The 144,179-nt window shown below is 46.2% G+C and overlaps 1 protein-coding gene across 1 annotated transcript; it reads right to left on the reverse strand.

The window, feature by feature from the left end:
* Positions 1-6,150: 6,150 nt before the first annotated feature.
* TCERG1L (transcription elongation regulator 1 like) lies at positions 6,151-77,657 on the reverse strand (the record flags this gene model as incomplete). The annotated part of the gene is made up of 13 exons (XM_080348324.1): positions 6,151-6,307; positions 7,879-7,997; positions 11,180-11,269; positions 15,099-15,234; positions 18,398-18,467; positions 23,115-23,269; positions 25,985-26,073; positions 27,449-27,543; positions 35,803-35,925; positions 63,167-63,346; positions 74,666-74,846; positions 75,656-75,802; positions 77,364-77,657. The coding sequence occupies 13 exons, from the start codon at positions 77,655-77,657 to the stop codon at positions 6,151-6,153; spliced, it is 1,836 nt and encodes a 611-aa protein (XP_080204450.1).
* Positions 77,658-144,179: the final 66,522 nt, after the last annotated feature.

The following is a 144,179-nucleotide window of genomic DNA, read 5'->3' on the forward strand; positions in this document are numbered from 1 at the left end:
AAAAGACAGGGTCACACCCCAGGAGACTGGTGCTGCAGATGACAAGCAATAACTGCCCATGCTACTCACTTCAAGCTAATTAAACACAGCAAACCACCTAGGGAATATATTTTTGGGGAATTATTTTCCCCCCCTCTACCGCTCCTCAGTCAGAGATGAAGGGATGGCCAGCTTTCAAAGATGTGGGAATACACTCAACAAGAAGAACAGGACCCACCAGAAGCAGTTCAGGTAGCCAGCCCACCTTTGGGCTTCTCACAGGTCCCAGGAGGACAGGAGGGAGCTCGGAGCAGCCCCTGCTGCCCAGAAGGGCAGTTTGCGGGGGGTGCTGGGCAGGAGGGGCTCCCTGGGCACCTACCAGCATGAGCCCCCCCGTCCCCCCCTCACACAGCAAAACCAGTTGGACATCGTGCTCCTCCAGCCAACACCCAAACACAACCCAGGCCCTTCCTCCCAGCTCTGCCCAGCACCACGTCTGCTGCCCTGAGCTGCAGTGTGCACATCAGCACCGCACACCGGCTGCTCCCCAGGGACCCCAGCACCGGCACCCCAACCACACAGATGCTCCCTCTGCAAGGGGTTAGACGAGGAAATAGAAGAGAGAGGTCTCCAGTGGTCTGGAAAGAATACAATTTAATTAAGGCCAGAATTTCACCTTAGGCCGCTTACAAAAACTTATGAATGAATTAAAAGCCTTTAATCTTCTTTAGGATTAGAAGCATTACATGGCGACAGAGTGGAAAGAAGCAGCGTTGCACATTGTGCCGCCAAAACCAGCTCATTAGCATTGCTTGAACTCTCCTAAAGTTGCTACTTTCGCTATTTTATGACCTTCCTAGACAAACCACCCAAACCTATTCCCTCTGATCACGGACAGTTTCGGCAGAGCCCCCTGTGCCATGTGGTGCTGAGCACTCTCAGGTGCTGCAGGGAAAAGGCTTTTCCCCACGTTGTAACATCGCAGCTACTCTGGTTATTCTTGACAAAATATGAGCAGCTTTTGTTTTAAAAAATACTATTGCAATTTGTAAGAATACCTATACAGGCTAAATGTATCAACCACCAGTTGCCTATGGTTGAATTATTAAATCAATATTTTATTCTTTTAGGAGAAAAACTATCACATCTTATGGAAAATTATTTTTAATGCAAACAAAACACAGGCCTTGAAAGTCTCATCCTAGCGTGCTTACAATCACAGCCTTTTCAGATGTACAAGATCCTTATTAAAAATGCTCTTTAAAGTGAAATATACTCGTTTGTCATGCAGTGCTGGTTCCAGGCAGAAACACTGCTTTCCTGTGGTGCCAGGGAAGAGCCCTTCTCTTCAGACTAGGAAAAGAAATATATATATACATATATATATATAAAAGGCATTTTGCTTCATCAGGTAAAGCGTGTTCCACGAACAGAGCGCTGTGACACTGCAGCTCGGCCCTCCAGCCCGCTGGGCTGCCCGGGGTTCCCAACACTCCTCCTCTCCGGGTCAAGCTCTTCAGCTGCTTTTTGGGCAGCTCAGACCCCATTTAGTGTCAGCAGCAGCTTGTGCTGCTCCCGAAGTCGGGGCAAGCTGGAGAAGAATGAAACCTCCAGCAAGTGCCCGGCAAGTTGTCTATTTTGTTGTAGGTATGAGAGGAGACGCTGCAGAAGGAGTTTGAGGAAGGGTCAGCAGAGGTTCCTGTAGCAGGAAGGACAACATTGGGATTGAAATCTCGCTGCAGTTGTGCTCTGCCATGGAAGCAACAACAGAGAGGATCTAACGGGAGAGTTGCTTTAGCTGCACACGTGATATAAAAATTACTAACAAAATATGATGTTGCATTAAGAACAGGTTTAATAAACCCCAGGAATTGTGTAAAGGAGCTAGTTAGATATAAAACAAACAAACCCAAACCCACCAAAACAAACAAAAAACCGCAAACAAAACAGAACAGAACCCAAACAAAACCCCACAAATCATTTTGATTGGTTAACCCTGAAGTGCTTTTGCTCAAAGCAAAATAGATTCCAACAAGGAGATGTTGAAAAATTCTATAAACAAGTTCTTAGAGCACGGCAGCTCGTGTAGCGTAAACGGGAGACTCTTCCACCCCACTGAAAAGCTGTTTGCTGTTTTCCAAATGTAAGCACTTACAAAGGAAGGGTGAAGCCCGACTGCTGCTGTCGGCAGGAACCTCCACCAAGCCCTTTATCTACACGTCCATTTCATATTATCAGCTATGAGGAGATCTGGGTGCCCAGAGAAATTCAAACCCGCTGTTCTCAAGCCAGCGGCTTCAGTGCCCGTGTGCTGACACACGAAGTTGGGTTCCCAACACGTTTTCATACGTTCACCCATTTCATTTACACATCTACATATTCCACCCGGTATCTTGGAAACAACAGGTTACCACACACCAGCACTACAGACAGATACCTGCAGGGTTTGCATCAATATCCCCCCACTCAGTACAGGATACTTGAGGAAAAAAAGTCCAATATAGAGCAATTGTGATAAACTGGGAAGCATCCAGCCAGGGCTGAGCGAGTGTCCGGTTCAGCAGCTCAAGGTGCCAGCTCAGGACCTCTCCACACCAGCTGCAGGTCTCTGTGCAGAGACGTGCGAATCTCAGCCCCGTTTGGGGAAGCCTTTTGCTGCATTTCTAGTTGCTGCCCTGTTTTTCTTCCCAACGTGAAGACATTATTAAATATAACAACCTCAAGACAAGTAAATGGAAGAAAACCATGAAAAACTGTCTGGATACAAACCAGCTCCGGTACAAGCAAACTTGCCAGAAGTGTATTCATTATGAAAAGCGAGCGGAGAGGCAACAATTCTGGATGTCACAGCCACTGCTGGAGAAATACAATATATAGATATTTCATTGACGGTTGGAAGGATAAATCAAGTTAAATTGCTCACAGAAGCAAACCCAAAGCATCTTGCTGTGAATCTAGAAAAGTAAATTTGTAGTCCCTTGGGAGCATCGCCATCATTTGTTTTCATTTCTTTGACTTCTCTTCATTTATGCTGGAGATTAGCTCTCCCAACAATGATCACAGCAATATAGAAACATGTTCCCACAGGAACGGGATGAAAGTAATATTTACTAAAGTAAACCCAAGTGAAGAAAACAAAATAGGAAGAACTAAGTTCAAAAAAAAGAGCCACAAACTACTTAGGAAAGTGAAACAAAATGACTTTAACTATCACTGAGCTACTAAACTTCCACCTAAAAATCCGCAGCTTTGTTAGGAGGCCAAAAAGCAGAGAAAAAAATCCCAAGCCAAAACCCATAAAAACCTGCCATCAATAGTATTCCGCATGTTGTCGCATTGCCCGTATTGTTCAGAATTGATTCACTAAGTAGTTTCCATTTTTCCTAAACCCCGCCCCACTTAAGATTATCACCTTGAGTTTTCCTCCTATTTATCTCATTTTTGTAGCCAAATACAATCCTGAAACAAACAAATTACTTTCAAAACAGTATTACTGAAGCTAAGTGATTATTAGTATTTTATCAGCAAGCAAAGTAAATAAGCAACAAGTTGGAGCCTCCGGCAGCCCATTTCACCCCAGCTGCAGCTTTAAATTGCAACTTCCTTCACTTTCAGCATCGCGTTCACTAGGGAGGCAGAACCAGAGCTGCCCCAAATGCGCAACTCCCTGGTCAGCTCAGACTTGGTCTTTGAGTGCTTTCCCACTGACCCATCAATTTACAAACAGAGCTGCTACACCTGTCCTGGGTGTGTTTTTGAGGTTTCAGGGCTGTTCTCTCTACCCTGTTGGTTGAACTGGGCACCATTACACACTTTTTCTTTTTTTCCAAGTTGAAAATTGAGAAAGAACAGATATCCAAAAGCCCAAGGCACTTACCTGAGCAAAAGAAGATAGTCTATCACAGACGGAATCATGGAGCGACTGCAGGGACGCACAACCGGAGACACCAACAAGCAGCAATAAAACCAGTGTCTGGAGAAGAACCGCCGTGCAAGCAGACCCAAGACTGGCCATTGCTCAGCCCAGAGAGCCAACTGCTTCAGATATATGCAGTTTCCAGGCAAGATACAAAGAATATACATGGCTTTCCATGTCCGTGTGGGTCAAGCCATGATGGATTTAACCACAGCAAGAGGCGGTCACATTGGAAAGGGAAAACCTTTCCTACTAGGAGCATTCAAACTGGGGAGCAGATCACCTGGGGAGTCTGAAACCTGCTGCTGCAGGTCTGGAGACCCAAACCAGCCCAACCCCCAGGAGGGATTAAATACAGCTGAGGCTCCTGGGCACAGGCAATGCCTTAAAGGAACAGGGCTTTGGGTTGTTGTTTTCGTTTGATCCTGGTTTTGGTTGGTTGTTTTAAAAATGTTTTTTAAATTCTTATTTTTATTTTTTTTTAATTTATTTTCCCCAAACATTCCAGGTTTAATTTCCATAACTCTTCCAACAATGCTGACCAGGATCTGTTTTACTCAAATACAGCAGCGTTGAACAATTGCTATGGGATCTGAATATTAGCATTTTGACAAAAGATGTTCTAGTCTTAAGAATTCCAATTTGCTGGAAGTTCCGACAGCACGAGCAGCTTCTCTCTGAAGGTGTTTCAGCTCAGTCTCGCTGCCCACGTGCCCAAACTCAGTTCTAGTTCTGTCCTTTGCTGCTCTGGCAGCCTTGGACTCCGCTGCTGATTGCAGTTCATGTTCTCACTACTTTCAAACTTAGCAAACATAGAGGTTTTCTCCCTCTTATGACAAAGACAGACTATATTTACTAAAAGTCTCGTTGAAGATCCAGTTTCAGTTATTCCCCTGTAGAAGCAGCAAGCTGAAGGTGGTTATGCAGCTTTATCGGCTCCTTTAGGACCACCTCGGATCTTCCTAGAATGTTCTTCTAACTTTACCGACAAGCAGCCAGGAAACCCTCTCTCACACCCACCTCTTTCCGTTTCTCATTTTCAGAAATCCAGCATAATCTCACCTTTATTTCTACTTTCAACAGCCTATAGCCAAAAGGAATAAATACACGTCCCTAATTCTGTGATTTAAGTCAAAATCTGAAACTCTAATGAGTAATAACTTAAAAATGAGGTCAACTGAGCAAATGATTATGGTCAGAGACAGAATGTGCAATGGTGATGTTCAGCAGGGCTGTGCTGGTCTCATCCAGCCACGGTTTCCCACCTTTGGAGTCAGAGCAACTCTTTTGCTCTCAAGATGCTCAGGACTCTCAGTGGAATTTGCACACAAACCGTGAACGGGAGGAACTCTCTCTGGTTTTCTGCCTCTCAAGTGAAAACCACGAGCCCTGCATTACTTCACCCGATATTTCAAGAAGTTTAGAAACTTCAGACCCCCTGAGAGTTGGCTTAAAATATTTATTAATTAAAAAAGTTAAATATTTATTTATACAAATAGGATGAGAAAAATCTCATGCAGACTTTTCACATACAGCAACATAATTAAAATCATACGGCGATGGTTTTACCGAAGAACTTCTTGCCGGGAATGGTGCCGGAGAGGTGTTGCTATCGGGAAGCAGAAAGCAACTCCTGGAACTCAGAGTTTTCCTATGGAACATATGCCAAGATTTTCACACTCTTCACTAAGATTAACAGTTAATATCTTATTACTACTACTCAGAGAACTGGACAGAGATGTATGAACACCGGGTAATGAATTCCTGCGTACCACCGGACCTTAAACGCTTTGCGTTAATGCACAAAGTTGCCAAAAGATTGCTTTAGATAATTCCCCTAAATGATGAAAATATCTTGAGATTGTTATGGATGGCATCTGCTTCTGCTTAATTACAAATCTGCATTGGATTCATAATTTGTGTATATTACAAGTAATTTGCATAATTAAAACAATTACGGAATTGACATATCACGGCAATTAGAAATGCATCAAACTCTGGATGTTGTACAAAAGAGAGCTTCAATATGAAACATTAATTCTTTGAGAGCAAAATATCCTTCAGATTCCTGCAGAACGACCTCCACAAACTCAGTGGATGTTCAATAAACTCTGCTTAGAGAAAGTTTTTCTCGGGGAAATCTCCTTCCTCACCGAGATGTCGTAAGTTGAACCCCGAACGCTTTCGCCTCCGTTTGAATTCCTTCCTGCAGCCACCGCACGGGCTCGCGCATTTATTGCCACTTCCAGGAGCTTTTATCTCATTTTCCGTAGCCTTATCCTGTTTTCTTTGTCCCTCTTTTTAAGAATAAGTATGAACTGATTGAAAAAATGCTCTTGGTCCTTCTTCTTCTGCACAAGGCGAAACCGCTGGTCTCTTCCATATTTCTCTGCAAATTCTTTAAACGTTGTTCTGCAGAAAAGAGAGACATTTAAAGCTGTGACTTAGCCAACCCCCCTGCAGACTCTTGGACATGGATCTCACTTCAGTTTTTACCCAGATATCAAAAATCAGGGCTGTTCTGGGGACTATTTGGTGGCAACGTGCCGGTGACCCCGAGACGAGGGAGGTGAGACCAGGACAGACCCGCGCGGTTCGGCCTCACGGATCCGCCTCCAACCGTTCACCTGAGGTTTTAACTTAGAAAAATCTGAGTGACAGCTTGCAGGACGATTTTGAACCATTACCACAGTATTTGCTGCGTCACAGGGTACTGCAGCTTCAATCAACGCCTGCTGGTACTTATGGCCAATATCTCAATAACTAGCCTAAAATAGAGTAGAAAACCACACCTGTGGCTAATTGCAAGCAAATCCACTTTGACTGTGAGCACTACAGCACACCGGAGGAAACATCACACTAGCTTGATTTCTTCTAAAAATAGCAAAAAATATAATTGTAACATTGAGCGACAGGCACAACACAATTGAAATCCACAGGGAGCTTTGCCTCGGGATCTCATCCTCCGGCCCAGCACCTCCCAGTGCAAACAGGATACATGGGAACTCACTGGCATTTCACTGCTGTTTTTGACCAGATGACTCTGCTAATCCCAGCCCAGGCCCATAGGTCCAGGTCTACAAGCAGCGCGGTGGCACTAGGAAGAACTGGCACCACGATTCACAGGCCAACAAGGGGTTTTTATTTAAAAACCTGAGATACTGATCCCTGTCAATGCAGAGAAGCACACAGGACACAGGGGACGCTCCGTAGTGTTTAGCTGCTATGTTAGCCCAGAATATTCTGTTTTGTTGTAAAAATACTTCTTATAATTATTACCTCCATAGGGCCTGATGTGTTGTTTGTATCTATGTGTCTAGGCAGGTAGCGCTGTACAATTACCTGCGTATTTTAGTAAAGAAAACTGTAATTTCTTAGCTCCAACAATTCAACCAGACGTATAACATATAAACCTCCTTATTTTTATATCACTTACAGATGAGCAAGTGCTATCTTAAGCCCTGCATTCGCTGTTGTGCAGGTTTGGATCTGTTGCTCAAATATCAAAATAAATGATTACATTGCATGCCTTATTTTAATTGAGTAACGTGGCATTGATACTGTGTTAAATTATGTTTCTCTTCCATCAAAAAACAAACTGAAATACAGTTTTTCACTAGTTACACCTGTATGCCTAATATAAATGAGATTTAACATTCAGGCACCGATTTTATATATCTATGTGTGTGCGTTCTATAATTATATCATTTACATGCATATAAAATAAATATGTTATGCAAAATACTGCACATTCTTATTGCCAGAGAGAGAAAGGAACAGCGAGAACGATGGTGCGTCCCCTTTCCCAGTAATATAACAAGATATTGTAAAATATGAGGGGAGATATGTCTCGCCAGCGTTGTTCACTAGATGTATGAGCTTGTTATAAAGAGCATGGTCAGTGTTAGGGCGCTGCGGGGCTGATAAGCACAGACTAAATGAGAAAGCTTATCTTAACAAATCTCCGGAAGGCACAGCCGTACCTTGGCGATAACTTGGATTCTTCCAGGAGCTTTTTGAATTCTTCTTTGGCTAACAACAACTTGTTTTTCTTCTCTTTGTACTCTTCTCTGATCCTGGTCTTGACAAACTGCTCGAATATCTTTCCAAGAAAGGGAAACAAGACAGTGTTTATTAACAAAGCCTTTATGGTATTCCTGCTGGATCAAAGGGCTGTCAATCTACGGTTCTGATCTGCCCTCAGTACGGGCCGACCCGCATGCAGCTGAATCTGATCACGTTCTCACAAAATAAGTAGCTGGAAAAATGTATAATTTGGACAGACGACATCTTCATTCAAACATCAAATGCAACATAAATCAAAATTTCCAGTGTTTCGCCTGCATCTTCACGCCTATAGCATTATTGCCGTACATCGGTATAAGCGACTGCGGTTTAGTTTGGGTCTTGCATCTTTCCCAGCTTGCTGGAATTCCTGAAAACGTCTGTAACGCTAAACATCAAAATTTTGTGGCTTAGCCCCAAAAAAGCCTGAAGACTTCTCACGTCAGTTGTCAAAAACCATGAGCTTACACAAGATCCTCTGTACACATCCACCCGAAAGCTTTAACGTGTTTGGAAGGGTTGACAACCTTCCTTTAACAGTATTTGGCACCTAAATATGGAGCAGAGTGCTCAGCATCAGGATTTTTGGTGTCTTGAAAAGGAGTTAAGGAGTTCACTCCATCACAAAATTCTGCCAACTGCTTTAATGACGTTTAATACCAAAAATCTGGCCCTGCCAACTTCATGCTGTAAGAAGTGTGGCACACTACGTTGTTGAATAAAAGGAGCCGCTCCTCGAAATGCTAAGAGCTTTTCATATTCACCATCCTTTCCACCACAAATCACACACATGAAATATGATTACTGTGGTTACTACCACGGCTGCTTTCTCAGCAGCCATGAGGATGCATAGGTGCAAATCTACATGTCATGAAAGCTCAAGTAACTGAATTTCAACTGGTATTTAGTATGGATGTGGAAAAGGGAAGAAATAACACTGGAAAAGTAAACATCAAAAAATGGCCATGAAGGAAGTACTTGGAGAAACCTAGGAAACCTGAATATATTGCACTGCGTGCATTTGCCTAAGTTGAGTGTAAGAGGAGATGGAAAAAAAAATGAACCAAATAAAGTAGGTGACACTGTTAGTGCTTGCCTTGCTGGTATCAATGAAGCTATTATGAAAGTAATAAATCAAAATTAACAGATAGCTCATTATTTTAATACAGTTGCTACTTTGCCCTTCACTGTTCTTTGCTTAAGCATAGCAGCATCTCTCGGCTGCTAATAACCCCTTGGGAAATGCTGGTAAGGAAGCGGAGCAAAGCGCAGATGTTCAATACAGATGGTCACGTCCCTTGGGCAGCATGAGGACACCCACCCGCAGCAGAGCTGGCACCCCGAGACCAGAGCCACCCCTACACAAGTTCATGTCCAGGGGAAGCTCCCTCAGATGCCTACAGACCATGGTCAGAACACTTGTCCTGCCCGGCCCAACCTGCCTGCCCGTGGGGAGGAGAAACGATGAGCCGGCTGTGCCACAGCACTCATTCTTGCAATTGTTCATTCATTCATTCACTCATTCATTCATTCACTCACTCACTCATTCATTCCTGCATTCATCCATTCACTCCTGCATTCATTCACTCCTTCATTCATCCATTCACTCCTTCATTCACTCCATTCATTCCTCTCTTTCATTGTGAGCCACTTTTTACCCCTAACTCCCTCCAATATGATTTAGAAAGTACTCAGACGCTCACTATTCAGGTGACACTATCGGCATCCATGAAGGTAAATATTTCCATAAACCTAAATAATGCCTTCTAGTAATTTGAGTTGTACCCCAACAGGCACTTTCATTAAATCAGGGATCTACTCTTGTCCAAGTCTAACTTTTTTCTGAAACTACTTCTTGGAGGACAATGAGGCCTAATTAAACAGAACTGTGCATAATGACCATCTAGAAGCATGAACTTCAAGCATAGTATCTAAAATATATTACACACCTGGAATTCACTGGTTTGTTAACTCTGTTTTGCTGAAGAGCACCCAACGACCACCCTCTTCCCCCTGAGCCCGAGTCAGTGACTCGCAGAGCCAACCTCTAGCTGACCATGGGCTTCTACCCGCAGCATTGCCAACTACTTGCTTTTCATCACTCCTTCCTTGGGTATTAAATAGACCCCACAAGCGAGGTTCCCCTCGGCAGCACATTACATTATGAGTATTCATGATGTATTTTCATTATATCATCTCCAAGGCCAATAAAATGAAAGATGTATCTTGATTGACTTGGCAAGGTCTAGGTTTTGTCCTTGCTCATTCTCTGAAATAAACATAAAACTGGCTGCTTAGTCTCTTGTTTAGCAGTATTCTCCATTCTAGCAGTTTCTCTTACATTTCCATTCCCATATTTCATTATTATTTTATTTTCGCTTTTTTTCTTAGGAAAGAAAATATTGGGAAGGTAGCAGTGAATGAAGATACATGTGCCTGGTCCCTCAGTAAATACCTGCAGGAAGCTCTCTGGAGAATCACAAGACAATATGGGCCCCAGTGCAACAGAATAGGAATAAGTACATTTTTCATCATGTTTATTTAAAAAATGGCCAATTCCCTATTCAAAATTATTCCTTCTCCAGGAAGACAAAAGACCGGTAAGGAAGAGAAATAACTGCAGAACAGAAGCGTTCACCTTCTCTGCAGCAACACTGCACCTCTAATAATTTTTTTAGACTAATTTGCAGCCCCCGGGTCCTTTTAGATCCGTAGTGATAATTAATGTCCAAATCAACAAGGCAGCAAAAAGTCCACTTTCCCATTCAAACAGATACCAGCATAGCCACAGTGCTCTGGCCATTTATAGCAAGTTGAGTTATTGCAAAATATAGCAGTAAATACTGCCAGACTCTAGAAAATATTCTCAGTAATAAACGTGAAGCAGTCTCAGTGCAACATTTAAATAATTCAGAGAGGAAACGTTGCTTACGGCCATTCCCGCTCTACAGCCCAGCGCCCCGGGCTCGCCGGGAGCTGCTCCCACCAGCCAAGAGCCGCAGCTCCTCTGGAGGAACAAACCCACGTTAGCATGTGCTGTCCAAAGCAGACGGCGCTTTCCTATGGGCAGAACCTGCACTGCGAGGCCCACTCAAAGCTAAAGAAAGGAATTTTCATTTTAAGCAACTTTTTGAATCCTAATGAGATAATTACTCTGTTATTAGAGTTATTCGCGAGATGTTTGCTGCCATCAGAAGCTGCGCTAGAGGTGATGCTCACCTGTTTACGTTCTTCTGAATTTAGTAGAAGGTAGCGTGGATCAAATACTATTTTGTGTAACTCTTTTTCCCACGTAGAAAATGCTGAAACCTGTGAAGTACACAAACACAGTTGCATTAAGGAATTTTAATAAGGATGTGAAAGAAGGAAATGTTCCAAGGTGAAGCAAAAGAGGAGTTCAGAAAGCTAATGAACCCTCTAAAGGATGCCTCAGAGCGGTTGGAAACTGAATTTTAATCTGTTTCTGGCAATGCTTTGGTCGCCCCCACACCATTAGTATTGATTTGCTCTAGGACATCTCAGTGAGAATCTGGGAGATGCTCGTTCCACAAGTTTTGATGGGAAGAATCTGTAGCAGAAAGGAAAATGCCACTTTATTTTCTGCTTTGTACAACAGAAGCAGCAATTTCCATTTAAGCAATTATCTCAGCTTTAACTCCCCTTCTCTGCAAAACTTAAATTATAACCCAAACAGGGCTGCCAGCGTGTGCACACGCTGAAAATCTTCAAAGCATCATGTTTTTGCAGTGAAAGCGCCGCTTCCCTCCGACAGCAGAGCTGTCACGTCCCCTTGCCAAGGCTTCCAGCCTTCCCTGCTGAACCCCCATCAGCGCTCACATCCTGCAGGCACGTCCCATGAAAACGTCATGTTCCTCCAGAGCTCCTTCTGTCTTCTCCAAAGCCTCCTCCCGGTGCTGTGAGAACCACCACAGACCTGAGCAGGCTCCTCATCTGCCCTGGCCCTGCCCTGGCCCCTTCGCCCGCGGCTTTAATGAAGCAACATTCTGGGAGGGCTCAATAGAAACCCCAGCCTGATTTTGATACCACGCACAACATCAGGACCAGAGGAAACGGCCTCAAGTTGCGCCAGGGGAGGTTGAGGTTGGATCTGGGAACAATTTCTTCCCCAAAGGGCTGTGGGGCATTGAACAGGCTGCCCAGGGCAGTGCTGGAGTCACCAGCCCTGGAGGGCTGGACAGACGGACATGAGGTTCTCAGGACATGGGGCAGGGACAGGGGTGAGTCAATGACTGGACTCCATAATCTTAAGGGTCTCTTCCAACCAAAATGATTCTATTACTCTATCACTGTTAATTAGTTTGCTACAGAAAACTCTGGAGAAACATAAAACATTCTATTCACTCCATTTAATAACAAGGAAGAGTAAACTCACTAAAAAAATTAAGTATGCGAAGTATAATTAAAACACTCAAAGGGGAAGGCTCTGAGGGTGCAGAGTGGGTTTGAATGGACTGGGTTTCCTCTTGGAGCGGTTAGAAACTGGGGTATTTGAAGGTCGGGCAGTGATTCAGAGCTGCCCCTCCAATCGCTGTTTTCTGGCAGCTTGTTCTCCCCCCACGTCCCCGCAGGCGCCCGAGTCCTGAGCTGTGGGGTTTCCCCTCCAGAAGCACCAAGCAGCGGGAATGCTGCTGCTTTTCAGGATGTCTTGTATACTCTCTCTTGTACTTGTTTCCAGCACAAAGGCCAGTTGGAGCTCCAAGCTAGTTAAGCTCAGGCTAATTTATCACATAATCATTCCTCTCTATGATTTTTTTCTTTAGTAATGATTTACTTTCACATACTGCATATGTACACCAAAACTAAGCATTAGCTATAGATATTTATAATTTAGTTTTAGCTACACACGCCATATGCTGTTCAGGATATTCATTTTGGAGCTCTAAAATAGCATATAAAATATTAACGTTCTGACTAATCTCCCAATGTCTATTGTACCGTGGTGATTTTCCCTCCTACGGGACTTCAAGCAGGGCACACATGTACAGGGGATGGGGGTGGGATCTCTTCCCAGCACAAATCCTGACCTCTGTGGCCCAGGATCAGCACAGACAAAAAGGAAAAGAGGAGTCTGAGCTGGTCGTGGGTCTCCAGTTCTCAACTGCTGCTCTTTGCCAGAGTGCAAAGTACAGGATAAAGCTGAGATGGGAAAGCGGGGGTTAGGAGCCCCAGCCCCCTTTCTTCTCCTCGGTGCCAAGAAGGTAAAATCTTGAATCCTTGAAACAGCCTTGTTGCACTGCCAGCAGCCAAGCAAAGAGGGGAATTTCCTAGGAATTCTGGATGTTTTGATGGCGCGGCGGTGATGGAGCCAGCAGGAGGCTGGGTTTGCTCAGGGTTTTGTGACAACTTCTGAACCTCCAGGAGGAGATCAGAGATTGCACGTTTACACTGCAAAACCTGCCACAGACTTCGGAACGGTGCTGTTGTCTTGGAGCTACGCCAAAATTACATTTGGGTTTTAAAATGTTACAATCAATATTCTCCCGTTGATCTAATTTATGTCGGAAGGTTCAGAAGTACACGGAGGAACTGCATCTAGTTCAGGCTCTTTGTAGGGCCAGCACGGAACTTCGCGAGAAATAACGTTACGAGGAAATAACAGGAGACATTTGTTTAAATAACCAGTTTAAAATAACACTAATGGCCTCGCTGCATGTCAAGAAATGCCAACCGGCTGGTGCGAACCAGCGGCTTCTCTGGACATTTTAAAATGCTTAGGGCAAAAGCACAGTAACCCATTATCTATACATTTTAAGATAATAGCAAAACCAAACAGTAAATTCCCTGATTGTCTTACTTTTATGAGCAAGTCTGAATCTTACACTGGAAACACTTGAGGAATCCTATTATAGAATATCCTCAATACCTTCTAATTTTGACTTATTGGCCCCTGATTTAATGTGTGTCAGCAGCAGTCTTCCACTAGTATTCATTTATGGCACTTCTGCATTTTTTAAGCATAAATAACAAAACGGATTAATAAAGCGGGTCTGGCATGGAGATAAGTTACTATTGGGCTTCTGAAGCTCTAATTATCCACCTTTAAAGTCTGCTGATTACTGGTGATAAATTTTATAGGCTTTACTGCCTAACAACAGACACCTTGGATTTTTTTGCTTGCATGAATTACCCAGACTGCTATAGAATACATATTTGCAGAGTGCTGGAGGGAGGTACAAAATCTGCACACGTTGCTCCATTATACACCTATTTACATTTGCCGGCTCAGGGCCTAAACGTGTTAAGCTTATTAATTCCATTCATGCTAAAAATCATCAGTTCTCTGGAAGAACAGACACTGTGAGACGAACTTTAGTGGAGAGGGCTTTACGTACATAAACAACAGTATCCAAAATCCCTCACAGTGACGGTCAGTTCAGCACAGGTTTGGAAGTGCTGCCTCAGGACACAATAATCAGGCTGAAGCTCTTTACCGACTCAGTCGCCAGATGCTATTAGTTGATTCGTAATTCATATTTCACTGTTGCTCATGAGGCTCAGAGCACTGATGGGTTCTGTCTGTAAACTGAATTTATGCTCCATCTATCGACTCATAATCTCGATGAGGTCATGGGAAAAGGGCTGTAATAACCCCAAGCCCTACCGGACGCTGGACCACCAGGTCTGTGGGAGGGAAGGATGCTCCAGGTGCTCCCACCTCGTGTTGTCCTTGTCCAGCCCAAACCCTGGAGCATCCCCCGCCCCAGCTGGAGCCACCAGCTCTCCTCCTTGGCAGGGCTGCTGCTGAGCCTCAGCTGATGCACATGACACATCTTCTGTACTTGGGGGTTCCTGTGACCCCTGGGATGGCGTGTGGCTACAGCCCCCGTGCCCTGCAGAGCCACTGGGCTGGAACAGCCTCTGGTTGGCCTTGGCTCTGTCTACAGGGATTTCCTGGGAGCTGCACCTGCGAGGGGCTTTCAGCTGTGCACAGCCACGCAGGGAGAAAAGTCACAGAGAAGTAACACTAAACCCACACGGTTAACAGACAGAAAAACCCCTCTCAGTAACTCCTCATTCAATTCCTAAGTCGTAGTTAGGAAACGGTTCCTGCAGTGGTCCAAGGCGGTGCCCTAGTCCCAGCAGTGAGATCCGCACCGAAAGCAGGCGCGTTGCTTACCCCCCTCTCCAGCAGCATGTCTCGGAAATGCGTGATGCGCTCTTCCAGGGGAGGCGTGACCTGAGGGGCCGACGGCTCCTCGCTCTTCTCCTCCGTTTCAGCCTTCCCCTGCTCGGCAGCTTGCGGATCTTCTGTTCTTTAACAAGGCAAGATAGAAAAAAGTTCAGGAATTGCCAGCTCGGGAGAGGATTTTTAACCCTGTCCAGACAATCCCGTGGGACTCCCCGGCGCGCCCGCAGCAGCCACTGACAGCCGAGAAATGACCCAAACCCGCCGTTTGTTATTAACGCAATGGGCTGGCGGGCGCTGCTGAGGGACCCCGACAGCTCCTTATGGGGAAGGATGCCCTATGGGCTGATCAAAGAGGAAATCGGCAGCAAAATACTGCGCTATATTTCAAGCTGCAGAAAAATGACAGCTTTATATAAAACTGGCCAAGGAGGGAAAACTCTAAAGGAGTGACTGAAGAGACCCATCTTGTTTTATTTTTCTTTCCTGGTTTTGTGCCCCCAAACTTGAAAGTCAGTACTAACCCTTTTTTTACGTCCCCACAGACCCCAGGAGCTCACTCCGAAAGGCAGTAATGCAGCAATGCACTGCATGCACAAACAAATGAAGAATCAGCCAGGAACCTGCCCCTTGCCAGTGCCAGAGGTTCGTATTTATCCTGACAGTCTTTTCCCAACATTGCAGCTGAATAGAATAAACAGGTGTTTCTGAGAAAACACTTCATATTCATTACCTGAGTCCCTTTGCTTACAAGACCCCCTGGATAAAGGGACATGGGTGGCACTGCTGTTTCACCCCAGATCAATATGTAATATTATGGGTGTTAGAGACCACAAACGCTGCACTCGCACAGGGCTGGCAGCCAACACCCCGTGGTTCAGAGGGCAGAAGGTTTGCCCCCGGGCGTCCTCAGCATCTCCAGGGACAGGGTGGTGAAACGGGGGCCTGGAAGGAGTTTCCTTCAGGAGATGATGGGATCTGGGATGTGGATCCAAAATTCCTGACGTCGGACAAGGTGGCCAACTCAGACCTCGAAACCAGACTTGTGGGCCAGTCCTGCTGCTCAGTAATGCTCTGAGCAATGAATGGATCCAGTACAAATGAAGGCTCTTTCCGGAAAGACCAGGAGCCTCACAATGATCACAAAGTTCACGTGAGGATAACGAAAGCAAAGCAATTTGATTTTTAGCCTCCTACAAGGCATGACTGCATTTTCCACTCATGCAATTTTCACCACTACGGAATAATACTTAGTTGGAAATTTCAACAGGAAAACACTTTTTTATTTGCAAGTAAATGAATTAGATCAGTATGTAACATGAGCCCCAGCGTATTACCTTCCTTCTCCAAATAATTCCATTACACTTAGATTCATCCTAAAATGACACTGCATTACTAGCGATTTGAGAGAGATCAAATTGGCGTTCTCCACAGAATGACAGTGACTTTTATATTGTAGTCGGAAATGTTATTGTGTGACACGATCCATGAAAGGCCCAATCCAATTTCTAGCATGCACAAAAAGCTTTTTTAAGCTGAAACTGAATACAGCACACTGCTCCACCAGCCCAGCGCCACAACAGCCCCTTTCCTCCAGTCCTTCCCAGGCAATGGAAAATGGTGTAAACTACAGAGACTTATTTTTGTGCCGAAAATGACAGGAATATCGGGAAACCCATCTAAGCGAAGGAAAAAGCTTTTCAGAGGCTGCCCAGAGCTCCAGCCTTGGAGATGTTCAAGCTCCATGGAGAGGTCCCGGTGACCCGTGGGGACCAGGGTGGGACAGGGACCCCCGAGATCTTCTGTCATTCTGTGAAGAAAACCCAGAAAACGCAGGTTTCCCTGAGGATGGTTTTTCCCTGGCATAGAGCACAACCAGAGCATTGTCTGAGCAAGAACCTGACTTCGCTGTTTTTAGAGCGGTTTCATTATACCCCAATGAAACGTAAATAAAAGTGCAACAGCAGCTGGTGGAGCCCAGAGCTCCACACCTGTGGCTTCTGGAATCAGACAGAATTAGATCTTATCCTTAGGACAGTACTTTCTGTACAGCAGGTGATTTACTGTACTTCAAAGAAACAATATGATTTACTAAGTAAATTTACTTAAATGAAATAAGATAGAATAGGGAATACAGCGTATTTAAAAACAAACCCTGAAATCATTATTTTTCTGTCTATCCAGCACCAAAATGAAAATTTGTTTGTTTTTTTGTAAGGACAAAAGCTTTTTAGGCTCTGGTCTCGGTGTGGAGTGAGCAGCACGTGGTCTGTGCCCAAGTGAAACGAAGCAGAGGGAGCAGAAGGTCAGATTTGCACCTTGGGAGGTGAAAAGCTGGTGATGTGGAGCCTCTCATCCAAAACTCGGAGCCCAACCTGCACTTCAGTAGACTTTGCATCTTGAGAATTCCCATTCTGCTGCTCATGGCACCGAGTAACTCGGCAGCTTTTCTCACAAGGAATTACAAGCTACGTTTTGTACATCAGTTCTGCTTATGGCCAATTCAGCCATCTCCAGTGCTGTGTCTCAATTACATCGACAAAATCTTCATATAGCAAAAGAGTTTATACATTATTTTAATGCTGAAGATAACTAAATTCTAGTTTGAAATTAAAATCCTACAGTATTTTGGTTTTTATATCATGAACTGCCAGCTATAGTCTAATATTTGTAAAATATAGTCTATAGTCTAACATTTGTAAAAAGCCCTAGACTGTACTTCTTCAGTAACAAAATCACTATTTTCAGTGTCCATCCATGAACCTCTGTATTCTGCCATTGTTTCAGGCTACAAAGCAGAGTGTCAGGTAATTTTTACACGTTATACAAGAGACTTTAAAATCCAAAGCAGCTGTAGAAATCATGTAGTGCTTTGGGGATGCACGTTCTGCTGACGGCAAAATAAACACTTTACGGCTTTTTGGTGACAGGTCAAACTTCAGGGGAATTGGGATCAGCACAAGAAGTCTGAGGAAAAGCTGTGTCGTCAGGCCAGATCTCACTTGTTCATTATGTGGATGTTGCCCTTGGCTTTCACAGGACTAATTGCCCAAATACAGCAAATAATAATTGTTTCCTCCTAATCTAAAGGTTTATTTCAATGCCTGATGCTTGCAAACAGATGTTCTAGAGAATCACAGTTTGATGAAGATTGGGTACCTTAAGAATGTCTCTCATAATTTATTGTAGTTATCCACACAAAAGAAAACAATTGTATTTCTCTTTGCACTCATTTGTACCAGACATTAGCTTTTTAACATTACATAGAGATAATAAACTTTAGAACTTACTTATTTCTCTTAGTTTTGATGCTAAGATCATCGTTTTCTTCCCTTGGACAAGAACTAAGACATTTATCTGCTGAAAGGAAATAAATAGTTATTAGATGTGAACTAGACAAATGGGAGTACAAATCCCCCACATTAACCTTGCACTTCTTGTCTTTGGCCGCTGCTCAGGTATTTCCGACTTCCCACTCCCCACAGAGGGTTTCACAGGAACACGCATTTCATCAGCCCCTCAGAAGCGCCTTCATCCAAATGAAAGTGACAGCAACAAAAATTACCATTTTCATTCTGAAAAATTACCCATTGATCACTTGTGACATGATTGTTTTAAATCTTGTTGCTGTTCCACCTGACGCTCCCTCTTCCTTCCCTTCCCTTCAAAATACAACTACAAAGACATTTCTGCAAATTTATTTCAGTCCTGGCAGCCTGAGGGATTCAATAGTGTCAACTTGCACCACAACTTGCCTTCTCCTTCTTATATATGCAAATATAATGCTGCTTATCCAGACATTTAACCGACAGTACAGCAAGAATACGGAGACACCGACAACAGGTGTTGCTCTCCTGGGGTGGCCTGGCCACTCATCCCTGAAGGACTCTGGGGTTGCATTGTCACTCAGAGTGAACACAAAACATATGGAATAGATATTTATTTCTGCTTTTTTTTTTTTTCCACATATCCAAACTGCGGTTTTAACCACCAGTTTTAATCAGCCAGGTCCAGCCAGCGCTTGGTTAGTGTCAGGGACTCCAGTAATTCACCACAAATTGGCTGAGAAATATCAAAATCAAACTGTATGTGCTGAGCTTGGGAATATCACAAACACCAAACCTCAGCCTTTTGGTATGAGACTGGTAATGACGATATCTTGCTATTTAGGAAATTATGAAAAAATAACTTAAAAATACATACAGAATTGAATGTAAGTTATGGAGAGAAAATGTTTGAATAACTTGATATGTTGAGGTCTGATCTCACTAAAATCAGATGAAACTCCAAGACATCTGCTAGAAAATGGGCATCTGTATCACTGAAGCCAACAGAAACTTGGCCATCTATTTCAAGTTTCATTTTAAGAATCTTGTTCTTAGCTCATTCTGTTTCCCCATTTTAGGGAAATTACATGTTTATTAGCATGCTTTCAGCAAATGTTACCTTCTATTTCTATGAAGTGCTTGAACAAAGCATACACTAAATCACTGCAAAAGGAACAATAAAAACCAAACGGCAGCTGTGACATTGTGGAGTGGGAAGAGCTGAGGTGGTAATAGAGGCCACAGCAGGAAGAAATCCACGGCAGAGCAAGGGACACCTAATGAACTACAGCTTAATATGATAACATGGAGAAACGAATGGAGTTAAAAAATCAGAAGAGTTGGATCTCAACACTCTTGACAATACGCAAGCACGATGAATACATGAATGAATTTAATAATGTTTTAAATAAACACAAATTCACTGGAACTATTATCTCTTCTTGGTAAATTCTTCTTTGGGACATGCAATTAAAAATACAAAGAAATAGGAAAAACCACCTGTAAACTGAGAAGGTGGAATGGAATTTGATAGAGATTTTATAAAGCAATTAATCAGGAGCCGAGCAACCCACAGAGGCAGTGGTGGTCTTAACTTGAATTAATTCTGAAGGCAAAAAATGACAGAGTATTTCATAGAATCATAGAATCATTTTGGTTAGAAAAGACCCTTAAGATCATGGAGTCCACCCACAACCCACCCCCATCACTGCCCCATGTCCTGAGAACCTCATGTCCGTCTGTCCAGCCCTCCAGGGCTGGTGACTCCAGCACTGCCCTGGGCAGCCTGTTCCAATGCCCCACAGCCCTTTGGGGAAGAAATTGTTCCCACATCCAACCTCAACCTCCCCTGGGCAACTTGAGGCCGTTTCCTCTGCTCCTGGCGCTTGTTCCTGGGGAGCAGAGCCCGACCCCCCTGGCTCCAAGCTCCTTTCAGGCAGGTCAGAGATCAGAAGGTCTCCCCTCAGCTCCTGTTCTCCAGGACAGCTATGGGTATATGGTCTTGGATAAATGGGACAAGATTGGAACCAGAATCATCACTTAAAATTTCTATGCAATGGAAAACTCAGTAAAATTTGACAAATGGTATCTACGCTCAGTCAAGAACCTTGAGAATCACATCGCACTGCTGGACCTCTGGTAACATTAAAAACTGGCTGTGAAAGGGAAGAGAGGCAGCCGAGCACAAAATCTAGTAATTGATTTAAAGCTTTGAGGAAGAACATTACTTGACAGTAATCTTGCCATGAAATCATGAAGCGGAGCACTGCCCCAATCTGAGGGTCTATCAAGCTTAATGCTGGTTAATTAAATCATCCAGCTAATCCCTGCCATGTCATGAATTCCGGTTCACTTTCCAGAACAAAGAGGAAACACCAGCATTTACCAGGCGAGTTAAAGCATTGTCAATCCATTGGCCATGCAGAAAGATCTGAGTTGCAATTTCATAGAGAGCCAGCACTCCCGTATGGCGTGTGAGCCTCAGCGCTCACCTGCGCTGCTTCCAGGGACCCTGCTGCGTGCTGTTATCTGAGTGCTAAAGGCTCCAAAATATTTGTGGGCACAGAGTGAACTAAATCATAACTGGCTATGAATGCGGATATCAAATATGAATCGACATCTGTAGTTAAAATGTCTGTTTTCTTTTAATTAGCTGAAAAAATAACTTCTTCAGCTTAAGCATCCATACAAGCCATTCAGCAGGCAGAATAGGAATAGATTAAAATGGTTTTTTCTCCATTGCAATAAGACAGAAACATTTTGAGGAATCTCTGAGGGAAAACAGGGATATTACGGGCAGTCTGTGGCCGTACTGGGACGAGGCAGTAATGACCATCGGGACGAGAAGCGCGATGTCCCACGCTGCGGTCAGGCAGCTCGGACTGGGGAACGCGGCCCCGGGGCCACGGGATGGGCTGTGTCCCCAATTCCATGGGATGGGGGCCCATTAGCAAAGAGCCGTGACACCTCCATCCATCCCCCTAAGAACTGATACTTCGTGGAGGCGGAGTAATTGATAAATGAGTCATTTTTCATTTATGCCTAAATTACAAATGCACTTGATCTTCCAGCAGAGCAATGCACAGATAACCTATAGCACCCCATGAATAACTACTCTTGCCAACTTTTTTTTGTGCTTTTGATTTAAAAATTCTAATTAAAACTCAGCAGCAGCTACGAAGCTAAATAAATTTGGCAACCATTGTTGCAAACACACAGCTCATTTGTGTTATTTATTTACTCGAGATTACAAGCCAGGAGAAATGGTAACAAATAATGCCTTTCACCTCAGCAGCTAATATGTACTAATTATAACCTGTCTCGAATACTGAGTAACTGCAAACCCCATTATATCAAGGAAGATGAAGACTATTAGCAACAGTGAAAAACACGGTCATAAAGAAACTGGTGCATGAATCAAATCTCGGTGGTACCTATAGATACCTACTTAGTGTCTCCATAAATGAAAAGGATAGGATACACAGAAAACCCATATTTTTGACCTAGAACATATCAACAATGACTTTAAGCTCTTCTCATTAATCAGTTATAGACCATGAACCCTCAGTTTTGTCTTTGGCCATCATTCCCGCTTGTCAGTAACTAATTGATCTTTCAATATATCCTGTAATAAAAAAGTATGCTATATTTTCCTGCTGAAGAATGAACTTCAGCAGATACACTTTTGAATTATTAGATATGCAGCAAGAATTATTTAATGCTATATATATGTGCTATATATACAAGCACCTGGCGATTGAAATTTATATCGAAAAATGTAATGACATTTAATGTTGACAAGGATTACATTAACAGAACCCACTCTCTGTAGCTTTCCTTCAGTAACGGTTTGCTCGTAGTGATAACATAAATCCTGATTATCACGTGCTTTTATCCGCCTTTTCAACCCCCCATTTTTCTAACTAAAGAACAGCCATCAGCTGAGGGAGCTTTGCCACTGACACTGCTGTAAAGCAGAATATTCCAGAATTACAAGGAGCTACTCGAGACCAGCAGCATTTCAGATGTATTTCTTTTTGCCATGCACCCCAGTGTCCTCGCAGCTCCTACTGACACAGCTCTGTGCAAACAGTAACGCGAAGCGTAACCTGTATTTCAGCAGATCAGCTGTATTTTTAGCCCCAGCTGTCCCCTGGGAACCCACAGCCCTCAGAAGGTCCCTGGCAGCGTCACGTTTACATGGAAGCATCCATGTTTCCACCAAACCTTTTAACACTCAGGAGAGATTTACTACTGGGATTCCTTCCCACTCTACAACTTGGCTGGATAATCATTAGCTATGGAGTATCTGCTTCTGCATAACAGCTGAATAATGCACTGGTAATGCATTCCTAATGTGCAACTTGGAAACAAGTGTAATAAAACATAAAGACAGAGTCTTCTGAGATGTATTTTATACATCAAAGATTCATCCAGCACAAGAAGCCACCTGGTTCTTCATTGCCAATAACAAGATTTCTCTGTCCCCCAGGTCAGTGTTTCAGTGAAAATAAGCATTTTGCTACAAACATCAATTTTAACGTAATACTTCACAAGAAATCTCAAAAGGAAAAACCTTTCTAATTACGGTTATCAAACTTTCACTTAACGTATTTAGCGACCCACTTTCATTCGACATTGGAGTTTAAATAGAGGCCAATAATCACAGGGCTTTAGTTACTTGCTGCGGGCTCCAGTTTGCGCTTGTGAGGAGGGTCCTCGATGAGCCGGTTTATGTCGCCGCGATGCTTCAGGTCCAGCGGCTTCTCCCAGACCGACAGCTGCATTGTAGGGTTGAAGAAGAAGACCCGGTCATCTCCAGTCCAGACCACACACCTATTCCAAGCGATAAACTATGCTTAGATCAGGTCAGCGACACCCACAAACACTAAATCAAAGTGCAGGTGGTTTATTGCATCTCTGCTTGCAGCCTGGGGGTGAGATTCATCTCGGACCCACAGCCTGCCCCAGGTCCTGCTGCTCACCACCAGCAGAGAAACTCCCTCCATACTAATAAAATGTCATAGAAATGGTCTAAACACCCCCCAAAGAAGACGCAGGTGAAACATTCATTCAACTTTTTCTCCTGACATTCACTTTACTAAAAGAGTATGAAAATGAGTATCACACCCTCCTTAACAGGCATGCAAAAAACTCCAGGTGTACTTCACTAAATCTATATGTAAATAAACAAACACAATATGAAGCTCAAGCCTGCACTTTCTGAATCATAATGAAAACTAACAAACATCCTATACGCACTCAGACTTTCTCTAACACACACTTATGATGGGAAAATATTGCTCTCTCTGAAACATAAATAGCTGAAAGGAACGAACCTTACTGTCAGAAGCTCGGATACTTCATTGTTATTAAAAGCAGGGAACAAAACTGCTTTAAAAAAAGGTCTGGTCTGGGGAAAAGACTGCAAATAGGAAAAATGCTCCACCACTGCAGAGCACTATAATAAGATAATCCAACATAGTCTGTACCACTGGTGAGACACCACCACTGATCTTGGTTAAACACAGAATGAAAAATACATAAACATGGGTGAGAAACCGCGGCGGGGGCTGCGGGGCAGCTCGGTGTGTGACACTGAGCCCCAAAATCCTGGTAATTCTGTTCAGAGAGTCAAATGAACAGGAGCACAACACTGGTTGTACCAACCCAGCCGCTGGCTTCAGTCCCACTGACACTCCGTGGAAGTTCTGGCATCCGGAATTCAGTGACACAAACGTGACAAATATTTTAATAACTTTCTGTTTAATGCAAAAAATGCTTTGGCTCACAAAAGAGTCGCACAAGACAGATGCTCTAATTCTCTGTTACACAACGATTAGGTCTAATTGCTACTTCTTGGAGCTACAGGAACCTCTGTTCCCCCAGAAACACAAGCCGGTACCGCCAGCCTCCCCTGCAGAGCACACCAGAGAGGTTTCTGCAGGAGCGTTTCCAACCACGCTCCCAGCAATACCACAGATGTCCCAAAACGGAGGGGAAAATCCTGGCATTTAGGTAAAGGGGAGAGACGTAGCTGATTAATATAAATGGGTTATTGTTATCCTTTTATTAAATATCAGAATTATAGTCAGGGCACAGGCGCAATCCTGCCCAGCAAACGCCCCTGGCTGCAATGTCTTCCATTGGCAACAAGCACGCTGCAGAGCTCGAACCACCTGGGGAATCAGCTGCAAACGCTGCTCAACTTGGAACCAGCATCTCATTTGGGACCTGTGATGCTACCACGTGCACACGGGGCTGTGGAAGCCATTACCTGGCAGAGGTGACAACCAGTGGGCTTGGAAGCGGGTGGTTTGTCTCACGGCGGCGCTGGCCACGCACACCGACCTGCGCGGAGCTCCTTCACCACCCAGCACCACCAGCTCTCACCTGCCATCACCCCAGCTTAGAAACCCTGGGGTCCCTCATGGCACCTCATCACTTTTCCATGACTAATTTAATATGACATTTAATCTAAAACTAATGTCCCTTTCCCCGTGTAACACGTCACCTGTTTCTCTTCGGTATAATAACAGTTTAAATTACCCACAGGGGATGCATAGTATTTTCTTTCAGTCACGGAGCATAAACTGGAAATGTAGATATTGTTATGTTCATGTTTCAAAAATTGTAATTTACGAATGAGTAAGGGCACAAGATGATGATGCTGGTATTTTTTATTTATTTCATTTGGTAGGTAAGGTTTGGTAACATTCCTGAAAATCTTTTCTACCATTAAATACTCTAGTTGAGCTACTTCTGAGAGGTGTTTGGCGACGGCACCAACCACGGGGCCCGCAGTAGCAGGGAGCCAGCATATGGGTGGGGAGGGGTTGAAGTCAATTCAGGATTTTTGGAATTTGTGTTGTTCAACCTATCAGAAAATAAATGTATATGATATAAACACATATGATAAAAATGTATATGATATAAATCTCATTTTTATGATGCTGAGATTAAGTAGGATATCGGACTGTGTTTACAACACTGGTTTGCAAAATGGCACTAATATGACAATAACAACTGACGGCTGATATCCACGCAGAGTGCCATAGCAAGAGACCCCATACATGTCAGCCACTAAGTATAAACCAATAATTACATGGGTAAGGGAGGTAAAAAAATCCTTCTAGTCAACCATCCAAGACAGAAAGTGAAGGAAGTTTTTACCTATTTATAAATGACATGAGAGCTTTAGTTACCCAACCTGTGGTTACCTGAATGGGAACATGGTCAGGAAACCCAGCTCATCAGAAACAACCTATTTTCACTGATACAACCTGAAATCAACTCTAATCTTGTAAGACATTAAGATCCAACCACTGGCAATGAAATAACTGGGAGAGAAAGAGGCTCTGTCCCTAAAAAGCAAGAATGCAGATCTTGTATTTCCATAATTCATTAACACAGAAATTAACACAGGAATCTGGTGTTGCTATTAAACACCCAGGGTCGGGTGTTCTCCCCAGGTCCCAGACCACTGATGTGTTTGGCAAGCGACGTGGCAGCCCCGAATGGCTTCTGGCAGGTCTGATGGCATTTGCTTACCATGGGGATCCTGGCACTGGTGTGGATGCCACGGGTTTGCTTCCATTTGATGTGCTGTCGTCTTCATTCACTAGTTTAAAAGAATGATCCTTGAAAGACAGATTGAGATTAGTCAACAAGGAGAGCTGATGCAGAAGGCTGTTACTGCGATACAAATCACTCTCCCTAATGTGAAGTGGGTTACACTAATTGCCATTATTACATCAGCGGCTTCATGAACAACCAGCTACCTTGAGAACAGACAAAATAATGAGGAAATAATAAAAATGTCGTCTCACAAATGAAAAACCAACAGATATCACAGACTGGCTGGGGTCAAATGGACCTCTGGAGAATCCCCATCCCAGCCCTGCTAATGCAGGGTCACAGAGCAGATCACACAGGTGGGTCCAGGTTTGAATGTCTCAGAGGAGACTCCACACCCGCTCTGGGCAGCCTGGGCCAGGCTCTGCCACCTCCCAGCAAACAAGTTTCTGCTCATGTTCACATGGAGCCTCCTGTGTTTCAGTCTGTGCCCGTTGCCCCTCACCCTGGCGCTGGGCACCACTGAACAGAGTCTGGTCCATCCTCTGACACCCACCCTGACATACTGATCCCATTGATCACATCCCTCTCAGCTTCTCTTCTCCAGCTCAGCAGCCCCAGCTCTCTCAGTGTCTCCCCACCACAAAGATGCTCCAGACCCCTGAGCATCTTCGTGTCCCTCCGCTGGACTATCTCCAGTAATTCCTTGTCCTTCTGAAACTGGGGAGCTCAGAACTCGACACAGAACTGCAGATGGGGCCTCCCCAGGGCGGAGTAGAAGGGCAGGAACAACCTCCCTCAGCTTTTATAAAAAGCTAATGAAGTTACACACATATAGTGTTACCCATCTGGAAGCTGCATGTACTATTTGCTACCTGTTTACATTCACCTACCGAGTTTTTTTAAGGGCTGCACAATTATCTGTAAAGGAGGGCTACAGAAATGCCCAGCACAGTGAGATTAGCAACACCAAAAAGGTGAGGGCCATGCCAAAGTTCCTCCTTGCCCATGGGGCTGACGTTGCGATCAGCGGCAGGAGGCCAAGCGAGCCGCCCCGGCTCGGATCAGGGGCTGACCCAGCCCCGCGGGAGCCTGGGGAAACCAGACACCCTGCTTCTGCACTTCAGCATCTCAGCACACGCACTTTGTCCCGGGCTGGGTCCCAAATCCACGCTGACACCCTCACACCCCCAAACCAACTCGCTTCTCCTCCCGCATGGGGAGCAAACCAGCCGTGAGCATCCCTCCCCTGCCACCCCAGTGCCGGAGCTCCTGTGAAGCACCCAGATCAATCCAACAGACAGCTCTTGAAAAATCGACCGTAGGAAACAATGCGGCAGCAGCAGCACACCTCCCGCCCGAGGACAGCCCTTTGTCCCGGCTCCTCCCATCCGTGCAGCTCAATAAACACGTTTATAAAGAAGAAGCGCCCTTGCAGACCTTATCGCCGTCACTCTCCGCGGGGGAACTCTTCCTCTCCGCGTGTAAAATCAAGGTCGGCGGGCAGGAGGGTCTACTCGATTCTTTGCCATTATCTGTGAGGGGAAAGGATTTCTTTTCAATGTGCAATAAATACATTTCCAACAAGCCAGAACTGGCAAAAAAAAAACAAACCCAAACCACTCCTCGTGGCTCTGAGTCTCCGTTCTTCACCTGCTTTATTCACAGGTGTATGTCTGTGCCTTTCTAAAGACCACGCTGTATGTCAATGGGACACTTTCATACGCTATAGAGCGAGGCTTTTATTGCACTGAGCTTTTTGCCCTGCTTTCCCTGGAGCTAAAGCTCTTTCTTCAGGGACACACCTCACTCCTGCGGGCTGGGGCCACCGGCCCCTGTCCCCGGCCATGAGCCACCAGTGTGCGCTGGGTCATCCTCCCCAGGAACCGCCCGTCAGCGTTTCGTGGCGTTTCCACAGGAAGCAGCTGTGAGAACACGCTCCTCTCCTTCACACGCAGCCGTCTCCAGCCTGAAATGCTCAACACTCAAGTTCTGCTGGCTACACAACGTGTACGTCTTGCTAACAGAGAGGCCAGAAGGGACAGTAAGGAAAGGTGAGAATGGCAGCAGGTGCGAGAGACAAGACTAACAATAAGTAAAATGTACTTTGGACAGCAAGAAATGCTGAAAAATACTTTTAAAAAACAAATGTTATTTAGGATTTTTTCATTGTCTCTTCCATTACTCATAAAACACATATTTGGGGGTTTGAATAAGGTGCTCTCTGGTTCCCTGGCCCATCCCACCTGCGACAGGTACACGTATATTCTCCGTACATTAACCAGTCCCAGGGGAGAACTGGCTGCCCGTCCCACCCGTCCCACCCACCCGCAGCCATGGCCTTTGCTCTGGGGACAGAGTGGGGACAGGGACGGGGACAGCACAGAACACGTACGGCTGGGGACACGCAGCCACCCAGGCTACGCAACCCGCCGTGTTCCTCCCAAAATGAAACTCTGCAAACCCCGATGGCAGCCCCCGCCACAGCGCTTGGATCTCAACCTTAAAGAACTTTAGGCAGAGTTAAACAGCAAATCATGATGTTTTTTCAACTCACTTATGATAAAACCTCCACAATACACAATATGATTAGCATTCCTGTGCCTGAAGAGCTCCAGCATCATCACTGGCTCCTTGGAGCAAGTACAATCGCATGCTGCAAGGATGGGCTGGTACCACCGGTACTGAGAGTTACACCTCGAGTAACCACAACATAACCCCCGTGTCCAGCCCAAGAGGTAGCGAGCACCTTCTCTCTGCCCAACTGACCAGACTTTTGCTATAGTAGTTTCAAGAAACTGCAAGCGCTGCATATTACCCAGCAGATTCACATGGCAAAATACTATTCAATTGATTTTAAATGTACTCAGACTACAGAATAGGCACACATGGAACTGGAGCTACACTGAGGAAAAGGCTGGAGTCTCAGCCATCTCATTCTGCTTCACTGTGGAATATATCACAATAATAAAAAATTAAATATATGCCACTTTTCTCAGAAGAAGACTTACTCAATTTTTACGGGTTGTGAAAAAGAAGATTTACAAGCCATATCAATTAATTTCCACATTAAAGGAGCTATGAGTAGGGAGCAGCTAATACATATCAAAAGGGTCTCTAAATTTATCTTTCTCCACAAGACAGATGTTAATCAGGAATCCAAGCACCACCGGGCACCTCGGTCTGTGAACACAGTAAAGTCAGACCCAGCTTCACCCCTGCCTGCTTGGGCACCGTCCGCGTGGCACGGCGGGCGCCATGCGTCCTGTGCAGCCTGCTCCTCATGCCGAGGTGCTCACACCTTCGCTGGGCCCTCTGGAAATACATTCGGAGAGCATGAAAGGAACCTTGAGACATCCCTTTCCGCTGCAAATGCTGCTTTGCAAGTCATGGGTCTTGCAGCAATTTGAAGGCAGTTGGAACAGCCGGGGTTTGGGATGGCTTTAGCAGGCACACGTCTGGCTCTGGCAATGTTCTGCAGGTGCACATCTGGCTCTGACCATATTCTGCAGGCACATATCTGGGTCTGGTGCTGGACTCAGGCCACCACAGCCAACCATGTGCTGGGAGCCTCTGAGGTCTCTGAGGAACGTCTTGGCATCTTCAGCTCTCGATTCTTCTGCTCCTGCCATGAAATAATCCCTGAAGCAACAACTCGGGAAGGCAAATCAGCTGCTGATGAAACAGCCACAAACAAATTGCTGTGTGGATTCTGACACTGAAGTGCAGAGCAGCTGGACGTGGAGCAGCACACTTGGGAAACAATGCTTAGCAGACCGGGAATTTATTTGTTCTTACGATTTCTAGGGAAATCACATCAGCCCTTCTTCCTGCTCTGCTGCTATCTCTTTCTATTTCTCTAGTCATAGGATAAAGGCTTTTCATTATTATTAGAATGTTAATTCTTTTATAGCCTTCTTTATCACGTTGGTTTAGGAAGTAGTCAAGATCTTTCATTCACATACATGCATACGCACTTTGCATGAGGAACATGAAAACATGTTTACCTAGCTTTACAAACATTAATACAAATATATAAATGTCAAATGGCAGATTTAAACAAACCGCTGCACGAGCAAAATTCAGCAGCAGATTTTCCCACAGCTGACGCTGAAGAAACAGAATAGGAGAGAGAACCCAAAGCGCACTCCCGCAGCTCCGGTTCGAGGCCATATGGCGTAATTGCTGTTGTGACGGCTGCTCTTTGCTCTTTGAGCAGGAAAGCCCGGTGCGGGAGGTCTGGTGCACGGGCAGCCGCTCTGGCTCCTGTCTGAACCTCACGCATCTGCTGTGTGGAGACGCTCTGCACTGCCAGCGCCCGAGGCCGCCTCTGTTTTACCCCCTTTGAAAAGCTCCCTCGCACCATCCCCACAGGAAAGGTGAAGCCCCAGGGAGGGACTTGGGTGCTGGAGCTTCTGCTCCACATACAGCATCACCAGCGCAGCACACGGAGGGGAACTGCAGCACGCAGTTCATTCACATGGGAAATACACTGCCACAACAGTTCGGACAGTCAGAGCATATAAAATAAGGTGGGGATAAAAAAGTCAAAATAAAATAACAAAGGAAGTCCTGAAGGGCACTGTGCACATCAGAAGTCATTTATTTTTATAGCTATAGTTGAACATTGTGACCATGTTCCTGAAGTATAACAGCAAGGGAAAACTAATCCAAGGTTGAGTGTCCCCCCGGAGCTCGGGGGTCCCTGGGTGACACCAGCGCTGGGCGCATTCCCCAGGCTGGGGCTGCTGTGTCGGAGGGAGCCCAAGCCCCCAAAAAGCGAGTTGGGGGAAGCCCATGCAGCTGCTTGTGGACCTGCTCTGCTCCAGGAGAGGACATCTCACACAGCAGCCCGCACAGCATTCTGCCGAGCATCCCACACAGCATCCCCTGAGCATCCCACACAGCATCCCACACAGCATCTCACACAGCATCCCACAGAGCATCCTGCACAGTATCCCCTGAGCATCCCACACAGCATCTCACAGAGCATCCTGCACAGCATCCCCTGAGCATCCCACACAGCATTCCCTGAGCATCCTGCACAGCATCCCCTGAGCATCCCACACAGCATCCCCTGAGCATCCCACACAGCATCCCCTGAGCATCCAGCAGCCCAGTGCTAGGACTTCTTAGGTCCAACCCAAACTATTCTATGATTCTATGATTTTATGATTACAGATATCTCTTCAGCACAGGCTGGGAAAGGACAGCAAGACGCATGTTCACCCTCCATTGGCAACTGGTGCACGTTTTTGCTCAGGTTTACTCTTTTCTCATTAATTAACCTTTTTTCCTCCCTGCTTTAATGTAAGTGCATAAACTACACTGCAGCCTGACAAGCTACCGCAACATATTTCTAACATAATCATGCTGCTTTTTTTGCCCCTAAACTTAGCAGTGTAATTACTAAGGCTGTGTTCCCACACTTGCTGTAACGCTGCCGAAGGATGCGCTGGAGACAGGAGGATAAAGATGTCTGATTAAAGAGACTTCTCTGGGGCTCCACGGCAGGTAGAGAGACATGAATAATTCACAGTACGAAAAGTAAAGGTGAAGGTGCAAAACTACCTTGGGTATGTCACAGAGGATGTAGGTGTATGATCATAAACATCTTATTAAAAGAAGAATTAGAGAGGAAGAGGGAAGACAGATTCGTACCACAAGAAGCTATGGACAAGAGATAATAAACATTTGTTTTGCAAAGGTGTTCGGAGGCCAAACCTTCATTAATTTGAAAATAAGTTTAGAATGTTTCAAGGACTGGATTTATTTCAAGTGCACACATCTCAAAACTCAGGTTTTTATTATCCTGCCAGTATCTCTGCAGGTCAGTTCCGTCTCTCCCCACAACCTTAATGCTTTCATTTTTTGAGATTCGCCTAAAACCCGTATCTGACCGATTCACAATTCCTCCCCTGCTGGTTCTTGCTCGCGCTCAGGCTGGGATTTCAGTCCTGGCTACATCAGCCAGGTCTGTGGTCCCCTCCCAATATGCGATCCCACCTCCAGCCCATCACCACCGCTTCAGGGCACCAGATCCTGCTCCTGCCCGCACACCAGATTTCACCCTTTCATTAGGGTCTGTTTTCTGCTCTGACCACTTCCACTGTGCTCTGCCAAGCAATTCTCCCCTCTTAGCACATCTCCTTGAGCAGTGCTTTCTTCCTTCTGCAGCCATCTCCTCCCACTCACCCCGTTATTCTTCTGGAGATTGGCACAGGGAGCAGCAGAATAACAAGGACAAAGCCTCTGTGTGCTGTACCGTGCCGTGGGCTGGATGCCTGGTGCAGAGTTCAGGGACAAACTCATTCCACTGTTTGACTTTTCAGGCACACAGCCAATGCTGCCCAATAGATGCTATTTGCCACTACCCTGAAAATAGTTTCTTCTTAAAAAAAAAAAAAAAAAAAAAAAAAAAGAAAAGGTGAAAGAAACTCTGCTGACATATTCCCTCGGACACAGTGCAGGGAGGGCAGTGTAAAATCCCACCTCCCAGATTGGCTCCGGGCACTCATGTCCCATGGGGCAGCATCGCTATGAGCATCCCTACGAGCATCGCTATGAGCATCCCTATGAGCATCCCTACGAGCATCGCTATGAGCATCCCTATGAGCATCGCTGCCTGCAGAGCAGCATCAGCTCCCACCAATGCCAGGCACAGCACGGGGCCCCCATCCATTTACCTCCTCCCTCTTGAGCACACAGCAGCTGCTGCCACACGCCCATCAACCACATATTTCCATCTTCTTTTGCATTTCCCCCTCGTTTAAGCCTCTGTACCATTTCTCAGTCTCCCCCTCCAGCTGCTTTTGCAGCTCTGAGAGGCTGGACCAGGCTAAGCCAAGCTCTGAGCCAAAGAACTTCTCTGATTCCTGCTGACCTTCCTTCCTCTGTTCTTCACATGTGATTCTTTTTAAATATCAAGTTCAAGATCTCGGCCCTGACCTTCAAGGCTCTTAATGGTCTGAGCTCTGAATATCTAGGAAATGATACTGAGCTCCGCGAGGGTGGTAGTTACAGCTTCACCTCTCTTGCATTTACTGTAATGCAAACAAGTCGGATTTGTAGTTGAGACTGGACTCTTCCAGCTTCCAATATAAAAATAAATGCTTACTAGAAGCCAGGGCCATGGCAAAATTCACTCCTTCTGCTGCAGATATACAGAAAAATTTATTAGTTTTGTCTTCAGAGAAGGGCGGATTTTGTGTTGTCATGAGCAAAGCCCAGCTGTGCCAAGCCTCGCTGAACACCCAATTTTCTCTTTAGAAACAAAGCCAAAGAAAGGCTTATCTATTATTGCAAAATGAAGGCATGCCTGTCATGCCACAGAAAGTCTGTGTGCTGGCTTAACACGGCCACTGCATGTCCTGGCAGCAAAACATGATGGCACAGGCCTGTATATGTACATTAGACACCTCGTATGTAGATACATAGGTATACATATATATGTATCTGCATACTAGATGTAAGACTGATGGCTTAACACGTTGGTATTCCAGTTGTCTATCCCAGTCCTCTCTTGGAAACAAGCACCCCTGTGTTCCAGTGCTCCTGGGCTGAAGACTCTCAATGAACACATTTTTCAAGGTCCAGAGCTTTTAAACCACAACAAAACCAACCCAGACTTGGAGGACGGCATCTTCCCCAAGCACCTCTCCACCGCAGCGGCCCAGCGGGCGCTCAGGGCAGGCTGCTGAGCTTGACCTTGCCACTTGGCACGAGAAGGTCCCCGGTGCCCAGTGCCCGCTGCCGGGGGAGCAGGTCACCCCAGGACTTCGTCAGTTCCCAGTGTTTCCAACAGCATCCTAAACTGCACATTTGCTTGTTTTTCTGTAGCGCTTTGAGGTTGATGCGCAAAACCACTTTTATTACTGTCTTTTGCTCTTAATTATGATTCCTACTTTGATTGTTTTTCCACTGGAGATAACGACAGTTTGCAGCAACCTTTAGAAGAGAGTATGATCTCAAAAACATTAAAGAAAAATCCATACTATACTCGAGTGAAATTACCATTTTTCTCTTTAATGTAGTTGTCAGCAAATCAAAGATGACAAAAGCAGGAACAAGGTGATATTTTGTAGTTTCAAGAGAAAGCTGGAATCAAAAAGATAATGTTTGTCTTATTTACATTACTTGCATGCATATAAATATATTGCTCTTCCAAACTGTTGGCCTCCCAACAGTACAGCCACTTGATACAGGCAACATATTGACCAAATGTCATGCTGGCCTCACCATCAGAAGTTATCTAGTCATCAAAAAGCTTTATACAGTTAAATCCTTATTCAGCATAAGAGATAAAATCAGGAGTCTTTGTGTCAAGTCTGCCAAGAAGAAGATTATGAAATATGTTTGATACAAAACATATAAGAAACCACGATTTCAATTTTCAACAAGTAACAAGCTTCAGATCAGCACGATCCTTGCACAAATCTTCATCTTTCTGTCCCTGCATTCTTTGAACCGTCTTAATATTTCCTCCATCTCACTTGCTCCTGACAGGAAAGCAAGTCAAGGCGATGCTTGGAGACTTGAAGGAGGAGTATGATGGTCTTCAAGCACAGTAACTGTACAGGCAATGAAAGAAGTAGCTGTAAACCAAAAGCAAACCAAACCAGGCAAGAAACTTCCACCTGAAGTGTGTCATATATGAACTTTCCTTCAGTTTTAAGGTGTCTACATCGTCAAATTTTCAGGAATTCCCAGAGCTGGAATACTCGGCAACATCAATTCATTCAGGGGATCTTGTTCAGGACAGGTAGGACAGACCTGCAAAGGGAACCTCCAGCTCTGCTGATGGATCTGCCTGCCACAGATGACCAAAAATACAAATGAAACTCTTCTCTCAGCCGTGGGCAGAGCTGGTGGCCCTGAGGTACTCACGAAGGAAACGGCTTAGCTGGACAAGGGAGAGCTGCTACACCAAAAATCTGTACGCGAACAAACACAGCACAAGTACCTTCATTTCTAAGCCTTCAGCACATCCACAACCGCTCTAATCTCTCTCTAGGTGTGAAGGGTCAGGTAAATCACGCCTGAACTGATACCTAGTAATTCCTGGAAAATCCCAGCTCTTCCCATGAAACACGTGCGGGAAGGAGCGTTGAGGGGCTGGCTGGAACCCCTCCCCATGGCACAGGGACAACCTGTCCAGCCCCATCGCAGCATCCTCCCCCATTGACCCACCTCCCGACTTCACAGCAGCAGCAGAAGAGGAATTTCCCAGTATTAGGAAAGATGTCACCAATTTCCTATCAAAACCCGATCGCTTTTTGATTGAGATTTGCAAAGCGTGCATCTGAATCTAAATAAAGCCACAAAGCTTCCTCCAGCCTTTGGGAACAGCATTGCCCCTCCTCATAGAACAACACACAGACACTGCCCCGACAAGGAGTAAACCAGTTTTATCACACGGTACGGCACAAAGCACCCTCGGAGGCTCCAGCCAACCAGGCTTCATGGACAAACCACCCAAAAGACAATCACATTGTCACTGTAACGCTCACCAGTTCCACTGGCACGGGAAGTGAAAAGCCCAAGGACTTTTCAGAAACATGCCTTTTGTTCTATCAAACGTGAAGCTACTGCCAGTCGCCAGAGCGAGTCAACAGGATCCCAAACACTTGGAATTCACTCGTAATTAGCTAAAGCAAATGTCATTAAAAAATCATCCGAATTTTTGTAGGGGTCCCCCATTTCCATGCAGCATGGAACACGTGGTTTGGTTGGAAGAAATCCCTCCTACAATATATGCTCCAGTGATACAGCTGTATATGGAAACATAAACCCACCTGCTAGTGTCTGATCCATGAGGTTGGCTGCCATGAGCGTCACCGCCGGCGACACAGCTGTGACCCGGGTCACTTGTGTTGGCATCAAAGGACCCACGTGAGCATCCAGTCTGGAGGCAGAACCTGCAGGCAAACCAGAAGAAAACTCCAGTAAACAAAAATGCCTTTAAAAACTCACTTTTTTCCAGCCATATTTCACTGAACGCTCCCTTCACCTCCTGCGAAACATTTCTCCCCATACCCGTTTGCATGGTTAAAGCAACAAGGTTTGTGTTTAACTGAGTTACTGGTCTCGTCTGGCCATGACGTCCCTTGATTCTCAGCAAATACGCACCAGGGGAAATTTTAAATTAATAAAAATGTGGCCCTCAAAATAAGAATTTGCAAGGATGTATTAATGCTTTCAGAGCAGATTACAGCAAGATCAGTTTTCTTATTTAAGACTAAATAACACAGCTCCAGTTTCTACTGTTACTCATCACAAACTCTTTGTGTCTCACTCCAGCCATGGGAAATTATTTTGCCGATAATTTAAACCAGCAGCTTTATCCAAGGGAATCACAGTCTGCTCAGACAAATCACAAACCAGAAAAATCACTACATTGCTCCTATACATTATTCATGACAGAGTAGGAATCCAGGTCTGCTGCTAAAACTATGCTAATTAAACCGGTTTACTTAATCCTTGAGAATCCATGGCTGTTGTTGAATTTGAGGTCAAACCTTGAGCATCAGTTTCCCATTAGCTGTACATTTAGACACGGAACCTTTTTCAGAGCCAAATCACCTCATCTCATTGCAGACACGAATTCGGGTGTCCCACCAGCTGTCTGCACACCCGCTTTAAAAGCCACCACTTCAAACCAGAGCTGGCGGTGGGGACAGAGCCCTGGTCCAAGGCAGACCTGCGAATAAATCATATTTGCCAAGCACGATCCAAGCTGCACAATTTACTGCCCTTTTGTTTCACTGACTATTCGTGAGCTGTCAAACCCTTCTCATCCCAACTCGTCTGCATTACACAGTAATACGGCTCATTTCTGAAACCTTCACTCCTATAAAAACTCACTCGCACGCTATAAACCTCTCCATTGATTTTTGTTTCTCCGCTTCCAGGTACCCAAGCAGATCAAACGTAACTCTCACCAACAGGGGGGCGCTGGGCGCTTTTCGGAATGCAACTATAACAATATTTTATTATTAAAAAGGACCTTCCCATCAGGCAGCCAGAGATGTATGATGCACCTGCTACAGGCACTTGAAAAGGCACAACACCTTCAAAAGGGGGGGAGTTTTATTATTTCTCCTTTTTTTAATTCCCCCTTCATTAAGGCAGGATAAGAGAAATTCCTGCGTGACGCGATCAGCAGCGTGATACAGCGATTGCCCCGCAAGGTACTACAATAAATTTGATCCACATTGCCTTTGAAGAAAGAATGATAAATAAAGCATTTACGGAAGAGGAACAGGTCAGTGTGATGTTTGTTGTGCTCCCCACAGCGCAATAACATAACTGGAGGCGCTCGTAACTTGACCATCTCTAACAAGACACTGAACCATTTTCCAGCTTGAGCCGACGTTGGGACCTCAGGCAATGACAGTTTCTTTTTCCTGCTTCTGTCAAAGCCCCTGGCAAAACTATTAACGTTGATGAGCTCTCTGGATACAAGAAACACTGAGGAACCATCAATTCCGGCACTGGAGTCCGAGATGCCTCCAATTATACGGAGCAATCCCTGCAAGAACAGACTCACAACAGTGCCTCCGGTTTTACAGAGATGTCCAACAGGACACACACACAAATGGACCAAAATTCTAGTTTCTGTATCCTTGGAGACCACCTCTTCAGCTAGGATTTCCATCTGCAACTTACCTGTACATTACTGCACGATTAATTCCATTAATAATCTTTTACAGAACAAGAGTTGCTTTGTTTTCTTTGGCTCTTCCAATTAATTTTAATGACAACAAAACAAGATACTTTCACCCTATTGCTTTCAGAGTCATCACATACAAAATAAAATCACATTTAATCGTCTCGTCTCGGTGAGGTTCATGCACATGAATGCCTCGGTGTCTACAACAACGTACTTGGAAAAGGCTACGCACCTTCCTGAATTTAACCAAAATGACCATCTTTAAACACAACAACAAATCCAAAGACATTAAGGTACGCACATGAATTTCAGTACACAAGCAATCCTCTACACCTAAAGTTGGAATGATTTTCATAACACGCTTAATTATCTCCCCATAGTAAGACATATACCACTTGAGATGAGCTCTGCTCATTCTGTTACCACGGTGGATGCTGCACGTTGAAACATGACTTCCCATTATATAATTTCAGCTGCTTCTCTACGTTGATTTATTATCACATCCAGGAACAATAAAATTATCAGTGCATCTTTGGATGTGATGGAAGCAATCAGCTCACAGCTTCCATCCCTATTGGAGTCAAACATATACACACATATATATACATGCAGATCGAGCTCAACTGCTTAGTTTAATTATATTTGATGCTCACCAAATAAGCTTGAATGATTTAAGGCAATCTTAACTTTTAAGGAATAAATATTTATGCTTTCTAGTTCTTTCTGCTCACAGAAAGCAGTATTTGCAATCGATGGATTTGGAATACAAATAAACTCTGAGGATTGAGTGTAATGCCATGATGTGATATAACCCTTCAGTCTGAACTGAGCACAGCCCAGGCTGCAGTGACACCTGAACACGAACCGTAAAGAACCAAACATCCCCCTACACGCACTCTGCGCATTTGATGATGAAGTTTAGGCAAATCTGACTATAAAACAATACTGAGGAGGGGGAGGATGGAAGTGATCTTTTCTAGGAGGTTCCTGATTATTGCTAGAGCCAAGGAGCCCTGACTGGCATTTTGAGAACATCTGTCCATTTTTGAGATTATTTCGGGCGCAGATGCATTTTACTGTCGCTTACAAACACAAGCACCCTATGTCTCAACAAGGACGCCCCAAGGACAAAGGAGGACGAAAGCAGATGAGTGGAAGGTTCAGAAACCCAAAGATCTTCTTGCGAGTGACAACGCTGCCCTGGTTTGCATCCCTGATGAGCAGATGCTGATTCGCACCCCTGCTGACGGAGCGCGGGGCCGGGCTGGGTGTCAGAGGCTCGGCTGCCTCCCCTTCCGCAGGAACCGCCATCACCAGCCATGCACCACCAGTCAATTAAATCAGGCAGCAGATTATTCCCAGAACAGACAACTAACTTTTCCACCTTCGTTATTTCCAGCAAACAGTATTTAAAGCCTATATACTTTTTTACCCCATACCATACTACCGTTTCCAGCTTCCTCCTCTACTTGCTCGTGGCCACAACAGACCTCAGGAGAGGGAGCAGATCTATTACTGATGCTCATGACCCGGTTGGAAGGGCCAGGACAGATTTTTAGGGCCAAACTGTTCGTTACAAAGGTTTTCTCTGTGCCTCGGCAGACCCCCGGGCTCTCATGGCTCCATTGCACACCGCGTTAAGGGGAGTCACGATGCCCATGGGCAAAACAACACGATGACCAGCAGCTGGGGAGGGCACTGGAACTCTCCTGCTGCTAAATTCTAATTCTTTCCTTTCCCAAGTAAACCACGGCACCTCCAGCATCGTTATGTTACAGCTATTCTTGTTCAGGTTAGCAGTTCGGCAAGGCTTTAAACTTCATTTTCCTCACTGTGATTCAAGGAGCCTTTAACAGCACTGCGCTCAAAAGAACAGAGACCACATCATTCATTATAACATATTCATATGGAAAATATCCATAGCATGGGCTTAATCTTACCCCAGTGAAGTCAACACAAGTCCCTCTGTGGAGCTTTATGGGCACAGAATCAAAGCTTTTCTTCCTGCACCTCACTTGCTTCTTGCGAAGCCACTCTGAATGCCACGCAACAAAAGATCTTAATGCATTCCTGAGCACTGCCGTTTGTCATTCATAGCTATTTTTGCTAAATATATCTCAGAACTTGTTTTCATGAATGGCTTGGTAAGACAGCCTCACGAATGGCCCAACCTGCGCTGCCATCCCATTCAGCCTTGAAAATAACACTGAGGTTCTCATTCCAAAACCAGAACGTTTTTCATATGCCTGAAAACATCCCTATTCCATTAATCTTTTCCCACCTTTTATGACATACTTCGTATTTGCCTGTAGTTATCTACTTGTTTTGAAAATATGAAAAGCACATTTAATCGAAGCACTCTTTCTGTACCGGCTGGATCAGGTGGCTAAAGAGGATTATAAACCAGAGGCATTTTTAAGAACATCACTCCTGTTTCACCTGAAATAATCCAGCCAGGAATAGGTCTTAAAAACCTGGTGTAAAGCCCAAGAACGTAACTTTCAGAAGTGAGCCCATGACCAAGGAGTAGAAAACCCATTAGTGCTATAATTTTGTTGACTTTTAAGTGGCTGCTGCAACAGTGACAATCCCACCCTCAATAAGCAGCTCAGCAGGTACTCCAAGATATGCTGATTTCTAAGTCAAATGTGAGCAGCAATTATTCTTTTTTACATCTCAATTGAAATGTAATGAGAAGGTATTAACAAAGAGAATTAACTATTGAGTGGCCTGGCTCTGCTGGGGAAAGGCTGCACCCGGCGCTTCGCCCTTTTCCTACCAGCATTAAAAATTCCACTTCTCCGTGGAAAAATCAAACAAAATCCAACCAGCTCCAGAAAAGCCTAAAGCAGGAGACAACCTATAAATATAAAATGCTAATATTGAATCTAAACACTCCAAAGAGCTTTCCTCCCAGCAGCAGATACAGCTGCTTTTCCCCTACAGAAAGCAACAGCTTTGGGAGCAGAGCACATTACTCACAAACTTGCCATCAGTTCCTTATTCATTGTTGAGAATAACTCTGAATACATAGAAACTCATGCCACAGATGAACACCGTGCTGTAAAACCCATTGCAGAGACAAAAGGAGGCATTCTGGCACTGGCACATCAAACCCCCCTTGTCTGCCAAGGGTCAGAATTTTATTCAGAATTTTCCTGTCTTCTGTGTTTTTTTGAGACTAAAATCTGCGCTCAGCAAAGGATGGAGCACCCACTAATAATCTAATGGGATAAAACATAAAACATAACTAAGAGAAAACACAGCAAAGGGAAGAAACAACCCTTGCACATACCTGAGGAACAGCCACAAATGTACCAGAAATGCTGCGAACGCGTAACTGCCTTTGGCTGCACGGGGAGCCCTGGTTTGAAAGGTTTAATTCACAACTATGAAACAAAAATGTGTATCCGTAAGAACAACAAATTTAAGCAAAGATCTGGCACCCACCCAGACACAGCTAAATGCAAACACTGTGGGAAGAGAGTAAGGACAGAGCAAGGATGATAAGGAAACAGTGTCAGGAAAAGCACGGAGATAGCATGATATTGCAACAGGACACTCTTCTCAAACACCCACGGCTCAAAGAACTGAATTAACCTAAATGGGTTTTTTCTTTGTCTTCTACTGTCCCTAGGAACTCTTCTGCACCCATCAAGATAAAACCACACAGACGCTTTTGCATTGACAAGACTCTTTAAGGAGGAGTTCCAAATATTCTACATCTTGTCTAACACCTGATGACTCTGTGGCTTTGTGCGAGTGACACTTACACGCTCACATCTTCTCTGACCCTACAGAGCTCTGTCCATCACCTTCCATTCTGCCCTTCGTCCCTGGTCCAGCTGAAGGGCACGAGGATGCTCAGCTGTTCATCTGTTCCTCTGGCCCTGCCCTGAACACCGTGCAGCCAAAAGGTTACCAGCAAATGGGATCAAGGTTGTTTTTTACATATATACATATATATATGGCAGGGCAGGCATGCCCAGCCCCATCCCATCCCTGTGGATACGGCCATTGCAACCGGACACTGTGACACACACAGAGACACCATGACACACAGACACCATGACAGGTAAGAGGGAAAGGTGCCTGTGCCCAGCGCGGTGTCTGCATCACCTCATCGCTGCGGTGCTCACCAGATTTACAGGCAGTGTGAGGCACTAAGCCTGAGAGGGCTTTGACAGTGGGCGCTACACGCAGCCCTGTCCCACTGGAGAAATGCCTGTAACAGGCAGCTGCTGCTGCAGGTTTGCAGCCAGCTGCGGGGAATGAAAACCCAGTGCATGATGCTGCAGGGAAACCACAGCTTGCTTATAAAAATCCTTGACGGCATTTCACATGTAACTCATTTCTGTTGTCTCTCTAATGTCTCCTGTGGGATTCGGACTTGAATGGAGTGAAAGAAACAGGGGTAAAGTTCAAAATATTGAAAAAATAAGATAATAAGCTGAAGACGGTGTAACCAGGATTGAGCAGGTCGGGTCAGATGCGGCAGCAGGAGCCCAGGACCCGACCAAACCCAGCCCAGCAGCGCGGCGCAGCCTGTCTGCTGGCCAGAGAGGGCAAGAGCCCACGGCAGGATGGTCCCGTCACAAGGAGACGCAATAAATCCATATCTGGTCCAATTCTTTCACTACTGAAAGTGTGCAGTGCACCCATTCCCATCCCCAGGGACGCTCACCCGTGTGAATGGCATCATCACCAGCTGTGCTGGGACAAAGTGTCAGGGGCACTTGTCACCCTGTTTTCCCCATGGGGACCCTGCATTGCTCATCTTGGTCTGGCCAAACTGTTGTCTGTGACAGGGAGGATTAGTTTGTAAGAATTCCTGAAACATAACCACGCAGTTTACTATTGCAAAGTGGAAAGCAATGAAATTAGTAATTTCAATTGCTGTGTCTAATAGCCAGTAACAGAGTCAGACACAGAAACACATCAATTTATTTTTATTATTGCTGTTATCATTTTATGACCCCAGAAGTTAGTGAAGATCATGGCCCAGGGACTTGTCTCCTTTAGAAGCAGCATCCATCATGATTAGGTAATTTGGGGCAATACTGCTGATTTGCAAAGGCTGAAAGAAGCCTCTCTGCTTGAACAAAGGAGGAATTGAACAGGAACAAAAAATATATGGATTTTTGCACAGCATGCAGACTCCTCCAGCCACACTTGGCTCCGCCGCCACCTCCTCCTCAAGGTCACACCGCACTTCCCTCACGGCTATTTGCAGCCGGCTGAACCCCAGGCTGCCTAGGAGCCACCTCTGCTGAATTCTCTTCCCTTACTCCTCTTTGAAAGGCCCAGGTACGCTCATTAAAAAATATTCAGCGCTTTCTGAATCTGATTATCTTCTTCCTTTTGCCTCAGACTGCAAAACGTGTTGCGTTTTTTGAGCAGAGGCTCCGTCCCCGGTCTGTTAAGGTGCTGCAGCGGGAATCCTTGCAAGAAAAGTCCCGAGCACTGTGGGCACAGACACTGCCCGGCTGCTAAAAGCTTTGTCAAAGCCTGCCCTGTCCTCCATCCCACCCCTGACTGAAACCAGACAAAGAATCAGAGTCTCACTGGAGACTGGTGGAGCAAATCCTGCCTGTCTGCCCCCCTGTCCCCGCTCCAGCACCCTGCAGTATATTGCAATGATACACAGGAATTGCTATGTAGGAATGCACAGAGAACACAGCCATCAAAATACAGAAGATGGGAGGGGAAATAGCAATCACTGTTTGGAATTTCCCTGGTATCCACCAGGAAAGTAGTTACACGGGATAATGGTGATTTATAGTGTGTACCTGCAGGCGAGTGCTGAGCACTCCCTCACCCGGAACGTCCTGATGACCCCGTCACTTAGAATCACAGGATGGTTTGGGCTAAGGGACCTTCCCAGCTCCCCCAGTGCCCCCCCTGCCATGAGCAGGGACATCTGCACCAGCTCAGGTTGCTCAGAGCCCCGTTCAGCCTGGCCTGGGATGTCTCCAGGGATGGTTCATCCACCATCTCTCTGGCCAACCTGGGCCAGGCTCTCACCACCCTCAGGGTCAACAATTCCTTCCTCATGTCCAGCCTGAATAATCTCCCCTCTTTTAGTTTAAAATCATCACCCTTGTCCTATCACAACAGATCCTGCTAAAAAGTCTGTCCCCATCTTTCTTATCAGCCCCTTTAAATACTGCAGGGACACAACACAGTCTCCCCGGAGCCTTCTCTTCTGCAGGCTCCACCACTCAGTGGGAAACCAGAGAGAAACCGTGGCAAAATTAACAATGAGATGCAAACAGGATTTGTTCGCTTGCTTACAGAGAAGGACGGGCCACGTATGAACGGCATTTACAACAGGAGTTTATAAAGCACATTTTCCCCAAACCGCATGTAAGGCACAGACCTTCCTCCCCGGTTACAGCGTAAGATGGTGCTGGGTTCACCCTCATTTTTCCCTTCTCCTCATGTAACAGAAACATACGGCTGCTGATCTGCAAACAGATTTCTCTCATTCCAGTGAACGGGACTGAACTAGAAGCCAAAGCCAAACCAAACATTTAGTGGTTCCTAACTAGCGCAGAACAGGAGGGCTGGTGATGTGGAGAAACCCCTGGAAAGGCGGTTGGCACAGCGAGGACCTTTCTGAGCATGGACCATAAAGCTGCCTCAATATGGTCTGGTTTGCAGCAGCAGATGTGTACATCTCTGCGGTTGGAAGGGACAGCCTGACCCGCTGTACGCACACGGACCGCTGCCCGTAGGCTGGGAGGAAAACGGAGAGGATTCTATAAATCACAACTTTTATAGTCCCCTGTCCAAATAGAAACAACACTTTAAATCTGGGCAGCATCATTGCTTTTGGCAGAACCACCCTGATTGCTTTGCAGTTTTTCACCCAGGTTTCCTGTGGTTTTATTTTTGTTTGAGTTTTCTTGGTTTTAAACTAAAAAACAAAAAACAAAAACAAACAAAAAACCACAACAAACAAACAAACAAACCACACACACACACACAGAAAAGGCAATTCCTGTTGAAGACCTATTTTGCTGCTGTTCTGGAAAGTAGCGAAAATAATATATTCAATGACCTGGGATGAAAAACAGAAGAACGGCAATGAGATGAGGTTGGAGGGTGACACCATAATGAATGTGTGGTTTGGAAAGGAAAAGCTCTCAGCAGGTTACAGGAGCACCTGGCACGGACACGAGGGCTCGGGGGCACCACAGCAAACAGTAATAAGCGGGAGCTGGCTTAGCAATCTTGACACAGGATTTTTGTTTTAGTTAAAAATGGATAGTGTAAAAGCTTAGTCACTTCATTGCTATTCCACCAGATTAATAAATTGCCCCATAAGGAGGTCAGAGAATTAGGATAGGATTTGCAGTCTTTGGTTAAATGAAAAATAGTAGCATCATACTCATAACTAGAGATAGATAGATAGATAGATGTACATATCCATGTGTGCATGTATAACCCTACGGCTGAAAGTCAATATGGAAAACTATCACCAGTCTTTTCTAAAGGATACACTCATTTTTCCACGTTTACACCAGAATTCAGCTAATATGGCATCATGAATAATTGTTTCATTAATATGAAAGAAAGAAATTCCAACTACTCATAGTCGTTTGCCATGGGACAGCTTTCGAAGGTAAATGTGGCAGCAAAGCCCCAGCAGCATCCCCGAAATGCCTATGTGCCGCATCCCTCCCTCCCCAACCCGGCTTCCAGCCTACAGAGCTCCGACACAGACACGTATATGGATCTTTGAACACAAGTACAACAGCCATGACAAGCACCCAGCTGCCAACAGCACCAGCCCAAAGCCCTTCATCCCTCCCCGCCACTAACGAGCTCTTCACTGATGAGCTTCCATCGGCCAGCGCTGCCCCAGCACGGCTCCGGGCTCCTTCACCCGCCTCCTACAGAAACCAAGTTTTTCCATCGTACTGTCTTGTTCAGGGGAGATTTCCCCAAAAATAGCCATGTCCCACCACAAACACATCTGGAACTGCAGGGAGCTTTTGTACAAATCTGAGAAGCTGATTTTTCATGGACTGAAGAGCTGGGTGTTCAGGAGCAGCAGGGAGGAGGAGGGATGCGCTAAGTGCTCAGACCAAAAGAAGACGACAGCAAAACCTCATCTTTTCAGAAGTGCCCGAGTATCCACAAGGAAGAGAAGTGCTCTGAATGTCAAAAAAGCTTCTTGAGGGTTGCACCTATTTAAATACCATGGAGCATAACCCCACAGGAAAGCAGCCCTCATTAGATCAGAGCGGTACAGACAGAGGTAATTGCCCGTCTCCTTGCACACTCACCGGCCAACAGACACAGCAATCATGGACAAGGGATCCCCTCCCACTGCTGCTGAATTATCTGGCTTTGGGAAAGCCTTGTTTTACCAGCCTTTATCACCAAGGGTCTCCTGACAACACAGGCCCCATGTTTGGAAAACATTTACACTTCATTACAAGGCTGCTCTGTTTCCCTTCCGAGAGCCAGGCTGGCAAGTGACTCCTGCATAAAAAACAGATCGTTGGAAAATATTTTCCTCCACGTCTTGCATGTAATGAGAGAATTTCGGGGATCATGTCCACACAGCTGTGCCCCGAGCGGCGGGAGAGGCACATGGGGGATTCTCATGATAAGCTGCATAGAAAATGCTTGTGCCGCCTGAAAAAGGTGCTTGAGAAGATAGATTCAGCTCTCCAAGTACAGTTAAAGTAGAGAAAATAAGTATCTGCTTGTTTTGAATGAGAACATCCTTACTTAGGATGAGCAGAAATGCGCACACTTATTATGTGGCTCACAAAACAAACAATATTTCTTTTGGTTTAGTTCCTACAAGTCTCTCTGACTGCAGCACATTTCAACTGGAGAGCCCACCCAAGTCCTGCACCGCTTGCCAATGGCCAGACAGCAGCTCCCACACACGCTGATCCCTCCCCGCACTCCACAACAAAGTTCAATCATCTTTTTCATATTTGGATTTTCCAGGGAAGTGGTTGGGGGCCTTTGGTTGGCAAGTCCCAGAATTCACCCAACGGAGACCTGGGCACCTGTACAGGTGACGCACTGACAGGACGGTGACCGTCCAGGGTCGCTGAGAAGTCTACCAGAAAATAATCTCATACCAGTTATTCTCTCCACACTTCTATAGAGCTGAAGTACTTCAGCACAATGGAAAAAGCAGCCGATCCTTGCCTTCCTTTGGCAAACCGACCCACGGCATCATTGTGGTTAAAATAAAGATTGACTCTGCACTCTAAAGTCCTCCTACACACTAACTTGGATTTCCTTGGAGAACTTAATTTCCCATGGGATTTTGAGCCAGGACTATCATATCCCATTTCATCTGACTTGTGGAGAAGCTTCTCGTGATACAATCTCCTTAGACATAAATTTACAACATGGACTAAGGTTCAAGGACCTGCATTTTCAGACACATCTAGAAACGAAACAAAGTCTTTGATCTTCCTTCCCCTCTGGCTCTTCCTTTTGGGAAAAGGATATTTTAAAAAATGGGAAAACATCGGCTCATAATATGGCTTGACACAAGTGTCTGTGCTTTTTTCAGTCACGATCCAACCCTCGTGTATAAATTTCTCATAAATCTTAATGGTTCAATGTTTATATGCAAAATAAAACTGTAGATACAAGCCTCCCAAAGCTGCTTCCTATTTTACATTGTTTTATGGAGACCGGGCTGACATCAACATGAGCGAGCACTCAAACTGAAGTTATCACTGCTTCAAGACCTGCCTGGAGAAACAAATCAGCAACAGAAAGCAAAGGAAACAAGGGACCTGCTAAGGTGCCAAAAGAGGATTAAAAGCAAGGGATCCTTGAGGCAAAGCAGCGCGCGGTGCCGCCAGCCCGGCGGAGCGCTTCGCTTCTGCCTGCTGCCAGCTACGCCAACGGGAGCTCTTCTGGGCTGGAAACACCTTTTCTCATGGAATTCTAAAGGAACCAGAACATTGTCCCAGACCTAGGGCAGCTGGGAGACGTGGGCAACAGCTACAGTCTTCTCCTCCAAAAATACATTTTCAAAAGATGCAAAACACGTGCTTAAAATGATGCATATTATAGGTCATTAAAGAGCAATCAGGGATCCTAAGAACACAGATTTGTTTGGCCCCTTTTCTTTCTCACCAGCGTTCTTTGTTTGCGGTGATTCTGTGGTCCGGCTCGGCGCAGAATCAGAGCGCGGCCCACGCTGTGTGTCTGGGAACCTGACTCACAGTTTGTTTTCTTCAGGAAAGAAACACACACAATTTACCAGAAATACAATATGATGAGGTGCTAAGAGAAACATACAATTTTTAAAAAACAACATTGGTGAGTTTCTGGTTTAAATATTTTTATTTGCAATGATCCCTTGTTTCCTTAAAGATTAAAAAAACAACAAAAAACCCCAAATAATTGGCAAGCTGTGTGTCACTATCAGTTTCAGATCATTAATTTATTCTAGACCAGAGCCAAATCCCAATAATTTGGCAATTACTTCTACAGAGCTCAGTTAAGATTGTGCAGCGCTCTCCTCCTGCACCTCCGTTACTGCCTTGTTTTAAACTTGAGTCTTAACATAAAGAGCTTTAGGAAGAACAAACCCAGGAGGCTCCTGGACAGAAGCTTCCGCCTCGGGATGCTCTTCAGCCTCACGCACTCATGGGTTTGGCACCATTTATTCCTCCTACACCTCTTCTTTTTAAAACATTTGCTAGTCCTGCAGAAGCCACGTTGGGGCTCAGGAGACTGTGAGAAATTCAAGAATGTCAGTCCAGGTTCCCATTTCCAAGGTCCTGGTGTTGCATTTCCTCCTGCACTCCAACAGCAGGTCCTCCCCTCCTGCTCCGTACAAACCCACATCCCACAGCAGCCGCTGGCACCACATTTTGAGCAGCAAGCTCAAGGTTCTTCCCTGCAGACGTGTCCTGGCTCTGGGTGTCCCAGGGGACCAAGTGCTGGGGCTCTGCTGGGACCCCCAGACCTGCCGCGGCACCAAACCGAGACTTGTGTCCTCAACTCCATCCTACAGCCCCGGTCCTTTACAAAGGAAGGACGGAGGTGACTGTCTTCATATCCAAGAACAGACTAGAAAAATGGTCAGACTGCCCCGCATGGCTGCAAATTATGATACGGCTCTGCAAAGTGTAATTTTCATTCACAACGATTTTAACAGGACAATTGACTTTTAAGGACAAAGGGAAAACATGATTTAATCTCATTTCATGCAAGCGGATATTTACAAGACACAAATCGTAAAGGCAACATGGCTACAAATGTTAGACTGCAGTCTGTGCTAGACTGGTACGGTTTTAAATTACTTCGCTTCTACTGAAGCTTGCCCCATTTCAAAATGATCTGTATTGATATCAAGTATATATTGCAAACACACGCAAAAATAATGATTTGAAGAACGGAGAGCAAACTCAGGCACTTCACTTTTGTCATGAGGCGTATGCAGCCTCACTCCGTATTTGCTCCTACTGCAAAAACTCTTGTGGCTTTGCCTTTGCCCTCCATCGAAGGTGGGAAAGGCAAAAGGCATCACACATGCCCAGCCACAAATGCAAAGCACCGGCTGCACTTCTGTTTCTGCAGGATTGCTTTAAGCTTTCATTTCAGCACACATTGGCACAGCCACTTTGGGAACAAGTAAGCGATGAGGAAAATCGCTCATTGGAGTGGGAACTGAAGATGTGCACATAGAAAGTCAGCAAATATTCCTGTGAATCTGCAGAGTAAGTACTAAGTGTCAATGAGCATCTTCTGCCAATGAGCCGAGCTGGGGGGAGATTTTTCTATCTACTTTCTCTTCTTTAACAACCTGGTTCTTTGCAATTTCCAACAGGCAAGCAGAGAAACAAATCCAGTCAAAGTGGCTTCAAAACCAAAGTGAAATCAAAACTACTCAAAATTCCTTAAAAGTTAAAGTGTCTCGTGTAGCCTTTTCCAATAATTGTGTACTGGATTGTGGATGCTCGGAAACACCATGTGTGAAAAAGCAACGGAAAGCCGTGTGTGTGACCCGAGGGAGGAGCAGCCCGGCTGGGCACGCTCCTGCACCGCCAGCCAGCTGCTGCCAACGGCCAGGAAATGCTCCCGAAAGAAAAACCTGGTACCGATCGCCCCGCTCCGCTGTGTTTCGCCATTCAACAGGCATTAACATTAAATGACATATTTAATAACAGAAATAACCAGACTGTGAAACACCACTTTAAGCCTGATAGTTAGAAAAAGAAATGATGTAAATCCCCAAAGTCTCAGCTGGTGTCCCCATGAACCGCTCAGCAGCCCCAAACCCTGTTATCCTAATGCCTGAGACACTTTGCTCGGGGCTACATCCCACACCTTTACTACACTGAAAATACAAATCCTGTCCAGAAGTTTCTTCTCACCCTTTTTGTTCTTAAAAGATGAATCATGTAACCCAGAAGACAACCAGGTTCTGAGCCATCAAACACTGATTCCCCCCTTGAAGTCATAAAACTGGGATTCCCCATCTCTAATGTTTCAGGTTTTCCTGCAGTTTTATGGGCGGGGTGGTCATAGAAGGGAACCGAGGGACACCCTAAGATTTCAGCCCTGGGAAAGATCTTGATTTATTTAGAAACAGAGATCTTCAGCACCATTTACAGCGAGCTTGCTAACAGCTGCAGACATCAAGTGTGAAATTAGATTCCCTGCTTTTGCTCTCGTTAATTAACTGGCGGAATCCACCTCAGTAATCACAGAGTGTACAACACCCGGGTCTGGAGCACCAGCTCTCCCCCTTCCCGGGCTTCCTCCTCCTCCTCCTCCTCACCAACAAACCCCCAAGACCCACCAGCACCCAGGGCTACCCTGAGCCACTTTTCCATATGAAACCAGAGCTGTGGCCAGGCTGGACCGGGCTCTGAGCAACCTGGGCTGCTGGAGAGTGTCCCTGCGCTTGGAACTGAAGGAGCTTTAAGGTCCCTTCCAACCCAAACCATCCTGGGATTCTGGGTGTTCCTTCTTTCAAAAGCATTAGAAGCAAGCATACTTTTCCACCTGATTGTGCCTACTCTGATGATTGGGAGGCAATCCCAAAGGAGAAAGGAAGAAAGAGAGAGAAGAGGAAGGGAAGAAGGAGGAAGGAAGGGAAGAAGGAAAAAACAAATAATAAAAAAAGCACCAAGTATCAGAGTGGCGCAATCTCGTGCATGTGACGGCAGCAGGCTGAGCGGGTTCCTGTCCCCAGAGCACCCCCCAGTCGGTACATTCCAGCAGCGCCGTTTCCAGACGCAGCCTCTGCAATACTGATGCTCGGGAGCAGCCAGCACAGCAAAACTCCCGGGAGCGCGCTCAGGAAAACTAATGTGAAAATAACACAATAACACCGCTCGCAGATTAATGTGAAAAAGGAAAAACAAATATTTGTCACAATTCTAATCAATGAAGAAAATCAGGCGCAAGTTCTCACTTTCTGCCTTGCGCCGTGCGGCTCCTGCCCCAGCACCAGCCGCAGCGGGCAGGAAAGGGGCCGGTGCCAGAAAAAACATCACCTTCACTCACTTTTTCTCCTTTTATTCCTGCACCAGCATCATGTAGATTGAACCACGAGACCCTTCCCTACACTGGGTGCCCAGGACAAACAAGAGTGTCCCCAAGGAATTGTTTTCTGGTTTGGTTTGTGGGAGGTGGGACAGAATAGCAAGAGACAGCAAAATACATACTGGAAACCACAAACAAACAAAGCGCATTTCTCAGGATCCATTTGACAAGTTTCTCTGAGTTCCTGAACTGGTTTGGCAACATGGGAAGTGGCAGAGCTGGAACATCCCATGTCCCCCGCTCCCTGGTATAGCCCCGGGCCATTTTTCACCACTTACCACCATTTTTCACCAAAGAGACTGTGACTCACATCAGCACCTGCGATCTGCAGATGGGGCCACGCAGGATGAAACAAACTTCACTGCCCCACCAGGGGTAGGACCCATCCTACCAATATTCATTGGCATTTCCACGTATACGATGAGTTCACCAGCACCTAATTAAATTAATGCCTGGAACACACCTTGGGAACGCGTGGCCAGTACCGTGTGCTCACAGAGGACGCGTGAACCACGGTGCTGAGTCGCACAGCACACAGCGAGAGGATGTTATCTTTTTGCCTTTCCAAAGCGACTACAGCCTCCCAGTCCCAAGCAGCCCGGTGAATATGATCCTCTGGAAAGCAAACAATATGCTAATTCAGAAAAAAAAAATCAAACATTACCATTCTCCCAGCAAAATCATCTTTGCCTACAGTAAACAGAGTGCACCTGGCAGGCATAACAAAAGGCAGAGCTGGATTTGAGCAATGCTGCACACAAAGTCAGAGCGCTCGCTCGTGAAAAGCCAAGGCAATCTGGATGCTTGGTTTGTGCCACTTACAAACCCCATGGAATTAAATCATCCTCTGGATTTACCATCAAAATAAGCAACATGTGAAGCAAGCCAAACTCTTCTGCTCGCTTAAAAAAAGTTTACCCTTTTCTTTTTGAAAACTGTTTCTGTTCCGCGCTTCATTTTCCCAGCTCGTAAAACCAATGCCACCCAGCAAAAGGTGACACCACGCTTCCCTGCGCTTCCCCGGCTGATGGATGCTGGGCCAAAGATCCCAGATCCCAGCGCACGATGCTGCGGAGCTGACATGGATTGCTGGGACACACAGACCCGATGTCACCGTTGCTGTCACCGTCCTTCCCATCGGAGAGCTCCTGTGGCTTGCTGGGCTGCAGAGGGGCCAGCACCGCGCTCTGCTCCAGCTCCCCACGCAAGGACCGCCTGTCAAGAGGCAGCACGCTAAACTCTGCTTTATTCTGCCAGCGCATCTCGTAGACCCAGAACTAAACCAGCATGTTCTCAACATCGGAATTTCTTATTTATATTTAAAATAACCATAGACCCACAAAATCGTTTTAGTTGGAAAATAACTTCAAGATCGAGTCCAACCATTAACCGAGCACTGCCAAGTAATTGTTAATATTGGTATTACAGCACCAATAATATAAATGTTTCTGGATTCTCATTCTACAGATTACTTCCTCATAATTCCCTTTGGTAAAGGGCACGACGGCAGCATTACTACTTTACTCTTGAGTAGAACACAAATGAGCTGTAACTGATGGCTCGGAGAAGCGGCGTGGGAGCCGCCGTGTCTTCCCAGCAGCGGTTCGCAGCCTTTGGGGCCGCACGGCTCAAACTCCACCGAGATCGCTGCAGGCACCGCTGCCTCCTGTTGCATTCCAGAGCGTAATGCAGCTCTCCCAAATGGAAAGAAAAGTTAGTATTAGATTTTTGGCAAGTTTCTCAGCGCGGCAGCAGCACCTCACCTGCGTGACCTCCCAAAGCCAAGGGCATGACAGCTGGTATTGGATGAAAAGCTCCTTTTGAATTATTCATGCGGCCCATCATATAAAATCGGACAATAAGGATGCAGGCGCCCAAACCCAAGAGCTGTGATGAATGCCAAGCGCAGCTCGGCACATTTGGCAGGAGCATCTCCAAGGCTGCAAGCGTGGTGGTTCCCCAGGAGAGGGGACACCTGAGATGCTCCTGCAATAACAGAGGAGGGATGTGGTGGGACCACCCTGCACCCAACCTGAACCCACCCATAGCCCATCCTTCACCCATGGGAGCCATGGGGCCGGGATGCAGCTGCCCACGCTGGGGACGTGAAGGGGACAATGAGGATGACCCCACACGACCTACCTCCCATAACGCTTCTCGCTGCTCCTTAACGCAGCCCCATTTGCAAAACATTTCTGATTTATTTCCAGCCTTATGAAAACTAATTCCAGCATAAAATTTCAATCTCTTCTTTAATAGGATGTAATTCTGAAAGAATACACTAAATTATGCAGTATCAAACCTTCGGAACTTCCACTCTCCGTTGTATCACAGTAATTATTTCTGCATGAACTAATCTTTTGTATTTCAGAATGAAATCTTCAAATACTTATTTCTACAAGGAATTGAGTTATAAATTAGGTTTGGAATTTTGAAAGCAGTAAAGTAGAAACCATAATGCGATTCTCTCTTTTTTTCAATTCTTGCGCAATTCTTACTATGGGATCTGAGCCAAGATCTTAAAGAATAACTGGTTCTTGAAATCACGGTGGGAAGTCAACACGATCCAGGGCCTGGCAGGAGGGTTTTTCTTTGCTGGAACCGTGGGGGGTCTCGTCAGACTTTGCAGCTTTATCCGTTCTGCAGAACAAACCCAAGACAGATGGACTCGGCTTCGGGAGTTTTGCCTCCAGCTCCTCAAGCCAAACAGCTCCTCCGATAACCCTCCGGCTGAACAGCTCTCAGCCCTGGGTCTTCCTCCACATTTCTGCGATGTGACGTTATCTGACATCACGGCAGAACCGCCTCCGCACCCGCGCTGCCGTCTGCAACTCAGAAAAAGCCCTTTATCTTTCTTTATCTTTTTCCTTATCTTTTCCATCCTGTGTCTGGCTCCTGCAGAAACATCAGCATCGCGCTTCGCATGCGCTAAACAGAGCTAAATCTGCAATAAAATCCTATTTAGCTGCTCTGGGGAAGCAACTATGGCACACTTAAAATTGTAGATTTTAATTAATTTTCCTTATTTATATTCTGGCCGACTAAGTAAGATTCATTTTACCTTGTTAAATTTATTTACACTCATATAGTGGGGCCTGATTGAGAAACACATGAAGTCAGCCAGAAAACATCCACTGACTCCTAACTGTGAGTGGTTAAAAAATACCTGAAATCTGCTATAAATTTGTTTCCCACCATTTAAGAGGCCGAACAGGCATAGCTGTTTTACTGGAATATGGATGATGATATAATAACCCCAAGCCTCCCATGGCCTGTGCCCCTGCTGGGTGTACCAGACCCCGAGTGTCCCCAGGGCTGGGGCACCAGGGCCACCAGAAGCGCCGACAGGTCCTCTCCAGGGAAGCCCTGAGCTCCCAAACCGCCTCATCTGCTCCGAGCAGCCCATGGCCAACAGCACAGAACCGCTACGGTGCCAAGATCAAATCAAATAGCATCCTTAAATTATCTGAAGGGCGTTTTTGTGGCACGGAGTTTTCCCGGTTCACAATTGCGTTAGACAAACTGTTTAGGAGAAAATTAACAAACTGTAGAAAATGCAGAAACTCCTAGCCTTTCACCAACTCATTGTATTTCAGGGAATGCTGTGAAATCATTTCCTCACCTAGCACATCATCCTGGCCATTCTCTACCAGAAGGTCCAAGATTCTGCAGAGGCTACAAGAAAAGATCAATCCACCAAGACGACAGAATTTCTTCCTCCATCAGGCGTTGGGTTTGCTCCAGGTTTACACAGCACGCAGAGCTGGTTCAGTGCCTCCAATCCCCATCAAACACTGAGAGCACATTGGTTCAAATCCATACTACAGCTTCATTTTGCAATATCAAACTAAAGCAGAAAATAAAGTTGGCTGAATGTATTATGAAAAATAACTAAATAAGGAAAAAGTATTCATTCATTCCTCTTCTTGTCAATAACATACTTAACATTTTCTCCAGTGCAGGAGTAACACAAAGTACCATCCCTCCTGTTGCATCTTTGCACCTTTTACATGGACCTCAGCAAAACCTGCTCCTTTTTACCACTATCAAAATCTCCCCAGTATTTCTGGTGGGTCCCGAGCAGCGGTTCAGAACAGGCGGCTTTGCACCATCCTACCTTGAGCTACATTGCAGTGCAGTAACGTCACATCATAACTTTATTAAGCCGTGGCAATGCAAGCAAAGTTCCTAATGGTTTAATGGCATAAATGATTTTAAGGAAACAACAACAGCAGGCACCAAAACAATGTGTTCCTTCATCTCTGGTTTAAAACTCACAATTGCAAACGATAATTCTCGTCTTAATTCTCCAAGTATCAGCAGCAAGAACTGCCCAGGTCTGCAGCACTTGCTTGTCTCTCGAACGGGGAAAAACCCCCCACAGGTATTTTAACAGTGTAAATGCTATTACTAACTTGTGAAATCTGATTTAAACTCTCTGTACAGCAGTGCACTGGCATTTTTGGAAGGAAAAAAACTACTACTTGTTTTAACAGGCAGTTAAGCATATAGTAAATGAAGTCTGACTTGCATGACATTTACCAAGCAAACAGCTGGGCATGAATGAAAGGATTTGGGTTGTTTGTCTTTTCTAACGACTACATGAAATATTTAATTACGTTTTTGCAATTGTCAATATCTTGATATTACATTCAAGACACTGAAGCAGTTTCTTCTGGTTCTCACTAGAGAAAATAGCTGTTTACCCATGAACACAGCATCAATGAAGCAGGACTAATTAGTAACTGATCCCAGCTTGGCTGCAGGATTCTTGCAAGAGAGAAGATGAAATACCATCGCACTACATTCCCTCTGCAAGTGGATTTTTACCCTGCCAGAAGATCTTGCCTCTAGTTAGTCATACCAGTGATATTCCATGAAAAGAAGGATTAGAGATGTATTTTTCTATTGATACAGAAGACAGACATTATCTAAAAGCCTTGGGAAATCACTGTCTATTTGTACAGACTGACTTTGTGAACCATAAAGCCAGTTTAGTCCATCCACATATTTGCACCAATAAATGTTCCATGATTGACTTTCTTTTTCAATGCAGACGATGTGAAAAATTTGCAATATGAAGGAATTCTGCCAGGCCTGCATCTCGTCCTCCCGCGACACGGTTGCCTTGCCCTTCGCACCAGGAACACTGTGCTGGGCCGCCCCAATTTTCACACAAACAAGAACCATCTTAGGAACCATCATCCCACTTCTCAGAGTCTTAACTGGGCAGCTGAGCACTTGCAGTTTCCAGCAGAGATTTACTGTCTGACAGTGGAAAATTGATGCTGATTTCAATGCGATCCCTGGCACTACTGAGCTCAGAACCCTCTGCACACTCACACCGTCCTTGCACGTGCCAGCACCGATATGAAACAGAATGGTAATTTTATGCCGAATATTAGCTCCAGTAGGAAGTTATCACTTTAATAACTATAAACATTCATTTGCTTGCTTCGTTACACGGCATTAAAGCTGGGCAGATCATTTACAACAAGCTTGTTAGAACTACTCAGTATTCAAAGTCAGGCCTGTTCCACGGCGAGATGCGCGGGACACCCGGGAAGGCGCGAGAAAAGCTGCTCAGGTAGATGAATATCACATTTCTGCCTGGAATATTTTAGTTTGCTTATTTGCTTTTTCATAAACGCTACTTCTTGCACCTAAAATCTAGGAACTCCATAATGGCTAGACTGGCTTAAATAGCAAATGCACAAGGAAAATCGTCAGTGAGTGAACCATGTTAATGGTGGGAAACGAGCACCTGGGGAACCAGCACCCACAAGAACAGAGGGGGAGAGCCCAACCGCGTCAGCTCGCCAAGCCTTTACTCCCTGCATTACACTGTTTAATTAAGCTTGTTAAGAAAGGAAAGAGAAGCAGCTGTAGTTTCCACAGAGGTTGTACGAATTTCCTCGCCCAGCAGCTGGCGGGTCCACCCCGACCGCAGCAGCTGGGCACCGGCAGGATATGCGCAGGGCAAAGCCCCCGTAACTAACTCGCTAAGTTCTTAAATTCCATCCACCAGGAAATATCTTTCTTAGAGACAAATTTTATCTCGCCATGCTCAATCTCACCTACAACAACAGTAAGAAACTCAGGGGGGAAGATACTAGGCTGAGCTTAAGGGTTTCCCAGGATTAACTCTGCTGTCATGTCACCTTTCTAAGTGCTGGGACCGCTTTGAAGTCGCCATCGCCTCCGTTTGCCGCAGAGAAGAAGCTGTTTCTTTCAAATAAAACACCATAAAAATAATTGAGTAATTGTTGTTCTGCAAATGTGTTTTATATCAGCAGCCTTTGCTAATGAAGCAAGCTGACAGACACAGGAGAGAGCACCGAGGAAAACGCTGGCGTTAAGAGCTGGTTTTAACATAGAATGTTGCCTGGCCGTTAAGGTACTGATAGGAAAAATACTTAGTCACTTCCCAGCTGTTCTGTGGCAGGCTTAAACATTAAATCTAAACCATTAAATAATTCTGAAAGCAAGGGAACAGGTGGCAAATGGTTTCTATGGCAGATGGTGCCTTTTTTAATATTTGTACTCACTGCTAATTTACAGAGTCCATAACCACAGACTCACATCTTACCTTTTGCGCTCGAATAATTAAGAAATCCTATGTGAGGGTAAGAAAATAATTACCCCAATTCTTAGCACAGTAGCCATGAAAGTGGTATTAGAGACCACTAGGTATCCCATACCTGAATTATCCACAGAACTGTTTACATTCCCACAGTTTATTGCAGTTTGTTTTTTTTAAGATAGGGTCCTCTTCAAAGACTTGGCTGGATAGTGCTGGAAAATTAAGTTTTCTCTTTACCAGCAGAGCAAATAAGTGTGAAGATGCATCCTAGATCACCAAGGAGCTGCATCTCCACAAGCTCCTATTTAGTCTTTATGTTAATGCTGGCATGAAACTGAAGTTAACAGCACGGCTGACATTAAATATTTAAGGGAACATTTTGCCTGGTACATGTATGAGCAGAACCAACAGTGGATAAAAAAAAAAAGAAGAAAGGGAAAAAAGGAACAAATAACTCAAAGTGGAGCTCCAATGGTATTGCTGGAGCCTTTCCATTTTAGTCAATTGATGCAAAAATGTTTTTTTTAGTGCTCAGCAGATAACACAGAATTATTGTACTAAGACATGTACCACTACAGAGAGTTTCTGAACAGCTCCATCCCCAGGTACACGGGTTTTCTTGCAGTGAGTGTTCCCACGCACAGTCCCCAAGATGAGACCGTCCCCAGTAGGGACCATCCTGTGCTGAACAAACCCCATCTGGAGGGAGAACCAAAGAGCCAGAGGTGGTCCCCGGGGACAGCCGCGATGCTGCAGGTCTGGCCATGCCCCGGCCGGGGCTTCTGCCAAGAAACGTGACTTCTTCTAAAGCAGCATTGCTTCTAACACTCCTGCCGCCTGTCAACCATTTCACTTACATCATGAGGTACTCTAGAAAAAGGATGCGCAAGAGGATCATTTAACAACAGAGCCAGAAAAGGTTCAACGCCTTCTGGGATGCAAAACTTGCAGAAAGCAGCAGTTATGCCCCAAAGTTTGTGGTGCCATGTAGCAGTTAGTGTGTCAGACTCAACCCGCTGGCTCCCTCTGCTTAAGGGTGATTTTTCTGTCCAGGGATAGGAGCATTTGCTGGTATTGAGGGGTTTTTGCTACTAGGCACTAATGATTGAAGCCCATTAAAGAGAGCGTTCATGCGACTACACTGGATACACAAAGACGTTTGGTGAACAGCTTATGGTTGAGGCTTATCTCAAGTCATCACAGGGAAAGTGTAAGCTGAAATAGCTCTGTCTTATCCTCCAGGAGCTGCCAGGTGCCAACTGCAGGGTGAGCATCCCAACTGATACACAATGTGTTCACCATCCCTCAAGAGCGAGCCCTGGCTGAGCCCAGCACAGCCCTCCCTCCAGATCCCCTGAGCTCTAAAACAAAGTCAAAACGGTGCCAAAGAATCCATTTTTATCATTGCCGGAGCCCACCAATGCAGCACGCTCCCAGTTTGTGGGAAACAGAACAACAAACTGAGACAGGATTCTACATTCTGGTGGAAACAAAATAGAAAAATGTATCTGGCGATTGTACAAATACCTCACAACTATATTACAAAACTGGTCATCACAGGTAGAGACAAACAGTTCCTCTTGACTCCAGGGTATTTGATGTTTCCATAAATTCATTTCATCATTAAAAGTTTCTGCGATCAGCGTGGTGCCATGCTAATACCCAACAGTAAAGACGATTCAGAAGCTTCTCCCATCCCAGAGCCAAGGGACCAGCACATCCCACCCTCATCCACTTACCCCCAGGGCCAAAGACCCAGCAGGATCCTACCAGCACCCTGCACCTGGATGGGCTACGAAACTTTTTGAACTCCCCAAATATCCCGCACTCTATTATAGCTCTACTTCTCATTTTCTTTTACAAAATGTAAAATAAATTGTATTAAAATGAGCTTGTAAAAATCACCGCTGTACCCTGCATACTTCAGGTTCTCCTTAATTTATGGAATTCAAGGAAGCTCCAAAAATTTCCCTCTGTGAGGCCGGAAAACCGCCGGAGCCTGGATGCTGTCCCGGCAGCGCTGCTGCCAAACCTCCCCAACAACCGCCTTGTTTCACCAACTTGCTGTTTCTTATTAATTCAACACATCTACTCGTTAGGCTGGCAAAGGTAACACAGCCAAACCTGTAAGGCTACAAAACTAATCATATTAAAAGGCCTCCTTCATAGTAAATATTCAATTATAAGATTATTGATTGAACAAACCGCTGTGATTAGAAACACGGTACTGCACAAGGTGGTATTATAATACCAATCTCCAGCATCATCAGTTAACAGTGTAAAACCAAGTACACAATGTTCAGCCTTATAGGCACCAATATACATGAAGACTGAAGTTGGAACTAATTTAATCTTCTGTTTCTTAAGTTCATTTCTATTATTTGACCATTGCCTGCAGAAATTTTAGAGAAGAACACAGAAAGTTCATTAATTACCATGTTACTTTATAAATCACACACGGATCAAGAAAAACAAGCTAGCCCAGGGTCCCCAGATTACGATCTCTCCGCGATGAACTTCTCTTTAAGAACAATAAGTCATCTTCAACAAACGCCGATGCGCAGATGTTTTTAACCGAGATGCCGGCAGGGTTATGAAGCACGTTCCACACTTGGGATTAGCTGTACATTAGATTACACCTTCTTGATGCTTTCCCAGCCATTAACTTACACGGCCATAGAGACATTTATTTTTGACAGCAGAGCGCTGCCTTTGGCCAACTGACCGTTTTTTCCTGTAAACTCAGTTAGAACCAGCTCCAGCTGTTTCGGCAGCAGAGAGCAGGGGCAGCCCCAATGCACCCCAAGCACACGTGGGGTTGAAAGCTTCTGCATGGCCTTTTTCTCCATTTTCACACCTACCAAAAGCCTGGCTCCTCTGGCACCCCGTTTGATGCGGCAGCCCCAGCTGCATCCCAAGCGCACCGGGATGCTCCTCCCCGGCCACCCAGCCCTGCTCCAGCTCCTCATCAAACCGGTGCTGGCAAAGAGAACCGTTTAAAACCCAACACCTTCGAGTCCTCTTCTCCGCCAGCACAATGAAAAGCAATTTCATAAAAATGTTTTATGTAAGGCTTTGCAAAGGCACCGGCCTTCCCTCCAGAGATGGTGATTAATAGAGAAAAATGGTTAGCTGAATCTCAAGTTTATTGTACACAGACTGGGCACTTTCAGGCTTTCTTTTCTAAAAAGCTACTATATATTCTGTAGGAGAAAACACCCAGAAGTGTGTGGTTTACTGTGAATGATTGATAATACCATGATTGCTCAGGCACTCAAAGCGTGCTATTTGATAGCCTATCATACACTCATTCGAAAGGAAAGCAACAATTATCATGGCCTGACATGTTTATCATTGCAGAGCTGAGCCGGTTATCGAAGCGGTAGAGCTTCCCGGCATTATAATATTCGATCATGTCTAACACGCTTCACGCAGAGCTCACCCCGCAGCTGTAAATCAGAAGTCCTGCGGCAGCTCCTTCCCATCTCACCCAGCATCTCAGCCCGGGGAAGAACACATTAGGCATGTAATTCTGCTCTTCAGCACTGATAAGGAATGAGATTGTTCCCCTTTGGGTTTTCCTCTAAGATGCTCACTTACAAACAGGCAAAATGGTTTCTGTGGGTCAAATAATAACCCATGGGAAGCAGCACCAACTTCCTGCCTATCGCAGGCATTAATCTGCTTTCTGCTCTTATTTCAGTCCCAATCTTCGGCAACAAAGCCTTTGTCAACTTGTACCTTTCTTCCTACAGGTCAGTTTGCTCTTCAGACTCCCCAAACACAAAACCACCGCCGTACGCCCTCGGCAGGCGCTTATCCGGGAGATTCTAATGACTGCTCAACAGGAACAATAATTACTGAGATGCATTTCTCATTAAAAGATTTCATCTGAACACCAAAAATCATAACCGCATACCTTCCGTGAAATTCAATCTGCCTGTATCTTGCTGTGTTACACTTCAGGTACCAAAAAGATGGAAAACGCACCCTAATTCAAATTTTTAACTTAATTGGTATTTAACATTTCTAAATATAGCCTTAAGCATCCAAAGTACGGTTTCAAAAACTACCATAAAGACTTTAAATCAGAGTTCCACAGCAAGTCCCGGATGGCACAGAACTTCCCCAGCTGCCATATTCACAACACTGATACACAAAGTGATGCTCAGAAAATAGTGATCTTGCCAGTAAGCAACCACACCTAAACCTATCAGAAAATAAACAAACACAAAAACCGTGGCTACATTTTCCCAGCATATTTTATAAACACCCAAACAATCCACTTCAGTCTTAACCAAATATTATTGTATCTTAAACAAATACCTTTCAGCTGCCAACACTGTAACCTGCGGAGCTGCTGCAAAGACTTGGTGCCACTAAAACCACATTTTCTTACACTGAGATGAGAGAGGATGCAGCTCAGTTCATCTACCACCTGGAAACGTCACAGCAACACAACCATTGCAAATGGACATGGAGTTCCAAACGCACTTTTAACACACAATTTCGGAGATTGTCTCTAAACCGCACCAGAAAAAAACAACTTTAATTTCAGATGGCAGCAATGCCACCTATATCACAGAATCCCAGAATGTCAGGGACTGGAAGGGACCTCGAAGCTCACCCAGTGCAATCCCCCCATGGAGCAGGAACACCCAGATGAGGTTACATAGGAAGGTGTCCAGGCGGGTTGGAATGTCTGCACAGGAGACTCCACAACCCCCTGGGCAGCCTGGGCCAGGCTCTGACACCCTCACCGGGAACAAGTTTCTTCTCATATTCAAGTGGAACCTCCTGTGTTCCAGTTTGCACCCATTGCCCCTTGTCCTGTCCCTGGTTGTCACCAGCAGAGCCTGGCTCCATCCTCCTGACACTCCCCCTTTCCATACTGATCCCCAGGAATGAGTCCCCCCTCAGTGTCCTCTTGTCCAGCTCCAGAGCCCCAGCTCCTCAGCCTTTCCTCACACGGGAGATGCTCCACTCCCTGCAGCATCTTGGTGGCTGCGCTGGACTCTCTGCAGCAGTTCCCTGTCCTGCTGGAACTGAGGGGCCACAGCTGGACACAAGATTCCAGGTGTGGTCTCCCCAGGGCAGAGCAGAGGGGCAGGAGAACCTCTCTGACCTACTGACCACCCCCTTCTAACACACCCCAGGTACCATTGGCTTCCTGGCCACAAGGGCCAGTGCTGGCTCATGGTCACCCTGCTGTCCCCAGGACCCCCAGGTCCCTTTCCCCTATGCTGCTAAATATCCCCTGAACATTCACTGAAATTTGTGCCCAGAAGCCTCTATCCATGGCAAATAAACACCAAAAGCTGCTCACTGGTGTCACCAGGAGTGACCTTACCTGGCAAAGGCGCAGCCAAGAGGGGGATTTTGATGGGGCGGAAGGTGAGGAGGTGGCAGGGCTGGCCGGCCGGCCCCTGCGCGGCCTCGGGCTCCACCGACACCAGCGCCGTGGTGGCCGCGGTGGCCAACGCCAGGGCCTGGCTGCCACCCACCGCTTTGAGGCTGTGCTGGCAACCACCTGCGGAAGGGAGAGACACACAAGAGATTTCGGTTTTAATCAGAAACCAAGAGATTTGAGTAAAATGACATTTTTGGCATTCTGAATTCCAGCGCAAGATGGAACAAGAGCCTGCAACATTTCCCACGCAGCCTCCGCTTTCCACGTCCCCCTTAGTGAGACGCTAAGTTTTGAGTTTATTACATATTTTCTGAAAGCCCCTTTCCTAACCATTATTCTTAAAAGTCCTAGCTTGTGGTTGGCGCATTTTTAGATATTAAAACCCCATACATGTGAAAATATCATTATAACCTAGAGGGACAAGACAGTAGTGAGTCATATAAAAACTGCACAGAGTTATTAAATTTAAATAAAAAAGTCAAATATTTGAACACATTGGTTGCCATGTTCTGCAGCTCCCACAGTTTTATAACGATGCATGGCAGCACTTATTCTGATTTTTCCTAAATATGAGTTGTCTGATTGCAAACCTGCAGGTTTTTGTTACTTGCTATATTAACCATCCCACATCACTATCATCAGCCCAGCTGTTGGCCCATATTATGTACAAAACCACCCGAATTTTCCAAGTTTTACGTACAAGTATCCTTCATCTTGAAAACCCACCATGCGGGAAACTTCTGGTGGTTTTATGTGGGGACTCAGAAGTCCCACAAATCAAGGCTCAAACGCACTTTAGACTGTGCAACATTTACCTTTAAGTCTAACAAGCTTATGGGGAAGACCTTCAGAGCTCAATCTTGGCTAAATACGTTAAATAAACAAGAAGATGAGTAGTAAAAATCTTAAGGAGAAAACCTAATTTGACAAACACCAGCTGTTCCTCCCTCTACACTGAGCTATGCATTCAAAAATTAAGCCATCATTAGCTTATTATGTCATTCAGCAAATGTTTTGAGTTCATGTGGAAATCCTTCAGGCAATAAGAGCCAACTGTAGCTCTGCAAAAAAACATTTAAAAAAAAATCACTATTTGATCAGACTCCTCACTTCAGGCTTTCTGTGAGCCTGCAGATATTGTCCCACATCCAGCCCTGTGAGGAACAAAGTGACTTGGCCCTCGACCGGTGCTGGGGAAGTGACCGCTGGGGGGTGATGCACCTACAACTTCTGATTTCAGATGCCAAGTGCCGGTTTGCCCCCAGTTAACACTGGGGAAAGACTGGGTCAGGGGGTTTGGAGAGCACCCGCTTTGGTTGCGGCTAATTGGGGCTCCCGAGGATACCTATTAGACTCACTTTGGCAGCTTTGCTCCTATACTCTTCAAAAACAATTATTTGCCAACAAAATCAGCTCTGTATTGGCAAAACAGAAGTCAAATATTTTCATTACGCATCACAAAAAAATGTCTATTATTTCTACTATATATATGTCAATGCCAAGAAGAATTCACTGAAAACAGCTGCATATGCACTAATTAAAAGGCACACAGGCAAAAAAGCCCACAAATACTAAAGTTTTCATCACTGAGCCACAGAGAGATGAAAAACAGACGATTGTGCAACAGTCACAATTGAAGTAATAATAAAAAAAACAGTGTCCAATTAATCCAACTGTTCAATGCAAGTTTTTCGCTTATTCCCCTGAGGACTAGCCCAGCCCACTAGGTTAGGTTTAACACCTGGCCTCCCACTAGGTTAGGTTTAACACCTGGCCTCCGCAAGCCTGCGCTCATTCCTAACTCAGGCTGCCTGCAACTGGGAAAAATCCACAAAACATCTTCTGTTACCTTATGAAAACTCATCTTTTCTAGGCAAAAGGACCCTCCTACTGGCTTCTGACAGGGTACACGAGCAGAAAGGTTGTTTACTTCTCGTTTGATTCTTTTGTTTTGGAGAAGAAGATGTGATTTCCCCGCAGAGCCCGGGAAGGCAGCCCAATAACAGAAGCCTCGGTTGCTCCAATAGCCCGAGTCTTCCAGATGAGTAACGCTCCTGAAGCAGGGCTTCCTCATTAAAGTTTCATCAAATCCCTTATTAAAGTTTCATCAGCCAGTTGAAAGAGAAGTTTGGGTGATTTCCCCGCCTTTGATGAAGTTCTCTCTCCCTCTCTCCTGCTAAATAATTCTGTACAGAAAGGTCTGCCCCTGTCACGGTTAGTGCTGGAGAGGAGAGCACCGACTGGGGGCTGGGGCTCATCAAGCCGTTTGCACTCAATTGAATAATTATCTCAGCAGTTTATCAGCCCCTAATGTAACATACCATTTGCCAAAGCAATAGGAAGGTGACCCAGGCCGTGACTTATTAAGAGCTCAGGACCTGCATCTGCACTCAGCATACCTGGAGGATTCTTCTCAGAAACCCACCTGCTTTTGCAGTAAGCATTATTTCTAAATTATAAGTAATGTTTCAAAATGAGTAATATTTCCAGAAACTTCTTGAAAGGGTTTTTTAGAATCATCATTAATCACCCCACATTCACACGAATTTCAAGAGTCAAATGCCATGAAAACAGTAGTAAAATACTATTATCTATATACCCTTGAGAGGAAAAAACAATCCTAGCAAAGGCAGATTCCCCAAATCTGTTTTTGCCAAGTCACACCACATTTTGGAGAGTAAGGTAACACTTGTCTGTGGGAACATTAACAACAAACCCCATTGGAGCATCTGTCCCCAGCCTCCCAGCTCCACTCTTCTCAAGCACACACATGCTGGGGAAACCACCGAGACATGCGGCACATTTGATGTGAAGCAACTGAAGAACAGGAAGCAGCTGAAGAAGCAACAAGAGGTTATTCAGAGATAATTCACAGAGAGTGGGGAAGGCACTGGAACCAGCCAGCAAGCCCAGCAGCAGGGACCAGGCATGGTCCCCAAACACCTCCGTGCTGCCTTTCACGGGACAGGGTCCCCGGGCACAGGTGGAGGAGGAGCTGGTCCTGCTGTGCCTTCTGTTCCCGCACAGCATCGTCCGCAGTTTGGGAATTGTACCCGAGTGCCTGTTCTTGATGAGAAGACCCAAAAGCCCCAAACCCCTCAGCTCCAGAACTGCCCTGTGGCTGCTGGCACTAACACATTAATCATTGAAACTAGGAGATTTTCCTCCTTAACAGAAAACACTCAAAAGAACAAATTATTTAATAAGACAAAAGTAAAGACTACTAATACTTATGAGCTATGAACACCCACTCCTACCCAAAAGGGTAATTCAGGACCTTCCTTTTCAGATTAAAAAAAAGTTACTGGTATTGGGAAAACCTATGGTACAGATAACATAATGAATTTTAAATTGCACTTCATTATTGCAGCCCTTCAGTCCTTGTCTTCAGTTTTGCCTACAGGAAAACAGCTTTACCAAAGGGTTATGAACACCTTTCCCAATAGACCCACATTAAAAAAATAACAGAGGAAAAAAATTCAAGCAGGTTAAAGACCTTTTGAACTTTTTGTCTCTCTTGGAGAAAAAAGTAATAATACATATGAGCATAATGTTCCCTTTAACTTTTTTTAATATTCCAATAAAAGATGGGGTTTTGCTTCTCCTTTCAGCCCACGAGCTGCTGCAAGTGCCCATAGGCCCCTGTGAGCTCTTGTGCGTCAGCAAACCCTCCGTGGGCGAGGACCAGGGACCCAGCGCAGACACCGACCTGCCTGGAACAGCCAAACGGCACAACTGGAACACAACGGCATTCCCCCTGCAAGGCGCTGCTCTGTCTCCGTCCAGCTGAGCACCAAGCGTACGGAACCACACAGCTCTTGCTTTCTACCAAAGCTTTGCCACCCACACACCTCCTTTTCACGGCCGTTGCCCATGTTAGATTAGGACACCAGAACTCAATGCTACTGGGGTAAAAAGCAAACCAAACCAAAACAAAAAAAACCAAACCAAAACAAAAAACCCACCATGTGTTGAGTAGCTTCCTAAGGGACCTGAAATGTATATTTAAATAAAAAATAATAATAATAATTTGAAGGGTTTCAATTTACATGTGCATGCTCTGGAAGTCATTTAAAATTAAACACCACTAAATAGCAGTTAAATACTTTGACCCCAGAGTTAGCAAGTTAGTGATGCTGAGGTCCTGAGCCTCTCCCATAGAAGGATGTGTTCAATGCTCTCTTCTTTTTAAAGCAATATGCAGCTCCTTATTTTCACTCCTAAGCCAGCTGAAGCCAACAGCCCGGCTGCCTGTGGCCTGCGGGTCTGGGGGTGGCCCCGTGCCCACCCCAGCCTTGGGCACCGCGCTGCTCCGGACCTGCCTCCAGCCAGCAATGCACAGTCCCAGCTGCTATTGAAATATATATATATGTATATAAGTATATACACATATATATATATATATAAATAAAATTCAAAGCCCATCATTTGTGAATAAAAAGCCATTTCAGAGATGTTCGCTGAATCTCAGCTGATGCTACCCAAATCAGTGACAGGACCGGAGGATGTGGGGGTAACACAGCCACAGAATGAAGTCATTGAGTTTTGACAAGCTTGTCAATTTGTCCCATGTCACAGGACAGATGTCCCATCAGCTTTTGCTGCCAGATGGGTCGAGAGCCACCATGGCAGCTCCATCGCACCTGCAGCCCCGTATGGACCAGCCCAGCAAGGAGGAACCAGCTGCCGTCAAACACCGAACGCTGCTTCAAAGAGGTGTGAAAAAACGCCTCCAAAAGAATGAAAATAAAATAAATTTACAAAAAAAAAATGGAATTCTTGTTTGTTATCCCTTATTCCCTTTCCCTTCATCTGCAGCATCTCATAGAAAAAAAAAAGAAACAAAAAAATTGTTCCAGACGACAGCTCTTTATTAAACTTATTAGGCTGTTATCAATATTAAAACTGACAACAACTGTCTTGGTAGAAGGAGAAGAGAAAAGGAAGCAAACCCAGGTGGTTGAAATAGGCAGAATGCACTGTCCTGGGTGCATCCTCCCTCCTCAAAGATGAGCCATGAAAGGGGGAAAAACAAACACGAGGTCAGAAAACGAAAACAAACAAACCAGCCAAGCAAACCATGCAACAGGGCACAAGTGACAATTTAGGGAAGAAAAGGAGCCTTTTCTGCTCGCTCTGCCCGTTCCTGCCGGCCCAGGGGAAGCGACCGGCGCTGGTTGCCCTGGCCCAGCTACAGCCGGATAAGGAGAGGAAAACATCTTCTGGGCAGTATTGGAGCCATCAGTTACAAATCCTGGAGTCCTGAAAGCCTACCTGGTGGACCATTTGCAGAGCTGATAAATATGAGTACCTCCGTGTAAAAAATGATAGCGAGGGTTAAAAGGCCTGCCCCCATGCAATAATGTCCCCCATGCAATGATGTCCAGCCATTGCAATGTCCTCCCATGTAATGATGCCCCCCATGCACCAGGGCTTGGCACCAATCCTGATTCTAGTGGCGGCTTCCAATGCCTCTTGGGAGGATCTTTTTCCCAAGCACAACCCCCGCAGACCTGCAGCACAGGCACCTCTAGCACCACTATCGATACTCTCAGGAGGCAAATGGCCGAGAACCTGCTGGTCCCGCTGCCCAAATTGCGCGTGGTCTGGGACGTCAGCTCCCGAGCAGCATTTACCCATCAATAAATGAAGCAATGGATTGACTTAAATAGCAGATTTATCCTAATGCAAAGGAAAACATATTGATATCCCCATCTTCTGTAGCCCAAAGGGAGGTAAAAAAAGCTTATTGCCTTTTGCATTTGTAAACTCCAGCTCCTGCACGAGGCTGCCGGGAAGAGCAGCACTAGCAGCTCGCTTTTTGCTCACATGCAATAAATAACAATACCTGGCTCCTCACACACAGGAACAGCCTCTGCAAATCACTGCAAGAGCTGAATGTCTTTGTAATGAGGTCTCGGGGCCAGGCAGGACAATATTACAAAGGGGTCGGAACCACAAGCCTTTCCCATAAACACGTTACATGTAGTTTTATTTCTATCATTAAAGTGGAAGAAAAACCAACCCTTAACTTGCCTGGAGCTTTCACTTGATTTGGGTAGGTAACACAAAAAGCACTAAAAAGCACTAACTTCATAAGCAAACCAAAACCTCTGTAAATGCTGCGATTAAAGTCAAGCATTCCCAGACATTCAAGAAAGTGTTGGTCTCTACAGCGCCCGAATGCTCCACAAATAGAGAGGGTTTTCATGGCATTTCAGGGATATTCAGGTTCCTGCAGTGCTGTTCTTGGTTTACAGAGAGGGAGCCCTAGCACATGCACATTAAATATCAAAGAACGTGATTTCAGAGACCCAAAAGCTGGCTACTTATCTCCACACATGTGCTTCAAACATGAAGTTTGTGTTTAGAAAATACAGATGGTCAGGGGTCCTGTGTCAAGTATTTCAGAACCATCAAAAATATAAGGAAGTGGAACCCAAATTTTACAGAAAGCAACCACATTTCTTCATGGATTTATAATGTCTGCGATTTAAACTGATATTACCTAGAAAGCTGTATCTGTACATATATCTGCACCTGCATATAAATTCTAATACTAATAATTGCTATGAAAAATATTAGATCAGTTTTGTAAAAGTTAGAGGGATCAAAAGCAAAAAAGATCCTAATGGGAAGGATCAACATTTTAATCTCCATAAGCAATCTGATGAAAGAATGCCTATGAACTCTGCATTCTGGTCCTTCTGATTTCAACACCAACGGATGAAAGAGCAAAGACTGCTTTGGAGAGAGAGACAGCATGGAAACATAGAGGCAGCAACGAAGACTCGACTTAACAGAAAATATTTCCTATTGGAAAAATCATTAAAAAAAAAAGAAGAAAGAAAATAAAATATCTGATTTAAGAGGACTACTTTCCTTCAAGGAAACCAATAGGGAAAGTCTTCATTCCAGGTTAGACAGCCCCTGTTACACATGAAGATACTCTGAGCATTTTGTTAAAGACAAGACCCATCAGAAGGTTTTCTCCTCCCAGGCTCCCACTCTGATGGGGCCCCCAAAGGACACTCGAGCACCCCCTGTGTTTGCCATCAAACATTCTGCTGCGTCCACCTCTGCAGCTGTTCCTGGAGACACCCCTGGCACCAGGGCCAGCACAACACCCCGATCAGCAGCGTAAGGCAACGGATGCTGAAATGTGCATTAAAAAATATAGATGCTCTAATGTTATTTCCCTTTGCTCCGATCAGAAGTGCAGGAGGCAGCACCCAGGCTCCATCTACCCAACACCCCAGCCAAAGCTCCTGCACCATAAACACTCTCTTTTCAAGGTTACACAAGGCTCCAAATTGCTGCTGAGCAGCTGCCCACACCCTTCACCCCTACAACATCTGGAGGGCACCTATTCAACAAGCCACTGGCAAGATCTACAGCAGCAACTTGCGTTGCCATGCGGCTGCAGCGCTGGTGGTGCCAGGACCTGGGTCTGGTGGGGATGGGAATTCCCTGTCACAGGCTGAGCGGCTCTCGACAGAATTCCTGGGTCTGTATGGAGATGACTTGGCAGTGTTGAGTTAACAGCTGGACTCGATGATCTTAAAGGTCTTTTCCAAACAAAAAGATTCAATGAGTCCATGATCTGATCAAAGGACAATACCCTGAAATTAGCTGCAAAGTATTATGGTCTTCAGTAAGGATCCTAGGTAATGACCATTATAGAATCATAGAATCGTTGTGGTTGGAAGAGACCCTCAGGATCATGGAGTCCGACTGTTCCCCCAGCCCTGTCCCTGCCCCATGTCCTGAGAACCTCATGTCCGTCTGTCCAGCCCTCCAGGGCTGGTGACTCCAGCACTGCCCTGGGCAGCCTGTTCAATGCCCCACAGCCCTTTGGGGAACAAATTGTTCCCACATCCAACCTCAACCTCCCCTGGTGCAACTTGAGGCCGTTTCCTCTGCTCCTGGCGCTTGTTCCTGGGGAGCAGAGCCCGACCCCCCTGGCTCCAAGCTCCTTTCAGGCAGTTCAGAGATCAGAAGGTCTCCCCTCAGCTCCTGTTCTCCAGCTGAACCCCCAGGTCCCTCAGCCGCTCCTCAGAACACAATCTGTTACTGGTTCTACTGGCATGCCCACAAATTATTGGGTTTAGCATCACACTGGGGTTTCTGCAGAGCCAGCAAGGTGTCAGTCCCTGCAAACACTGAGCCTGGGCGATATGGGACTGTGCACAGTTACAGGAGACACCGACTCACCGACCTCGCATTCCATTGTCAACCTCAGCAAGCAGAAGGCAAACAGGGATTTCAAGGGCTATAAGCTGAAAGCCACCATCTCCACCTAACAAAACCACTGCATTGTTGAGCTCGCTGGGGACGCTTCCCGGCCGCCCCACGCGGGCTCTGCTCAGCGTTCTCCAGCGCAGCTCCCAAAGCCCTCTGGGGAGCTCCGCTCCTCAAGAGGTGACAACATGCTACGTCTGTATCTCCTGCTCCCCCTCGCAGGAGTCTGCATGAAAGCCTCGTTCTCCAAGGTTTCCTGGGAAAACCTTCTCGAACACACCAATAAGAACACCCACCTTGCAAGGAACCACTGTGAGCAATGCCCTGGGGAGCCAGGAATGCCAAACTGCAAGAATGTACCCTCAAACGGTTAAAAAAAGCATCAATAATAGTAAAAATCACTGAATATCATGTACCAGAGGGCTACAGCTTTCATCTAACAGGTGCCACCAAGGGGTCCTGACGGTGCCCTGTCCCCGACGTGCAGCAGCCAACAACCACATGTGCAGGACACAATGTCCAGAACACAATGTGCAGAACGCACAGGTGCCACACGGGCACATCTCACCTGGGACCAAACCAGCCCCGACTTCATCCGCACGCACAGAGCACAGCGCCGGAGACAAAAACATCAATCCTTGCTCTGCAAAAACATCTAGGCACTGCTTCCTCACACAAAAACGCAGTATCCAGTAGACATAAAACAAGCTATCATTCCTAGGTGGGGAAATAAAATGTCACTGTTCGCTTTAGATACACAAAATGGTAAGCACATAAATACATGTTTTGCAATATGCACGAGAATAATAGCTGCTTCCCTTTCTTACAGAAAATAACACCTTCTAGTAGTTGGGGCTCGCAGCTGTTAAATTATGTGCAGTACCATTTGCCAAACTACAATGCCTTGTTCCTTTATCTTTGTAACATTGCTGATACATTGAGAAAACAATTATATCATTACCGATAACTCTGGAAGGCAAACCTGCCCTAAGACAGGCTTTCCAAATGAATACAGCTGCATAGCATGCAAAAAGCTTATTAACTTCTCAGTTTAAACCACTTAACTAAGCAATTTGCTCTCAGTATTTTTATTACTCTTCATATTAAGTGTAAAGATTATATAGGAAATACTTCAAGTACTACCATAACACTTCCCAGAAACAACTTCTGCTAGTGGGCACAGACATTGCCATCCTGCGGTAACGCCAGCACCGCACACGCGGCTCTGCAAGGCGCTGGTGTTCACTGGGTCTGCGCCGACCGTGTCCATCGGAAAGAAGATTTAAAGAGGGATGGGAAGATTTAGAGAGGTGGTCGAGGGTCTCCATGCTCCTCCCTGCACCTTTCCCACCCAAACAGGAGCTCAGGGGGCTCTGGAGAGGCGGCAGCCAACACTGAGCATGCTGCTGGAGGAAGAGTTGGATCCACCTAAGATCTCTGAAAACAGGCTTGAGTGTGCAAATATTGTCCTGGGGGTAGAAAATCTTCTTCACTCTGTGCTACTTACAGCCCACAAACGTGGCGTCAGATTGGGAATGCCCAGGCACTCTTCCCTAACCCACTGCCAGGTACATGCTTGCTTTATGTCTGAAATACTGTGTGGGACAAAACATGTTTAAAACAAACCAAAATATTATAAAGATACATAAACAAACAATGGGTTGTTTCTCCCCTACACAGAATGCCTCCCTCAGCATCGCGCCTGTCCTTAAAACCAGGCTTTGAGCAGTGGCTGCTGCCGGGAGCACAGCTGGGTGGTCCCCACAGCATCCCTGGAGGATGCAGCAGCTGTGTGGTCCCCACAACATCCCTGGAGGATGCAGCAGCTGTGTGGTCCCCACAGCATCCCTGGAGGATGCAGCAGCTGTGTGGTCCCCACAGCATCCCTGGAGGATGCAGCAGCTGTGTGGTCCCCACAGCATCCCCGGAGGATGCAGCAGCTGTGTGGTCCCCACAGCATCCCCGGAGGATGCAGCAGCAGAATGGTCCACACGGCATCCCTGGAGGATGCAGCAGCAGAATGGTCCCCACAGCATCCCAGGAGGATGCAGAAGCTGTGTGGTCCCCACCGCATCCCTGGAGGATGCAGCAGCTGAGTGGTCCCCACAGCATCCCTGGAGGATGCAGCAGCATGATGGGGCTTTGCCCATGGCAGCTGCGTCTCCCAGCGCTGCTGAGCGGCTCATCAGCCCAGCATCAGGCATCTCTGGCAGGAGAGGGCAGCTTGCTGCAAGGGGTTGCTACAACATCAAACTATGGAACTGATTTGAGTGGTTGAACACCTTTCAGCGCAGAACAATATTCACTGCTAACTAATCTGCCTGGCAAATGGACCCCACCAGTAAGGATCTCTTCCAGTAAGGATCTCTTCCAGCACACGCTCAATCTCTGCATTACTGGCAAAATACAAGAAATCTTCCCCTGTGCTATACAGCTGCAAAACAAGAACTTTACAGGGCAAAAACCAAGGTAAGAAGGGCACTACTTTCAATTTAAGAATGGAAGAAACAATGACAGCAAGCCACTAAGAATATTCTAATTCTGAATGTAAGAATATGTGTTAGGGGTTTAAACATCAGCAGCATTTTACCTCTTAACCTGTTCTACAAGAAAACAGCTATTTCATGTGACTATTTTAGCACTAAAAGAGAGAGACTCAGCTTCACTGCCATGTATTCCTGTTCTCTTCCAAGTGCAAAGCTCAGCTCTCCTGTTAGCAGCTGGGACATATGTGGGTTACACAGATTAACAGAATTTATTTCACAAATATTGCTGTGCATAACCGAGTCTTAATGAGATGATGGGTAAACTACTCTTCCGCACTGATAGCTGTCTACACAGACCACACCAAGTTCTTCAAATTAGCAGCCAGTAAAAGAATTATACATGAACTACGTTGGCAATTTCTTGATGGAAAAGAAACCAAGTATGTTGGGACTGGCTGGCCTCTTCATTCCAGAAGTCAACAACCAGCTTTGGAATAATCAGTTACAATCTTCTATAGCTACACATGGTCTTTTCTTTCTTTAAAAGTAATTTAGAGGATAAAACACATTTTGCCATCAAGGCTCAGATCAAGCAAGAGATTTTGAGCTGAATGGAATGAAATAGTTTACAGAATGGCTGATGCATCTCTGAGAGACGCATTTGAAAAGACAATAAGAAAGGGAAGTACTTCATGATCTTTGTCCTACTGACCTGGTAGGAGCTGAGGTGCCAGCACCACGGTGGGAAGGGGCCTGGAGGCAGCAGCTGGCCTGGCTATGGCCATGGCCACTTGATTTGTCAGCAACAGAGGCTTCTCATTGCCCTGGAAGAGTCTGGAGTCCTCAGGATGTATCCACGCCGAATCCAGAGCAAATGCGTTATTCAAGTAAATCTGTCCAAAATGAATTAAAAAAAATAATGTAAAGGTTTGAGATACAAAATTCAGAAATAAAGTGACAAGAAAGTATCTGTAACTCAATATTATTATAATACAGACAGTGTCTCCGTTCAGGGACAAATTAGCAAAAACAGATTGATCTCTGCTCCATAAATGTTGCAGGCTGCGTTTAGCTGACCGTTTAAAAATTAACCAGCTTATAACACAACTAGTGAGCTGATGCAGTATCACAAAAATAAAAGAAGAGTTGAAAGCAACTGTGTCCCAGCCACAGCTACTCCGGAGCAACCCACCTGCAGTGAGAGACCGCGCTGCCCCTGGAACGGGACACACGGGGCCGGGGGGACACGGGGTAAAGCCACAAAGCCTCACTTTAATTACTCAGGTGGTAAATGTACAGATATGGGGAACTGTGTGCGGGATGAGGACGCAGGACCGTGAGTGAGAGCCTGGCACCGGTACCTGGCCGTGCTCACGGTGATGCCCTTTGGGGGAACTGCCAGGAAGAACAGGAAAACAAAACACTCCCATAGTAATATTAAAACATTCTAGTCAATGTAATAGAGATTAATATTAAAGCTATTTTAGTCTTTTTATTATAAAACTTCAGAAAAGTGACGATGTATCACTGCGGATAGGAGTAGCCTCCTCCGTTAACCACCCCTAAACATTTCTCCTCCCCTGGGTTTTGCCTGACAAACTCCCGACCTCTTGCTCGCCTTCGCTATTCCCAAATCCCAGAACAGCCCTCAGCATGTACACTTCAGCCTTAAAAATACTTCAGCCACCAAGATCAGACTCACTTTGCAGCTCGGTAGCCTTTTATCCATCCAGTTTTTCCCAGCATGAGGTGGAACCGTAGATGTGTACACAGGTGGGAAAACAGGAACAAACTCCACGCTCGAAGAAGGTGAAAATCCTATGACTGGAGAATGAGCTCCAAATATCCACTTAGGGGAAAAACACAGGAAGGAAAGTTAACCAAAGGATTTCACTCAGAGAAAATCAACGTTTTTCATTATTTCCTAATTACATAAAAGTACAGAAAATTTCAAACATGTCTCTTCAGCCCAACAACCATTTGTGCTTCTTTAGGCACTATACGGTGAGTGACACATGGCACTGGCATTATAAACCGCTTTAGAAAGCCAGGAATCAGTAGCCTGGCAGTAAAGCAGGACTTGGCTAATGACTGCAAGCCGCCAGGGAAGCTCCATTTTTCCTGTGCTCAAACAGAAACTCACATATAAAACAAAAACATCACTAGAAAGTGGTTTTAAAATTCGTCTGGAGGCAAATGAGAACAAAAGGAAGTGTCGGAGACGTATTTTCTCTTAAATTCGTCTGGCAAATGGGTTCCCACAGTAAAACCATCTCTGCAGTTTATTTAAGTGGTGTCACACTGGGGAATCATTGATGTTAGCGTTTCATCAGACCCAGCGCTACCTATTTTCTCCCTCCCGCTCACTCTGCTCCCAAACCACAAGAGACGCTCGTGCCCGAAAAGGCTGGAAATCTTCACATGAAATCCAGCGGATACCACAGTGCTCAAATCTGGTTTATTTTTACTTCTTTCTTGTAAAAAATGAAAAGACCAGGCAAACCTACACATCTAGCTTCCGATATCTCCATCTGTAACAGGATAAACACTCCAGCTGAAATGCTTCACTATTTCAGGCAGTCTTACGACAGCAATTAATAATTGAAATATTCATCAGGGGAAGCACTGACGAGACAGATTGGTTCAACTGACATGACTCAAAACTTTACTCTTTATGAATATTCAAAAAACCAAAACACTTGACATTACATATGACTATACAAGCATTGCTGAAGCGATTTTTTATTTCCTTTCTGGTCTGTATTTGCGGAAAACGCACCCTGCAACCGGCGGTTACCGGATGACGGAGACGAGACCGCCCGGAGGGACCCGCGGACCCTCTCCCAGCCCTTTTCTTGCGCGATAAAACCCCAACGCAGGTTTCCATCCGCCCCCGCCGGCGGCTGCCCGGCACAGCGGCGCGAGCGCGGCCCCGCAGCGGGCAGGGACCCGGGGCGGCGGGCAGAGATTCCCCCGGGGCGGCGGGCAAGAGACCCCTCCCGGGGCGGCGGGCAGAGACCCCCCCCCGGGGCGGCGGGCAAGAGACCGCCCCCGGGGCGGCGGGCAAGAGACCCCCCCGGGGCGGCGGGCAGAGATCCCCCCCGGGGCGGCGGGCAAGAGAGACTCTCCCCGCCCGGGGCGGCGGGCAAGAGACCCCCCCGAGGTGGAGCCCCCGGCACCCCCGCCGCTCCGTGGGCGCCCCCGCCGCTCCGTGGGCGCCGGTCCCGCCGCTGTCCCCCTCCCCGGCGCTCCCACCCCCACGGGCGAGCGGCTGCCGGCGCCGCGGCGGCCGGAGGCTCCTTCCCCGGGGCTCCGGACAGCGGCGACGGGAAACTTCTGCCCCCGCGGCGGACCCCGCCGAGCCCCACCGGCCCGGCCCGAGCTTCCCCCCGAGTCCGAGCGGCCCGTACCTGCCCGTGGAGGAGCGCGGCTCCGTGCTGGTCAGCGGCGAACAGCGGCAGGAGCGGCTCGCAGGGGACGCGCCAGCCCGGGCCGGCCCGCAGCAGCGCGGCGGGCGGGGGGGGTGCGGGCGGCGGCGCCGGCAGCAGCAGCGGGGGCGGCGGGGGAGCCCCGGCGGCGCCGGCGACCCTGACGAGCCCCGCGGCGGCCGGGACCACCCAGGCCCAGGGGGTGGCCGGGGGCTCGGCGGCGGGAGGGGGCCAGAGCAGGGGCGGCGGCCGCTTGGCTGCGGGAGCCGGCAGCATCCTACATGGCACGGGGCGCGGCGGAACCGGGCCGGGCAGCCCCCGCTCCGCACCGGCACCGCCGCCGAGTGAAACTCCGGCTGGCGGCGGCGCTCCGCTCTGGCTCCGCCCGGCGGGGGGGAGGGGGGCGCGGGGCGGGGGCCGAGCTGGGGCCGCCCCGGGAGGGGGGGCAGCCGGTAACCGGGCTGGCCAACCCCCGGAGTCAGCCCCCCCGCCTGGGGAGCGCCCCTTCGCTATGGGGAAAAAGAGGCTTTTGAACATCACATCGCATTAAGGTTTGTGACCGGCGTCTCGGGTCTCCCTGCGCCCCCGCGGGGGTGTCGGGGCAGGAGCGGCGGGGTGGGAGGAGCCGGGGGTATCGGGCGGGCTGGGCACGGCGCCTCTGTCCCTCCCCCCGGTACGGCCCGAACGAGAGAGCTGCTCCGGGGAACCAGCGTCACCCCATGGACGCCCCTCCAACGAGGCCCCGCCACCTTCTCCGACAGAAATAAAATCCTCACGACACGAATTTCTTCGCATACGGAAGGGGATGGACCCGCGAGCACGAAGGTGTTTCGGGCAGCAGGCGCCCAGCATGGTGCTGAGAAGGTGGGGAAGGGTCCCCTTGCCCGGGTCGCCACCACCACCGGCCAGACGTGCCCTCTGCTCCTGCCAGCCTGCGCAAGAAGCCATTGGCAGCTCCTCATTAAAAATGAAGCCTTTGACACCTGGTCACAGGCAACCTCTAGATGTGAGTCATCATCCTTCGTGTAATGACTTGATGAAAAACACGCACCGACCTCTGCAAATGCCCGAGAGCAGCTCCCTTCTCTGGCCCAGCTCAGGCGGTACCCGGGGTGACAAACTTGGTTGTTTGCAACCTATGGGCTTGTTTCTCCTCCCTTTCCCTCCCTGCTTTCCATGGTTGGGAGGAGAGAGGAGCTGAACAAGCCTCTTCCAGCTCCTGACAACATCGCAGCTTCCAGCTGCTCCAGCAGAAAATTAAGGGAATGAGTAACAGTAAAATGGGCTGAGCCTGAGCCCGCAGAACATAGAAATGCTTCAACTTTATGGTTTAAAATCATTGCTTACATTTCCCCGCCAAACCACCAGCATTACTCCAGCTCTCCATTGTAGCAGCGCGGCAAGTGCTGCGCGGTGAGAAAGGCGAATATCCCGCTGCACCGGGATAAATCACCGTGATCCCAGATCATCAGAGTGTAATGGAAAACTTATTACATGGGGATGACACAGCCGTACGTAGGCAAACCTGCGGCTTCTTAAAACTGCACGGAAGAAAGTCAAAGGTCTCAGAAATTAATCTTGTCTCCTCAGCCTCTCTAATTTTATTTGGTGTGCAGAGGAACTGGGTCTCCCATGACAGTGAATAACCTTAGTAAAGGTAATTCCTGACAAGATTTGAAATCAAATTGTTATGATCTGTGGATAAACATGAGATCAGGGAAACACATTGCTTACAATTATCCTCAGAGAGATACTGAGAAATACGCGTTTGAGTAATGTACAAAGTGACAGAAAGCAGATGAAAAGAAGATCTCTTCTAAATGCTTTAGTGCTTGACTATTTGTTAAGCTCAAAAATCACTTCCTGGTAGTTGTAAGCGAACAGAAAAACAGAAACATAATAACAATGACAACAACAAGAAAAACAAACAAAACCAAGGTGGTTCGCTATGAAATGCAGTGGTCCTTGACAAATGCAATAGTCCCTCTATAAAATATTGAAAATAAGAGCAAAATTAAATGTTTTATTTTTATTAGTGGCTGAAGAAGTGTTCTCGGGAGTGTGGCAGGATGCAAACCCCCCTTTCTCCCCCTCCCTCCTTCATCATTGGAGGAAAAAGCTTGAAAGAGAGTTTGAAGAAGTTCAGGACCTGTTTGTGTCCACCCGCCCCTGTGTTGACTGTCGTCCCCCATCTCCACCCGCCCCTGTGTTGACTGATGTCCCCCATCTCCACACCTCGCAGCAGCAGAGCTTTCCCACTGACGGGGCTGCTGCTTCTGGTTCAAGTCCAGAGCAAAGATTGCTTCTTACAGGACTTTATTCCCTCTGTTGAAACCATGACTATCATCAGCCCCCTAAAATCAGCAGAGTCCAGCCTAGATCAGTATGTGTGTAACTGTTTAAAGCACAAAGCAGTGTTGTTGTCTAGACCACCAAAAATGTTGACTAATAGATCAAAATCAGTAAAATTTCTTACCAGTGGGCAGTCTTAACATTCTGCTAATGTTACATGGGAAGGTCTGTGTGTATAATGTGGCTTCAGAAAGTCCCAGCTCGTTGGGATCAGCGGGGGTCAGAGGAGTTTCTCGTCTGACAGATAACATGCAGCCTGGCTGAAGGATGCACACACAAGCATCAGCTGCTTTTTGGCTTAGCCTTCTTTTTCCTCCACTTTAAAACTAGTAATGAAATTCTTGTTGCTTTCATCCCTGCAGCTGGGGAGATGTTTGAGTGTTTCCTGGTCCATTTGTGTGGCAGGTTGATGACAAGCCTGCATGCAAGAGTCCCATCACAGTCCAAGCTCAGCGCTCCCATGCTGCAGCCCGGGGGTGAGGGGTGACGGCAGGAGATGGGTGACAGCAGAAGTGAGGGGTGACAGCAGGACCAAAAGGTGATGGCAGGAGTGAGGGATAACAGAAGGAAATGGGTGAGGGCAGGACCAAGCCGTGATGGCAGGAGTGAGGGATGATGGCAGACATGGGGGGTGATGGCATGACGGAGCAGTGATGGCAGGAGCGAGGGGTGACAACAGCAGCCAGGGGTGATGGCAGGTCCAACAGGTGACAACAGCAGCCAGGGGTGGCGGCAGGACCAAGGGGTGACAGCAGGAGCGGAGGCTGCAAGCCCATGGCAGACAGGCTCTGCTTTTCCCCGCCAGCCCAGGCAGCGGCAGTGATGGCGAGTCCAGCATCAGGAGAGATGCAGCAGAGACATCCACAAGCGTTGGGGCAGCAGTTCTGTCCCTGGGGACCAGCCCCCAGCTGTGGGGCAGAGGATGGCCACTGCTCCTCCCTGCGGAGCGCTGGGTGACGGCTGCACCATCGCTGCTCTGAAAAGGGTCAGATAAAGAAGTTAGATAGTTTTCATGTTGTGGACTCGCTCCACCTGTTCATACATGCAGGAACCGCATTGCATCCATCTGCAGAGCATGGGGTGACCTCTCCTAAAGGAAGCAGCAGCATCTCTGATGCTGCTCACCAGCGACTGCTGCTGGTGGGCTGGACGGTGTTGGGGTAATGGTTGGACTCGATGATCGGAAAGGTTTTTTCCCCACCTAAATGATTCATTCTGGCTGAGCACTGCCCTGAACACACACACACACACACACACACACACACACTCACACACACTCACCCCTTCCTCCTGCCCACCCCTCGCGTTTGCCATAAGGAAGAGCTGAGCCAGTCCATCAGTCTCACAGCTGGGGCACGCGTGAGCCCCCAGCTGCCACCAAGTGTGCTGCAGATTGACAAAAAGCCCATTTAGCACTGGAATAAAAGGTTTAGGTTCATCATCCTAATTTTTAAGTCTGAAAAATGGATCTAAACAATCAAAAAGTTACCCCTTTCATTAATATCTAAATTACAGGCTTTTCTTACTGAGGTCATTATTAACCACTTTTTGTCACGCCGAATTTATCTTGTGAGACAATACCGGGTACTGACCAAACTGTTTGGAATAGGTGATGTAACTCTGTTGTGGCACAGCAGCCACCCGTAGGGATAAATTCAATTTGGTGTGACACACGTGAACAGAACAGTACCCTGTACCATGGTCCAGAAGGCCTTATGTAGCACGCCCTATTTACAGATGTATTTGTCGCCATGCCTGTTTGAATGTGCTAAGGTTGCCTGTAGATGATAGCATGGACCAGAATCTCGGCAGAATTACACGCTTCAGCAAATTCCTGATAAATAAGTAAACTCCTCCCGCCTCCGTGCGCTCCGGCCCCGGGAGCGCGGCTGCGGCTCTTTGCCAGCGTCTGCCCGGGGTTAAACCGCTGGGGCGGCACCATGGGGAGGGGGAATCTCTGCATCTTGTACAGTGTGAAGAGTGAACACCAGCAGGTTTTGCTTTGAGGTCCTAACCGTCCTGGTTCGATCCTTCTCAGCAGCGCAGTGATCAGGACCCCACCCGAGGAGCTCGTTCCTTCCCAAGCAGAGCGGTCAAAACATCTGTCTGAACAAATGAGCTGGCCAGGTGATTATTCTGTTGAGTTCTCTCATCACAACACAGACTAATGGTCTGTCCCTTGGGTTAATCCTTGTCTGCTGCATTACCCATTTGTTTCCAGCAGCAGCAAACAGCGGATGTTTAAGAAATGTATCAAATAAACACACTATGCACCCAATTGTGCAACACCGCACTGCAAAGGGAAATGAGCTTCTGCGTCCAGCTAGCGATCAGCTCATGCTCTGTAGCATGAGGATCAATTGTTCCTATGTCTTTTATTCCAGCTAGCAGAAACACAGGTGTTCCTATTCTCCTCTGCAGCTCATCGGAAGCCTTGACAAATCCTTCTGTTTGGGAATGGTGCAACAGCCCCTGCCCCAGGACAGAGGGAGCAAACCCCGATGCTGAACCAGGGGGTTCTGGGGTGATGGAGCTGCCGATGTTCGTGCTGAGGAGCCAGAGAGCACAAGCCAGCCCTCCACGGAGCGGTCCCCGCGGCAAACGCGTCACATGGAAAATCCCAAAGCAAAATGACCTTTTGTCTCCGTTCCTATAATAATAAACAATCTCTGAGCAGATTTTTGCAAAATTCCATTGATTTCCATGAGCCTCATTTCAACCCCATCAAGAGAAATCACAGAAATAGGCATCAAATGAATAGTAGCCTCAGTGCAGTAAAAATCACATGCACAATTCACAACTTCAGCCTTCCTAGGAGCCCTTTTCCAGCCTCTGGGGTTCACCTGAGACACGTGGCTCAGGAGGATTACGGCAAATCCTCACCTTGCTGGTGCTAGATTAACCCAACGGCACTTGGAGCAGCTGCCAGAGAAGGACGTGATTGCACAAAGACGATTAATTGGCAAGTTAAACTGTAAAATATGAATTTCCTTTCCATTGTACTTCAATCAATTTGTTTTACAATTACTTATACAATGTTATTGAGGGTTTTTTTGTACGAAGATGGAGTTATCAATACCAAAATTTCAAACTGTAGTCATTTAGGAAGGGAGAGCAAGTGAGACACCATTGCCATCCAGTTGCATGGAGGGGACAGACAAACATCTCCTGCCAGGGCTGCTGGGACAGATAAACCCATTTGCTAAAATCCCAAATTTATTCTAATCACGTTGGATGCAGACGTCAAACACGCTTTTTTCCTTGAAAAACAGCACAACGAATGCACAGTCCTGAGTAAAGCTCTACAGGGTTTTGCATATAGGAAGATCAACTCAGTCAGCTAAGAAAAGCAACAGAAAGGCGTTCAGACCAAGAGAAATACAAAAAAATGGCATATTTCATGTGCTCATGCAAGAGGCTAAGTTGCTGGAAACATTTCATTTTTGAATTGGAGAGCAAAGGGCACAGCCATTTGAGGCAAGATTTGCTTTTTAACTAGTCCGATGGAATTCATCTCTGGCCTGATTTTAACCCTCTTTATTTTTTTCCCAGTTCCATCCCACAGTAGCAGAAGGTTAAATTATCCTGGGATGAAGATCTCTACCTCTGGGCTCTTAGTCTCAGAACCCTCTGGAGAACACACACAGCTCACCTGGATCCTTTAAAAGACCCCCAAAAGTTTCCACACTAGTTTGGGACCAAACAATCCACAGATGTATTAACCCACCTCTCCTCTACACCCAGAGTCCTCAAGGTACTCCTGGTAGGTGGTGGTGACCACCAGCAGAAAGAGGAGAATGTTGTTATTCCCTCCAGTCTCTCAGAGCCTACAGATTGCCTGGGAGGAATCTGTGGATGTTGGGGAGATGTACAGCAGAAAGGCAGCCTTCTCGGGACCGGATCCGCGCCTTCTCGGGACCAGATCCGTGCCTTCTTGGGACCGGATCCGTGCCTTCTTAGTCCTCCGAAACACTGCGGCACATGCTTGGCATTGCGGGTTTGCAGAGATGGATTGCAGCTGGTACACCCCAGAAGAGAATCAGTGGGGGCACTTTATTTTTAACTTTTCAGAAGAGGGATGCTTTCCTGATTCACATTCTTCATCCTGCACTGAAAGCCCGGTGCTCTGGTCCTCTGCACCACCACGTGCCTCACATGCATTTCAGGTGCCTTAGGTAGATAGGAATAAATTTGGAGGACTCCAGGTTCTCAGTGAAGTCAGATCAGTGACTTCACTCACAATAACTTGCTCAGAAATTAGCTGTTTCATACATTTCAGCAAAATATGTATCTGGTAAGCTCCAAACATGTAGCTAGTCAAAAAGCTGTGGATTCCAAAACAACAAACAACAGATGGTGCCACCTCACATCTACCTACTACTCTAGAGAGATACTTGATGGACAAGATGAGCTCCCTTGTAGAAGGACCAACAGTGGGGTTTAAAATATAAAGATTCAAATTTCGCTGGAGCCCATTAGTAACTAGTTTATCACTAACCAGGTAAAGAGCAGTAACTACGTCTGCACGCTCCATAGCACTAGCAGGGCAGGCAGAAGACATCACGGCTCAGCAAAACAACCTGGCACATCCTCAGCAGCTTGTTTATTCACTCCCAAAAGCAAGTTGCATTTCATTCCAGAGGAATAGAAAATTGTTGTTTTCTCAGTGCTGTAGAGACCATTCAGCATTTTAACACTGTGGCTTGCATGGAAGTTGGAAGGAGTCTTCCTATCGGCTCTTGCAGTCCTAAACGAACATTTGTTATTGCTTAATCACCAGTTTAGAAAGGGTCAGTTTTCCAGAAAAGACATGGGAGCAACATTGCATTAACTGATAAGACATCAGACAGCCCCACAGCTTATCTGGTAGTCACAAAGCCCTTCCTGCTTTATTCAAACTCCCTGGTGAACCTCAGAAAGAACAGGAACAGCTCTGAAATGTGGGGCGCACCGAGAACCACCAAAGCGTGGCCAGCCCTGCAGTGGGGTGGAAATGGTCGTTCATCACATCGTGTCTTGTAGAAAGTCTTCAAAACTGCCCACAGGGCAATTTCCCAACTGGGAGCCACTGTTTCCATCAAGGGCAGGGACTGCTGGTCCTTGTGGGATGGACACATTGTTCACTAGGCAAGGAGAAGGTTTCTGGTGCCAACGTGATGCCTCCAGAAACATTCAGGGTGCCGGGGGGGGTTCGGGATGTTCTGCCCCCACCCACCCACCACTGCTGGACCCAACGAGCCCCCAGTCGCTGGGGGAAGAGCCGGCAGCGCTTCATGCCAAGGACAGACTTTCCTGAGACACCCAATTATCATCAGCCCACGCGCTGTTCTCGCAAATTGCTGAGAAGGGCTGATTGCGCTATGAGACAGTTGGTTACCCTGAACTCGGGTTATTTAAAACACGAGAGAGGAGTCGTGGGCACTTTGGTCCCTGCAGAAGGTGGAAAATCATTACTACCTCTAATTTGTACACATTATTCCAAGGTATAAATACAAGTTTTTAGCCTCTTAATTAAGCATTTTACCTCCCCATGGTTACACAGTTATGTGAAAGCTCATTGCAAGTTTAAAACTTCACTTTATCAGCCAAGCAATTTCAGTTTTATGAGCTTTATCCTCTTTGTAGTAACTTTAATACACTTCTGTTACCTAATTATTTCCCTTCCCAGATTACTGCTCTTAAATAACATCACTGCTATTCTGGATTCAGTGGTGGAGACAGGAGACCAGATCACACACTTTCCTCCAAAACCATTTTGGAAACCAAACACAGAAATATCAGTGTCAACTTAAAAAAAAAAAAAAAAAGGTACCGAGAACTAATTATTCCATCTGGAAGCCTTCCACTTTAATTTCTCTAGCATTAAATCCCCCGGTATCATTCTCCAGCCACTCAGCTGTAATGGGTTTTGCTCTGCTCCCAGAAGAACATTTCGCGGCACTTCCAGGGCAGAGCTCTCCCCGTCTCTCCTTATTGCAGCCACTTCTGCTCGCTGCCTAATTACCCATTTCAGGGACGATTTTACTTTGCAGTTGGCTGTTACTGAGGCCATTTATTCCACCCCCAGCCCCTTTCCTGCCGTTCGGGGGTGCCTGGCAAGCCCACGAGCAGGGCTGGATGCTGCGGCTTCCCTGGCTCTCCGAGATGCTGGCGAGCAGGCTGCACCACAGCCACCACCTTCTGTGGGCTGGAGAAAAGACATCTGCTTTTCATATGTATTGAAGGGCTCAGCCATTCACTGCAGAATTAAGTAGAGCACAAAACCATTCTCAAAAGAAACGCTCGCGTTGAGACCCCTGCGCCTGAGCGGGTGCGTGCTGCTGCGCACAGCCGAGCCCGAGAGGAGAAGCAGGGTCTGAGCTCTGCCAGGAACCTCCGGAGCCTGGAAATCCCCTGGCAACAAACAAAACCAGCCCCAGCTCCTCCAGTAAGCGCTAAAGCTCCCAGCCATCACAGCAGATACCGGTGCACTTGAGCAAATACGGGTAATGTCTCTCCCTTTGGTTTTGGGGGTAGGACTCGGTCCTGCTGCCTTGAGTGGAGCAGTTGTGCTCCATTCCCAAAGGGATCAGCGCATCCCCTGGCACTCCCATCCCCAGGACAACCCTCATCCTCACCAGAGCAACATCCCAGCATCCAGCAGTGACAGCCTGCGGCTTCCCTCACTGGCCATGAGGAGCCCAGGGTGAGGAGATGCTGGGAGGGCTCAGGTGGCTTCATCGCACTCATGTCTTCAATCCATTTCCCAGCCCTGCGACTGGAATGTGGGGGGCGGCAGGTGACAGTGCATGTCCCTGGACGCTGGTGCACTGAGAGTGAAGGACAACTCCTGCATCCATCCCTCCAGTCCACGGGGCTGGGACCATCCTGGATCTGTCCCTGCTGGGCTCCCAAACACAGCACCAGGGCTGGGACACCAGCCTTGGGAGCTGCAGTTATCGATCACCCTATTTCACAGATGTCGCAAATAGCATCAAGCTTTGGCTTTCAGCCTTTAAAATTCTTGCAGAAAACACTATAAAACATTATTTTCTCATTTCATAAGAAGAAACTTGTTGTTTGCAAGGAACTCGTGCTAAAAGTTGCACATATTATTAAATCACCTTGTAAACCAGCCAAACATGAATTTCCAGCTTGAAGGTGCCACTTGCAGAGAGCCACACAGGGGTGGGCACAACTTTACAGCCCCCAAGTTAAAGTGCTCAATGCAGTCCAAAGGGAAAGACCAGGAAAGGTTCTGGGATAGCTTTGTTTCTTTTTACCACCTTTTTTTGCAATACGCAAATTACCACCAAAAAAAACTTGTCACATGCACTTTTGCAAGCAGTTTCTAGTGGCAGTTATCCCACGACACGACGTTGAACTGAGCAGCAAGTACAAGAAATGCTTCCCATCACTCAGGACCAGGCTGCAGAAGATCACTCTGTACCCTGGTACACTCTGGTACCTGCCTGGCACCCTCCCATCCCATCCCTGCCTCCGGGTTTGCTCAGCCTGCTTTCAGCATTACTTGGCATTCCAGGTCTGGTTTTCCTACTCTGAGATGGTTTGGCTGATTTCCACTGATTTTGAAATCTTAAACCACGTTTTTGGGCTGTGTTGCTGCTGCCGTTTTTCAGCCAGCCTTTGGAGTTCATCTGCCCTCTTTACTTCCCTGGCACTTTGGTCAATAAATGAAAAAACAGCATACAAAACAAAGCAAGCCCTTCAAGGGCTGCTATTCTGTGTCCACAGCAGGTAAGCGCACGCTCTCCTCTCCCCAGAGACCTCTCTAAGCTGTGCGTTTCTGTCTTTGGGTTGAGCATTACCAGCATCATAAGTTATTTATGTTTTGTTCAGCTGAAGAGGACAACACGTCCCGTGTTAAAAGGAAACACCGGAGGGCAGAAGCCAGCGTTGTTTTCTCTCTCGACTTCTTCCCTTCATTCAGCCGGAGTGTCCCTCTGATCCCCCTTTCTCCTCCGGGTTCGGTGCTCTGGAAGGGGTCTCCACGCAGAGCACACGTCCCACAGCCAATGCACTTGCTGTGTTAAGGCGATGCTCCCAACTGGTGCTTCTTCACAAGATGTCATTTGTATCACAAGCCCGATTTGGATTTTGTTTGCTGCTTGAAGAAATCATTTTGTTGAATAATGATCTTCCTTGTGCGAGAACTTCTATTTTCAAAGCGGTCTGTGGAGCGGCTCGTCTCCTAACGAGCGTTCCTGCGGCTGTGAGCTGACACAGAGCCTTTGCACTTGGCTGCTCTCACAGAGGATGCAGGACAGACGCCCCAGACAGCTGCGGGTGCAGAAAGGAGCAAAATGCACCAGAGAAGCAGCATCAGGAGATGAACCGAATATGAGCCTGTTCCTGAGATCACCCCAGAGACAACCCCAACCAGAACCAGCTCCCGGTTCGGAACATCCCACATCACCACATTTGAACACCCACCCCACCCCACCCCACCACATTTGAACACCCCACCCCACCCCACCACATTTGAACACCCACCCCACCACATTTGAACACCCACCCCACCACATTTGAACACCCACCCCACACCACCACATTTGAACACCCACCCCACACCACCACATTTGAACACCCCACCCCACACCACCACATTTGAACACCCACCCCACACCACCACATTTGAACACCCACCCCACCCCACCACATTTGAACACCCACCCCACCCCACCACATTTGAACACCCACCCCACACCACCACATTTGAACACCCCACCCCACACCACCACATTTGAACACCCACCCCACACCACCACATTTTATCAGCTCCTGTGCTCACTGTGCTTTCACCGCAGCTGAAATTCCGCCCTGTGAAAGAAACCTCACGTACTGTTTAACCTGGCACAGCAAGAGTGAACAGGACCAAGCAACACGATGCTTTGGGCTGGTGACTGTCCCCAAAAGAACAGAATTCCCCGTCATACACCCTTGGAGTCCCATGAACACTCACCAGATTTACTGTAATAGCCAGTGGAAACACCCGCAATAGCCGCCTGCTTGATGTCTCTCCTCTCTGTTCATTTTTCCTTCTCTCTCTCGATATGTTAAGGAAAAAGGACCTGTTACACCACACTGAAAATTGCACTGTAGGTTCTCATTTCAAAACCACACACCAGCAACGATTTTGCACCTGTTATGGTTACCAGCAGAAATTCTGTCTTTGTTTATTAATACAATTACACAAGATATTTGACCATTTCATGTTTCATCAGATCATCTGCATGTTTTGCCCCTCCGGTTGGTAGACCCAGAGTTCTTAAATTAAAAAACAAACAAAAAATGAGCACAGCAGACACAAACACCAATAGCAAAGCGAAACCCAGGCGTCGCTGCACCATCCTTCCTCCTTCCCCAGGAGCACATCCCCTTCTTTTTGCTGAAGTTTTGGCAGCAATATGACTGCAGTCTATTATCTTGCTTCCAAACACTTACTTCTGCTGTGCCAGATATACTTGGTAAATTATAAATATGCATCCAGCCTACACAAAAAAAATGTTGGCCCAAAGTATCTTTTGCTAATCATTATCATTAAACTAATCATAACTGTATTCAAATCAGTTCCTTTTGTTCAAGTAAAGATGTTCTTTGTTATTTCATCCATCCATAATGGAACTTTCCTAAATTTATTTTATAAGATTAACTCTTAGGAAACGTTCAAGTACTTTTAAAAGAAATGCATACCAAAATGTCATTGAGACAATCCCAAATTGTCACTTTCTTCTGTAGGAAAAGGCAAGGTTATTTTTAATGTGCAAATGGATATGGCCTTAAATTTTCATAGGAAGATGGAAAGAGAGACAGGGACGGGGAGGAGCGTTTCTAAGCATGTTTCAAAGAATCAGTCAGCGCAGGTTTTTGAAAGGAATGCACATCAAGCCATTTTGGTATTGCTCATTAAAAAAAACAGAAATCACTATTACTGCTCAGTAAAGATTTGTAATTGACCTTGTAAAGCGGTTTAATTCTCCAGACACCATGAGGATTGCAAAGTGAGTAAATAGTCTTACATTTAAAACCAGACTAAAACAATAACCCTGTGCCTGGCACAGACTTGTGCCTTTCCTCCAAACACGGCTAGAGGTGGGGAAACCGCTTTGGGCTTGGAGGGAGACTAATAATGACCAAAATCCTCTATTCTTGTTAGGAAATTCCTCTACTCGGTTTAATTTAAAAACAGCGTAAGCACCTGCTGCTAGTGCTGTTCTACTAGGGGCAAAAAATCCCTAAGTTTCTTTTGAGGATATTTTTGAGCAGACGAAAATGGAGAGAAAAAGGAGTGCAATGAAAGCAAAGCTCAGCTGCCCAAGCAGCGTCCTGACGGGGAAGGAACCAATCGGAGAGGGTTCTGACGAGGAAGGAACCAATCGGAGAGGGTCCTGACGGGGAAGGAACCAATCGGAGAGGGTTCTGACGGGGAAGGAACCAATCGGAGAGGGTCCTGCTGGCAGCCGTGATTCCACCCGCACGGCTTTGCTGCTCCAGAATGGGTGCTGAGCGGTTCTCGTGTGCTCCCAGAAAAGCTGGGGGAGGTCCCTGGGCTCATCACCGTGTTTTGGGGGTTTGTTTGGGGTCTGGTGGGAGTTTTTTAGTTGCTGGTTTTGTTTGCTTGGCTGAGGGTTTTATTAAGTCCTTCTTGGGTTCTTCATGGGGTCTGTTAGAGGAAACTCAATGTACTAATGGGCTGTAAGACCACGCGTGGGTGGGGGTGGACACAGAGGAGCTGAACTGGATCCCTCGGTAACTTCATAAAGGAAAAAAAACAAAACAAAACAAATACAAATATTTCTATTTGACATGGCCAAACGTTTCAATAACAGTTTGCAAACCACAAGAGTTTAATGCCGCTCCTGAAGAATTATTTCCCTGCTGAGATAATGACACGATTTACTTTGTGGCCTGTCCTCTAAGATCTCCCTTTAGAAACCCTTCCACACTTCTGGAGATGAGCCAGCAGACCTCAAAGTTTCTCAAGGGGTGGGGAAAGAGCAGTGTTTCCAGCAAAAGCTGCCGTGGCCACCTATCTCAGCAGGTCTGTGTGCCTGAACCGAGCAGTATACACTTATCACAACACTTCAAATGTTTTAGTTACACATAGCTTTTAAAAACTTCCCAAAGTGCCAGTGCTATTTTTACAGTCCTCTGCAACCCCCCTGAATTTTGCTGTTGGTCTTATGGGGCTTTCTTATTTTACTTTATGCACGTCAGTTATTTTTCCTCTGGTACAAGCAGAAAAGGTGTCCCTGCCTGTGACCCAGAGCAATCCCGCTTCCAGACCGTCCTCTTTTGAATTCCAGCAGCCCGGTCCAGCTCACACCACACCCCCGGGGCCTTATTTTATTTCCACTGCCCCTTAGTCTGCATTATACACTTCAGAAAAGATAGAAAGTCTTGTAGTTATCAGTTTGGACAAACAAACAATCAAAGTCTTTTAAAAGGCTCCTTTTCATTCTCTAGGAGTTTTACAAACACCCAAACATTTAACCACAGCTGGTCCCCAAATCTCAGATTTTAGCAGCCAGGGCCAGTTTCTCTCCCTCCTCAGTCCATAATAAAGCTCAGACTCCCTGAGATGCATCAGAGGGAGCTCAAAGGGACAGGAGGAGTCAGTGGCTTGATGCGGTGTGACAGCGGGAAGCACAGGGCGAGCACACGTGCTGCTCCTGCGAGAACACGCAGGCTCCTCCGGGAGCCCCTTTGTTCCTTCTAATTACAAGTGAACTTACTGCCTTTGTTAGTTAAAAATCAATGCAAGAAATTAAAAGTTACACAATATATTGTTGCTTTTGTTCCCTTCTCTTAGTTTTCTAACCTTTTTACTTATTTCCCAATTTTCCTCAGGAAGGTATCTGAAAGCACATCCTGGTATATCTTTGAGATGTGGCACATTGTTGGGAATTTTGAAGTTTTGCTTCTCTCATTAAATATTAAAAATGCAGCAGCTATTTTTGTTCTTTGGTACAATGACTGTTGACCAAAAAGTCACGGTAGTCAGCCACGCACATTCTCCTTCTTGGTGTCTGTCTTGATTGTTCTTCTTGCTAAGGTGCAAGTAATTCAAGTTGCACCAGGAGAGGTTGAGGTTGGATCTGGGGAACAATTTCTTCCGTAAAGGGCTGTGGGGCATTGGAACAGGCTGCCCAGGGCAGTGCTGGAGTCACCAGCCCTGGAGGGCTGGACAGACAGACATGAGGTTCTTAGGGACACAGTTTAGTGGTGGACTAGGCAGTGTCAGGTTTACGGTTGAACTTAATGATCTTAAAGGTCTTTTCCAACTTAAATAACTCTACGTTTCTATGGCAAAGGTTTGTGCTTCCTAAACATAAAAGAAAACAGAACTCAAGCTTATGAGTTTTTGCTACGAAATAAGTAGCCCCCTCTAGCCCTGGCCAAGCACCCACACCCCTGTCTGCAGGTCTGCAATGCCAAGAGGGGTTTGGGAACAACACAAAGGCAGAGCACACATTTTAAAACAGGCAAGGTTTAAGTCCTCATAGTCATACTATTCACTGGCTCACTCGCTGGAAAACAAACCCCTGAGTCCAGAGCGGGCCCTGCTCCCCAAGCAGCTTTGCAAGCAGCGAGCACTGCATTTGCACAGGTCTAAGTGAAGCAGTTATTAGCAATACGTTACTCTACATAGTTTCTCTTTTAGAGCCTGATTCATTGCTATAAACAGGGGATAAAAAACCTCACTAGATCTGAATGAGAACAACCATCAAAGCAAGCATTAACTTCATTCGTTAGTCACCCCACACAGTATAGGCTTGTGTTGGGATCTTCCCAGGAATAACTGCCAAATCATCAGATCTGATCAAACCGCCAGTCACAACAGATGACAACAAGGCTGTGCTGGAAGCGGGTGCCAGGCTGAGCTGGAGCTGGCTGTTAATCCCGCTCAGGCAGCGCCAGGCCCCAGGCAAAGCCCAGCTTTGCACAGGCAGCCAGCCCCGGGCACCGGCTGCTCCTCGGGCACACGGGGTGAGCGCCCTCCGCCCGGCACGTCCCGCGTTAACTGACATGACACCAGCGTCCCGCGTTAACTGACACGACTGCCTTCGTTGTTGAAGCCTCTTATGGTGTTGGAAAAAATGTTCACATTAAACCAGTTCTAATGATAACACAACAACTCTGCAAAGTGAATTCTCCATAAGAGTGGTGAGTTTTCTATTAGTTTCAAGAAACACAAACACTTGAGACCGCCGCACCGAAGCACTGTGAAAAACTTAATTTTATATAACTTGTGGCTAAAAATTATCCAGCATCCATTGCAAATCTTGGCTTATCTTAGAAACACACGTACATAGGTGGAATGCAAGAAATATCCTGAATTCAATAACTTTTGAAACGGCCTCTGGGAGCCCTGAAGCTCCACTACACTGAGCAGATGCGGTGCTGGAAGGGGAATGGTCCTGGTGTCCCCACACTGGGACACAGCTGTCCCTGCTCCCACACCACAGGAGCCTCTGCCACATCTGCTCAGCTCAATCAGCGCCAGGGACTCAGCACCGACACTCAGCGCTGGATACGGCTGCTCTGCTCCCCAGCACCGAGGGGTTTCCTGACCACAGGTGCAATTCCAAATGACAACATTTGCAAAAGCTTAAGAAAAGTTTAGTAAACATTTGCTGTGTTTCATAAACACCCCCTGTGACATTCCACAGGGATCAGAAGTGCCCGTTTCAGCCCGTCCCTCACTTGACACACAGACTTCGCTTGTGCAGTGAGTTGAGCCAGATGAGCAAGGTGTGGGATCAGTCTCCTTGTTTCCTTCCTTTTAGCTTTCATTTTCCTCCTTAATCCAAACACGGCTTTCTGCAGTTATTAAAGTAGTTTTAATCCAATAAAACATAAGCAGCATGGATCAAAGAACATCCCGGAGGCACAATAGACAGAACGCTGCTCATGTAAAGTTCAGCAATGGAAAATGCAAAGTCTATTTATTGCATGAACAGAGAAGCCAAAGGTAGGAGAGATCTGTAAGAAGTGTCTGTCACTATTCCCTGTGCTGTAATGCCATCTATCCAATTAAAGTGCGCTTGACTAATCACCAGTTAACATATTTCAATTAATCTAATTAACATGTAATAACATTACATCATGCAAAGATAACACTGTATATTGCTTTCAGATTGAATTCTAAATTACTGCAGAACATGTCCATTCCCAAAAGAAATAAAAATGAAAGCTGCTTTTCCCGCTTTTCTCTCTGGCACCTTCTAAGGACAGACACAGGCTCAAATTCTGGCAAAGTGAATTCATTAAGCGAAGGTGTGGGTACATCACCGGATCTTGGCTTGCATTTCACACCAGCCTCGTCCAAAGTCTGCTTCGGTCTGCTGGAAAGCACTTTAAAAAAATGAAGAAATAAAGATCACTTTCAAAACAACAATCTTGATAAAAGGGTAAGTAACGGCCCATAGTGCTTTGAAAGATATTTGCTTGTCAACATTGTGTTCTGTGCAAACACGACGATAAGAAATCGGCTGTGGCACAAGTCAGGTCCGGTGGAAAGAGTCGGGGAAAATCAAGTCAGAAGATGCAGGGACAGGGAAGGAGAGAAGCGACACGAAGGTGGGGCGGCCACAGGGGGAGGCTGGAAATGTTATTTTCTGTAATTCCCCTGGAATTTGCCCTGTTTTCGTTATTCTTCACTCTGGCTGCCAAAACCCCTCCAGGTGCTGCTGAGCTCCCCTGCCCCAGAGTGCTCTCCGCCATCCACCGGCCATTTGCGAGGCTTTGCACACCCCGTAGCAAAAGCAAGCTTCACACTTCAAGCCTTGTGTAACTCATTAGTAGTTTATTTTGTCCACTGATGAGATGCTCAGGCAAGTCCTAGAGCAAACACTGTGTGTTGTGGGTCCCAAACAGAGCAGAGGTGAAGATGATCACCTACAACAGCATCAGGCAGCTTTGGAATATTTGGTCCATCTGCAGTTTCTCGCCCATCTCATCAGAAACCCCAAGCACCAAACACCATCTGAGCAGCCCCTGCAGAGCTCTGGAGAACCAGCTGGTCCCTCACTGCTCTGCAGCTCTGCTGTTAAAGGATGGAACCAGTAGAAATATCAGACTGGGATGTAGCTCCTTGAAAATAGTGAAACATGGTCAAACACCATCTTTATGATACTAATAAAAACTATGCTTTATCTATCCTGAATAGAACCCATGCTTTCTAAATTTAAAATGTTAATTCTAAAGACAAATCCCCAACTCAGTCAAGCAAAATCTCCTTCTCGTTGGATTTCTTCCCCGGTCTATGTATAGTAACATTTCTGCTAAAAGTGTCCCTATCAGAGGTTACACTGCACCAGCTGGAAAGTAATCCCCATAAAAACCACATCAGAATTTTTCTTAGGGTTCCAGTTAATGAAATGACAAATAAAATACCAGCATGATTTCCAACCTTTGAAAGTTCCCTTTCTGAAGGGTTCTTTTCAGTGCTAATTAATCAAATCAGTGATATTTTTCTAGGGTCAGTGATTCATTACTGCTGTACTAGTTGAAGCTGGAGAAGTCTGAAATATGAAAGTAAATAGATCATATTTCTTCCATAGATAGTCAAGCTGTGTTTGCAGGAAGCACAGACATTATCTTGAGACAAATATGTTCTGGATCACTAGGGTTTTTCCCCATCTCCCTCTCAATAGCAGTACGGAATTAGGGAGATGAGGTTATATTATCAAGGGACTTCCCATTGACAACCAACCAGCGCTTGGCTGGCACAGACAAGTACCACCAGGTTCACCCTCTCCCTCTTCTAAACAACCCCACAAGAGCCTTATCCAGCTGAAGGTCACCACCTCCCCAGCAAGGTTCATTTATTAATTCAGCCATCACCTTAATGAAGGACCAAAATCTGGGTTTGACTACAAGGCTGTGGCAGGTGTTGCTGAGTTCAATGGCAGCACCAGCACTCAGATTTCAGCACAGACGGAGCTGCCTCCCTCCCCCTTGGCATAGAGAACGCATTGAGAAATTAATGCAAAGAAAGCAACATCAAAAGGAAACGTAAAGAAAGTAATGTTAAGAGAGAGCAGATCGATGAAAGATCATCAAGAAGATGGATAAGAAATGGAAAGGACCAAAAAAACAAGGGGAAAGAAAAGATGGTTACTCAAAACCAAGTGAGAACAGTAAAATGAAGAAGGAAAGAAAATAATGACAAGAAAGAGACGAAGAAGCTCAGTTAAGAGAAAAATACAGGTTTTAAAGCATCTTGCAAATGAACGTTTTTTACATGATGAAAGCCAGGTGAGGCAGAACTGGAGCTTTACCAAACACTGAATACCAGCTGAATTTCTGTGCAGAAGAGGTGGAAGCAAAGGAAGCCCCGGAAAAGCTCAAAATCCCACAATTGAACTTGGGGTACGAGGGAAACCAACAGACATGACGGCAGCGACACATGGGATGTGACCTGTATATCCAGAACAACTCTGTAGGTAGATAACTTCCACACACTATCCTGAAACCTCGTGCTTATCAACCAAACACCAGCCAATTTAATTTATCATCATATTCCTAAGGAAACACACGCTGACATTAACCTAATGCAACCGAACATTTGAAGAATTTGTCTTCATCAAGAAAATAAAATACGCGGGTCTTTCAGATCCTCTGTTGGAGGAAAACGTTTCTATAGTCTCAGTGCCAATCTCAGTGCCTCAGAAACACAATTTAAGAGCTGACATTATGAGTTATTGCAGGCTATTAGTTAAAAGAAAAAGAAACAAAAAACCCTCTAATGTCTGAGTTCAGAATAAAACTTACGTGCAGAAACTCCTACCTGCAGTTGCACAAACAATCTACGGATTGTCAGGAAAGACAGAAGTTGCTGCCTTGCAGGGACAGCAAATGCTGCTCACACCTCCGATTTTGACAGTCTTTGTGACATTTCAGGTTTGGCAGAGACTACACAACATCACAGGTAACATTATAGATAATAAACACTGTTCTAACCAGTAATTTGCTGGAAATTATAGGGAAGGTTTATTATTACTTCATGCTGCTTTCAGTGTATTTGTTCAAAGCTACAGAAGAAAACATAATACTTTGAGTATTTCTCCACTTCAGGGCAGAATTAAGGGCTGGATTTTTCTTTTGACACTGAAAGGTCCAAAAATCGATGCATTTATCGGTACTAGTGCTCCTGTTAGCCCTGTTTTTCCACAGAAAGTGGTTGAATACCTTTAACTAACGATGCCCATTTCCCACCTCATTCATGTTCTGCTTTGCTCAATCAACCTTAGAACAGCATCAGCCTAAACTAATCCCATGGCCACCAGAGTACAGAGCTGGTGGGGAGAAGAAACATTTAAATTGTTCATTGGAATGATCAAATAAAAAGAAGCTCGAAGCGTTAACATGCCCTTTTTTGAGTAAATATTATGTCCTAAAGTATGGGAGAGTTTGTATTTGCCCACCAAATGGAGCAGAAGCTGTGCCTCAAGTGTGGGATGAAGACTGAGGTTCCTCTGGCAAACCAAATAAACCCAGGTTAAGAGAGATGTTTGTAGAGCTCTGGGTTTGGTTTAAGCCCATTGTTCTAGGCTTCATACCAATGTTCGTACCTTCACTTTTGAGCTGGGCCAATGGAAATACAGCAGTGGACGTGGGCAGCGATGTCCCCCGCGCTGAAGCCAAACGATGCTCTGTCACACTGCGTGGGACAGGACACACATCCCCACATCTCACAGGGACCAAGACAACAGCACAGATGTGGGTACCTGGTACCATTTCTCATTTTATAGGGAAATGTATGAATGAGGATTATGGACCAGACCTGCATTTCTTGCTCAGGAGAACCCCTAATGGACTTCAGCAGCATCTTACTACAAGCAACTGAAGAGCATGGCAGTCTGTCCTGGGCGATGCTGGACAGATAGCTTCCAAGGGAGATCTCTGTTAAGTGTTCTTTCTTTTTTCACAGTGACAGCTGAGAAATGTAACACAGCTTGTGTATGGATGAGGTGTTTTCTGTTCTTAAGCAATAAGCCTTTAAAATCTGTATAAGAAACCAGATTAGCCAAGTGAAAACAGAAAGGGTTTTTTTTCCAGAAGCAAACACATGAAAAGACACTTTTAGTGGAGAAAAAAAAAAACTATTGGCAGTGCTAAAGGCCCTCAGAAACCCTCTCTGCGGTAGCCAGATTTGATAAGATTGTTAAATTAAAAACATAATGTATATATCCCCCCTGCTGTTGTAACGTTAATTCAAAGCCATAGAGCTGTTCCTCCTGATTGTACTTCTCCCAATGATGCCTGTGAGCAGGTTTGCCTCCAGGCACCTGCCTGCAAATATTCCACACAGCCTCCTGTCCAGATACTATTAATACATTCCACCAAAGACACATAACTCCACAAGGCTCTGCTACACTCCTCACTAGTAATTAAAAGATTCAGAAGCCTCCAGGACTACACCCACATACATGAGAACCACATGGCAACCTGCTGCTGATGAGCCCCTGATAATAGCCTAATTCATTTTCTATAAAACAACAAAGTTGATTAATCACCTCCACAAACCAGCTCCAGTTTCATTCCTTCCCAACCTTCCCAGCCACGTGCTCCTGGTACAGGAAAAATGGCCAGAGCTTTGCTCAAAGGGTTTGTTTCGTACAGATTTTATTGGAGCTGCCACCCAGCACATCACCTCCTGCATGGTGAGAGCGAGATGTCCCCAGCACCGCCACCCTCAAGATTAAGGATGGACAAGGGGCAGCAGGCACAAGTGACTCCTGGGGAGACTCCAATGGGACACAAGAGGGAATTTTTTTCCTGATGAGAACAACCAGCCACTGGAATACCCATCCAGGGAAGTGGTGGGTTCCCCAGCATCGGACACTTCTCCGATTCAGCTGGACAGGTGCTGGGCCAGCTGGGCTAGACTGTGCTTTGCCAGGAAAGCTTGGACCACAGGATCCTTGAGGTCCCATCCAACCTGGGATCCTGTGAGTCTTTAAACAGGATACCAGTGAGACACAATCATAGAACCATTTTGGTTAGATGAGGCCATCAAGATTGAGTCCAACCGTAACCAAACTCTAGAACTAAGCCATGTCCCTAAGAACTTCATCTATACATCTTTTAAAAACCTCCAGGAAAACAGAATCATAGAATCATTTTGGCTGGGAGTGACCCTTAAGATAGAGTCTGTCGCAGTTGAGACGGACAAGCGACATGGACCAAATTCTTTCAAGATGAAAGTAATAGGTGCCATTTACTGCTACAAGTGCATTTTTATACAATTCTACCAGTTCATGTGTCTTTTCACTATTGGTTACAAGTTACAGCACTAACATCTCATTGGTTAATTTTTCTATCATCCATGTTATTCTTCTATCCCCTTCTCTCTCATGGGTACATCTCTCCTCTCTCCGGATACTCCTTTACTCCCATCCTTCTCAAGGGTAAATCTTAATATCTCAAGGGTGATCTCTACCCCTATATTTTCTGTCAAGGATTCCACAGACCCGCTGCTGTTTCCCACAAGAGTCCAACCATAAACCCACATTATTTTATGGAGAGTAACTTTCATCCAAGTGAAGATGGAAACAGGACGTTGGATGTGGTCAGATGTGTGATGCAAGGAAGCAGCCCAGAGCACGAGCAGACGCAGCTGTGCCCGCAGCATCCCAGCCCCGCGGTGCCAGGGGCTCCTGTGCTGTGAGCGGGAGTCGGCGAGAAGCTGCGAGACGGGCTGCTGGAGTAAAGGAAAAGGTCAGCTCCAAATTAGCCCAAAGTGGAAAAAGAGAAACAAATTGAAATGTTAGGATAACTCATAAAACCTATTCTGTTTAATTTACAAATGGGCCTATTATCTACTTTGCAATCTCTGTAGCAATGGCAGAGAAAGGATAAGAGCGTCAGATGAGAATTATAGGGTAATGTTATTCATAAGCAAGCCTTATCTGTCTCTGTACAGCTTGCATATTTTTATAAACAGCTAAATTATTTAACCATTCGCACTCTGGAAGCTGAGCGATCCGTGTCTCAGCTCATTTTGCGGGGGAAATGGATTTACAGGTGCTGTACAGCTGACTTTAGTTAGCCAGAGGTTTCCAGCTTGGCGGGTTGGATGGACCCCACAAGAGCAATTTGGGTTGTGTGACACAGAGCCCAGACACGACACTGGAAACCACCAGTGGCAGGTGACGAGGGGAACTGGGTGACAAAGCGCCAGTTCTGACCTGTGCTCGCTCAAGGAAACCCTCTCCCACCACTGCATTAGACAACGTGAACAAAACCAGGGCGTTTGCTTCTTTATTCCCTCCTCCACACATAGATCACATTCCTCATTTTAAAGAAAAAAAAAGGTGAACATCAGCAATTATGAAGAAATTCCTATAATCAGGCATAACAGCAGCTTTAAAAGCTTTAAATACAAAGAGTCTAGTTTTTTAATATGCTTTAAATTGCAGGATATCACAGTATCACAGTATCACAGGATAAATTAGGCCACTGCCGTTATGACTTTATTGTCTACTTTAAAATTTTGCATCATTTAAAGCAGTAATTTATTTTTTACTGAGAGCTTCCAAAAAGTCAAGCTGAGAGTGGTTTCTAGGGAATAAATCATCTAACTGCTATAAACATTTTCTTTAAAATTGCCTTTTTCCCACAGTTTTAGTTTGAAGGAAGCAGTTTAAGGAATTTTTCACTGCACTTTCAGTGATTAATAATTAAGCTCACATGGTTTGACTATTTTTGTGATTTCCAAAGGCAAATCTTCATCTCACCTCTCTGATACTCACCAACAGAATGAGTAGCCTGCATTGCAAAATAAGAGAACAATGGGAAAACAATGTGTTATTAAGATGATATTGATTTGTTTTAAATTAGACAGTTACTCTGAAGACATTGGTGGATTGATTTCCTCCTTTTCTTTGGATGCGAGTTCTTTGCTCACCAGGGAACACACAGGCAAAGCAGATACCTCTTGGCATGCTACATATGCTGCCTTCACATGATATTCTCAAATAAATTAGTGACTAATTAATAGGTGGTTAACTAACCATGGAGACCATGTGTATTTGGGGCCCTTCGCCTGCCCCCCCACCACGTTTGTTGGGTCCTGGAGCTTCACAGAAATAGCAGTGAATGGCACCTGTCACCGAGATCACAGGTCTGAGCCAAAGGGACCCTGGAGTAGATTCATAATGCGAGGGCACAGCAGAGAAAGCTTGCATTTATTCCATTTATTACTTACCTAAGCTGGGTTTGGTTAACCTTTGCAAGCTTTTTGTTATTAAAAATCAGGTGGCAGAACTTAGTACCCTGAGCTAAGAAGCACACTCACACGGAATGTGCCCAGGAAAATAGGGCTTTTATAAAATAAGGATGATATTCCCTGTTTTGTTTAACATAAGGAACTGAGGCAGGTTGAAAGTCCTGACCAGGGTAATGTAGGCAGTTTCAGATCTAAAGCCTTAACTCAGGCACCCTTAGCCCTCCTTTTATCAAGATACTCCATCATCTCTTGCTTCTGTTCTTCACTGCACACCAGCGTTTCAGTCTTTTTCATGCTTAGCAAGGGGCCATAACCATTGCAATCTAACATAAATCCATCTAACATTTCAATAGAGACAATGAGAAGACAGATAAGAAGCAAAAACTAAAGGTTCTTTGTAACACATTCATAAATGAAGGGATAAAAGTGTGTGACAGAAAACTCTCTGAAAGAACATCCAATAACTGGCAATATTTACAAGAGATACATCACTAATGGTTCATTTAACTTTGCAATATCTTAAATTCACTCATTTTGTGAAACTGGAATTATTCATATGACAGTTTGTTATGAGAGCAGATTAATATTCATTGGACAGTTGGCAGAAGATGTGCGCTTAAAGTCTCCAAATTGTTTTGCAAAGAAAAAAAAAAGCCATCATTTAGTGAATTTTGGACAGAGAACTGATTGCAATCAGTATTATCCAGAAGTTCATTAGACACTGAAACACCCTGGGTAGAAAGGCATCATTTAAGTTAATGACTACCTGGTTGTCAGGCAGAGAACAGCTTGCTGAGTTCAGTGCTTTATAGTCTTGGCTTGCACATTACTTCGCTCTGAAAAGCGAGGATTTAGAAATGTGCTCATACTGCTAGTACAATATGGCTTATGAGAAGCAATATTTTTGGTTTACATAAACTTTGATATAGCAAATTCCTGAAGTATTTGAGAAATAGCGCTTTCCAGACTTACAGCAACACAGCTCAGACATGCTGGGCTCCCAGAAACGCCCCTGCTCGCCTGCCTTCGGGGATGACTAGAATATATCACATTTACTAGCGAGGCATTGGTTTCCATAGCATTTCTACAAGTTCAGCCTTGACTTTGCTTCATTTCTCCATTCACTTAAGCCACTGGCAAGTCAACACAGCAAAAGCCACCAGGAAAGTTCTGGCACAGGGCCACCCAAACCAGCCACAGGGCTGGTGCGCTCAGAACCACCATGGACACCAGTTAAGCCTTTAGTTAAATAACTTGCACCAAGCTACCCAAGCAAACATCAGCAGAACAGTTGTCTGCATTTTAAAATAGGCACAAATCCCCCTTTTCAACACCTATACAGCTCCACAGATCGTTTTTCTCACCTAAAGCAGCAGATGAGCAGTTTTTAAAAACTCAGCATTTATCCGTCAATATATGTTATTGAGTTGTCTATTAGTATAGATGAATAATGCATAATAAGTAATATTTCTACCTATGCATGGCTCTGGTTGATCATGGCAATCACACACAGAATGGAAGAGTAACAGTGTCAGTGCCTGCCCCGGTCGGTGGGGAGGAGCATCCCCGGTACCCGTGTCAGCCAGCAGGACGGGGATTGCAGGCAGAGCAGAGATAAACCTGTCAACACGAAAAGGAACTGCAGCAATGCTCTTGTTGTGAGACAGCGGGGAGTGAGGAAAACGCCTTGGATCCATAAAACAAAGCACCTATGGTTCTAGAACTTATCCAATTCAGAAATCTCCAAGATTGCCTCACGCGTGCCAGTGACTACCGCTATCTGTTCTTATTAATGGGCTCTTCTCTCAAGACTTCCACTTATTCACGCACTTCTTTTTCAGCTCGACAGCACCATGATGCTACTAAATGAGCATTTTATTTTCTTTGAGCTTGCCCCACAACGCAGACAGAACATCACCTGGCAAACAGAGCAAGCACACAGCATGAACGCCTTCGTTACAACCTGTAGAAGGAGGTTTCACCATTAAATCCACTGTTCCCTAAGTACAAGTCTCACTAAAGCTCAGCTTCAGGTGTCTCATCGGCAATGCCTTTAATGCAGTGTTTCACAGTTGGCTGCATAAATCACACGGCGTAAAATTACCTGATAGCACGTAATTAATGATGACAGCTGCAAATGAATGCATCCTGCATCATGATACAAGGCTGCACTCCAGAAAAATGGAATTTGATTGTGGCGTCACCAGAAAAAAGTGGTTGGTACCACACCAACCTGGCTGCACTTCATCGGTAGGAGCAGACAGTGCGACAGAAACTCAGATCAAAATAAAATTAAACGCCCGCTGCAGAGTATCTGATTTCTTGCAGTTCTAACAACACAGAAGACGTTAAATACATGAGATTTGGATTTTTTTTCCCCACTGCCATCACTTGCAACCCACAGCCTAACCACATGCATAATGCTATTCCATGGGAATCCTTGAAACCACATAACTTAATATATGTATATGCAAAATCAACATGCATTTGAATTTCCTAATGAGAACAGAGCTGTCCTAATAAGCCTATTTTTGGTCTAGGTATTTATAGCTATCCCATACGAAATTAAAAAGAAGTTACAGTTTATAAATTCATCCAGTATTTGCATAAAATATGTGGCTAGAGCTGACATTACTGAGTTCATAATATCATCGTACCTAAAAAAACCCATTTCACCAGCTAAGAAAAGGAGATGGCAGCTATTCCATGGCCAAAATTCACACAGTGCATCCCCAAATGTGAGGAGGGGTTATTGTCACCATTTCCACCTGCAGACCCTCTTGCATGCTGGTGCACATCAGCACAGCACACACTCCCTCCCAATGCTCTGCCTTCTCATCAAGCGGAGATGCAGAAGCACATCTAAGCAGATACAAGGGGTATAATCTGTGCAAGATCATTTTAGAGAGGAATGACAGACACAGGCAAACTGCACATACTATTGAAAAATAAGGTCTTTTCTTCACCAGTGATGAGGAAGGTGTGATGCCACCCTGCTTATTTCTAGTCACATCACTGCTTCAGCCTGCACATGACACAGGGGAGAGGAGCAGGGGGCTGCAGGAGGAGGCAGCTGGGGCAGGATGATGATGATGATGAGAACACCCATAACCCAAACAGCAACCATAGGATCATTTTGGTTGGAAGACACCCTCAGGATCATCGAGCCCAACCATAACCTAAATCTAGCACTAAACCACATCCCCAAGAACCTCATCTATACATCTTTTAATGAAGTGGCTCACAAGAGCCACCCCCAGCCCAGCAGGTGCCTGTGAAGGGCACTGCCAGCGACCCCCCATATCCCAGAGTCACTCACCAGAGCAGAATCCCCCCCAGCCCCTTACAGCCAACCCCATGCCCTCCCCAAGCCTCTTATTCCCCCTTTGTGGCTGGTTTTGCCCAGGTGTGGGATTGCCCCCAGCTGTGGGAAGTGAATCAGCCCCCCCTGCCCTTACCCACCTGCTTTCCGTGGGGGTAACAGGCAGAACCTGCCTCCGCGAACCTGAGGCTGCTTTACCCCAAAGCCCTTGTTGTTTATTGCATCAGGCAAAGGGCTGTTGACAGCAGGCTGGACTTGAGGAGGAAATTATTGCCCCTGAGGGTGGTGAGAGCCTGGCCCGGGTACCCAGAGAGGTGGTGGATGAACCATCCCTGGAGACATCCCAGGCCAGGCTGGACGGGGCTCTGAGCACCCTGAGCTGGTGCAGATGTCCCTGCTCATGGCAGGGGGGGCACTAGGGGAGCTGGGAAGGTCCCTCCAACCCAAACTATTAATATTCTATGACCAGAGCTGCAGAAGTGCTGCCCAGGTCTTCTCCTGGCCCCCATCTCCTGCCACAGGGCTCAGACGTGGCTATGTGAGCGGCAGCAAAGGCTCCTGGATGTGCTCTGCACGTTGCACATTCTCGCCCTCTCAGCACAAAGCTGGTGAAAATGGGTGTTTTTCTAACACATCGAAAACTGTTTGGGAGACACACTGAGATTACACACATGACCTTAATATTTCCCACTTAAGGAGCAACATCGTTTTCTGCATTCCCAGGCTGTGCTGGCAACATGATGAGAAAGAAAGGTGCCAATTTGCTGGATAACACCAATGTGTATCTGCAGAAAGATGGGAAAAAGAAGAAAAATCAGCTTTTTGCACTTGTTCACTGCAGCGCTGGTCTGTATAGGAGCAACGGGGCTGGGCACAGGAGTTGTTACTCTTGCCTAAGTTCAAGAGAAGCTGAATTTACCTGTCTGGGTGTTTCACACCCCCAAAATCTGCCATAATTGTGTTGTGTTGGGGAGAGATGAGAAAATAAAAGATTAGTGTTGGAGTGCAAGTCAGCCAAAGGGCTTGTGGAGGAGACCATCGAAATATACCTACATTCCCATTTCTTTATGTATGATCACACTTTGCATCGCCTAAGTCGCATTACAGCTTGTGCCTGGCTTTGAAGCAGAACTAACACTACATGTTCTTTCACATTACACTATATTTTTAATATTTGCCATTTCATCTGTTTTCCTTTGATTTTGATTTTATCTGTTTGTTTAAAAGCTGTGAGAGAATTGGATTTCTCTCCCCTCAGCCCCAATCAGCTCTGAGTTGTTTGCTTTCCCATTTCTTATCTCCCATCTTCCTCTTTCCCACCCTTACAATCTCCCTAACTTTAAATCTACAAAACTCCCCAAAATTGCCCTGCATAAAAATTGACTCAGGTTTCTGCAGGAGCGCAGCGAGCTTAACTACCTATCCATTATTAACTTTAATAGATGACATGTCTCAATCCCTTAAGCTTTCTGCTTTGTCTTAATTATCCAGGAACACTGTTAGCACCAAGAGCCAGAGCTCAGCATTGAGGTTTATTGTGCTAAAGGCTGCACATAAACACGTTTGCACCGTGAGCATCCTTCATCCCCGGTGCTGGGGACCACAGGGAGCCAGGGCTGTCCTGCAGCTCCTCTCCATCCCCGGAGCAGATGCCGCCGGTGGGACCGGGGGCTGAGGGTGAAGCTGAGCCCCAGACATGCACAGAAACAGGCACAGAACCCCCTCGTGCAGCATTTGGCAAAGCCCCGTCTGTGTACCAGGGGAAACCACGTTTTCTAGTTCAACTCAAAGAGAGGTGACAGAGGAGTGCAAAACCAACAGGTAATTGGGTCAGACTTTTCCACCAGGGAAATTCGCATGCCCTGGGGCATAATGTGGTCTCCGCTGTGGCTGAAAATATCCATCCGTTTGCTGCTAAACCCCACGCTAGCTGTGCAAACAAATTCGAAAGCGTTATGCTGATGGCTGGATCAAAATGCAGTGAAGTGGCCTGAAGAAAATAACTGAAATCCTGCAAATGCGACCTTTCCCAAAGTGTTTTCCTCTTGGTGTTTCAGCACTGGGGACACCTGGTGGGAAATGGCAGATGCAGAGGGGGCAGAGGGAGGCTCTGATCCAAAACAAGCTCTAATACCATTTATTTGTTAACATGCAGACTGATGTCCCTCTATCCTTCCTCTGTTCCTGGGGTCAGTGTATAAGAACGGTGCCCAAACTCAACACCTGCTGGGACGGGGCCTCAGAAAAGCCTCGGTGGTGCTGGACACGGCTCTTTTCCACAGCACAGCGTTGCTCTGTAATTCTGGCATCGTTACACGCAGCAAAAATGAGAAAGAGAGAGGTTGTTTGCACATGAGCTATTTGGGCACCACCACAGTTGCCCATGGCAGTAAAATGGGGAGACGGGTTTTCCTCATGGAAATTGTTCTGCCTTACCCACAGCTCAGCGGAAGGACCTTAATTGCTTGAGCTCAGGAACGAATAGAGAAAAAAAACCCCAAAACCCAACTAATTTTCTGTTCGGAACAGATTTTTTAAGTGGCAAAGTAATTGTTCCTTATATAGTTTCTGTTGTACGCAGTCTGACAGCTGTCGGCACCCAGGAGGGTGTGAAATGCCGCAGGCACTGGTCGTGGGTCTGGCTTGTAGTGACACTGGTCACTGGTTTGGGGCGCAGCGTGACACCAGCCTGTGATCCTGTGTGCTGGAGTTTGGGTTGGTTTTTTAAATAATTTTAAGTTACTTGACGTTCACTTATTCTTGTGATTTTAACAAGCTACACATTTCTTTCAAACTGATACAAGAAGAGCTCTCAGTACCCCAGCAGTAGGCTGATACACTTGTGATTGACTGAGTGACAACATTTAAGCCATTTATTCCATGGTATCATTAACCCTGGAGACCCAACCTGTGCCAGCACACTGAACCTCCCGAGCCATCGTTCCCATCTCCTTCCCTCCCAGTCCCCATCAGCTCCGCACAGGGATTATCTCCTTCATCCTGGGCCACTGCTCAAATGTCCCCTGCTTTAAGCCTAGCAAAGACAGGGTTTAACAGCAACAAAAAAAGGCAGGAGAGCGAAGAAGAGCCTGGTGGAGCTGAAAGCGCCCAGGAGGAGGCGATGGCTGGGAGCAACATTTCGAGTAAGATGTTTGCAGAAACCTGCCTCTCTGCTCGGGTGTTTTACAGGTTGACTGGTGCCCCCCAGAAGAAGGTTTCCTTTGGGGAAGATGAAGCCAGGTGAGAAGAAAGCAAGATTGGGAGGGCTGGCAGGCAAACAGATGAGATTTCCCTGGGAAACAGCGATTAGCTCTGTAATTGCTGTCTGCGTGGATGTGCTTATTGCACGTGAAAGCCAAACCCCGAATGTGCCGCTCCGGTGGTGTTCACGCTCCTGCCTTCAGCTCCGGCTTCCACCCCCGTGGAACATGAGCAGAGCTGCAGGAGAGGGGGAAACACAAAGGCTGAGATGCTGCAGAACCCATCAGCACCACAGGGGGAGGAGAAAAACAGTTAGGGAGGTAAAGCACTGACAAAGCCACCTCAGCAGTATTTGCACCAGAAGTATTCTATTTATCCTAACGTGGGGCAAGGAGGGATATGGGCTGCCTGCAGCAACCTGCTGCGCTCCAGGGCCAGCAGAGGAGCTCACCCTCTGAGAGCACCGAGTCCTGGACCCCACAGCTCAGCCGCTACAGCAGCTTTTTAACAAATCGGGGGCTCTCGCAATGGACCGAAGCTGCAGGATCAATCACTGCAGGCTGAAACCCTGGCTGCGCGAGCGGTGCCACCTCCAGCGGCAGCACCAGCCTCTCCCGACCACCCATCCTCCTTCATTCTGTCCCATCGCTCACAAGTCAGAAGATCATTTTCATTACATTTTTCTCCTTTACTAAATTTTCACCATTTTTTTCTCTTTTACAAAATAAAATCAGTAGCTTTAATCTGAATTTTGCACACAAGCAGTAAACCAAATGACTCCCCATAGCTGCAAGCAGAGCTGCCACCTTTTGGGTTGCTTTCTTTCCTGCCCTCTCACCATTTAGTAGCCTCATCCCTGTATATTTCTGCAAAATGAATAACTTCTATGAAAACGCATTTCCTCTAGGAAATCCTTTGGCTTTATGTTTTCTGGTTTTGTACTGCAATGAATAACCTCACTGCAGAGTTATTGTTTCCCTTTTAATTCTCAAAAGGGAGAAAAACAGTTAAGGATTTGTAAAGTCTTAGTCTATGTTTTCAGAAGTGGAAAATAAATGGAGTGAGTTTCATTTCAGGAGGGGTTTTTTTCAGACATTCCCTGGAGCAAAGTTTTGAAGCAGCAGCAGAGTCAGGTTGCATCAAGCATGAACAGCATCATACACAGATATCTCTCTATCTATATATATCTCTCTTATGTTTCAACATTTCAAATCATCTCAGCAAAAGTCCTCTGAATTTTATATGTTGCATTAATTTCAACTCGAGTACATGCATTCTGGCCAGTCTGCTGAGTCAGGCGTATGTATGTCTTTTCTACTTTTATCATTATTCCTTTATGGTTTCACAAAAATTGAGTCTTGTTATAATTCAGCCCCCCTGACTGATACTGTGCAATTTGGCACAGAGTCCTTCTTTATAGTTCTCTCCAAATTCACCTCTTCCTACAAGTGGGTGTCTTTCATTAGGGCTGACATTAATACTGAATGAACTAACAGCTGCTTCTCGCTAATGAGCCGGAGCAAAAGAAATCTCTGTCGGTGGCGGCGGCTCCGGCTTGGCCGCGTTCCTGCCGACATCCCTGCGAAGGAATCTGGCTGGCGAGAGGCAAAGCTCTGAAGTGCTTTTGGCTTCCCCTGGAGCTGCGGCATCATTTCATGCCCTGACACTATGTTCCTGGGTGGGAAAGCAGGAATTCGTGTTCATTTCGTGTACAACACTGCAGTAAATGTTATTATAACTGGAGCATTACATTTCTATATGATCATGGCATAAGCATCCCAGTGCATGAACCTCTCTTAAATATTCTCCCCATACTCCTGTGTGCAATGTTATAGCACAACGAAGAACCAGCAGATGAAGAAAAAGAATCATTCATATATTAGAGAAAACCCTTCCCATATGGACCTGAGCAGAAAGTGCACCCATGTGGCCTCTCACCATGGCTGGGGACCCTGGGAAACCCCAAATTCTGCCCCCAGCCCCATGAGGAACCCGGCAGGGTGCAACCCAACCCGGAGGCACCTGTGGATAACAATGAGCTGAGGGACTGCACAAGGTTTATTTGATGTTTAAGCCCCACTGAGATGGGCATCCAGAGCCTGCTGCCCCCACTTAAGCACAGGCTTAGTCTGCCCTGCCGCTGGTCGACATCTTTAGTGCTCTGTGTCACAACCCCACTTGCTCTCCTTGGAATGTCATGTTCAAGAAGATGAGGGGACATTGAATGTGACAGTAACCCCAGAAGGTCACAGGCAGATCAAAGACGTGGAATTATTAAACAGCTCAGGATAATCTACCATGTATAAAGGTAGAGATAAGTATAACTAATTAACATAAAATAGCAGTTCTAATTCTGTGTATTTATGTGTATATATATGATACATACACACAGGGTTTTACTGTGGGTTTTTTGGTCTGTGTTTGTTTTTCCCAGACGATACATGTGGAGAATCCCCCAGTTTGGGAACTTTTATTCCGGTTGAACCACCAGCGTGGAGACTTCACCACCGAATGAAGCACCGACATCCCCCCGGGACCTTTACCTTCCTCTGCCTTTCTGAACCAGTTTTCTTGACTAGAGGTGAGTAGCGTTTTAATAACCTCATTCAGATAAACCGTGTGCTTATGAAGTTCTCTCCAACTGAGACTGGAGGGATTTTCCTTCAGAATCTTCGTTACCAGAAGCAGCACATTACAATATGACTTATATTAGGGGACAGGTTGAAGGTGAAGGTTCTAGTTAACCAGGCTTACATGGACAACTGAACCTGAACCCAGACGAAACACTGACTTGAAGATTTTAAATAAATGAAGGTTATAAGGAGGGTCTCCCTGCTGAGAGCATTCAGCTGGACTTTAGCACTGCCACTTGGGGTACATCCAAAATCATCCGAAATCAAATCGTGGGCTGAGGACCAGGAGCCCGGGTGGAGCTGAGCAGCGCTTGGCCGCGGGGCAGGCTCAGCACCACGGAGCAGCACATCCTGACACGAGCTGGGAGTGTGAGGCAAACCCAGCCAGTGCTTCTTTCTTCAAAGGCAAAACTGCAAAGTTTCTGACAAGTTCAGTGTTTTTTGCAGCATTACAATTTTCCTTTAACTAGAGAAACGTTTCCCCAGGAGTATTTTCCTGTCTAACACAAATTAAAGATGTCAAGTGAAGCTTAGAATATTTCTTCTGGAGCACAGTGGTTTAATTTCTGACTCATTTCCATGACTTACATTGACTATTCAACAACTAAGATACAGGGCTTAAATTTATTTTTGCTTAAAATCTATTAGTCAACATTACTTGACAAGAGATTCCAAGGAGGAGTTTTTTGGCAGCAGTGGAAGAGTTTGGTGAAATATGTTTTTTGACAATAAACCGAATTATAAATTAGAACGACTTAGTCATGGTGTTGCAAAGATCTTTGAAACCTTGTCTATTTTAGAATCCAGAAGTTTATAACATTTGTCAGATAACTTTGAAATGCAAAGTATAGCAGGTTTGATTTCTCCATTTTCATGAAACAAAGCATCATGGTATCAGTTTTTCGTATTTAAATACCGTGGGGCAACGTGAGCGGCTGCACTCTGAATGCGAAGTAGGGAAACATTTAGATTAGAACAATTAGTGCAAAAAACATCTGCATCTCTTGTTAACCATAGGGACCTTCCTGCAAATGTCTTGTGTTTGGGTTTCTTTGTTTATTTGTTTTGGGTTTATTTTTTTACAGTTAATTGGAATTCATTCCAATAACTTTGCTTCAAAGTAAATGTTAAAGACATTTCTGAGCTTTTTATTCTCCTGTTTACCTAGACAGATTCCATCTGGTTTAGGCTATTCTGAACAACAGCTATTTGGAGTAAGACTGGACTTTAAGAGAAATCCTTGCTAGGAGCAGCTTAGAAACGTGAGCTGTCCTTAAAGCCAAGCTTGCCTGGTCCTAGGTCACTGCTACCACTCAGGCTACGCCCTTATGTCACATGAGGACTTTTCCATTTTGAGACCACGTGAGCACATTTGTTAGGGAAAAAGAACTTGGAAGCTCATCCACATCGAAGATGTGTTTATAATAGAGGATTAACAATGTTTGAGACAGACCATAACACACATGGACATCCCCCCTCCTTCCCCCCCAGAAACTGACTGAAATGCCAGAAACATTTAAAAGTCCTTTCGGTTGGAGACAATTGTAAATGCAGATGTAAGGAGCAAATGGGCAGAAAGGCCCTTGGGGTGGTTACAGTGTGTAAAGGATTGTGACGAAACCTCTTCCAGCTACTTCAGAGAGACCCTGGCAGCTCCAACAGTCCCCAATGGTTTCTCACAGGGACTTAAATTAGTCATCAGCGCAGAGAACGAGACAAAATCGAACATAGTGCTTCTCGATGATCACACTTACAAAGGCTATTAAGGCAGTGCCACTTACAACAATAAAATACAAACGTTAATTAGCTTCCCATAGAGATGCGAGATGAAGAGGTCCCTTCTCCCAGGTGGCACTTCAGCGTAACCGCTTGATGGCGGTGACCACCTTGTCCTCTGCAGGCTTTGGGAAGCACAGAGAACCGCATGCGTGGGAGCGTGGGGCTGGAGGGGTCGCTGGGGATGTGGCCCTGGTGCCTTTTCCCCAGGTGTCTCCAGTGGGGGACCCTCCCGGTGACCCCACAGTGCAGCCGTGCTGGACAAGCCGAGCAGCTTTAGTGCAGCCTCTGCAGCACATGGAGCATCAGGGATGCACTGGGACAGGTCCCTGCTGAGGGTGGACCCCACACCTGCTGCTGCTGCAAACCAGCCGCCCCGTTTGGCCCCGCACACCCATCCGCAGCCCCAGCACGGGTGAGGGTGTCCTGGTTTTGTTAAAAGCAAGTTTCTCTTTTAGTGAATTTCCCTGTCAGCTAAAGTGTCCTTACTAACTGTGCTTTTCTGAAAGCCAGATACATGTTTTGGTAGCCATAGCAATGGTATGCAAGGTTGCTGGACTGATAAGGATGGATGTACATCCCGTGAGAGGGGCAACAGGTAGTGACTGAAACTGACCAACTGAGCATACCATGCCATTCACATGATACTATATATAAAAGTGGGAGATCACGAGGATCTCACCCTTTTCCCTGTGGTCAACATTAGGAGAGGACCTTGCGAGTCATCCCTGCGAACTGAGGCCGGTGACAGATGGAATCCAGTTCCGGTTGGCTGCAGAATCCAGTCCAGGACTTCGGATGCCGGCCCCACATCTGCCAGAACAGCTGCCAAGATTTTCAAGATTGGTTTTGTATATCTTGTATTATTTTATTTTTATTAGTAGCATTAGTAAACATTTTCAGTCTTTCCAACTCTCTTCTCTCTGTCCTTCTTTCCCTCCCAATTGCCTGTCCTTAGTGAGAAGGGGGGAAGAGGGGGTTAACAATACATCTGCCATAATTTTATTGTCACCCCACAATCAGACCTTGGCAGAGGGTTAAGTGGCGCTGCAGACAGCAGCGAGTGCTGGTGAACGAGCCCCCGAGCCTGCTGCTCCTCTGCCTCCCGACGTCAGGACAGATCAGCCCATCGTGCCTGCTCCAGGGGCAAACCAGAGCTCTGGGTAGCAAAGATGGAGCTTTGTGGTTTTAATCCCTCCAGTACAACGCGCTTTCAGAAATCATACCCATACAGTAATTCTGAACGTCGCACCTGTAGGAAAACAGAGCAAGGGAAAGATCAAAGAAAGTATCACAGTTACGTTCTGCACCCTTGATAAAGCGATGTGCCCCCATGCCCTGAAGAATATCCTCAGTGGCGTCAATCACCTTCATGTCCCCGGAAAGGTTAACAGAAAAAAAGAGAACACCAAAGCAAAAAAATCGTAGTGTCGTGTCAACATTCCACTGCTTACAGTTCACCCTGTGTTGGTAATAACAATATTAAAACCACTTCCCCGGGTAACGTCCCGTAGGAGCTGTACCAAGATGACCTTATTTCAGCAGGTCCCAGCACAGCTCTCGGCCAGCGGGGTTCCCGACCTCCCGACCCACACCAGAGCATCCCCTGGTGCCTCCGCTCCCGCCGCCCCGCACACCCCCGCACCTCCTTTCCCACCACGCTCACAATGAAGATGCACTTTCGGTAATCATTTCCCATTATTGTCACTAGGATGCAAGCCTGCAATATCCCTGGGATTGCAATCTCAATAATGGCCAAAATATGCCATCCGCAGCTTTCCATCAAAGAGCACAAAGCGTTTATATGTAGCTGTGCTTACAAAAAGTGCTGAAAAGTGACAAAATATTAGTTCTAATTCCTTTCAGAATGACACATTATTACAAGGTATTAGCTGAGGTTTCCATTTTTTCTAGTGTTTCTGATTTAGGAAACCAATGTAAAGATTTCTAGACACTGCATATGAATAATTTAGCACTCGCTCAATTCATCTTTGAAAGACTTCCCTATTTTACCAGGATCAGGCAAATGCTGACACTACCTTGACACACCACATCACAAAAGTAAATGAGGAAATTTATAGTTAAAAGACAGATTAATGCCCAATAAATTTTGAAATATGGATCAGTAGGTCTGAGAGCTGCGAACCCCAAGCATGTGCGAGATGCAAACTTTTCATGACTGATCGGTTGAGAGACTCTATTACAAGGTTGGGAATATCCTATTACTGCTGATTTAGGCTGAGAATCCAATGGAAACTGCTTAACACCAGGCACTTTAGAAATCAGAAGATGACATTTTGAGTTAAAATAAAGATTTAGAGCCCACATTTACTTTCCTATCTCTGCAAGTGTTGACATTTATGAATCAGGGTTTTGAAATGCAAGTGTATGGTTTGGAAGAGGGCATGGCAAGGGAGGACCTTGCAGTCAAGGAGAAGCCATAAAGTCAAGAGCAAGAATGGAGACATTCAGTCATAGGGCAGAGTTTTAAGAGAAATGAGGATAGGAAGGGAACTCACAGGCATTCCGTGTGAGCCACATTCACTGGCAGCAGCAGGATCACTGACATTGAGAGAGGCAAATCCGAGCTGGCAAATCACCTTTTTTGTTGCAGCAAAACTCTTCTGTTGTGATGATTCAACAGTTCCCGGTGAAACTCTCTTCACTGAAAGCCTTCAGAATAGATTTAGTGTTCTGTCATTAGAGGGCTCTGATTCAGTGGCAGAGGATGCATTTGAAACATCACCTTGGATTTGCACCTGGTTGTTGTTGCTTGAACTGCGAGGTAGCCGAGGTTCTCAGGAAATCTGCCTCGGGAGGGGTCTGGGAGCGCAGCTGTGTCAGTAAACAAGCGAACCCAGATGCTTCCCAAGGCAGCAAGTCTAACAGGCCTTTAAATCCACCAGCTCTTCTTACCTGTTATTAATTTTACAATAGGAGGAAATGTAGAATTAAACCCCTTGCTTTAAGATTAATGCTTGTGAGCTCAGTGCTAAGTATTATTTACCCATAAATAAAATTATACTGTAGTCACTGAGTCTACACTGGCTCCACATTACTGCTTCCCCTGCAGCCGAGATGTAATTCTGCAGCAGCACTTCCACATGGGATGGCTGCCTGCTCCTTCCAGATGCTTCCTGGGAACTAGCCGGAGAGATTTCACTGAAAGAATTGAGCAGAATTGGTTGTGACTTCTTATTATTTCATAGAAAAACATAGGAACAGGTTGGGGGTTGTTTCTGAGAGAAGGGTGTCCTGTCCATCCTGCTCCCATCCCCAGGAGAAGGCTGGACCTACAGAGACCGACACCAGACCTGCACCCCTGCGTTCCCTCCCGACCTCTGCAGACATTGTACTTTAGCCTGGCAATGCCAACCTCAAACCTGAACACTCTCCCCAGACCGCTGGCTCACTCCTGCCAGGGAAAAACACAAAAACAACTATTGCTTCTTATTTTCTTACTCACGGAGGAAAAAAATCTGGGCTAAGGGACAAGCCTTTTGTAACCATTATCACAGACCCACAGCTACATCAGGAAGATCCACCCATGGTCTGGCTTCCCATTAGGACACTGAAAACACAGATTCTTTCAATTTAAGCACATGTATCTTCATCCTTTGATGTCTTGAAGCCATCAACCCAAGGCTCCAAACCCCACACACTCCCTCTGTAGGACTGAGTCTTCTCTGTCCAGTTTGATGTTGAAATTCACCTTTGATTTTAATGGGAGAAGGCGGGAGTTTTGATGCATCAAAGCACCTTCAGGAAAGGCAAGGGCAGACATTTGGGATGGCACATGGCTTGTGCGAGTTCCCATATCAATCCCTCTCACAAGAGCCTTCTTGCCCAGCCTCTGGTCCCTGCAGTGCCCCAGGGTCCCCTCCCAGGGTCACATACATCACTCGCTGCTGTCACCCAGCAGCACTTTGTCCCCTCCCCGCTGTGCCCATGAGGGTTCTGACCCAAATCATCCTGCCAGAGACCCCTGGACAAGGAGCATCAGACCGCTGGTCGCTCCTGCACATTCCAGCCATGGATGTGCTTGGTGTGAGCCAAAGGAGTTTATCCAGAAAAACGCCCTTTTCCCTGGGAACGGGGGGTGCGTTCAGGGGCCCGACACCATCTCCCTCAATGAAATATCTGCGTTTTTTACTTTGTACTTAAACTGCTTTAATTGAGTCTATTTGCAAGTCTGAAATTAGTTTTTAAACAAAAAGTTGAATACACCTGCAGCTGAGAACATTTGGCTTCCAAACACTTACACAGTCTATTGAAGGAAGTTTTTTAAAATAACAGCTTTTTCAGATTTCAAGAGCATCAGTAAACATATGCTTTCAACAGGGCTCACCTGCAGTGGCACCTGCTCGCGGCAGATTCAAACTCCCAGCCGTATCTTTGGAATAAAATCCAACCTAGCAAAGAGAATGACCCCTCCTGCTGGAACCAAGTGCCATAAAACTGGTTTTAAGGACACCTGGGGCTGGAAAAGGGGGTGGTGGGAGGAAAGCAGTTGGGTGCCAAAGGAAACACCGACAGAGCCACCACCAAGGACATGTGGAAAAGCACCGGTGACCAAACCGGGGCACGGCTGTGACCCTTCCTCCGCAGGAGCCCCACCTGCTTTATTTAATAAAGACACATGGGGGATGGAAGAGGCTGCGGTAGCACCATCTGCCTTATGCTGTGATTTAGTTGTGCAACAGCAACCCCACGACGAGAGAAAAAACTCCTCCTACCATATTACAATAGTTCAGAGCAGAGACACGGCAACGAGGATAAACAGATACTCAGTAAGAAAAAAAATAGAACATCATTTTCTTTATCATTTTTAAAAGTGTCAGCTAAAGTGAAAACAAGCCCTTTATAGGAAGCACAGACCTTTCCTTCTTTCTTTAACTGTGCAAGCATCTGCTTTGACAATGAAGGGAAAATAATGGACCAAGAAACTGTTACTTGTTTATTTTCCCCATTTGTTCATTTGAAGAAAGAAACCAGGTGGATGACGAATTCTCTTGCCAGGCTGCTGAAAGCTCTGCTCACCCCTCGCCAGCTATCGCAGCTGCTGCTGGTGCTCCTTTCCATTCCTCCTCCTTAACAGGCCTGGGAACAATAAGAACATGTATTTTAAGGGAATTTGTAGAAAATACCTTCATTTTTTCTTTCCTCTGAAAAGTTCAAAGTGTTCAGCCCGCTCCTGCTGCGGTTTTGTTGGCTGTAGCATTCGCATTTTCACACTGACGGCAGCAGACACTGGAAACATGACAAACCTCCTTCATTACTTGGTACAAATGACTTAACACAACACAAGGCCTTTTAAAATCCACTTACAGGAAAATCCTGAGAAAGCCCTTGCTTTGTCATGCATCTCTAATTGCAGGTTTCCTTCCCCTCCAGATGGAAAACAGCAAAGCCCAAGATCCGGAGAACTTGAAGCTTTGCCTTGCGTTTCATCCCCTCACCTCTCAGACCTGCTGCTTTTCGGATGAGACTGAGTGTGGCACATTCCAATACAATATTTAAGACTTTTCAAGACTCCCACTTCATGGTCAGTAGCTCCCATAATGCTCCCTTGCCATCTGGAGTTGTTATTAGCTAGTTAGTAGCAGTGTCACCGTAATGATATATTATCCGGTAATGAGAGCCCAGCTGGTTGCACACGTTTTGTAGATTCTGTAAAATTACTGAGAAATCACGGGATGGGGTGAGATGGATTCCCGCGGGGTCTGGGGCGCTCAGCAGCAGGGACAGGTGCGAAGAGCTCTTTTGGGTACCTGGGGACAAATCTACCTTAGCATCTCCGTATAAGTCAAGAGCCCAGTTGGGCTGGACCCAGGGACCACTCGGTGGTCTCCGGTCACTCACAGGGTTCAGGCCACAGAAACAGCCTGGAGCTGCTCCAAAGCATCCACCCTCATCCCTCAAAAACCCTCCTGCTGTTCTCTGGAAGATCCACAAGCAAATTGCTGCATTCTCAAAGCCTCCCCTTATATCATTTTTTGACCAGAGAAGATTAATTTTCAGGGCAGAAGCCACAAGCAGCACTTTGGAGTGGGGCTGGACAACGGAAGGACTGTAAAGGGTGGGCTTGGTGTTGGCACAGAAGACCCCAAATGGCTTTTCATGACTCAGCCAGGTGTCCTGGCATTTCTCTCCACTTGTTAGCACCAAGTTCTCACAATGTGAGTTGAAAAATGGACATTGTTTTGGAGGACGGACTCAAGAAGCTGCTTGGTGCTGCAGCTCCACCGAGGACAGACCGTCCACAGACCCAGACCTGCTTTGCACACACTTTCCTGCTCCAGCCCCATCTGTTGATTTTCTTCCTCGCAGCACTTGCAGTTATTTTTTGTCTAGAAGTTCTGCTTGGCCCATAAGCAAAACTCAGGTCCATGGTGCAGGTAGATGGATTTACCCCCAGGCCAGGCTGAAGCAAACCAGGACTCGCTCTTAACTTGGCGTCTGCTTGCCCTGTCATTCCCGTGACGTTTGTGTATGGAGAGCAGTAAATCTACTTCAGCAGTGACTTGCTCTATCTATGAAGTTTATAAATCACCAAAGGAGCAGCCCTGTGCTGCATTATTAAAGATATGTTATTATACTTTATATCTGAGCCACAGATAAACTCCAGCACACAGCTATGAGCCACGTGCCTTGTTTGACCGAAATAGGAGTTTCTGGTAAGCAAAGAAAAAGTGGTATTAAAATATCCTCCTGAGAATTATTATGTAATATGAAGATGGACTAGCAGATAACACAGCTGACTATGAAACGTTTTCTTGGTGTGACCTTTGGAAGGAACAGCTAACGTCTCTGATAGGTGAATCCCACCCTCCCCTTTGCTGCTTCTGCCTTCAAAGTCACAGGAGAGATTCATGGAGGAGGCTGCGAACTGCAGAGCAATCCCCACAAAGGAATCATTCAGCACTGCAAAGCGCCTTCAGCAGAAATCTTGCAAGCTTATTGATGCAGTATTGCCATAAACTCTAATTTAGCAGAAGTCAGAGGGAAAAATAATTCCGTACCTCTTCAAGCATGCTGGTCTTTAGAGGAGAATGAATGGTGGTGGTCAGGACCTGCGGGCTGGGCTGGGGCACTCGCCTGGTCTTTAAGGAGCAGAGGAGACCCACAGAAGGTTGGGGCTCACTGCACCCCAGAGCAGGACGAGGTCCAGCCAGCAGGAACCGTAACCATCTGCAGCAGTGGCTAATTAAAAAGGACTCATAAGAAAGACTGGGACAGACTTTTCAGCAGGGCCTGATGTGATGGTTTTATACTGAAAGAGGGGAGATTCAGGCTAAACATGAGGAAGGAATTGTTGGCCCTGAGGGTGGTGAGAGCCTGGGCATATACCCAGAGAGGTGGTGGATGAACCATCCCTGGAGACACCCCAGGCCAGGCTGGACGGGGCTCTGAGCAACCTGAGCTGGTGAAGATGTCCCTGTCATGGCAGGGGGGGCACTGGGGGAGCTGGGAAGGTCCCTCCAACCCAGACCAGCTGTGATTCTATGATCCATCTTGCCTCACCTGCTGCAGCACCAGCACTCGCACCCAGTGCCCCATGTGCTCACTGGGTAACACCAGGGACGTCCCAACCTCTGTTTTGGGGTGGGACGAGTCCCTCCCAGCAGAGCTGCTGCTCCACCAGCCCCACGGAGCCAGAACGAGTTGCTGGAGCACCCACGCTGCTGTACAGACCCCTGGTAATTCGGTGCTGGTCTGTCTCCATTCGCTGCAGCAGACACACACCCAAACAGGCGCTTCTGCTTGTTTTGCAAACACCAGCTCTCATTACCGTGATGAGAAGAACTGGAGAGCAAAGGAGAAAAAAAAATCTGTTTCTGCTGTGTGCTTTCAATATCATTTTGTGCAGCATCATGTTTCCTCTCTGTGCTCGTTCACTTCATTTCCCCAGCGTGGGTAACACAGCAAAAGGGGGAAAACCCTTCTAACTGTCAGCATGTGCTTATAAATCCACAGAAACAGACGAAGGGCAAATTTCAACACCTTAAATTATCCTTAGCTCATTTTTAAAGCCTGAAAAGGGTGGCAGGCACCCAGCCAGCCTTCCCTTGGAAATGGCTTTACCCAGGGCAAACAGGGGACGGCTGGTCGGGGGTCTTGGCAGCTGCCCCCACAAACCCAGCACACCGAGGGCTGGAGATAATGCCACCATGACTCATGGCAATTAACCTGCAACCAGAAGGAAAACACCACTACAATTCCTAGTTTTCCAATGGCTGTGTAAGTGACAAAACTTGAAAAGTTCTGCTTTTCTCCCATTATGATGTTTAACAAGTCTCCGGCAATGGGGTTTTCTCACACTCACAATCGATGCTGGGATTTTCAATACACTGCGCGGAACACAATTCAAAGTAGTTACTTCATTTATTCTGTGTTACCTTAAGGCTTTATCACTGTCGGCCCATTTTTTCATGCCATCCTTCACTTGCCAATGACAGCAGACAGAGTCATTAAAATCTGCAATATGCAGGAACGGCTTCCAGCGGCAGCACTTCGCAGCTCTGCCTTTGCCCATATGCCCAAAGACTTGTTCAAAAACGGAATTTTTGAGTAATTTATGACTGTTTTTACCATGATACAGATGGCTTATTGATCCGTTTAATCTAAATACCCATGGTTTCGCAGAAGAAAATATTACTCTTTTTTGTGCTGCTCATTTCTGTTCTCTTTCTCTTTTTCTAGAATGGAATTTGTGCTGCCTGTTACCTTAATTGTCTGATTTTTAACAAGTTTTAGTCTAGCTGGAGAAAAACTCCTTTCAAAAAGCTTGATCAGCTTGGAGTTTGCTCCTCCTTCCCATCTCAGGAAATCTATTGCACATCGGCCATTCTTCCTCCTGTCACCCAGGGTGACCCTGAAAGCCACCCTGAAGGCCACCTCATGACACTCAGTTATAGGAAGCTCAGGCAATGGAAACCGCCAACACTTGCACGAGACACCCTCTACTCTGCTCCAGGCAAAACTCTCACTGTTTACATATAAGTTACCAGTCTCATTATCTCAGAGTATTTTTTCTCCTACCTCTGGAGCCAGTGAAGACGCTACTGCTGCTGAAGAGAGAGCAAAGTCCAGAGGAGACAGACATGTGTCTTTTTATCTTCATCATTTTCTTTTCTAATTAGGCTGAACGCACAGATTTGCTGTTCCGCAAAGGAGTGCCTGGTATGCATTCTCAAAAAAGCTCTTTCTCTGTAATGAGGAGCACACAATAACCTGCCATGTACAGAATCAAACCACATTAAAAACTGAAAGAAGAAATGAAGACTCAGAGCCATTTCTTAAAAATACCTTTCACCTATAGAGCACAACTGGTGCATCGGGATAGTCAGGCACCAATAGACAAAGGAAATCAAAAGTAACACAGAAACCTGCTCAGATAAGCAAACTGCATTAGATCCTACACAAAACCCTTCAGATGTGCCCCAGAGCTCTTGGTACATCAGTTAATGTAAACTACAGGTACTGTAGTGTCTTGATGACCCTGGGAGCACTCACGACCTCCTGCTGCAGCGTTTATTTTATATCATGATGTGTGTCCCTCTCTATCGAAGTTTGCTCTGGCCAGACAACAGGAGGTCATTCCCCACAAGTCCTGCATTCCCTAAATTCTCTGGGACCCAGAAAACCCGGCTCCATGGGATGAGGTCCCTGCTGCACCCTGCTTGGTGCCCAGGGGGCACAGGGACAGGAGATGGGTGCCCATGGACACCCCAGGGCTGTGGGAGCCCCTTGGTGACCCAGGCATGGGGGCACACTGACTGCTTTCCTGAAGTCAGAGCCCACAGGCTACGGTCAGGGTAACAGACTTCACAGACAGAAGAAATCTTCAATCCTTGCTTTTAGAAAACAGCAGCAGAACCACGAAGTTAACATCAAAAAAAACCCCAACAACCCAACCTATCATTTCCCACTTGATGAGAGAGTTATTCAGCAGCTGCTACACATAATAAAGAAATTGGAGCTGTTCCTACTTTAACTTTTCCTACACCTGCCATTATTCCGCTTCATTTTTATGTTCTGTATGTATGTACTTTTAGCACACGCGGCTCCCCGGCTGGTTCTCGGGCCACGCTGTGGGGGCACCTTGGCCCATGCTCCTGGTTTCACAGCCCATGCTGTAGTGGAGCAGCCAGCCTCCCCACCTTACCATGGCTTAGATCCTTCATTTCATCTTTCTGGCAAAACCAGCACATTTCCCCGTTACCAGCACTAGGTTTCCTACAAACCACTCTGGGAACATCATCCTCAGCAGCTCACAAGAGTGGACCAGACTCTCCTTGGTTTGCTCCTGATTACACCAGCATCAGGAAAGAATCACACCCAGAGCCTTTACGTCACTAGAAATTTTTTACCGAATAAGCATACTTTCGGGGAACTTTTATCTGCTCTCAGGATCTAAGTTTTGTTTATCATACATCTCAAAATAGCAATATTAGCATCATCCTTGGCACACAAAGAAGTGAGAACAAATCCTCACAGAGAGGAATGCAACAATGGGGACAGAGCACTTCCAGGATGTGCTACACATTCTCTTCCCTTAGGAACACCTTGGTCAACTCACCTGAGCTGGTACCTGGCAGGTCATACAGACACACACTCAAACGTTGTTATTTCAGAGCCAAGGGCCAAACAAGACAGCCCCTAAACAGCCTCTTTATCATGAAAATCACCCACAGTTGCTACATGCAAAGTGAGGCTAATTTACTTTTCCTTAATTAATCATCATCTCCTCCCTCTTTAGCCGTAGCAAATGAGGTGAAAATTGCAGGGGCAGGTGCATTTACTGAGCTAAGTTCCAAAATAAATGTTTTTCAAAAAGTGAGGAGGCACTCAGGTGGTATCTTAGTGTTTCGCTGTCATCAGGCACGTAAAGCTCACCTCACTCCGAAGGCCTTGGAGATGTTATTTTGTCTGTATTCTTTCCAGTCTGTTTACGGTACATTTTGTACCCTGAGAGCAAAGACCTGAGCTCAGCAAAGAACAAACATTGTTCCATCAAAGCGTAAGTGGTTCAGGAAAACAAACCGAGGTCCTGCTCCCAGCCTCCTGGAGGTGCTTTCCTCTGCAGTTCCTTCTCACCCCAGGCTTCTTCACCTCCAGGAGACTCGTGAAGGTCCCGTTATTTGTGAGTTCCTTGGCCATGAGGAGCACAGCGAGGTGCCCAGACACCAGGCTTGCTTCCATTCCAAAATACACCACTGCCGCTTCGAGAGCTTAGTTTTGGTATTTGCCAGATCATTGCAGTGATTAATGTACCACCAAACCTTTAATGTCTTACCAGAAGGGAGAGGTTTCCATTTAAATGTTGATGATATACCATTTGTTTTATTCCCGACACAACCACAAAAGCTCCATTTGGATCTTCTCATTCTCTGTGGGCCAGAGTGCTCTCCCGCACTACTGGGATAACTCAAGGAGGGATGTTTTTCATCCCCTGAGTCTAAAGGACCAGAGCCCTTGTTAGCAGAGCTGAGCTCTGGGAAGCACACGCAGATTGCCCAGGTTACATTTGCAAACCTGACCTGTGGGCAAATGAGGAGTCGTCATTGCGATGGCAGCGTTCCACACACCAGCTCTTGGGATGGAAAAACACAGACATCAGGCTGAAAATGTAAACTCGAAGGGAACCTTGGTGTGTAACAGTTTCACCAGAGACATTGATTTCTAATTAGCAAACCTGAGCTGTAGAAACTTCATATATTTTCACTAATTGCAAAAAAAACCCCACAACATTCTGTTAAAGGTGTAGAGATGGGAAAACATTTGGAGTCTGGATATTCAAGAGAGGCCCATCTTGCTGGAAACACCATTATATTCAGCACTACCAAAATCAATGTCATATATTTGAATCAAACATGTATTAATTCACTTATAAAGGACTGGAGCTATCTGGTCAATTTTCTGATTGTAAATATAACTTTTGTTAATATAGTAAAAATAAACCATCTCTCTTTCGACCATAACTCTGATCATGAAGCCTGTTACAAGCACAGCTTTTTAGTAGCTACCATACTGTAATTATTCATCAAACTGACAGAATAAAGATCCTTTTTATCCATCTTATATTTCAAGTAAAGACATTCAGGCGATTTGCAAGCAACAGCTTCACACGCAGTCTCAGGACACTGCTGATAATATTGGCAATAAATAAATAAACAGTGGCAATTCTGGCTGGAGGTGGAGATGGCACCTTCTGCTTGTGCTACACATAATCCACTGTTCCTGTTTATAGGGGGTGTGGGGTGGTGTTCATATAAACTAATTCATCTTTTAAGTGTATTCCCCAGCGTCACAATTTATATGGGCAAGATCCTCAAACTCTACAATATTTTAGTTTTTACAAAGTTCTCCCTAACTGAGAGTTTTAGTGTCTGCGAGTGAGTTTTCGGTATTACGCAGGGCTGTCCCCAGTCCAACCAGGCTGCATGAGAATGACACCTTTTGGTTCTGAATTGGGTGGACCACGAAGGCATAAACCACCCTGGCTGAGCTCAGGGATGCTAAGCCCAGCTCAGCAAGGAGCATTTTGTCATCCTGGTACCCGAAGGCATGAAGAGCCGGGGGTCTCTGCAAGGAGTGGGACTGACGCCTGATGCAATAAGAAAACAGCAAACTAAGTCATTCAGTATCTCCCCGCTGTGTGCATTTCATGGGACTTCAGACCTACTGTTCTGTTGTAAAATCATCCATCTTGGTGACTGTAAAATCCATTAAAAACAAGTAAAGGCTGCCGCTTAAGCTTTATTTTTATTTACATCATATTACAAAGGCAATTTTAATTTACATTCATTTGAATTTTGACGCTATTGCCTTGGATGGTCTGCAGACAAATGATAGGCATTTTGTGGATATATGTTATAATCATGGTAATTTGTATTCCAGAAAAGGTTGGTGAACTTTAAGCATCTTGACACAAGGAGGCTGAACAGACACTCAGCCTGCGCTCGCGTTGTCTTTGTTCATGTAGCACAGCCCGGGTTAGCCAGCCCTGCTCCCTTCATGCAACTGCACTGAAACATTATTTGACATGTTTTCCTTTTACTAAAACTGAGTTCTGTGTTTTCCCCAGAGATCTATAGTGTTTAGCAGCAGCTGCACTGCACGCCACATTTGGTCTCTATGATTTACCAACTTCTGACCATACTTCTACTAATATTATTCAACTTACATATACTATTAAAATTGTAACATGTAGGCTTGTTATAAGAACTAACATTTGTTTCCACGGACTTTATGTATTTTAAGGGGTAAGTGACTCAATGGTGATGTGTTTTCCTTGCCATGATTGTGAATTGGCTATAGTAGCAGTAAATGGTGTTCCTCCAAAATTGGTGCCAAAAACTTCCTAAAGGCACCCTGAGTTATTCCATCCATATATCACAGAATAAAATAATGGATTAGTATTTTCAGAATTGCTATAGTAAGGTTTTAATATAATAGTGAAATTCTGGAAATATTGCACTTGGAACAACTTGAAATGTCGGTCCAAAAACAAGCACGAAAGTTCTGTAGAACCACTCTGATATTTCGTAGAGCCATACATGCCATGGCAGCTTTCTGTCAGTTTGCCTGGGCTGCCAATGAGCTAGAAAGTAGGACCTCCTTCAGTTTAACGCCTTTTACATGCCTAAGAGCTTGCCAATGTATCACTGTGCAGAACTGAATATTTCCTTTATATAATTAACAGCAATGAAAACCAAATTCAATATTTCCACAAAAGCAGAGGACACTTTTCTGTTTAGACATTTCTACACCCATTTTCAAATTTAATTTATCCCAACGCAATTATTTGTTTGGCAGAGGATTTGTTTTTTGGAGCCGTTTCTGAAGCGCCCCCAGGCTCGTGGTTAGTTCCATGCAGCAGGCAGGTTGGATTGGGGCTCCCCCAGCCCCAAGCTCCTCCGTCGGGATGGGGAACGGTGCAGGATGAAGGGTTACGGTGTTGCTGCACAGCACACACGTCCTCGGGCAAAACTCCACGTGTGTTGATATGTGCACGTGTGGGGATGTGTGCCCAGGGAAATATTCTGCCCCCCTTAATGCTCCCACGTGCATCCCGTTGGGCCCAGAAAGCCGCCTCTCCTTGGACAAGCTCTCCAGGGCTCCCGCGCTGCATCCCGCTGCCGCGCAGCTGGTGCGATACCGTAAGAAATCCGATGCAAGGATCTGGGCTTTCCAGTCCACGCTAATATCCGGGACTGCAGACAATAATAATAATCAATATCAAGCTAAAAGCAACGCTCTGGAGAGCTGTGCTTCTGAAAATATTATGCAGCTTGACCCCAAAGCTACTCCCTGTGCAAAATTACGCAGCTGATTTGCAGCTGAGTGTGTAACACATCCTCACATCTCTGTAAAGGAAATGTTAAAATCTCCCTGTGTACAGATATTACCAATATCGATCAGTGCAGCCAGAAGTGGGTGGATGTAAAATTAAAGCCACCGAGATTATTGAGCTCAGTCTTTATGAGGCACATAAAGAAGCCAAGGAAGCGTTATCTCTCCATCAAATAACTCTCCCCGTGGCAGCTGCAGAGTTCCTGGCTCTGCTGGCCCTGCACAGCCCCACAGAAACCCCCAATGGGGCTGAAAGGCTGACAGGGACCATCACAGGGCTCGATGGGGTGAGCTGCCCCTGCTATGGTGACACCGGGGCCTGTGAAGCTGCTGGGATGAGGACGGGTGACCGGGGAGCATCTGCCCACCCTGCAGCCACTCCAGCGAGAAAACCCGCAGCATGAGGACGAGGGCTCCCCAGCTCACACCACAGACCGCAGAACGCTTTGGGTTGGGAAGGATTTTGAAGATCATCTATTTCCAATCCCCTGCCATGGGCAGGGACACCTTCCACCTGACCAGGTTGCTCAGAGCCCCATCCAGCCTGGCCTGGGATGTCTCCAGGGATGGTCCATCCACCACCTCTCTGGGCAGCCTTTTCCAGTGTCTCATCACCCACATGGGGAAGTATTTCTTCCTTATCTCTCATCTAAATCTCCCCTCTTCCAGTTTAAAGCCATCAGCCCTTGTCCTGTCACTACCTGCCCTCATAAAAACTCCCTCTCCAGCTCTTCTGTAGGTCCCTTTAGGCACTGGAGGCTGCTCTAAGGTCTCCTTGCAGCCTTCTCCAGGCTGGTGAACTCCCGACTCTCTCAGCCTGTCTCATAGCAGACATCTCCAGCCCCCCAAGCATCCTGATGGCCTCTTCTGGCCCATCTCCAGCAGGTGCATGTCCCTCTGATGCTGGGGTCCCAGAGCTGGGGACAGCAGGGTGACACACACTGCTCCATGGACACCCTGCAAGGGGACACGGCAGACGCAGGAGCAGCAGCGTGCAGGGCTTTGGCTGAGCGTTTACACACTTACGCACAGATTTGCTGCTGCTTCTATTCATCCCAGCTATGAAGTTGGTTGAATTTGATGTTTCCATCCATAACCACAGCATATGCTTCTACACTTCCTTTATAAAAGAAAAAAACAACAAGAAAAACACCAAAAATCTATCTACACACCTGTGAATTTGTCCAAACCTGGAGGATTTGGGGATTAAAGCAATCGTTCCGCTGCTTAGAATTCGCAGCAAGAGCTGCAGTCAGTGGGCACAGCCAGAAGGCTCAGTGTTTCACAGCCTGTCATCGCCTCCCACGCTCTCTGCTTCTCACGGCTGTGGTGCGAAGGAAAACAGCGAGAGGAGCGGGGTCCTCTGTCACCCGAGTGCTGCAGGGAGACCCTCCTCACACCGGCACTTCGGAAAGCAGTTTTCACATCATCGAGTATCTTGCCAGAATCAGCGTTTCTCCAGTCTGCATACAGACCTATTTTATAGTGTCGCTCATACAGTAAATAGGCAGACACACTTAAGAATACCTTTAAAGATAGTTTTGAAAGTAAATTTCTGTATACGCTTTCCAGATTTTGAAGAGTCAGTCTTGAGGTGCTGACGCCCTGGGGAAGAAACCAGGTGTGCAGAGGGAAGGGGCCTCCGTGGGGTCGGTCTGATCCCACAGCACCAGGGATGTCCCTGCATCTGATCCCACAGCAGCAGGGATGTCCCTGCATCTCATCACACAGCTCTGGGGATGTCCTTGTGGCATCAAGGATGTCCCTGCATCAGATCCTGCAGCACCAGGGGTGTCCCTGTGTCTAATCCCATGGCACCAGGACTGTCCCTGCATCTGATCCCTGTGGTACCAGGGATGTCCTTGTGACATCAGGGATGTCCCTGCATCTGATCTCTGTGGTACCAGGGATGTACCTACCTGCCCTGGGCATTCCCAAGTGCCCATCCCAAATCAAACCAGCTAAAATACCCTGGAGGGTGACGAAAGCAAGGAGATAGATCAGAAACACAATAGGAACAAAACATAAAAGAAGAGGTTTAACAAAGTGTAGTAAAACATGCAAGCAAATACAAATACGCATCAGCAATTAGGAATAAGTGTAGGATAAATAGAATGCAGAGCCCCAGATTGCCCAGGCGCTACACGGAGACACCGCAGGCCAGGCTGGACGGGGCTCTGAGCACCCTGAGCTGGTGAAGATGTCCCTGCTCATGGCAGAGGGGACTGGGGGAGCTAGAAAGGTCCCTTCAACCCAAACCATCTGTGATTCTACATTTAATCCCTGCTATGCCCCTCGCCACACCAATACTGGATCCTTTCTTTACCTGTTAAAGAGTCAATTTCATGTTATCATTTTTTTATTTTAGGAATAATATTTTCCTTGACCCTTGCTCCGTTTGCAGTGCCTGCTATGTAGGCTTTTCCAAAAACCCCCAGACTGTGTCCGAAGCGACTGCTCTGCCATCACCCATCCCCAGGGATGCTCCCGCACACAACCAAGGGCTCCAGCACCCGCTGAGCATCCTTCTTTGCAGCCGTCCCACCTCAGGCCGACAGGAACACCGCCTTTCACCCAACCTCCATTAGCGACAGCTGCACCAGACAGCTGGAGAATCTAAACAGATAATTACCTCCGCGTGCGTCACGCTGCATTTGTTATTAAGGTATTGATTAATTATATTTAAAGTATACCAAATGACTTTGAAAACTTCAACAGTTTTGTTACCAACACCAACAACAAATAAATACAACGCCAAGCAAATCACCTGTATGCTTGTTCTTAGCGTGCATTGTAACTTAGACTGTAAAACTTGCCTTTTTTTTTTTTCAATTGTTGTTTTAATGTCATTTTGCAATACTGAATTAGAGATGCTGGAATAAGAGTTTCATCTTCTGCGCTGCAACATTCCTGAGGTGTGCAGCTTCTTTATAACATATGCACTTACTGAGGCTTTGATTTCTCCTCTCGCATGCAGAGCACGGAGCCGAGCCGGCTGACAGGGATGGGGAAACCCTGCCCCGGCACACAACAAATCCTATACCAAAGTGAGCACAACGGTCTCCAGAGCCTCCCTCTTGCTCCGCAGGTCCTGTCCCTCCACTGCAGGCACGGCCCAGGACTCCAACACCGCTTGGGTGTCACTACTTCTCAGCAACATTCCAAACTTTCATCGCTCACATTGGATTTGGAACCTGAATTTTTTCACTCCTGCCTCGCAGCCACCTGGGCTGGCAGCTGTGGAGCCCCAAACTCAGTCCTAGAGGAGAATGATGGTTATCCAGTGAGCAACCTTTCTGCTGTTGTCTCTGAGGAGAAGTTAAGAACTACACAGCAATACAAGAATAACACCTTGAGGTGAAGGAATGCCCTGTCACCTCCCTTCCAGCAGGTTGCTGTTCCTGGCTCCAGGTTCCTAGCAGCAGCTCTTTTGCAGCATCACACCACAGACTGTTCAATTCACACCATTGATCTCAGAGAGGGTTTACAGCAAAATTGTCCACACCTGTCACCGCAACCCTGCGGTTTGCAGGGCTGAAGGAGAACTGGCAAAGGGGTGATTCCAGCAGCCCGGGGATGAGGGGGGACATGAGACTGTGCGAGAAGGGCAGCTGGTAACAGCACAGATACAGAACACCAAACTTCTGAGGCTTTTCAAAGTATTCCGGATTTTAAAGTATTGCTGTGCACCGAGCAACAGTTCTTTGAATAAGCCCCCTGTGCAGGGAGCCCCTCTGCTGGGCTCATCCAGGAATCACTTTGCTTCTGAGACTGAAAATGAGTTTAGATTGGGTCACTTAAGGGTACGAGCTGAAAAATGCTGGCAGGCGTTTTGCTTAATGGCCCATTGACTGTCATCATAGCCCATCTCACTCATTAACCCTTGTCAGTTCAGGTACCTCTGTCTTCAGCATTCACAGGGTGAGCTCGTTGACTTTTTTCCCAAAAGGCGGCAATGAGCAGAGATATTAGCTTCATCTGGGGTGGAAGTAGTTGGCAAAATATACCAGGTCATTCCTGTCCTTTGTCTGCTGAGGCCCACGTTGTTCACCAAGGGCAGCAGATGTCCCCCACATACCAGACGCTTCTCCTCGCAACGTCCCCAGAGGTAACAATGCTCTTATCACCCAAGACACAACCCAATGTGACAGCATCTATGTGATAACTTCTCCAGCACCCAGAGGAACAGCTCACAGCAATATCTGCTAAAGCAGCGTAACATCAGAGATACACGTCTGCGATAAGAATGTGAATATCATCCTTTCTGGTTTGCTTTATTTCCCCGCCCTCCGCTTTACCATTTGATGTTGTTATTAGTACACCAGCAGGAATAACTCATTATAAATGCAGGGTCTTGGGGACTGCTATGAATTTCAAACATCTAACACAAAGTGGCTGAGTCCTTCAGAGCTCATCTTCAAACCGGCGTAACACCATTAATAATTAAACTGTGCCGTGACCTAAATAATTCATAAGATCATACTCCATTTAAATACTACTTGTCACATATCAAACCTGTCTGATGCTGTATCAGGTTTGAGCGCTCAGCCAGACAGGAGCAGTCTTTCAGGTGTAATTAAATCTATCGGTACCTCGTTAAACAAGAAACATCCTCGAGCAAGCGGTGTGTCACCGTCACTCAGAGCAGCGCAGCTCTACACAGCTGGAACAGCCCGGGCTTATCTGCCCAGGAGATGAAAACTAAACGCTTTTCAATAAACCTTTTCCGCTTATTAGGAGATGATCAGTCCACAGTGCATTGGGTGCTTTGGTAATAAATATAATTGCAGTGCCCTCTTTGAGCAGAGCTTGGGCATGAGCGAGCAGCTGAGTTCACATTACGCCTTTATCTGTTTTCAGCAATCTCAGCCAGAACCACAGTGAAGTGCCTCTTGGCTGACACGAGCCAGGCATTGCTCATCTTACATCAGAACTGGAAAATGTGTATAGTAATGGCGTGAAACACACAGCCCCAGAGGAAGAGGAGGAGGAGGAGGATGAGAGCAAAGCTGGGCTGGTGGCCCCACACTGTGAAATGCAACACACACAGGGGAACAGAGCAGTGGCACAGCCTGGCACCATCGGCTTGAAACACATCATTTAGGAGTCAAAACCATTTTAGTCCTGTTTTCTCCACAGTGCCCATTACTGGTCCCTGTGCACGGAAACAGCGTCAAACACAACACAGAGCAGCAACGAAAACAAGGCGAGTTCCAGAAATCACCAGGAGAGGCTGTTCTCAGAGCAATCTGCCATCAAGAGAGAAAGCATGAAATAGCAGAAAATCATGAGGCAGATTGTTCTCATGGCATCTCCAGCTCAAGAGGTTCAGAGCATGCGGATAACTATGTGAGCTTTTTGGGTCCTGGATGAAAACCAAGTCAAAGCAGCGGGTTGCAGTATTACCGCAAAGCCATTCCTTACTGAAACCTGTTTGTTTCCAATTCCTGACGCTGCTAGGATGGTGGGATGGGCAATGGCAGCAGCCAGGACGCATTCGGCTCCCTGCTCACGTGTTTCTCAGCAAAAATGCCAAGTCTCTCCCAGAACGCTCCGCTGGGCTGGGGAATCTCTGCAGGACAGCGCTGCAAATCCTCCTCAGAATCCGGAATCGCTAAAGGCAAGAGAGAAACAGGCACAGAAGCTGATAAAGTTTAAAAAAACCAATCAGATTTCAGACCCTGGTATGGGTCTGAACACACCTTAAATGAGGTTAAATCCTCAAATCAGAGAGAAAAATTCTCCAAGGCAGAGTATTTTTCTGTCACAGGCAGAATAACCCATATGGGCTGAATCAGCAACTGATTTGCTTTTCTATTCCTCATATTTTCTGGGGTAAAACCAACGTTTTCTTACATGTTCTTTTGGTCTTTCTATGGGATTGCTGAAAATTGGAAGTTAGGAGGAATATAATCAGATCTGTCAAGGTATTTATGCACCTAACACTTGTTTAGTTACCTGGATTTAAGCACTGGGAGGTCTAACTTCACAGTTGTGTCAAGTGTCCTGTTATCCTGTGTGTGGTTCCAGCGCTCCATGTACACAGATCTGAGATGTGTGTTATATTTAGTTTTTGCCCTTACCAGAACTGGGACAATGTTTGAAAACATAGCCAGAAGTATTTGTTTGAGTAAAACTCTGCTTTAATGAAGTTCTGCGCTTTGTGTATCTACTTTCTCCGGATGCTTTAGTTAGTGAGTTTCCTTCTGGATATTTGAAAAAGCAAATCCCTGTGGCATATTTTTAGGAATATGTTTCAGAGCACACACTGAAACAGAAGAGTCTTTGCAACCAAACTTCATTGTAAGACAATACAACAAAATTGCAATAACACAACTATTAACTGGAACCCTGGAAACACCCAGCCTGTGTCACAAAATAATTCAATGAATTATTTAATCAAAGACACGGTCAGAGGAAACCCCAAGTGTTCACAAGTAGAAGATGCCCCTTTCATTTGATCTAATGTGCATTGAACCACAAGGTCACCTCTGTGAGCGACCCCTCCTGCCCCAGCAGCAGCAAACGGGAGAGCCAAACGGGGCAGGGAGTCCTCCCGAAAACCAAAAAGAGATCTTCTGTATCTCCGTGGGACTGTGATACTGCTACATCTGCTCAAAAGAAATCCTGCTGCTTCTGAAGTGTGAGGACGGACTCATCTCAAACAGCCCATCTTCCTTTCAGCTGGACATTTCTGTTAGAACGACTCCGTTGAAGTGTCAGTGGTACGTATGAAACGGATAACTCTCTAAAGTTCAGAACAAAGCATTTCAGAATCCTTGCAACAAATATTATATTTTAGTACTTTTAAGAAAATAGTCTGAAATAAATGCACATGTGCTTAAAAGCTGTAAGCAAAAATTGATAATGAGAAGAAATAAAAGCTAAAGTTACAATACAACCTCTATTAAAATCTGCTAACATGAAGCATAGTTTCCTTCATAAAGTCCAGGCTGTAAAAATGATCTAAATAAACGTGGCTCCAGAGACCAGATTTAAGGCCACGGGTTCTCCCACTGCCCCAACAGTCACGGACACTCATCTGCTGGAGTTATCCTATTTAGGTGCATCATCTGCATCTTCTGTGAGTTCTTCATAACAGATGGTGACAGATATATCTAATGTACATCATTTAGAGAAAGTGAGGGAGTTCCTAAGCAGTACTCTCACATCTCTGATTGGTGTGGCTATTGCTACTTCAGTGATGAGACATCATATAACCCTCTGAACTGATTGTTCTGAAATACTCCAAATATCATAGAATCATTTTGGTTGGGAAACACTTAAAGATCATTGAGACTAACCATTAACTGAACACTGCCCAGTCCACCTCTACCCCGTGTCCTGAGAACCTCATGTCTGTCTGTCCAGCCCTCTACGGATGGTGACTCCAGCACTGCCCTGGGCAGCCTGTTCCAATACCCCACAGCCCTTTGGGGAAGAAATTGTTCCTCATACCCAAAACACCAGAATAAAAGCAGGACTTTGGCTGTACAGTGCTGAGCTGTGAGAGCGTTTCCTGCAGCTCACTCAGTTAATGTTGGTGCAATTAAAAGCCTGCACACACCCCTCACCTTCATTATGTTTGCTGCTAACAGTATTTGAAGCTACACTTTGACTTTAAAGCATTTCAGACACAAATAACAGAAAATTTCCAATTGAAAGGGATAATCTCCCGTCAGAAAGAGAACAGTAAGCACAGTGAATAATTTAAAAGCTTCAGGGATATGAAGATTTATAATATTTCCTAACAAGCCAGAAGCTTTGATTAACGGTTAAAAATAGAAAAAAAAAGGATGAAATTAAGTCATAAAATCTCCCTCCAAATAATCATTTTTATACTGTTAATATAGTTTGAAATGTTTTCATTGTATGAAACAACCTGGCGTGTCTCATTTGTCCAATTAAAATAGATTGATCGTAATTCTTTTTTGAATAAACTAATTTGGAATCAATTTCCAGATTCAGGACAAAAATTGCAAAACCAGCGGGGTTCTGTAATATTAAATGCTGCGTTTTAAAATCTTAAAAATCAGAAATGAAAGTTTTCCGGTCATAAAAATCTCTCCTTGCGGATTTGGCCTGACCAAGTTGCCCAAACAGCACTGAATTCACACCAGCACGAGGGCACCGGGTGGGCACCCACAGAGCTGCCCCCGGCACGAGAGACGTGTCGACACAAAGCAGCTTGTGCTGCTTAACTGGCAAATAACAGCAAAAATGGAAAACACAAAATCGCATCCTTTATTTTAGTCTATGATGTGGCCAAAGGCATCTGTAGAAATTGTCCATCCCTTTGTTAGAGTTTTCATATTGTTGTCTACCCGTTTGCCATCAATTCTGCAGTATTGTTTCAAAACCAAGGTGAGCCAGAGCACATCAGTTCATCTCCCCTTAGCAATGCTCTGCTTATATCCAATATTGCTATTCAATAATGGGTTCTTATCAAAGCTTTTCACCAAATACAAATACTTTGTAAAACACAGTTAGCTTTCCAGTTCTGGGGGTGTGTTAGGGCTGCGGGATCCTGTACGAACAGTGTTGCTCAGCAGTATAACCAGTATATAGCAGCATAGCTGTTATATAGCAATATAGCTGGTATATGGCAGTATAGCTAGTATGTAGCAGTATAACCAGTATATAGCAGTATAGCTAGTATACAGCATTATAGCTGGTATGTAGCAGTATAACCAGTATATAGCAGCATAGCTAGTGTACAAGTAGTATAGCTGACATGTAGCAGTAGAATCAGTATATAGCAGTATAGCTGGTATGTAGCAGTGCAGCTTACAGTATATAAGCAGCATAGCATTGCAAGTTCAGCCTAGCATGAAGAAGCCCCTGCCTGTGTTAGGATATCTGTCCCCCCCGGGTTTGGGGTGGTTTTGCACCTGATGCGTCCCAGCCCATCAGCACAGCGCTGGTCGGGCCGTGTTCCTGCGGAAAGTCCTTCCCGAGCGGGTCAGGAGACACAGCAGCCCAGTGGTACTGAATAAAAAATAAGCTTTTCTCACCTCAGACGTGTTTCTCACTTCTAACACATCCTTAAAGGTGCTATGACAGCAAATACAAAAATCCTTTCTGTTTAAAGGTAATTTTACATTTGCTGCTATTTGTGTGACTTGATTAGGAATTAGATCTGAGGGTATACAGAAAAAAATAACTTTGTACAACAACAGCTTTTGGAAACCAAGATGGATTTTCCAGAATTAAGTCATTGCCCATGTCACAGAGGCACCCCAAAATGACTCCAAGCAAATAATACGCTTAAACCAACTTTCATTCAGAACTAAAACCAGACGACAAATCAAACCCAAGCAACAGACACCAATGGAAGTGGGGAAGGTTAATCCAAAATCAGCCAGCACTGCACCAACATTTAATGACCTTCAGGTTGGCTGTACCAGTTGGGGACACTGTCACCACGCCAGAATGGTGACCCCTTGCCTCTGTGTCACTGTGCAGATGAAGGACACAGCAGTCAAAGGCTGCTGCCAACACATACCATTACGCCAGCCTTTCAATACACACATCCACCAGCATCACTTCTGCAAAGCTTTGTGAACCCCTGAGTGGGCACCTCTATTTTTTGGTGGTTTGATAATGTACTTGGGATACGTCAGGAGGCGAGTTATTGCCTGCAGAGCCTGTGGCAGGAGATGAGCAGTGCTGGGCTCCCAGGTGAGCACCAAGCCCTGATCCATCCGCAGCAGCATCGCCCCGGGAGCAGAGGTGAGCCCCAACATCTGGGGGTGTCAGGATGCAGCGCTGCCACTTTGGGAGGGTTGCAGCTTGCTCTTAGCTTTGCTGTGCCCAACCTTCTCTCAGGGTACACGCAGGTATCTTCATTCAGGCACTTTAAACTTCTTCAGCCCTTAGTGAAGAGATGGTGGAGAGAGTTTGATGGTTTCCCCCAGCCAGCAGCATAAGTCCCCGACAGCAGCTCTCGGCACCCTAGGATTTCACTTCTTCCCAGCTGCTGTCCAGAGCAGTTTTCTCTCTGGTGACATCCACCTATTAGTAACACACAGGGCAGCTCCCACTCGGAAAAGCGTTACTCCTACTGTAGGGCCTGTTTTAAGATGTGTCTTCTCATTGCTCCTCTCCCAGCAGCGGGGTGACCCCCAACATGCTGGATCTCTGGGCAACTTAGTGTGCCTTTCAGCATAATTTATTGCATTGCCTCGTGTTGCTTCCATGCATGTAATGGTCATCTTAGCAAAATTACTTTAATTAGCAACAGAGGAGAGTCTTCCACCTCACCACAGGCAGAATGAATGGGTGGTTAGAGAACCAGTGCCTCTGGAATATGGCTTACAGAGAGACCGCACTAGAGAAACGTCCTGCTTAATTGGAAAGTCCATGCTTAGGTGCCATTTAATTAAGGCAGCCGAAGCACAAAATGCATACCTGAGAGGGAAGATACATGTAGCTCTTCCAGTTTAGGGAGTGATGCTACAAGCATAGCACTTCCATTTTTACAATATTTTCTGGACACATTTTTCATTAGCGTTGGCTAGATGCCAGTTCCCGAGGATTTGCAGTTTTGCAATAATTGGATATGTGATTCTGGAAGTGATAGGACTTAAAATTCATAGGCCTTGCCTAAACACACGCATACATAGATTGTGCTATCTATTTGGGTTTAATCAAATGAGATAATACCGCTATTCACTGAGAAAATTGTGTGTGTTATCTTACTGTAGCTTCTAGTTTTCTTGTTGCAATGCCATACTTAAACAACAGCGCTAAAGAAATGGAGAAAACTTAATCGAGCTGAACTTGCACATCAGAAGATAGAATGGGTGTCTTTATGTGAGAGACGCAGAAGGCAGCACGCTCTCCCCGAGCCGGGCTCCTTCCCCTCTTCTCGTTGACAGTTTTCTCTACGCTTAGCTTTTTATTTTTATTTTTGTACATCCCAGGAGCTGGAAGCAGCCGCGTGTGACACAGTTGCAGGATGAAGGGGCCAATGTGCCCGTGCTGCTGCAGCTCTGCTGGGACCTCTCTGCTCCTGTCCTTCCCTACTCCTGCTGTCTTCTTCCCCACTCCTGCTGTCCTTCCCTACTCCTGCTGTCCTTTCCCGCTCCTGCTGCCCCACACACTGCTGGTGGGAAGCAGCAGAACTCTCAGCTCTGCAGTGCCCCTGCCCTGCCAGGCAGGGTGAGTCACACAAGCATGAATAAACATCCCCAGTCCGAGACGGTGAGCTGAAACTCCAAATCTTTCGAGATTCGTCTGGCTTTAGTCATCTCTTGCTCGTAAAAATAAAAAACGTATTGCAGCATCACCGACATATCTCTGCTCCCTCCCCTGAGTCCCCATAAAGGCACCTCCCATCCGTGCCATGGTTTAGTTGGATACTAGCCATGGAATGTGCCACAGCCCCTGCAGTTTTGGTGAGATTTGGGGTCCCTCGTCTATTGATTCTCCTCCATCACAAAACTGCTACTGGAAAGAATCAGGCTGCTAGAACACCCCTCGATCCCCCCAGAGCACACCAGACCTGATCTCGCTCCACCAAAGCAGAGTAAAAGCCAGTGGTTCAAGCAGCTTTCACCCCCCTAGAGCAAAGGCAGCAACAAACCACCAACCTGCCCTGGGAGAGCTCAGCATCACTGACAGCTGATGCGGCAGAGCAGGACACCGCCGGTGCCACCCACTGCATCCCTCTGCCCCGTGTCCGGACACCAGCCTGCAGCTCGGTGCACGAACACACCTGAGCTGCAAACCCCTGCTCCTCAAAGCTACCCGCAAAAAGGCTGCAGGTTTCATCCTCCTCACACCAAAGGTCTGATCAGAATTAACCCACACAAAGCAGAACTGGCCACTTACTGGAAAATATTATTGCAAAGTCCTACTTTATTCAGCTGGTAGCTTCTGGTTCTTTTAAATGCACAGCAGTGTTTAATGCTCACACTGTGTTTTCCCTGCCTCTCATTCCCCGTGAACAGGGTGACAAGTGACACGGAGACACTCCAAGCTAGGAGACTCGCTTGTTTTCTGCTTTTCAAGAGCTTTGTTTTCATGAATCTACACTTGCAGAAAGGTTCTTGTTTCAACATTCAGAACACACTTGTAAGAGCGCCGAAGTATTATTTGTGATTAGTCTTTGTATACTCCAGTAGACGAATTTCACTTCATCATGCCTCTCTCTTCTCTGTCCCCTATTTCCTCCTGTGTCGCCGCGGTGGCACGGTGCTTCCCGCTGATGTACAAATCACGGCGTTAAGTCCTTGAGCAAAGATGGGGAGGTCACACGGAAAACAGCTTCCCCCTTCGCTGTGTGTTTGTTTTGCAGGCTCCCGCGGGCTCTGCTGCGAGGGGCGGGCGGCCGGCTGCTCCCCTCTCGGAACGGCATCTCAGCAATGGGGCCACGCTCATCATTAGTGGGCCCTCTCAGCTGCTGACCCCCACACTACTAAATAGATCACTTTTTCAAATTGCCATGTTGGTTTGTTAAGAGAAGAGTCTTATCTGGTGTTAACAAGTCTCTTCTGGAGCCTCATTCCAAGCTGGGCTTGTCCACGTGCTTACCGAGCAAAAGTCCCCAACCCACAGGCACGGAGGACCCAAGTCTGCCCAAAACTAGAGCAGTTCATTGTTGTTCATTATACTACCCTATGCACTGTACTGTACTAATTCACTATACTCCTGCCTGAGGAAGGTTATAAACTTCCTCACAATCTGATTATTAAGGGTACAACTAATTTTTCAGTGCCTGAGCTGCTTAGAATCCAGAATTTATCATAGAATTATTGGGGTTGGAAGGGACCTTCGAGATCATCTAGTCCAACCCCCTGCCACGGGCATCTTCCAGCAGCCCAGGTTGCTCAGAGCACTCCCAGGGATGGGGCATCCACAGCTGCCCTGGGCAGCCTGTTCCAGGGCCTCACCACCCTCACGGGGAAGATTTTCTTCCTTCTAGCTCATCTAAATCTCCACTCAATTTGAAGCCATCAGCCCTTGTCCTATCACCACATGTTCTTGTAAAAAATCCCTCTCCAGCTTTCTCATAGGTCCCTTTAGGTACTGGTAGGTGCTGTAAGATCACCCTGGAGACCTTATATATTCATATATTCAAGTCTTTATGGGCAACAAACCTCCATCCCCTATCTCCCCCCACCTTGGGAATTGCTTTTCTCTGTGTAGCAGCAAATAAGAATACTTCAGATGCACTTGCATGTATACAGGTCCCCATACAGGTGTGCTCAGCCCCACGCGTTTCAGCAGCAGAGCCTTCACCAGTGAGACCCTCCAGATGTGGAGGATGGAGCCAACTCCCACATTTTCGTGCTGGCATTTGTAGCCATTGGGGAATCTGCCTGCCCTGCCTGTTGTGAGGGTTCGGGGGACATAAATAGATGTTCAAAATCATCCTTATGTGTACAACACACCTTAAGGAAAGGCAACTATTGTGCACACCACTCAGGCACTGTATATATTGCTTATTTCCCTACCTGTGATGCAAGAAGTCGTTGAGCAAATGGGGAGCAAATCTGCGGCTGGGCTCTCAGGGCAGCATGGGCATGGGAGGCTGGTGCTACATCCAGGGGCCATGTGGAGGACCACACGTCGATCTGCTATCAGAGAACATTGCTCAGAAAAGCTGCTAACACAGCCTGTTTTCTGCTCAAGTGAGCAAAATATCCTCATAGGAGAAGTTTGTTAGCTTGAAAATAGCAAATTTTTATGCATGATGTAATTCACTTGAAGCTTCACTGAGCTGAAATTGCCTGACCTTTTGGTCTTTTGCAAATAAATGAACAGCCCCAAGGAAGCTTGAACGTGTTGCACCCTCAGTGGAGGAGGACGGGGAGGACAGGGCTCCTGGAGGGTCTTTTTTCATCTTAAGGGACCAAGACTTGGGAAAAATACAGGTAGTACCATCTATATTAAATGTCGGTTTAAAAAGAAAAAAAAAAAAAAAAAAAGGATATTTTAGTACAAAGGTTCAAAGAGGTGTTACCTTCACAAATATTGCCCCCCATGGCACTGCTGTCAGGGCTCATCTGGCCAGCGCCCCAGGCTTGTGCTGTTGCCACCCAGAACGCTGCTCCCACAAAATGCTGAGGATGTGTTTAAAGCCCCAAGAGGGAGCAAGTCTTGATGGATAGGCTTTGAAAAATCATTAAGGTAAGATGTGGCAAGACGGAGCTATTTTGAACCAAAAAGCACAGGAGTGGCGTGGCCACTAAACAAACTGTCAGTGAAGTGATAGAGAGCCCGGTGGGTTTTTGGATGGAGTAACTACAACTGAACAATTGTGTGAACTGGCCATAATTGGTTGGATACGTCCCAAAAGGCAAATCCCCTCCATTCTCCAAGGTAGGCAATTCCTGTGAACTTTGTTCAGCTATTAATCAAGATGTGAGGGAGGGATATTATTTCTTTTTTAGCCTTCACATCCACTTCCATGAGCCATCTAACAAAATGTGATGCTGTTTCCAGAGCGATGGTGTGAGAGCATCTCTCTTCTGCCCAGGGAATTGCTTTGAAGCAGCGGTTGTTGTGCGAGTGCTCCTGCCTCTGCTCACAGCTGCCAGGGAGGAGGAGAGCTCGGTAGACTTAGTGGGATTGAATTTGTAGTGCCTCTGCACCCAGTTTCTCATTTACCTCCAATATGTGTTAAAATTTGGATAGTGCAAAGATTCTCCCCAAATCAAAATATGGGATATGATTTTTGGTCATTAGCAGGGGTCAGGCTGTTTGAAACTCAGTGGTTTCCGTCTGCTGCTATGAATCCTGGGAAATTACAGAGTTGTGAAACAATATTAATAACCTAATTATTTAAAAGGTAAATTGCAACAAGGTAGCTGTGTGTAATACTGCGACTTGGGGAAACCAGACCTCCAGCACCCAGTAAGCCAAGCAAGGAGGTAACGAAGCAAGGAGGTAACAAAGCAAGAAGGTAACGAAGCAGCTCCTGCACAGCTTTTGGCCTTTGGCTGCGGAAGGTCAAAGCAGCCAGCTTTGCCCCAGTGACGGCACCAGAAATACCCCCATGCTGCCATTACCGGGACTGGGTAGAGGAGTTACCTTGCACAGGAGAAGACTGCCCTCCTGTATTCAATCCAGAACGTCTCTTACCTCGGGGCCGATGGTCCATCCCGACCAGAGCGTTCCAGCTCTCAGAAGCAGGTGTGTGTCATCCCTGGCTGACTGCACCGGGGGATCCAGCCTTGGACACACATGTGAGATCCTTCAGGACTCTGGCGTTGCTGGGATACCCCTCCCACGTACCAAACACAGGCAGCCGTGAATACACTTGCTAATGAAACACTGATCCATGCCAGGAAGGTCGACTGGCAATGTCACAGAATCACAGAATCAAAAACTGGTTGGGGTTGGAAGGGACCTCTGGAGATCATCCAGCCCAACCCACCTGCTACAGCAGGGTCACCTGCAGTAGATTGCACAGTCAAATTCCATTGCCTTTGTGTCCCACTTAGAGGCTGCATGAAACCAAATAAACCAGCAAAATCAGTGGGTTTTAAGTGTTGAAAATACCGTAGTGTTAATCACTGCCCTTCATGCACATCCTGCCAGCGATGTCTGCTCCACATCCTGCGCCGTGACCCCCGCCCTGCACTTCATGGTTATAACAGAAACACACATTCCTCTTTCTACACAGAGCAACTTCTGTAAGGCCTGTGTGTAAGAGCTACTGTCGTACAGCACCAAGGCAAGCCAAAGCTTTTATATCAATTATCTGCTCTTACAGGAATACACACTTCTCCTCTGGAAGCTTTTTCCCATCCTTTCTTTTCTTCAAACAAACAGTCAGTCCAAGCAGCTGGATGACAGGACTGAAAACCCAAAGAAACCCTATTTTTCCCCTGATTTAATACAGCAGGCTGATTTAGATAGACATAACATTTGCGAAAGTTTAAGGTAAACAATTGGGAGAACAACACACAAAAGCTGCAAGTGAAACGACGTCACTTACAGATCTAAGTAACTCTGAATAAACTGTACCTTTAAAAAGCTTTGAGAACTGCCAATAAAAATTCCAAATATACTTCTGACTTCAGTCCCAGTTGCAGCGAGATGTGATTGCTGCACCTGCCAGTGACTTTCCCTCTGTAAGGAGGTTACAAGAAACACTTGCGACGTTATAAAAATGGGTTTGAAAAGGTTTCACTTGATTGCACTTGTCCTTGTTATCACAGCTGTTTGTCTTTCTCTCTCAAAACATTTATCAAAGTTTTTGCTGTCCAGTGAGTTGTTCTCACTGGGCCCTTTTCTCCGCACTGACCTGCAGCACATTCCCTGTTCCAGGGTCATACAGCTCATCCCCATCTCAGCCACCCACATGTTGCATTTCTAGCCCGGTGACTTACTAGAGGATTAAACCCCCACTCCTAATTTTAATGCAGTTCTACTTTTGCAAAGCTGTTTCATTAAAATAAGACAAAAATCTCGGTTCTCATTCAGAAGAATAATGTGCCGCACAAGTTAACTCTGTCTCATCCGCAGGCTGTGCAGTCTCCAAAGAAAAATTAAACAGTCATTACACAGTGTTTTGAGTATTCCAGTACATAGAGCACAATCAAAATTATATTGTAGAGGTGATAAAAATCAAAGGAAATGACTTGGAAGATACCAAGTCTCTGCTGTAAGGACATTGGTTTGACCAGGAGGAACTTCTTCCTAATGCTCTTCCTAATGCGTTTACCCACCAGCCCCCCGCAGCCCCCACTGCTCCGACTGTGCACACACACACAGGGACATGATTCACCCACAAGTCTCCGAAATGCTTGTGGTTATGTCAGCAAGTCACTTGGGGACATTCGCCTAACAGGGTGTCTCTGTAAGGGAGAAGCAGAATAAGAAACGGCAAGTTAAATGCGGTTTAATCATCCCTGGAGGTAACGGAGAGCAGCATCTCAGGGGCTTGTCTGGGAAAGCACCCCAGGACTGTGCCTGGTGCCAGCTCTGCTCTGCAATCCATCGCTGCAGAAGAACCTGCTTGTTCTTTTAAATACATACACCAGGACCTGACCCTGCCCACTGACTTCAATGACATTTTGGCGCTGTTAAATGGATGTGTTTGTCACTTAAGCATAATCCTGCTTTCAAAAATACAGTGTACCCAAACACACAGCGACGGTGCTTTTACAGCCAGCTACCCAGGTTAATGTGAGAATTCACAAAGAACCACATTGGGACACCCACGAAATGTGAGGAACGCTGAAGTGGGATTGGGAAGCTGTGAGATGACTATTTTTATCCTTCAGACCATTCTCACCCTTTTCTGGCACTCACAGGTGGCTGAGAAAGGCGGAAGAGCAGCACTGAGGAGATGGGGATTACACGTGGCTGCTCCTGAAAACCTGCCTCACGTTGTTATCTGACATCTAATCCTTATCAGTTCCTTTTTTGTTCTCGTACTTTTGAATTTATTCCAGACATAAAACGAAATGGAAATGAAATTGAAAAAAAAATTATGGTTTTGTCTAGCCAGAACTAGGAAGCACTTCAGTGCAATTCTGGTTGTTTCTGCACGATCTAGTTTCACATTTTGAAAATATAAGTGTTGGGAAAGCGCGCTCTCAGCCTGAACCCAAGGAGAACCTATTGAGATCATCCAGCGCTTCTTTCCAATTGAAACTGGCAAACAAAGGAAAACTTAGAGCAGCCAAAATGAATTAGTGTGTTTCAAACAAGCCCAGGAAGCTGCCCCATCCCCAAGAGCAGTAACGAACCCCGCAGCTTTTCTCCCATCTGATGCTTCCAAGCTAAGGAATTATGGGCCAAAACTACCCAAGAATAGATGGAATGTCCCCAGTCAGGATGCACAACCAGCCTCCAGCTGGGCCATATGGAAGGCACAGCTCCAATGGTGTGTCTGGAGACCAGGGACAATCCACCAGGGCCGGTCACCCTGCCCACCAGTCACCATCGCCAGCCAGAGC

Source organism: Nesoenas mayeri (assembly GCF_963082525.1).
Source record: "Nesoenas mayeri genome assembly, chromosome: 7".
Taxonomy (NCBI): domain Eukaryota; kingdom Metazoa; phylum Chordata; class Aves; order Columbiformes; family Columbidae; genus Nesoenas; species Nesoenas mayeri.